General features: G+C 46.1%; 11 protein-coding genes, 1 long non-coding RNA gene and 2 pseudogenes across 13 annotated transcripts; 8 read left to right on the top strand and 6 right to left on the bottom strand.

The window, feature by feature from the left end:
- The first annotated feature begins 14144 nt into the window (after positions 1-14144).
- Positions 14145-20573, top strand: LOC120697239 (protein gar2-like). The gene is made up of 6 exons (XM_039980397.1): positions 14145-14590; positions 15592-15666; positions 15794-15865; positions 18637-18799; positions 19204-19250; positions 19336-20573. Exons 1-6 carry the CDS (start codon positions 14202-14204, stop codon positions 20342-20344), a joined length of 1755 nt encoding a protein of 584 aa, XP_039836331.1. The 5' UTR covers positions 14145-14201; the 3' UTR covers positions 20345-20573.
- A 4261-nt stretch (positions 20574-24834) lies between these two features.
- On the top strand, positions 24835-26069 carry LOC120697238 (zinc finger protein ZAT12-like). The gene has a single exon (XM_039980396.1). It carries the CDS (start codon positions 25171-25173, stop codon positions 25714-25716), a length of 546 nt encoding a protein of 181 aa, XP_039836330.1. The 5' UTR covers positions 24835-25170; the 3' UTR covers positions 25717-26069.
- A 12409-nt stretch (positions 26070-38478) lies between these two features.
- LOC120697235 (type I inositol polyphosphate 5-phosphatase 8-like) lies at positions 38479-44665 on the top strand. Its single transcript, XM_039980395.1, has 10 exons — positions 38479-38670; positions 39312-39371; positions 39521-39602; positions 39736-39825; positions 40176-40281; positions 40806-40919; positions 41549-42002; positions 42108-42319; positions 42430-42699; positions 44049-44665. The coding sequence occupies exons 2-10, from the start codon at positions 39342-39344 to the stop codon at positions 44347-44349; spliced, it is 1659 nt and encodes a 552-aa protein (XP_039836329.1). The 5' UTR covers positions 38479-38670; positions 39312-39341; the 3' UTR covers positions 44350-44665.
- Positions 44666-53371: 8706 nt separating this feature from the next.
- LOC120697233 (soluble inorganic pyrophosphatase 4-like) lies at positions 53372-57031 on the top strand. The gene is made up of 8 exons (XM_039980393.1): positions 53372-53621; positions 54989-55127; positions 55205-55233; positions 55477-55542; positions 55630-55737; positions 55943-56129; positions 56475-56556; positions 56678-57031. Exons 2-8 carry the CDS (start codon positions 54998-55000, stop codon positions 56718-56720), a joined length of 645 nt encoding a protein of 214 aa, XP_039836327.1. The 5' UTR covers positions 53372-53621; positions 54989-54997; the 3' UTR covers positions 56721-57031.
- Positions 57032-57720: 689 nt separating this feature from the next.
- LOC120697234 (probable histone H2A.6) lies at positions 57721-58623 on the bottom strand. Its single transcript, XM_039980394.1, has one exon. The coding sequence runs from the start codon at positions 58515-58517 to the stop codon at positions 58062-58064; it is 456 nt and encodes a 151-aa protein (XP_039836328.1). The 5' UTR covers positions 58518-58623; the 3' UTR covers positions 57721-58061.
- Positions 58624-75203: 16580 nt separating this feature from the next.
- On the top strand, positions 75204-78086 carry LOC120697231. The gene is made up of 4 exons (XM_039980391.1): positions 75204-75738; positions 75982-76375; positions 77335-77609; positions 77695-78086. Exons 2-4 carry the CDS (start codon positions 76052-76054, stop codon positions 77852-77854), a joined length of 759 nt encoding a protein of 252 aa, XP_039836325.1. The 5' UTR covers positions 75204-75738; positions 75982-76051; the 3' UTR covers positions 77855-78086.
- Positions 78087-78751: 665 nt separating this feature from the next.
- On the bottom strand, positions 78752-80905 carry LOC120697232 (actin-depolymerizing factor 7). The gene is made up of 3 exons (XM_039980392.1): positions 80729-80905; positions 79235-79500; positions 78752-79137 (listed from the first exon to the last, which is right to left on the bottom strand). The coding sequence occupies exons 1-3, from the start codon at positions 80729-80731 to the stop codon at positions 78987-78989; spliced, it is 420 nt and encodes a 139-aa protein (XP_039836326.1). The 5' UTR covers positions 80732-80905; the 3' UTR covers positions 78752-78986.
- An 862-nt stretch (positions 80906-81767) lies between these two features.
- On the bottom strand, positions 81768-86482 carry LOC120697230 (cation/H(+) antiporter 20-like). Its single transcript, XM_039980390.1, has 3 exons — positions 85216-86482; positions 82520-83479; positions 81768-82410 (listed from the first exon to the last, which is right to left on the bottom strand). Exons 1-3 carry the CDS (start codon positions 86443-86445, stop codon positions 82030-82032), a joined length of 2571 nt encoding a protein of 856 aa, XP_039836324.1. The 5' UTR covers positions 86446-86482; the 3' UTR covers positions 81768-82029.
- Positions 86483-91857: 5375 nt separating this feature from the next.
- On the bottom strand, positions 91858-94914 carry LOC120697229 (ACT domain-containing protein ACR9-like). 2 transcript variants are annotated; one of them, XM_039980389.1, is made up of 6 exons: positions 94618-94914; positions 93908-94123; positions 93724-93829; positions 93272-93611; positions 92885-93184; positions 91858-92804 (listed from the first exon to the last, which is right to left on the bottom strand). In XM_039980389.1, exons 1-6 carry the CDS (start codon positions 94847-94849, stop codon positions 92649-92651), a joined length of 1350 nt encoding a protein of 449 aa, XP_039836323.1. In that variant the 5' UTR covers positions 94850-94914; the 3' UTR covers positions 91858-92648. The 2 variants fall into 2 exon arrangements, with proteins under 2 accessions (XP_039836323.1, XP_039836321.1); XM_039980387.1 differs by having other exon boundaries at positions 93908-94126; positions 94618-94908.
- Positions 94915-103101: 8187 nt separating this feature from the next.
- LOC120701182 (phospholipase A1-II 7-like) lies at positions 103102-106462 on the top strand (the record flags this gene model as incomplete). The annotated part of the gene is made up of 2 exons (XM_039985323.1): positions 103102-103758; positions 105758-106462. Coding segments are annotated over 2 exons (1254 nt in total), but the record flags the coding sequence as incomplete, so codon positions are not given.
- A 115-nt stretch (positions 106463-106577) lies between these two features.
- LOC120700547 lies at positions 106578-108063 on the bottom strand (annotated as a pseudogene).
- A 5114-nt stretch (positions 108064-113177) lies between these two features.
- LOC120697227 (cysteine-rich repeat secretory protein 55-like) lies at positions 113178-114160 on the top strand. The gene has a single exon (XM_039980386.1). It carries the CDS (start codon positions 113246-113248, stop codon positions 114038-114040), a length of 795 nt encoding a protein of 264 aa, XP_039836320.1. The 5' UTR covers positions 113178-113245; the 3' UTR covers positions 114041-114160.
- A 4096-nt stretch (positions 114161-118256) lies between these two features.
- LOC120700546 lies at positions 118257-119320 on the top strand (annotated as a pseudogene).
- A 239-nt stretch (positions 119321-119559) lies between these two features.
- On the bottom strand, positions 119560-121851 carry LOC120697228. Its single transcript, XR_005684393.1, has 5 exons — positions 121591-121851; positions 121404-121495; positions 121138-121309; positions 120019-120185; positions 119560-119902 (listed from the first exon to the last, which is right to left on the bottom strand). It is a non-coding gene; the product is annotated as an uncharacterized LOC120697228 (long non-coding RNA).
- Positions 121852-134767: the final 12916 nt, after the last annotated feature.

Here is a 134767-nt window from a genome sequence, read left to right as displayed (position 1 = left end):
AGAGGCTCACCTCCATGAGCAGCACATGATCGGTACTCAGGATAAGATCAAGACCCTGAAGGCCAAGTCCAGAGCGAGGAAGATCAGGATTCAGGAGTTGCAGGAGGAGCTGGAGAACAGGACTCAGATGGTGCAGCACCTTGAGGGGCAGCTTCAGCAGGCACAGGAGTGGATTGAGGACGCCCAGGCTCAGGTGCAGGCAGCAGCAGAGATGGAGGCTGATGCAGCAGAGGAGGAGCCAGAAGAAGAAGAAGAGGAAGAGGACCCTGAGGAGATCGAGGGAGTGTCTGGAGTCGAGTCGGGACCAGGGACTCCGTGAGGACGCAGCGGGATAGTGTTGATTCTCCCCTTGCAGTGTAGCCTTACTGTAGGATAGTTGGGTAGGATGACCAACATAGATCTTTAGGCTAACCTTGGGTTGAGAATTCTTTTGTGGCTCAGTAGTTCGAGTCATGTAGGATAACCCTCCTAGTGTGGTGTGTAGCCGGGTCGTGTAAGACCCCGTAGTGGTGTGTTGTAGGGTCGTTTGTGAACCCTTCTCCCATGTTAGTTTGTTGCCGTAGCACGGCTTGGTTTGTACTGAACCTTGTTCCAGCTGAAGCAGCGTGGCTGCTTATTGTAAATTTTACTTCCGTGGTGATCTTTTCTGTCAGTGTGTGAATTTTCAGATTTGAGTTGTGTTTGATCGTCTTCGAATCTGAAACATTGTTGAGCGAGGTTCAGTTTTGCATACGTTAGAGCTACTCTGGACGAAAACTTGTTGTGTTGATACATTTTCAACCAAAGCAAGTTAGTTTATCTTCCCTTGGTGAACCATATCGCGAGGGGAAGGATTCATGCTGTGTGTTCATATTATATATGCACATTCTTTATATTGCATGAATTAGTCCTGATAGCGAAATGGCTAACCAGGGGAATGATTATTTTTGCAGATGGGTGATAACCATGACAATGTCAATCACGAGGCACTGCCCCAACAACCTCCCTCTTTGGCTCAAGCTATTGCAGCTCTTATCGCAGACCACAACGAGCAGACGGAGTTGATAAGGCAACTGGTGCAAGCCCAAGTCAATGCCGGCAGAGGTCGACATGCTCCCCCGCTAGCACCAGCAGAAACTGACTATGTCGGATTTCTGGCCACCCAGCCACCTCTGTTCCATAAGGCCGATGATCCCCTTGAGGCTGATGCCTGGATTCGCACCATTGAGGATAAGTTCAGCATCCTCAATTGCACAGAGATGGACAAAGCCGCCTTTGCAGCGCAACAGCTGCGAGGACCTGCGAAAATATGGTGGGTCAATCACAAGGCTCTACTTCCCGCTGGTACACGTCTCTCCTGGGATGAGTTTGTGGCAGCTTTTAAAGCACACCACATCCCTACCAGTTTGATGAGGAGAAAGATGGCAGAGTTCCTAGCCCTGAAGCAAGGGACTAACACCGTGCTGCAATATGCTCAAACCTTCAATCAGCTATCTCAGTACGGCGGTTTTCATGTGGATACTGATGAGAAGAAGCAGGATTGCTTCAGAAGGGGACTCAGCACAAAGCTTCAAGACAAGCTAGCTCTCACCACGTGCAACAACTTTACTGATCTGGTTAATAAGGCCATCACGCAGGAAGATGCCACGCTGGCACACAAAGCTGACAAGAAGAGAAAGGCACCTGCTGGATCCTCCAGCAATGCACCCCAGAGATACAAGCTGGTTCAGACAGGGAATCAGCAGGCTTCAAACCGTCCTCCACAGCAGGGCCGTTGGGTCGCTAGGCCACCCCAGCAACAGCAGCCGTGGGTACCTCGTTTCCCGACACAGCAGCAGAGGCCCCTAATGCTACCAGCTCCACGCCCCAACAACTACCCCTGTTACAACTGTGGTAACCTGGGGCACTTTGCACGTGACTGCCGTCTGCCACCTCGGCAGAATATCTACAAGACTCCAGCGCTGAGTCAAGGTTCCAGCAAGAAGGATCAGAAAAAGAAGGTTGTACCTGCCAAGACTGGTCGTGTGAACTACACTACTCTGGAGGAAGTTCCGGAGGGCACTCAAGTGATGGCGGGTACGTTCTCCGTTAATCACTGCCCCGTTACTGTGTTATTTGATTCAGGAGCATCTCATAACTTTATCAGTGAAGCATGTGTGGCACGACTTCACTTACAAGTAACATGCTTAGAGAGACCATACATTATTCAGACACCTGGCACCCGATTAAATGCTGGCCAAGTAGTTCGAAATGTTCCCCTTAACTTGGGTAGGAAAATTTTTCCACTTACTCCCATTGTTCTTCCAAGTCAAGGGATAGATATCATACTTGGAATGAATTGGATGAAGAAGCATGGCGTTATCATCAATACCTCTTCTCGTATCCTTCAGTTCAACTCTTCCATGTATGGTTCTATGGAAATTCATCTTTCCCAGCGTGCAATTCCAGCCACTGTCATATACCATCTTGAGGGGAAAATCCTAGGGGTAATTCCAGTGGTTTGTGAATACCCCGATGTGTTTCCGGAGGACTTGCCAGGTATGCCTCCCGATCGGGATATTGAGTTTGTCATTGAGTTACAACCTGGCACAGCGCCTATATCTCGAAGGCCATATCGAATGACTCCGAATGAGTTAGCTGAATTAAAAATCTAGTTACAAGAGTTGCTGGATAAAGGCTATATCCGACCGAGCACCTCACCTTGGGGTTGCCCGGCTCTGTTCGTGAAGAAGAAAGATCACGGACTGAGGTTATGTGTGGATTATCGACCTCTAAATGCAGTCACCATCAAAAACAAATATCCACTTCCTCGTATTGATATTCTTTTTGATCAATTAGCTGGAGCTAAGGTATTCTCAAAAATAGATCTTCGATCTGGCTATCATCAGATAAAAATCAGACCGGTGGATATACCAAAAACAGCATTCTCTACTCGTTATGGGTTATACGAGTATTTGGTGATGTCCTTTGGATTAACAAATGCTCCAGCCTATTTCATGTACCTCATGAATTCGGTATTCATGCCGGAGTTAGACAAGTTCGTCGTGGTCTTCATTGATGACATCTTGATCTACTCCAAGAATGAGGAAGAACATGCCCAGCATCTTCATATAGTACTTCAGCGTCTGAGAGAGCACCAGCTTTATGCCAAATTCAGCAAGTGTGACTTCTGGCTGAAGGAAGTACCATTCCTCGGTCACGTCATATCTGCTGAGGGCATCTCTGTGGATCCCAGTAAAGTACAGGATGTACTCGATTGGGAAGCTCCCACTTCAGTTCCTGAAATCCGCAGTTTCTTGGGTTTAGCTGGGTATTATCGACGATTTATTCCAGAATTCTCCCGAATTGCGAAGCCGATGACTGAACTTCTGAAAAAGGGTGTCAAGTTCTATTGGAGTAATCAATGTGAGGAAGCTTTCCAGAAATTGAAAACACTTCTCACTTCTGCTCCAATTTTGGCCCAGCCTGATACTACAAAACCATTCGATGTCTACTGTGATGCCTCGGGCACAGGACTTGGCTGTGTTCTGATGCAGGAGAACCGAGTGATTGCTTATGCATCTCGATCACTCAAGCGTCATGAAGAAAACTATCCCACTCATGATCTTGAATTAGCAGCTGTGGTCCATTCACTGAAGATCTGGCGACACTATCTTTTAGGTTCATTGTGCAACATCTATACCGATCACAAGAGCCTCAAATATCTGTTCACTCAAGCTGATTTGAACATGCGTCAAAGAAGATGGCTTGAGTTGATTAAAGATTATGAGCTCGAAGTGCATTATCATCCTGGCAAGGCAAATGTAGTTGCCGATGCGCTGAGTCGCAAAGCTCACTGTCATTGCATCTCAGCTATACCATTAAGCGAATCTCTTTGCTTTGAAATGGAAAAGCTGAATTTAAGTATTGTACCACATGGCACATTGGCTCATCTAGAGCTTACTCCTACTCTTCGCGATCTCATCATAGTGGCACAAAAGCAAGATAAGGGGGTTAAGGAAATTCAGAGAAGACTATCAGAAGGAGACCCTAAAGTGAATTGCTTCCACCAGGATAATGAGAATGTGTTGTGGTTCAAGGACCGGTTAGTGGTGCCTAAGAATATTGAGCTCAGAAAACAAATTCTTGGCGAAGCTCATACTTCACGACTATCAATTCATCCGGGTAGCAACAAGATGTACCAAGACCTGAAGCAACGATTTTGGTGGACTCGGATGAAAAGAGAAATAGCCAAGTATGTGTCAGAGTGTGATATCTGTCGAAGGGTTAAAGCCAGTCATCTCAGACCAGCTGGGACTCTTCAGCCCTTGAGTATTCCAGAATGGAAATGGGAAGATATAAGTATGGATTTCATCGTCGGCTTACCTCGAACTCAAAAGGGGTACGACTCTATTTGGGTTATAGTGGATAGATTGACCAAGTCGGCACATTTCCTCCCAGTTAAGACGACGTACTTGACTAAGCAATATGCGGAATTGTACATGGATCGCATACTATGTTTACATGGTGTGCCAAAGACTATCATTTCTGATCGTGGAACTCAGTTCGTTGCTCGTTTTTGGGAGCAATTACATGCTTGCTTGGGAACGCATCTTATTCGCAGCTCTGCATATCACCCTCAAACAGACGGCCAAACCGAGAGGATAAATCAAATTTTGGAAGATATGCTCCGTGCTTGCGTCTTGACCTATCCACAGAAATGGGATCAATGTTTGCCGTTAGCTGAATTTTCTTATAACAATAGTTATCAAGAAAGCATCAAAATGGCTCCATTTGAAGCATTGTATGGTCGTCGCTGCCGTACACCTCTCAATTGGTCTGAAACCGGAGAAAGAACAATCTTTGGGCCCGACATGGTTCAAGAGGCCGAAGAACAAGTCCGCCTTATCCAAGCCAACTTAAAGATTGCACAGTCCCGACAGAAGAGCTATGCGGATAAAAGAAGAGATCCACTCGTCTTTAAAGTCGGTGACTATGTCTATTTAAAAGTATCACCTTGGAAAGGCGTGCAAAGGTTTGGAATAAAGGGAAAGCTAGCTCCCCGCTACATCGGTCCATATCCAATTGTGGAACGATGCGGTCCTGTGGCTTATCGGTTGGATCTTCCAGCGAATCTTTCTGCAGTTCATAACATCTTCCATGTATCGCAACTCAGAATGTGCCTTAGAGTTCCGACTGAAGCTGTAGCAAGTGACTCGATTCAATTAGAGTCTGATCTCACCTATCCTGAGCATCCAATCAAGATCATTGATCGCAAGGATCGAGTTACTCGTCGCACAACCAACCGATTCTACAAAGTTCAATGGAGTAATCACTCCGAAGATGAAGCGACTTGGGAGAAGGAGGAATTTCTGAAATCCAAGTATCCGGAATTTTTGAATACTCATCCAGGTACTACAACTTCGAACCCCTTCTGCCTGTCTTTATTCCTTTGTGCCTGAATCTCGGGACGAGATTCTTTTAAGGGGGGAAGGCTGTAACACCCCTGTGTTAATCGTCCTGCTAATCACGATTTATCTCGCTAATCGTGGACTCAAATTCGTCGTTAACGCTAATCGCGTTCGCTTAGTAAACATCTACTTAGCTGTGTTCGATCTCGTTTTTGTCCTTGATCTGAGCTCCAAATCAACTTCCGCCCAAAACGAAAGTTGTAGATCTTCTTTTTCTCTACAACTTTTATTTTGGCCAAATTTCAAGTTCCTATATGAAAAATTGAGTTTCAACTTGTCAAACTCGGGCTAAAATCATTAAACGAACAAACAGTGCCCCTCCTGTGCTCGGCACTGTGCCCCGACGCCCATACCGCCGCCGTGGTCGCCGGCGAGCGCGTCCACGCGTCGGCAATCGCGCCCGACGCTGCTCTTCTCCTCTCACGGTCGCCTCGAAGCTTCCCGTGCCATTCCAATCCTCCTTCCTCCTTCCTCTGAGCTAGGTCGAGCTCGAGCGAGCGAGCAGAACCGAGCGACATCGCCGTCGTTCGTCGCTCCGGCCAACCCTCGCCGCCCCGCCTCGATTCGTCGCACTCCGAGCGGCGCAACCTCGCGCCGAAGCTCGTCCATCCCTCCACGAGCGCGGCCGTGCCCTACCCCGGCCGAATCGACCTAGCACCGAGCTCAGACCGCCGCTCGCCATCGTCGTTCCCGCCGAGCTCCGCCCCTCTTCGTCGAGCTCCCTCTCCGAGGTCTCCTCCGCCCAAAATCGACCCACGGTGAGCTCAATCGCGACCTCCCCTCGCTCACCGGCCTTTTCCCCCACCCGATTCCGCGGCCGCCGGTGTCGAATCCCCGCCGCGCCGCCGCGAACGCGCCGCCACCGCGCGCGCACGCCGCCAGCCGCCCCTGCGCCTCCCCGTGCGCCGCTGTCGCGCGCCGCACCGCCGCCAGCCGCCGCAGACCGCCACCCCCGCCGCCTAGCGCCGCCTCCGCCGCCGGCCGGGCCGGAACGGCCGCGCGCCGTCGCCGCCCAGCCCCTGCCCCGCCGCTAGCGCGCTGCGCCCCCCCCCTGCGCCGCCGCGGGCGCCGGCTCCGCCGAGCTGCCTGGGCCGCGGGCGGGACGCGCCGCGCCGCCGGCGAGCAGCGGGCGGGCCGGGACGCCGCCGCCGCCGCGGTGCTGGCCGCCCCGCCGGCCACGGCCGTGGCGCGCGCGGCGCGCATGAAACAGAGGAGGTGGGGGGCGGGCCTGGGTCCCTGGCAAGTGGGCCCGGCTGTCAGCCCCCCCCCCCTTTTTGTTGTTTTCCATTTCTTATTTTAGCTGAAACTTTAAAAATCCGTGTAAATTCACAGAAAAATGCGAAAAATGGCAAACAAATTTTGTTAGGTTTCTAAAATAATGATCTTCAGAGGAAAAATACTGGTTCATGTGAATTGTCACTTTTTCTCTGATGAAAAATTCAATTTGTGTTTAACCTAGTTTATTTTGTACCACTTGTTTTGTTGCTCTAAAAATTATGAAAAATTTGCAGTGGCCTTGTCCTTGCATGTGTAATCCACTGTAAAATTTTTAGATGCTTAGCCTTTATGCTTGGTTGTGCATCTGTTAGTGTTTGCTTTCCTTTTCTAGGGCTAAAAGAAATGTGTTTCTATATCTTTAATTGCTGGAAAAATTCTTTGGCATGCTTTACTGTCTTCGCATTACGCTGGTTAATTGTGTTGCTAGATAATGTTTGCAAGATAGGGTTTTGCTTATAGTTTGCCCTAGCCGTGCTCTTTTCGTTATTTAGGTGTTGTTAGTTGTTTTTGGAAGGAAACGCTTCAGGCTAAAATATTCTAACTTTTGGAATCGCATCAGTAGCATTCATGTATTGCTGGGTTCTAATCTGTTGCATGGCATATTTTATTCGTGTAGACGCCGCGAACGAAGCTGTCCACGAGCTGATCGTTGAGCCAGTCCAGGAGCCACGAGCAGAGGAGCAGCAGCAGGTCACCGTTGAGCACGCTCCAGCAGACTTTATTAACCCCGCTGACCTGCAAGGCAAGCCCCGGAGCATAACCATAATTTAAATTATTCAATGTTTATTTAAGTATTGTGCATTTATGCTCTAGGAGTTGAATGGAACCATAGTATGCATGTTTTCCCTAGGTACCGTGGGCCTATACTAGTATGCGGGTGTCGATAGAAATGCTTTGCTAATTAGGATTTCGGTAGAAGTCGAGTGATTCTGTCACTCGCGAGTTTAGGGTCTTGATCCCTTAGTTTTGGCTTGGAATTATTTGTTGAGTAAAGAGAAATGGAGACCGGGCGGAAATGAGTTGGTTTTGGTATGGAATAGATGGAAAGTAAGTTCCGCCTGTGTCGATTGAGGACCGTTCCGTTGTTGGCAGTGCTGATCGAGGATTGAACAGTACTAACCACATACCGGAAGTAGGAGGTAGTCGAAACCGGTAAGCTGTGTACCACCTTACAGCGGTGATTTGAATTCCGCCATGCTACGCTGGGCGTGGGAGTTGGCGGGTGTTGGATAGGATGCCGCCTCCGGGTTCTCCGGGAGTTCACTGCGAGGGGCCCATCACCTGGGTTTTAGCAGGCGTAGTTCAGATGCCGTGGTAATGTGGAAACAGTTGACGCGCGAGGCCCGACGGGGCTTACATGTGTCGTGTGAGTTAGGTCCACCTTGCAAGGTTAAATCGGATCGATTCGCCGTGACTCGCGGTTATGAGAGCCTTGATCTCTTTGTCACATCGTAGTAAGAAGTGGAATAAGTATTGAAAAGTAATGATGGAATGCTATATCTGTTGTTCTGAAGATTAATCTGATCTACCATGTGTGCTCTAGATGATTAGGCGAACTTAGTTAATACTTGATGTACTAACCGGAGCTAAAACATTGAAAGTAAGGATTCACTTCTAGCGGCTTTTCAGCAACCGAACTCCAGAACCAAAAAGCCTTGCATGTCTAGGTAATGGGCTAAGTATACCCAGAGTCGGGTAAGCCTTGCTGAGTATTAGTATACTCAGGGTTGTTGTTGTAACCCCTTTTGAGCAGGTTGTGTCCCGGCGGACTTCGAGGAGATCTGTGCGTCCTGGATTGGACAGCCGCTTCCTCCAGGTTGGACCGTCGAGTGGGCCCCGTCTTCCCCGTGAAGATTGGGCAGGTTGGCATCACATCGGTGGGCAGGATGTGGAGCTCACCTTTTATCGTCGTCGTAGCTATCGTATTGTATTTCGAACTCAGTTTTAAACTTCCGCTGTGCGTTTGAACTCTGTTGTTTGTATTTAAACCCTTTTATGTAAAACTTGTGTTGTAAATTAATTTGAAGATTTCTGTTGCTGGTAACACCTGTGCTCGTCTTCGTACGGGTCTAAGTGCAATTGTGATCCTGGAGTACAGTAGTTTAATCGGGATTTTACCCGACAGCCTGTCAGGTTACACCGTTTTAAGTGCACAGTAACTTGATTAAGTATTAAGATGATGGTTAGTGCATTTAAGCCGGTTTAATTTGGACGGTGCTGCTACACCAGGCAAGGGACGACATGCCTGTTTTGTAAAAAAAATTACAAACAGATCCCCCAACGGGCGTGGCGCGGGGCTCGGCGGCGGGGGGCCGGTCGCCCCCCCCCCCCCCGGGCGACCGCCCCCCCCCCCCCCTCATGCGACAGGGTCCGCGCGGGGGCTCGGCGGCGAGGGGGGCGGGGGCGGTCCGCCCCCCCTCGGGCAGCAGGGTCCCCCCTCTATATAAGCCCCCACCCCCATTCCCTCCTCATTTGAGCCCAAAAATTCCACCAAAAATCCAAAAAAAAATAGAGGAACTTCCACCAAAAATCCTGAAAAAAGAGGGGTGAGGAAAAGGGAAGCAGCGAAGCCCTGCCGGATTACGCACTTGTGATCAGCAGGTAAATATATTTGAATCCATTGATATTGTATAGCAATTTAATATAATTAGTGATATAATAGAATAATTTAAGTACGAGTTCGAGGATAGAATTAATTTTTGGATAGTGAAATATAGAATTGTAAATTTATAATGACAGTACCTTATTGATATTACAGCATAAGGCAATGGCTGCTCCAATTCTGGAGGATTTTCATGGACCGAAGAAAAATCTAGTATAATACTTCATATCATGACACATCTTTTAATCAGTAAGAAGTTGGATCCATTAGCGGATGGTACGATAGAGATGGTGTTGTCCAAAATAGTAGAATTTAAAGATTTCACAATGTTTCGAGGTATTACAACGGAAGATGTAAATGGACACCTGTTAGAACGTCGGAATATATACATGAGAGTATGTGAACTAGTGAACCATCCTAATGTCATTAGATTCTTACAAAGTTCTAATTCCGTCTGTCATTTGGAATTTATATTTATAAAATAGTAAAATTATTGTTGAATTATATGTTAGGATTACCCCGAGGACACGGAGTTGATTAACAAATCGATACCAAATTTCCGTAAATTGGTATGTATTTTCGGTGGACTTATGCCGCAAACTAGGAGAATGAGGTGGAGAAGATCTTCGGGTGATAGTACTTGGCCTTCACAAGAACAGATGACCGGAGATTCGTCAAATCATGCTGCAACACATCAAGCACAAAATTGTGTTAACTGGGATGACGACATGGATGACTTCATGGCCCCCAAACCATGGCCTCCAACACATGATGTTCCTCCTCCTGTACATGAACCTAGATCCAGGATAGAGAGAAAGGAAAAGGGAAGAGATTTCTCAAGTCATGCTGCAGCACCACCATCTGTTAACTGGGATGACGACATGAATGACTTTATGCCCCCCAAACCATGGCCTCCAACACTTGATGTCCTCCCCCTGTACATGAACCTAGATCCAGAAAAAAAGAGAAAGGGAATGGCAAGAGGTTCGTCGAGCCATACTACACCACCTGCAGCACCACCATCTGTCAACTAGGATGACGACCTAGAAGATTTTATGATATGATCTATAACATATGATGTTCATCGGTTTAAGATGTATTCGCATTTAGTATTGTTAATGTTGTATTATACTCGTATGTATGTCTCATACCTAACTTGCATTCACTGGACATGTACATAATGTCGAGTTTGAATGTAGTTAATCCTAATGGAGCATTGAAGCATAAACATACCATCTATCGTAAGTAATGAAAAATACGAGAGTGGTCAGAGGCGAACATTGAAGTGTACAAGTAAGCGGTCCATAGCTATCTCATTACAAATAAATATCAGAGATACAAATATCGGATATATCTAACCACCCCTAGGGCATCGGACCCTCTTAGCCCTCTGCTGGGCACGGACATGGCCCTCGAAGTAGGTGTGACGATCCGGAGACCTCACCTGTCGCTCAGGACGCAAAAGGGGATGCGATGTATGCTGCTGAGAGATCCCAAGTGGTGCTCCTCCTTGCTGTGAATACCCCAAGGCATCGGGGTCCCCGTGTGCACCAGGTGAGTCTGGAGTCAAGCTGTCGAGTTCGTCTAAGGTGATGCCCTCATTATCTGTAACGAATGTACTCGAAACAAACCCTGCGTAACGTATAAACGTAAACCAATATATGTTGCGTGGTAAATTAGTGAGTGTATTGAGAGAGTGTTTTGTATCAGTTCGAAAGGAGGAAGAAAGTCCGGCGCCCACATCGGAGTAGAATCTTACGCATAAAATGCGGATGTTAACGTACGCTCGTGTCTTTCGTCATGACACGTAGAAACCGAAATACGAAACATAAACGAACCTGTGTAGGCCGGTATCTGTGGCCCCGGTACCATCCCTGGATACGGTCCCGCCAACTGGTGGTGCCCCTCTAAACATTCCAGTATGGCCGAACACAGTAGCTGGATCGTATCATGTTTGTGATATTAGTAAATATGTAGCAACACTTGATCTAATTTTAAAGAGATATCTACATTACCTGCAGTTGTGTAGTACTGAGATGTCGGCTGGTGCGCGGTCGCCGGACACGGGAACGACGACGAGGTCTGGGACGACCCGTGGCTGTCTTCATACTGCACACGGATTCCCAAGTTGTGTAGTACTGAACGCAACTGGTCAATGCAGATCACCGGAAGACAAACACTGAAATGCCCTAACACAAGCACCTAGGCAAAAGAAAGTTCGTTGCAGAATGCTTTGCCCCCTAGTCACGGCTGGTACGAGGTATGTGTCATAAAAGCCTCCAGGATTTCTAGCAGCAACCTGGGATAACATACGAGGTAGGTTATCATATGATGTATCGTATGTGCCGAACCGCATCTCAAACACCTTTTTTTAGCCCACCATGCCTTCAAATAACTAATAGTGTACTGGTAAGTCTGCTCAATGTGTCGAACAATCATTTTTTGCTCATAATTTAGGTTGTCCATAATCAACCCATATATTTGCTTTGCAACAAACTCACATGATATATTGCGATGCGAGGGCTGAACTTCTGACAGCAAACAAGTGTGCTCTATCACAATGGAACATTTCCAGTTCGACTTCCATTTTCCCTTGAATGCATGTACTCGCCATGGACATGCATCATTCACACACTTCACCTCATATTCTTTACTGCCAGACTTCACGACTCTAAATTCTCGCTTCAATGATATTGCCCATAGTCTCACAGTATCTTTTACGGCTTCAATGTTTGGATATGTTGCACCTTGCACTACCTCATTCCCTCCCTCTGTACTCCCACTCCTGATTTCGTACGTCTTCTACGACATGATTGCCAAAATCATGCTCCTTCCACTCTTTTGGCAATAAGTACTGCTCGTCATCAGATGAGCCCTCATATTCTTCCATTTCCATTGCGGCTTGGTCTTCTGCCTCCATCTCGTTCACGATGCTATGTATCCCCTCGCCCTCATCAGCAAGACCCTGTGGTCCGATATTTTGGTTCTCTATCTCTTCTGACTCATCTTGCTCAACATAGTTGGTCTCTCTTCAAATACTCGGAGTTGCTTGATCTGCACCATGTCGGATTTCATTTTGTGTCTTCTCCCGAGTTTGAACAAGAATGACCAGAGGCCACCCACGCTCTAGAGCTGCTTGCATGTACTTCTGCCAGTCATTAGTGCTGTGTATCATCATCAATTCCCATAAATCACTTTCTACTTCCCAATTAATAAGAGAATGGACGGTCATCACATGTGTCTCCGGATCAACACGGAACCCACGCTGCAGCCACTTATATATGTAACCAAAACTCCTCTCCAGAGGTTTATCTATGACGCTGGATGTGCACTTAAAGACAGAAAGATCTACTCTATTTGGCCCATACAAAACATTGTAGTCACCAAAAAATACTTGAAACTGCATCTTACTTGACATATCTGTATATCACAGAATACTTATCGAGTTATACTCTTTACTTCACTACGTTATTCAATAATCCGTAAAAACTAAGTATGGATTTCAACTACAACATTTAAGTATTCATAACTACGTGATGACACTCAAATTCTACATTGCATATGCGAAATTCTATTCTAAATCATAATTAATTTATAAACACGTCTCTAATAATACTGCAATTGTAATAATAAACGCGTATTCTTAATTTCCTAAACTAATAATAAACGCGTATACTTAAACTCCTACTTAAATTGGTTCCACTATAGCACTAATTAAACTCCTACTTAAAAATACATAAGTTAAATATAATTACTTGCAGATCACAAGTGCGCAATCCGGCAGGGCTTCGCCGCTTTCCTTCTCCTCACCCCCTCTCTTTTATTTTGGATTTTTGGTGGAATTTTTGGACTCAAATGAGTAGGGAATGGGGGTAGGGGCTTATATAGAGGGGGGACCCTGTCGCCTGGGGGGGCGACAGTCCCCCCTGTCGCCCGTTGGGGGAGCGACCGCCCCCCGCCGCGCGGACCCTGTCGCCCGTTGGGGGCGACCCCACCCCCCAGCCGAGCCCGCGCTGCGCCCGTTGGAGGACCTGTTTGTAATTTTTTTTTACAAAACAGGCTTGTCGCCCCCTGCCTGGGCGACAGGGGTCTGTCGCCCTCCCCATGTGTGACAGGGGTCCATTTTTAAAATTTCTTGAAACGGCCATATATTTTTGAAATTTTAATTTTTTTAAATATAAAAATGAAAAAAAGGCCCCAAGTTGGTGGGTGGGATCAGGCCCATTTGGCCCATATAAGCCCAACTGGCCCATTAGAAAAAACCCTTCAGGCTCTCACTTCGTCCGCAGCCGCCTCCGTCTTCTGAGTAGGGATGGCAACGGGTACCCGAAACCCGAAACCCGATGGGTTTTTGCTCCATTAGGGTGCGGGCATAGACTAAATTCTATACCCGCGGGTTTCTTAATGGGATAAACTTCGTACCCGTCAGATTTACGGGTGCGGGTTTGTTCTTCAAGTACCCAAACCCGCAAACCCGTGGGTACAATAAACCCGACAACATATAATCTAAAATACTAATGTCACAAGGTCTTGTATCAAAAATAAAGTCCAATCACATGCTAAGAGAGACTTAGGCTCATGTACTTCTATTCCCATCGATGATTACCTATTCATAGACTCATTTGGTTATAATGCATTGTGTATTTGTTTATGTTTTCTATTAAATTTTGTTGCTTCTTCTATCGGGTACGGGAAACCCGCGGGTAAAAAATCCGTACGGTACGGATACGGGCATGAAATCATACCCTCAACGGGTATGGGTTTTTTAACGAATACGATTTTATCCTGGCGGGTGCGGGTTTGGGTCAGTGATACCCGACGGGTTTGTACCCGTTGCCATCCCAGTCTTCTCCCACGAAAACCTCGCAGCCGCCGAACTCGAAGCGGCAGCCATGGTGCTCGCGCGCAAGAAGCTGAAACAGAAGCTGCACACGCTTCTCCCGGCCGGTGAAGCGGAGGTGGAGGAGGCTCATGGCGAGGAGGTTCAGGCCGTGAAGGAGCGGCTCGCCTCCTCCAAGCGGCCGCCCAGGAAGAAATCGCTCCCCGAAGTGGTGTTGCAGACGGAGGAGGAGCGGAGGGATGAAGTAGAGAGGAGGAGAGAGGAGAGGAGGAAGGAGAAGAAGGAGAAAAGGAGGATCAGGAGGTTGATGGAGGCCGAGGCCGCGGCGGCGACGCAGCAGATGGGAGGGGAGATGGGGGCGGAAGCGGAGGGCAAGGAAGAGGCGTCGGAAGAAGACCATCCTGCTGTTGAGTCTGACCAGCCAGTCGTGGCAGAGAATAGGTGAGTCAGGGCTTGAAAACTTGGTTCCTTTTTTGCACAAAAAAAAAGAATTAGTGAAATCTGAATAGCTTTAACATGCCTGGTATTGTGAGCTCAGAACAATATAGCAGTAGCAGTAAGTATGCTATAATGAGAAAACATGGGTTAAACTTGATTTTGTGTATCTTTGATTTGCCATTGATTGAAGCAGTATTACTTTGTAATGCAGGAAAAACTATGTGCCCGCCCACCTTACTATACTGTAATTAGGGGTGCCAATGGGTGACCCTTAGGGGCACCTCCAACCCTCTTTAGTTCAAAATATTGTACTAGTTTTCCAAAATGTAATATCATTTCGAAAAGCTAGTACAATATTTTGAATTAAAGAGGGTTAGAGGTGCACCTAAGGGTTATCCACTTGCACCCCTAACTGTAATCTAATTGTATGTGATTATTATATGATCGTGAAAAGAAAAGTGGCCACCTTTTTCTGTCAAGCATACTCCAATGAACTTTTGAGCGCGCTGAAGCTATTTTCAATGGTTGTATAATGTTTTGGGTCTTTTGCCATCTTGTTCCTTCCAGGGAGCAAAATGTAAACAAGGTACAAGTGACTTAATCTGCAATTGCGGCCAACAATGCAGTTGTTGCATAGGTAACTTGGGGTACAAAGTGCTACCCTAAACATTTAAACGGACTAAACGGTAACCTACCGTTTAGCTATTTATTCAGGCTAAACGGCCATTTAAACAGACTAAATGGTGATTAAACAGGATAAACGGCTGATTAAACGGACACGAGAAGCCACTGTGTACTGTAGCATGTACACGGTGTGTGCACGGGCTAAACGGCCGTGTATGTATGCGAACAACAATATATCAGTGCTGTTGTACTTGTAAATACTGTTGGCTGTGGAGAAAAGTAAAAGGAGTATTGGAAGTGGAACTATTTTGCAGTTGTAGCTTGTAGGATGTTGTGGCCTTCCAAGCATTAGTTGTGTAATTTTTGCATTCTTATTTCAGGGAGCAAAATATAAACAAGATGGGGATGACCAAACCTGGAGTTGGGTCCAACAGTCCTAACGTTGCTGAGAACAAGTGAGTTAATGCATGATAGATTGCTTCTTCTTTTGCATTGTTTAGGTGATAGATTGATTTTTCAGTTGCCACCTTTTAAGGCATGGTCTGTTAGCTCTGGTTGTGTAAGGTTTTACATTTGTTTCAGGCTGCAAAATCAAAAGGTGAAATCGGCTGAATCTGGTGTTGAGTCCGACAATCCTGTTGCCACAGAGCATAGGTGAGTTAAAGCTTGGTACATTGGTGCTTTTGTACTCATCCAGGACCTGGTTGGATATCATAGACTACAACATTTGTTACATCCAAACACCTCTTAGTTTCTCAACACCGAAGTATTTTTTAAAACTGTAGTGTCTTTGAAAATTCCAAAAGAACTTTGTACCCAAACAGATCCCTAGCCCCATTCTTGTTTGATTGGCATTGCCAGGACATGGAAATATGACAAAAATTGTTAAGATGGTGTCTTTGTGAAAAGATCAGACACAATTGTTGAACATGTTGGTACAATGAGTTTGTGGAGAGGCCGTGGACCATCCATGAGTTAAACTTGTATTTGGCTTGTGTTGTTTTTCTTTCATATTAATTGAGGTAGTATGATAATAACTAGAACGTAACACGCGCTTTGCGCGCCCTATCAACAATTTTATATTAGCAGTATCTATTCAAATATAAGTACGATGAAATTGATAAAATTATGAAAATATCTTATGTACACGTTCTAAGCTGGGAAGGCGAAAAAACCATATGAAAAAAGAGAGAACATATCATATAAGAGATATTGCTATGGTTTTCGACTGCTGCGGCAAGATGGACAAGATGCTGAAGAGAGGGGCCTTAGTGCTTGCAGTAGGAGTACAAGGAAAACCGGCAGCATGAATGCTCCTAGCCACGATAAGATGGTATAGCCACAAAACGGCTGGGAGAGATGGTCTTGAGTTTGACAGCAGAGAGAGCGAGGGTTGGGGTGCATGCACTACGGAACGGAAAGGAACGTCGCAGCACAGCAGAGAGAGGGAAGGGATTGCATGCACAAACAGGTGAGGTGCCACGCCAGCCATGCATTGTTCTGACCGGACAGGACATTCCGGTAAGAGCAAATATTATAAGTTGAGGTAGGCGGGGTGTAAAAATTATAATATCAGATTTGTGACGAGTTGAAGGAAAGAAGATAAGAGAGAAGAAGCGGGGGCTGTTGGTTTACAGCCATTTGATGCACAAGTTTCTAGAATTTTTGAGAGAGAACAAATAGAGTAGGCTAGATTTTAATGATTTGGTCTACATCTATAACCACACTATTATATGATGAGTAGACTTTTACTTATTAGTAGTATATGATGCGGTGAAATATACAGCCTTATTGTTCAAAAAAATTATATACAATCTCGTATTCTAAGACGCTGCAAGGAGAATCAAGAATGACACTTGATTTTCTAGGGAATCATGACCTTACCACCAGCCTATCCGCTCTTTTTATACTCAAGCACATGGCTTCAGGGGCGTCCCGGCCAAACTGGGGCTCAGTGCGAAATATTAAGACAGGTTCCAGTGGTCCGACAACATAATTAAATGATGAAATAAGAAAAATAACACGATGCTCGGCGTTAGGCTCCCGTGGCTGTCTTGGAGTGGGAGTGGCCGTGGCCCTGCGTCAAAAGACCGGTGTCAGCGTTGGCGTGTCGTCACCGCGACTGCCAGGCGCGAGTCTGCTCTGCCTCCGCAAGGCTGAGGCACAAGTGTCAGTGCGCGATAGAGAGGAAGCAGCGTCGGTCTTGCCTTCGGTGTCGGTGATCGAGTTGAGCGCCGCTGCGGTCGCCGAGCGGAAGGCTCTAGGAGTCGGGCGATCGACAATCGGGAATAAGATGTCACTTCTGGGTGCAATTTGGACCTCATTTTGCTACGGATTGGGTTGTAGATTAACAAAATTGAAGCCTTCTATATTATTATACATAAGATATACTTTATATTTTGTGACCCTTCAAATTTGGGGCCTGTCTGAGTCCTTGGCAGAGGAGTGCGAGGCGGTGGGAGAGGCGAGGCCCCCCACGCAGAGAGGCCAGGATCAGTGATTTTCTTAGGCGTTGCGATGCTCCTTTAGAACAGGGGATCGACGATCGTGTGTGTGGCTTGAGAGTGATCTCCCATGGTGGAGGAGTTCGAGGTGTCGCTCAGGTTTGCAGCGGGGCGCTGTTTTTGGCGTGGCACATCGTTGGCTACGACGGCGCAGTTCGCGGCGGCTTCTTTCGCTTCCTCTCCCAGTTTGTGGTGGTGTAGTGTTTTGTTGGGTGAGTTGTTTGCATGCGTTGTTTGTGTGGTGGTGGTGTTCGCTTCGGCGCGTTAGCACGGACCACACGGGCCCAGGAACACCTTGGGCTCATAGGCAAGGGCCATATTTAGCTCAGGCCCACCATTCATCGAGCCTAGTCAGCAAAAAGCCGGCACATGTAGGAAGCAGTAGATGTGCAACGCCAGCTCTCCCTGTGCGCTCAGCCCATCGTTCCTTTTGACCAGACGAATGACAGAGCTCTAAACTGTACAACCATTTGACCAGAAGAGTGACGAATCCTAGAGCTCGCAGTGGCATGTGACAAGCTGAGAGCCCTACGCTACAGCTACAAGCTTTTTTTAAGAAAAGAAGAAAAGCACTTGCCCTCCGCTTGGAACGGCTGCGCCTGGGAGAGCTGTCCGAGAGGCACGTGGCCCGTGAAATCCTCTCCTGCGCTAGGGAGGAACCACTCTTTAATTTACCCGATATGATAAAAAGTACACACCCAGTACTAAACGGTAAATACAAAAAAAAATTAAGTCACCAACTTATTTGGCTTTAAACTCATGATCAAGTTGGAAACAACCTGTTATGTTTGACTTGGTGGAATGTAGTTAAGTTTTGGTGATCTTTTCGGAATTGATAAGCAGTCTGGCTTAGTTATTTCCCTCATAGCAGGGTGCTGGTCTTTCTTGCATGTTAGCTAATGCTTTGTGTCTTTATTTCAGAGAGCAAAGCGTAAAGAAGGTGTATGTTGGTGGCATTCCGTACTATTCATCTGAGGATGACATGAGAAGTTTCTTTGAAGGATGTGGTAGTATCACTGCAATCGACTGCATGACCTTTCCCGAGAGCGGGAAATTTAGGGGTATTGCAATTCTCACATTTAAGGTCAGATTCTAAGCCAGTTTTACTTCTTTTAGTTTAGTATTCCTGTTCTCTTGGGGAAGTCAAACTCTTATTACCCCTTCAAAGTTCTTATTGGTTTATTACAAAGTTCTTTTAGGACAGATATACAAAGTTTGTTACTGTATTACATATTTGCATGTGCAAAGTTCTTATTCCATTAATTATGTCGACTTAGACTTGTTAACAGAGCTGAGTAGAAGCTATAGGTTCAGCAGACTATGAATTCTTGTTCAGTCTATCTGTATGACGTTAGATTCTGCAGCCTTGCATCTATATGGTCTTGGCTTCCATTTTAAGTCCACAAAAGTCAAGGACTCAACTGAAAATTCTCAACTATTTTGTTTGGAAATGTGAATCTGAGTATCTGACTGACTGTTATTGTTCAGACTGATGCTGCTGCACAGAGGGCATTAGCTATGGATGGTGCAGATATGTAAGTGTGCATCACTCTGTTTGTTATCCCTCTCATTGGTTTATTCATGAGTAATGACTAATGACATGCTTGATAACAATTTCAGGGGAGGATTGTATCTGAAAATCCAGCCATACAAACATAACCGTGAGAAGGAAGATTTTGCACCAAAGTTGATAGAGGGATATAATAGGATGTATGTTGGGAATCTACCATGGGATATAACAGAAGATGATCTTAAGAAGTTCTTTTCAAACTGCAAAATCTCGTCCATCCGATTTGGAACAGACAAGGAGACAGGTGATTTCAAAGGCTATGCACACATTGATTTTTCTGATGGTGCATCTGTTGCTGTTGCACTGAAGCTAGACCAGAGGGTGATTAAGGGACGGCCAGTCAGAATCAGATGCGCAGTTCCCAAAAAGGACAATAAAAAAATTGGTGATAATGGGAACTCAGATTCTTCGAAGAGTAAGATTCGGACATGCTATGAATGTGGGGATCCTGGGCACCTTTCTTCTGCTTGCCCAAATAAGAAGGATTCTGAAGTTCGGAAATGCTATGAATGTGGCACCCCTGGGCACCAATCTTCTGCTTGCCCAAATAAGAAGATTTCTGATGAAAACAAGGCTACTGTTGATTCAGCTATAGCATCGTCAAAGAAGAGGCGAACATGTTACGAGTGTGGGACTCCTGGCCATCTCTCATCGGCTTGCCCAAACAAAAGGTCTGCAGGCCCTGTCCAGAACCACAGGGAGCTTGTTGATGATGCAAAGGTAGAATCACCTACCATCGTATCTGAGGAAATGAAAGCAGTTGATGAATCGAATTCAGTACCTTCAAAGAAGAGGCGAAAGTGCTATGAGTGTGGAATTTCTGGCCATCTCTCATCAGCTTGCCCGAACAAAAAGGTTGCTGAGGTTGTTGATGATGAATTGAAATGTGATACTGGCTCAAACACTATACCTTCAACCATTGTCGAGGAGAAGAAGGCCAGCGACGACGCTAAATCCGCACCTGCAAAGAAAAAGAAGAGGCGGACATGTTATGAGTGCGGCATTGCCGGACATCTCTCGTCCGAGTGCCCAAACAAGGCAGCTGCGTTAGTCAAATGATTGTTGGCATCTTGGGCCATCTCTGCTCAGAGTGCCTGAACACAACTGAACAAGGCAGGTTCTGAGGCCAAATGGTTGTAGCATTTTTTTTAATTCTTCAGGATTTAGTCCCAGTCTATTGTATGGTATTTTCCTTGTTTTGAGCAGCAAAGTTGTTATCTCTGAAGGAAGAGGGAAGTTTTGTAGCAGGCAAGCCTTCAAAGTTCAAGTAGACAAATTTATTATCTTTGCATATCAAAATTTTGATTGCATGACAAAGTATGCATGGGATTATCACTCAATTATTGGAAAACAGTTTGGTGGTCTCAAACAGTTTATCGTCACCTGAAGAACGTTGCCCCGCACCCAAGAAAGCCCCACATTTCCGATTCACGAGTTCATGATCAGTTTCCAACAAAAGAGTGGACACACGTTAAGAGTAACCCCATATCTGATTTGGTAGGTAGTTGCTGACACCAGTAATCAGATATGGGTTACCATGGTTAAGGGCAAGATCTGAATGGAATGAATTTGGATCCAAAATCTCCCTCCACCAAATATAGGCCCATAGTAACCCATATCTGATTATTGGTGTCAGCTAACTACCTACCAAACGCCTTCTCTCTCAAGCCCTGCCCTGTCCCGTCCCTATCAGATTCAGTCAGCAGTTGGTTTGTGTGTGATGATGTCACTGCACTTGGTCGGACCAGACCATCAGTGCCTGCTGAACATTCATGCAGGCGGATACTCCGATCCAAAAAAGATTCAATCAGAAAAATAGGAGTCTGCATCTTCACAGTGGAGACCTACGTGGAGAGACCGACCAAAACCATTGAAAAACTGGACGTGCACGGAGACGCAAGCAAAACCAAAGCGGTAGCCTAGCATCCCAACTGGAACTTGGTTGTGAATGATCTCCAGCGTCAAACGCAGAAACTTGTTGGTGTTCTTCACTCAGCTGACAGCGACTCAACTCCTTCTGAAAAGCAAAACCAGGCTTTTCTTAGGTCACCTGCCTTGTGATTTTGCAACCAGCTGCTTATGACAGGGAAACAAAATTGGCAGTTCATCATACCACAGTTCATGCACCTTCACCATTTATTCACCGCTTTTGCATGCCGACGGTATTGTTATTGTTAGACTGCACAAAACCATAGGGTAAAATTATCCTCGTCATATCATTTGGTACTTGCCTAGTCTCTGTTGAAAATCTTTCGTCAGTTCATAGTTTCGTCTCCCACGCACTTCTCTTGGAGCATTGCTGAACAGATAGTTCTGAATGGATAAACATCTGCGGTTGATGGGGAGCAGCATCACAGCACTATCACCTCCTAGCATAAATTTATACAAGGCGCAGCTGAATTTAAAATCCACGCTTCTTTTCAATTTGTATCCTCGTGGGACCGCACCAGTGCCAGAACGAAGAAGAGAGAAGTGGATAGAACATGGCGACCAAACTGAATCGAAACCAGCATCTTTTGGGCCTAACAAAAACACTGCAATCGCATGGTCATTGTTTTGTCATCCTATTTTACACAAATAATAACTGCTGAGAATCAAATGTCAGTACTGAAGAGTGGCTGCCCTGATTCTTCCTCATTTTCCCAGAAAAATTCAGCATGCTGGCTCTTAAGCAGCATGTATGGGACGCTTAAGTAGTGACGCTTACTAATCTGGCCCCTGATGAATCCCCAAGGAATATTCTGGCCCTTCGCGACGCGAAACCGCACTTTCAACACCATGACGAAACAAGCATAATATCGTATATATTATGCAACCAACCTTTTGAATCAGCAGTAGGCCAGTAGCTAACTGAAGTGGTGCTGCTTATTGAAAGATTCTTCTGAACTCGGTGGTCGGCACACTGCATCTGATAAAAATATTCAGAGAAGAAAGATGCAGAAAACAGGAGCTGCAGCTCCTCCGGTTCTGTCAGAAATGGTACTGGTTGACCTAATGGATGCAGTATGCGTTGATATTTCTATGGACCATTAAATTATAGGTGACTAGGTGTTATGTTCAGCAAGTTCCACGAAGTGATAAAAAGAATTGCACAAGAAAGCAAGGAACCATATTTGTTCTTTGATACTGCATCACCAAGAACTCAGGGCATAATCAACTCTAGCAAGTAAGTCAACACAAGCAAAAATTGATCATTGGGCCCCGAAGGCCGAGCCGGTGTAAATAATTTCTGCATGGGTTTGACAAACATATGGATATTGGGTTTCTGATGCAGCGGTTGCGGAATCATGAAGCAAATCAGGAAGCAAACTTCTACTTTTGATCTCTTATGCGGAGAACGGCAGGCGCAATTCAAGATGCAAGCTGTAACAGCCCATGGACTGGGTGGGTTGGGCCAAATTCGCGAGCTACTGTAGCATGCTACTGTATCGTCGGGAATTAGTCCCATACTGGAACCAGAAGTTGAACCCAGACCAATTTAAATACCAGGCCTAGGGAAGCTAAATAACTTCGGTTGTAATTTTTTGTGCGAAGCGAGGACGAAAGCGCAAGAGAGTTATTTAGCAGGTGTGATTTACTCAACGTGAAGAGTAGATCTTAGCCGTTATCCCAGGACAGGTCGTTACACAAGCTCAGACAGATGGGGACAGGAAAGTTGCCTGTCTCCTGTTGCACGCATTGTGATTACGCATTGTGATTACGGCTTGACCAATAAGGTGGAGTTGCAGGGGCAACTAGAACTCCAGGCGCCAATCATCGGCAACTGCTAAAAGAAACTAGAACTCCAGGCGCCAATCATCGGCAACTGCTAAAAGAATACGTCTACAGCAAACTGCAAATTGACCATTTCTGTCTCTGCCCTGATGAACATCATGCTGCGCTCAATGTGTGCGCATCAAAGTTTTCCAAATCTATTACAGCAACTTGTGAGAAGAGAAGAGAACGATTATTCCTTTTTATATTGACTTGGGCCAACAATCGTCGTGAACCAGTGAGGGATTATGTTGCTTCAGCTGCAGAAGGGACCATCTTGCCAACTGTCCTTCGCAACATTTTGATCCTTGGATGTGCTGCTACCATGATGAGAACTGTGAGATGCGGCAAATAGGTGTGTGCATATGCTCATCGCTCTACTAACTGACTTATCTGATAGAATTTTGATCCAATGGTAACTTTCTTCTGTATTGAACTATGGATACAATCTTCAGTAGTTTCTGTATTGGTTTGACCTAAGAGTTTGATTCAACTGATAAAAAAATTGATCCAATATCTTCTTTCCGAAATGTGAATAGGAGCAAGATTCCATTTGATCCCCATCAAACACTGCCACTGTCTGGTGCAGTCGGAGACGCCATAAACTCTTAGATCCTAATCCATTGAAAATTAACAGATGCCTCTGCTTAAGCACCATACGGTACCATTTTATGTTTTCGCGTTTGCAAGCTGCAACAAGCAGAAGTGAACTGTATATAAAACTAGGCAAAGTTTCTTTCTGCTTACATCAACCAGCAATTATTGATCAGCTCAGTCCAATCAAGCAATGCAACGTCGGCACACAAGCGATCCAAGAACCAATCATCGCCGGGAACCGGTGTTGTTTGATCTAGACTCGGATGCCACTACTCAAGATGGTTGTTTACGATGGCTGTTCGGCTTGATGAAGTATCAAGCAGGTGCAGATGGGAAGAGGCATTTCTTTCTGATACCTCTGACGCAGTAGTAGTAGCATTATGAGTCAGTGCAAAAAGGGATCAAGGGGTAGATACAAGTCACTATTATTTATTAATGCGCCATTTGGAGCAGCGATGAGACGTTTATGATCTCATCACATATCAAGCTGGATATATGTATAATGTCTTCGTAAGCACGACGATCTATTTGCTGTTTCCTACGGTCCTATTGGTCCAGTTGTCTTAATAAAACCGATCTACAGAAGGATGTCTGCAGGATTATTGCAAGAAATAATTCAGTGGGACACGGTATATTCACAGAAGAATAATGCTTCCTAGTTGGCATAAAGATTCATGACACTTTTCTATGATTTGAACTGAGATCAAGCAAGGGCTTTAAGTTCTGCAACTAGGCGTCTAGAAGCCTATAATGTCCCAAAAGTGGCGTAAGCAAACCACCTTCAGAAATCAGAAGAAAACAACCATCTCTGAATTCTGAACTGAAGTTCCCTTCACCCCCACATTTCAGTGAAGCTTTGTTGTCGACTGTCTAATGCACCTAAACAAAGATCATAACGCCGTTTATCAGGAAAAAAATGGAATTAAGTTTTTAGAGCACAAGACAGGCTTCCAGAGAAGGAACCGTTGACCGGAATCTACAAGCCCTCATGAACTGCAAAAGTCAACACGCAGACGAGTGGGTGAATCAGTCCTGTTCTGAATTCTGATTCCCCAGCTGAAGTTTCCGTCCCTTCAACTCAGCCCAACGCACACACGCATTATCTTTACACTGTGCATCAATCGTGCCGCTGCATCCAAATAAAACTGCCAAGGAACGGCGTCGACTCGGCGAAACTCGACGCCGTTTGCAGTTAGCCCTGTGCCCAATCATCGCCACTACTGCAGCTGATCTGTTGTCAGCACCGCGAATCAGCAATTCAGAATAAAAAGAACTTTGTGTCAGTAGTAGGCAAAAGCCAACTGTTTCTTCGTCTACTCTGAAGGCCACTTGTGACTCTATTTTAATCCTTGAGCCTAATAGAACCGATTAACTGCTACCATTGGTCAATTTGTTTATGTCTCGCATTTCTAACCCTGCCTATAAATACACCCTGCTTCTTGATGCGCTTCTTCCCCCATTCAGATATCTTTGCTTCCGATCTAGATCAAGCAGCTAATTCATCGGCAAGAACTTGCTGACAAGCGTGAGGATTGATGAAGAGGTTTGCAGTCCACGAGGGCGAGATGGCACGCGTGCTGATGCTCATGTCGCACGGCCAGGAGCCGACGCTGCCGGTCGCCGGGCGCGCACCGGAGCGGGTGTTCGTCTGCAAGACGTGCAACCGCACGTTCCCGTCGTTCCAGGCGCTCGGCGGCCACCGCGCCAGCCACAAGAAGCCGCGGCTGGACGGCGACGGCGACCCCTCGCTGGCCAAGCCCAAGCTGCACGGCTGCTCCATCTGCGGCCTCGAGTTCGCCATCGGCCAGGCCCTCGGCGGGCACATGAGGCGCCACCGCGCCATGACGGGCGGCATGCCGCCGGCGACGACGACGATCGTCGTGGACAAGAAGCCCGACGTCAGCATCATCCACGACCACGACGACGGCGTCAAGCGCGGGCTGTGGCTCGACCTCAACCACCCGCCCTGTGACGACGGCTTCGACGCGGAGGCGGAGTGCGGCCACAATGCCACCGCAGGGATCACGTTCCATCAGTTCCTGGACACCGGGACCATGGCCGTGAACTGCCTTGGCTACTAGATACTACCACCAAGCTCCACAATTCTTCTACTACTTCTCAATTTCTTTTTTTCTTTTTTGGGACCTTCATTTTCTCACTTTCTTTTTATGTGGAGAAATCCACATTTTGTAGCAGTAGTAGAGGTGCCTAATGCATGCATATGGGTCATGCATGCATGAAAGGTTTTGGGGGTATCTTTGAGATGCTGTGCTGCTTTGGTGGTTAATTTGGAGGCCTAATTGCTACCAAAGATAGCTGATTTACCTTGGGTTTCATGTTATTATGGATAAAAAACCCTTTGGTCAAATGGCTTTGATGTAATTATTTAATCTTAGAAAGATATGTATAGAGAGCTTGTGGCTTTCTTCAGTTGGTAATCCTTTTTTTTTATAGTTTCAGTTGGTAATCCTGACTCAATGTCAAGTTGCCGCTTCTTTTAGTATCTTGGGTGATGACATAACACATGATGAGTTGAATCTGCGATACTTACGTCGAAATCAAAGGTCTTCCATTTGCTTTTGCGAGACTAGTATTATCCTCTCTGTATATTCTGTGATTATTACTCTTAAGAAAGTTGACCTATGTTTTCTCTAGAAAATAGCTAGGTAGTATGAATATGACGGATATACTAATAACCTGCCCCAGTAACTCAAAATTCTGTATATATCGTTCCCCTTATCTTGGTATTTGAGTACATTTATTTCCACTAATAGTTCCATCCCGAATGCTTATCTATCACCATAGCAAACTTCAGGGTGACTCCTGAAATTTAAATGCTTTCCATTCACTACATTTGAGCAACCAGGCTAAGGCCCTGTTTGGATCTCAGTGCTAAACTTTAGCACTAGTGTATCCAAACATGAGTGCCAATAAGATAGACTAAAGTTTACCCAAGACTCAAAAACTTTCGCAAGGTATGAGTGTTAATATGTGCTAAAATTTAGCATTCAACTTTAGCCCCTCCAAATAGGCCCTAAGAACGAATATACTTAAGAGGCACCATCCAAACTTCTGATAACTATTCTCTTTCACCAATGAAATCAAATAGAAATCAGATACGAATGCCTAACAAGGAACTATCACCAACAATGCATACACACATTTTTATCCAAAGCATTGCAGACAATAGAAATCTGAATTAATGTTGTGTGCTTGTGGTGACAACATACCCGACTGCAATGCAGACAATTTTTTTATAACTATTTGGGTTCCTCAGGTGATCTCACCAATATTTAGGTCACCTAGCAGCAGTTGTGTGACAAATCTGTAGCTTCTCTAGAATTACTTATTATTCGTGGTGTCAGTTATAATAGAGCACCTGATGTGGTGACTAGGACCGTAACAGAAGAAAAATGCATGGGCCCAACTTGTATTTGGCCCTTGATGCGTTGAGATTCATGGTTCACCGAGCTCGCTGATGCTATTCAGCAATACAACAATGTCGACATTGTGAATTATATCTAGTGCTTTTCTTTTCAAATTTTAAATATATTGTTTTTCTACTTTAGTTTTTTTTGGGGGGGGGGGGATTTTAAGTGTTATATCAACTCATAATGGAATCGTAGTGCAATTATATATGATGAAATAATAATCCTATTTTCCACTTATGTACATGATGTATATGATGCAGCACGAAGTACATGAGTTGAATTAGATACTCATGTACATGATGCAGCATGAAGTATTGATGAACAGTGAAAGTTGATAGCGCTATTGGTTACACCCAAAAAAACTAAAGTAGTATTAGCTGAACCTTGTTTTGATACTTATTTCATCATCTTCATTTTTATATAAGCTGTGAAATGGTTGAAATATCTATATATGTTATGCCTGGTGGGGGGGGGGTAAGATGAGCACATCTGTTGACAAAAATGCAAAGCCACCCTAATTTTCTAATGCAAGAACAGTACTGTGAGCTCAGAGAGCTCAGCTTTTGTCAAACAAATTTATACTAGTAGGAAAAGGAGATTCCTCATGTAGCTCTCTGTGTCATCTCTTATTAGGAGAGAGTCGAGAGAGCTACTGCGTACAGCGAATCTTGAGGCCTGGAATATAGTTTAGATGGTGGTTATCATGTGTGCAATCACCTCCTGCTAATTGAAAACAACTGGTTATAGGAAGCAAAATTCTAGTGCAACTCCTGGAACTGTGTAGAATATGCATGTACAGTAGTGTATGTATGTGGAGAACTGCAGCTGTTTTCTTTGCTTTCCAAGTCAGCAAGCAGTGACACCAAGTGTATTCAATCCATGCGTGATGTGTTCTTGGCTGCTGAAGCAATCATACCACAAGCACAGAGACAACAAGTTGCAGTTATGAAAACTTGCTTGCTCGCCTCATCAGGCATCAATTATGCGCGTACAGAAACTATCTAGAACCACATAGCACGCTTCAGAGTTGAGAACTTGGGATGCAGCAATCATCGGCGTAAACCGGTGTTCTTCGCACGTAGAGACAGGTTTGAGCTGAACTCTGCTTATCTATGAATAAAGTAGCTTTCCAACTGATCGTGTATGCGAGCTTTGTCTTTTTGGTTGCTTGACACAACTGAACAGCTAGCGTGTATAATAAAATGCTCAGACTTCGTGATGAGAAGTTGAATATTGCGTGAGAAATTTCTAGTAAGCGAGAAATTGAAGTCCCTCCAATCATAAGGAAATAAGCAGAAGCAAACGAAGTCAGGCGCGAATATATGCTGATTTCCGTCGCCGTTCTTTGCTGACGAGGTCGCAGAGATGATGAATTGGGACATATATAATATAATCTGTTGGCTCACTCCAGAGAAGAAAAGCCACAGCACCATACATCGTGTGCGTGTGCGGGATGACCCAACCTTCCATTAAACTGACGCCAACCCTAATGGCATGCAACAAGTTGCCATCAGCATCTGCTTGAGCATCTCCGTTCGGCAGCCAGCTCCAGTCCAACAGTATTTTCCTCTCACACCACTCCAGCCACCAGCTCCAGCTCCAACCAGTCTAACAGTATTTTTCTCTCACACCATTCCAGTTCCAGCCTCCAGCTCCAGCCTGCCAGTGATTCACTCAATGAACGAAGTTAGTTATCTGGTGCTGTCAGATGATGATCCATCATCAGTACCTGCTCTGGCCATTTGCAGCAGCTTCCGGGATTACTATTATTCCACTCGTTCACAGATCCAAGAATCTTTTAAATATTCATGAGCTAGCCTAGCCGAAACGAGCTCACATATTGGGCAGAGTTTTGGTTTGCTTGACTCTGTCCGATTCAGACTGCGAGGAACGCGGCGTTTCTTTTGCTGGATGGCCACTGGCCAGCGGAAGCTAGCCACCGGCGCCGTCTTCAGTGCCGCCGCTGTCCGTACAGCGGCGGTAGCCGGTAGGTGTTGGGTCTCCTCTCCCACGCCGGCGTGGAGCCACGCCATGAAGGGCGCGCGTCCTTGGCGCGGTGCGCAGAGCTAGGACAAGAGAAGCCGAGGTAGCTGGACGTGGCAGCTGCTGCGCGTAGGCCGAAGAGGCGGTACAAGAGCGCCGGCGGGCGCGCAGTCTGCGGGCTCGAGTCCGGCGCCGGCCGGGGCAGCGCGGCCGCCATGGATGGATGGATAGGAGTCGGCGAGAAGTGGGGAACGGAAAGCAACCAGGAGACGGGCTGCAAAGTGGCCCAGAGCCCACGCAACGCAAACGGAGGAGTATACCAGGGCCCATAATAGATGAGAGGCCCGAGAAAGAACTGAAGCCCGATCGACCCGGATTATGTATTTCAAACCAGGCCTGGATTAAATCATTCCACTTGGCTTCACTCAAACCCACCTGATTATGAATTTCTGACCAGGAATCAAACCTACTGCTCATTTGTTTATTCGGCAGCAATGGAACCTAAGCAGCTGGTTTTAACACAATAAGACCTGCTTATTTCTACCATATGGCGAAATAGTACATATAGCGAAAAGAGAATCATTGAGCTTCTCCTGCTCCCGTCCAGCAGAAGCACACATATTACATCTAGTTTAACAAAAAATTATCACATATAACATGTTGTTCTCGATCTTGATACAACCAAAAGACAATACATAAATAGTTCATTCTTCATTCACTTGGAGTAGCATAGAAATAATGTTGCCGCTGTAACCGCTCCTTTGCTCGCCAAATTCAAAAGTACAAGCTCCTGCATAAACACATTTGCATGAGGATGCATCCATATCATCCAGAAATGAAGCATGTGTTCACTTCATTCAGAAACGAACACCCTATTTTACCTACAGAAATGAATCATCTTCAGTTTTCATACATTCAGCAAGCTAGCAGCTGAATGAAAACAGATAGCTATTAATTCAAGCCTAACAGAACTAAGCTTTTTAGTAAAGCATTCTTCTGACTAGTAGAGAGTTATGGAGCACAATGATCTTCAGTTATCATACATTCAGAAAAGGTATAATACCAACAACAGTTAGAATGCAAGAAAAATGATATAAAGCAGACAATCAGGTCATAAGATATGCAGAACTGTTAACCATATGTAGATGATGAAGTAACATCTACCGGACTCCGTTTTTTTTTCCAACAACATTTCTAGCATTCTGGTGCGATAAAAGGTACAGAAAACGCCGTGCTCGTTTTTATAAATATAGATGGATCTCATAGCGTTTAACATGATACCATTCTCATCTGACAATGTTATGTTATGCTACCTGTATATGCAATACAATATATAGCATGGAGATACCAAATCCAGCTGCTTATTTGGTAGAGACCCAGCATTTGCAGACATTTGCATGGCAAAAGCTGAGCAATGTCAGCTTTACTCATGCTCGCTCCAGTCGACGCACGGCACCTGTACCGATCGCCAAGGCTCCACTTGTTCGGCGATGGCGCTCGCGTCAACACGACGGCACGAACTGCGAGCCCGCGACACATGCGTGCACGAGGAGGAGGAGGATGCTACGATGGCCAGTGCGCAGGTGGATGTTCCAGATGGGCAGGGCAAGGGGATCGAGCTCCCCCAACCAATCCCGATTTCGCCCCCGTTGTTTTCCTCCCGGAAAGCCTGCTGTTCCTTCTGAACAGAACAGACTCTGGCTCCGAAATCTGAATTGAAAGGCAGCAAGCTGCAAGAAACAAAGAGCAGAGACGAGGCTCCGATGGCGACGGCGAATTCTTTAGCACCGCCCGCGTGAGCCATGCCAAAATCAACTCTAATTTCTTCAACAAAAAAAAAGATCAACCCTAGCGATCAAGCCAGTTAATCATCCAGCTCCAGCGTCATCGCCGTCCGTCTTCCTCCAGGAGCTGCAGGAAGAACAAGTTGCCATCGCAAAAGTTGATTAGCATGTGATGAGGCGGAGCCCACCGGTGATTAGCGAATCACGACCACCGGCTGCCTATAGCTTAGCTTATGTTAGCATGCATTGTTGTTACTACTCTAGTAGTTAATTTGATCGGCGAACCACTGTTTATTGCTTGGTTTTGTTTAAATAGTTTCCGCTAGCTGCTGGTTTCTTGGAAGCCAACCACTCTCCTCGTCACCTCCCAAAAGATCGGACTGCTTTAATTTAATTTAATTTAATTTTGTGCTCGCATCCTGTTCCATACACTCACTCGTCATGTACGAGTATTTGTCAAAGAGCTCTCTAGCTAGCTATGAGTAGCGTGTGTTCTCCCTCCGTTTCTCTGTATTTGGTGTATCAATCAACTACTCTAATGGCAGATAAAATACTGAAGAGTGTCTGGGTCTATATATTACATCTAAGTAAAGTAGGGATAGTTAGTTTCAAAAAAAAGTAGGGATACGAATACCACATTAATCGAAAAATAAAATTGTGAAAAAAATAGTTGATTGCTTTTCTATGAATTGGTAAAAGACCATATCATTTAGAGTCTTGCGTAAAAGTTAGTACCGGTATTTCAGGATTAAAATAGAAAATGGTAGAGTACATAACTACATACATTAAATACAATTTGAAAAAAAAAACTGACAATAAATAAAATTATTAAATGATTTTTATGGAAGAAATTTAGAGAAAAGTTCGATTTACACCCTCAAACTATAACAAAAGTTCAATTTTCATCATTCAACTACTAAACCAGATATCAGAGGCCATCCAACTGTCAAAAGCAGACAAATTTGGACCATAAAAATCGGACTACTAATCGTTGTGCAACTCAACGTCATTGCATACGCAATTCGCGTTTTCTTGACCATCAACCTCCAACAGGAATCCGGTGACAAAGCACATAGATGAGAGTATATATGAGACCATATGGGTTGGCAGGTAGGACATCGAAATGCATCAGTCCACGTATGAATTTGAAAGCATCGTGCTGCTGAATATCATTACAAGTCTGCAATTGGGAAAAATCACAGACGGTGTGCAGCCACAATGTCAATCAATGATAAAGAGCCTAATCAAAGGTGTATCAACTCTAATATATAACCCCTCGTAATTTGCACGATTCACCTTGCTAGCTACCGTGATTTTCAGAAACATTAAAAAGTTTTTTTTTTGCACCAGATTTCTCATTAGTGGAGCCTTTAGTTTTGAGTGGTGGCAGCTAAATGTTTTCCACTTAATTTGCACGCCATGCATGTATGAGTGCTTTGATCGTGCAATGAACAGAGCAGTTCTAATTATGCTCCACAGATTCATGTTTCACTTAACTATTCTGGGACCTTTCTGTGAGCTTTTGTCCGAAAAGTTGCCGCCACTTAAGCTACCTGTCATTTCAGTGATGATTAGAGGGGAGCCATCAACACCACTCGGAAAGGCTTGATGCATGTATGCATAACATGGTGGACTTTGATCGATGGTGCCTTTAGTTGCCTCGTTGTGCCATCATCTGACAACTAATCGCCCATCTGAAAGCAGTTGTTGTACCCTAGCACTAGCAGATTAAGGCTGTCCTGGCCTCACAAAACATCCCTTTCTCTTATCTTTTTGCATTCTTGTGGGGGCTAATGAGCTTGCTGCATGCTACATTTCAGACAGCTGGTGCCTGCCTCCCCACCATATTAATCTCCTCGTGGCTACACGTCATTAATCAAACTAGCATGAATCAGTGACGCTAGACAAGTCAAAACAGAAAGACAAACTAAGGTCATGTTTAGTTTAAAAAAGTTTTGCTACAATACCCATCACATCGGAGCTTCGGACACATGCATGGAGCATTAAATGCAGTTGAAAAAAACTAATTACACAGTATAACTATTTGATACGAGATGAATCTTTTAAGCCTAATTAGTCCATAATTGAATATTAAATTGTTAAATAACAACAAAATGTGCTACAGTACCAAAGTTCAAACTTTTTCGCGAACTAAACATAGCCCAACAAGAAGCTACACTCGTAGTACTGATTTGAAATGCACGCAGTATGGCCGTGCATATGGAGGCTTACACTCCAGTGACCCTTCACCAGCAAACTGCGAGTGATTTGGTGCATGATAGCTAGGGTTCATTAGGGCGATATGCTTGTTAATTGCCCACCTAATCTTCCTGTTAAACACGGCGCTGGCGCGTGTCCCGGCCGAATCCTTTTCTTAATCCCTGGCGGATCCCGGCGGCATGGTGGGATCATGAGATCAGGGCAAAGCAAGGGGATTAAAATTTTAATTATCGCTGCTGCTGGCGATGCCGCCGGCTGCAGTTAACATCATGCAGACGCTTTTAGATTGGTCGTCTGTGTTGTTGTTTCATGTGCGATTTGATCGCTTAATTTTACTAGCTACTTTATTATAATGCAGGCGATGATGTGAGTTACGTACGTTTGATCAACAATAATGTAGACCGATGCGTGGTCGGCCCACTGAGAGGAACACGCGAAGGAGCAACAACCATGGCGCGCACGGACCGGAGATTACTGTAGTGTTGATGTGTGCACATTGCTCACATTTTTCTTGGGCTGAATCGTGGCGAGCTTGAAGCTTCTGCGTCTTGTGCTTGCATCTACTGACTTCCACTCAAAGATAGCCCCATAGTTAGTGCTCACTTCAGTCACTGATTTTTGGAACCTTTTAATATTTTAATTTGCGAAGCCTTTACGCATCATCGGAAATTTGGAGTTGCTTATTATATGTAACTTTGGTATAAAAATCATGATAAAGTGGCCTTTCTCTGGTTTATGTATTGAAAAGATACAATAATAATTACGAAATTATTGTCACAAAAAAAATCTACTAATGTATTTCATGCTCAGCCTCAATATGGAAAGATGTATTTATGGTCAAAAAAATCTATGAAATTATTGTCACAAAAAATCTACTAATTATGAATATACTAGTCTATCAACTCGTGCTCCCTCACGGACTAGTTAGAGATATCTAATAATTATCTATTTCACAATTTTTTTAATTAATTAATATTCTAATCTAGTACGGTAAAGATATATATTTATCATTATGTAATTGTAATAAATGTGATAGGTTTAGTTACTAATATTTTTTTCTCACTTTGCATCACACATCCATATGTGTTTGATATGTATTCAACATCATGAAAATTGGTATTCGTGTCTCTTCTCTTATACATGAATATATGGTAACACACACATTATGGTTATTATTTTATATAAATAATAACATAAATAATATATTAATAATAATAGAAATAGTAATTTAGAATTTTATAGTGATGTGTATTAAGATTTTATTATAATAATATAATTTTGATTCAGATTTTGGGTTTATTTTAACTTTTATTATGTTATCATTGGATAATATGTATAAAAATTTAAGTGGTTATTTGATATTATTTTTAATGGCATGAGTGGGTAATTTACATGAAGATTAGGGGGTTACTTGAGATTACTTTTTATAATGGCAGAGGTGTGTAATTTAGATACATGTTTCTGAGGTTACTTTAGTCTATTTTCATAATGACAAAGGTGGGTAATTTATTAGAAAAAATAACAGATCCAATGGCTATTATAATTAGAGTTGCCGAATTGATGGCCGAATGTTTCTCATTTTTGTGAGAACTTGTAAATTTTCTCTATTTTTTTTAGACTGTACCCACTTAGGATTTTAGGTGACTTTCTTTGGAGGCTTCAAAAGGAGTTTCCAATTAGTAATGTAAGATTGCTCATCTCGTTTTTATTTGTTCCCTCATTACCTTAAGCTTTGGGGAATTGTTAGTTGGTGCTTGCAACTCACTAGTAGCTTAGATGATCTATCCGTGCAGAGCAGCACACTTACACATGTGCGTAGCGCGTGCCTTACATGTGAAGAAGCAAGAAGACAGGCAGACGACGCCGAGGACTGGGAAGAAATTAATAATAGGCAGGCGCACTTCTCTTCACGAACGCTACCGATGATCACCAACGAAGTGCGCACTAGCTAGAAGTAGAACACAGAGATCACCATAGAATATCCCACGATGATTCTGAGAGTTCTGACAGAACGGCCCTTAACCACTCGTAGTAGCTGCTCTTGATGACAAACATTATCGTTGACACTTCAACATGCCTGTATTATACCACCGAGTAACCGTCGAGCATGCTATCTTAAGCGTTAACTAATAATGTAAAGAAAAAAAGGCCAAAAGCCGCAAGCAAAACGACTGCGAAAAGCGTCAGCTGACGGGGGTAAAGGCATCGATCCTAAGATCCTCCCTGCCAACTTTGTGCCAAAAAAATCTGCGGATTAATTTGAGTACTTGTGAGTGTATGAGTGTGTTCGATGCTGATTGCTGCGCCGTTTTACGTTTACCGAAAGGGAAGACGCAGCCAGCCAACAATATTGCCGATCGGGCCACGTCGTCGTCGCCCGTTGTAGTATACGGCGGGGCGGTCGTCGCGGTGCTTAGTAAAATCCGAGGATCAGTTTCATTATTAGTGTTAGAGCAACTCTAGCAGAGCTATTAAATGAGCTTCCATCTCCATATTTACTCGGTGGGTGTAAAAAATTGATCTCCAGCAGATCTTCCAAATGGACTGTTATTTTGGTAAGCTTTCCAAATTTCTCCCTCCACTCCCTCAATTTGGTGGCCCTCTATTTGGGCTGTCAACTATGAGCCCTCTATAGAAGTCTAATTTACTCGACCTATTGGAGTGGAGGCCCATATTTGAATGAGTAAAATTTAAAAGCACACTTCTAAATAGACATTTGCTCACCCAAATTTAGAAGTCCTACTAAAATTGCTCTTAGAGCCGATGGATATGTTCTTGGATTAATCCCTCTCTTTGTCTCTTAAGAAGCATGCTGCGGTGACGGTAGATAATAATTTTATGTTGGTGGGGTCGCCCGCCGCACTAATATTTGATAGATCTCCCTACATCTATAACATATACTAGATGCTCGTGCATTGCTACGGACAAAATTGGTATAAGTATTAGACACGTATTGATGGGTGTGCGTTAATTTGTAGGGTTTTACGTGATCGAGTCGTGGATGGAAGAGTTTTGTCCGACTCGAATATGGAATGAGATAAGACCACCCGTCAATAATATGAGACGGATAAAATTAAAATTTAGATAGAAATCTTACTCTATTTATTTGAAATAGGTATATAGCCGTTCGTTCGATATCAAAGGAATTCTCTCGTTATCCGCCTAGCTACTTGTTTAGAAGTGCGCAATAATATCTCCACTCGCCAGAGTCGAAGAAGGAACTTGCTTTTTGTTCATTTATTGAAGAAAAAAGATTGAGTCCACGAATGAAATGCATGCATACAATACAAGTCAACCCATCATATGCCACGCATCATGCTTTAGCACTTAAGCTCTCTCATATTATCAATTACTATAAGCCCTTGATTTTTTTTTACCCTTGTTCTTTTTCGTTCTGTCTGTGATACTTTTTGGCTCACTCTCTTTTAATTTCCTACTGCTCTTTCTCCCCCTCTTCCTCCTCCTGCAAGGTGCGAGTGCGAGCTGCCGGCCACGCATTATTCTATCAGTATGGCGTATGCGCAACAAATATCACCGGCCGCTCGCGCCGACTATTTCAGCAGTTGAGCACATTCGCTTCCTCCTCCCAGTTGAGCTGCCACGGCTGCCATGGCAGATCCAGCTGACGTGTGCGTCCGTGTAGCTGACCAGTCAACGCCAGCTCGATGCTTACGTGTACATGCGGACTCCACCATGTACATGCAGCAGCAGGTCAGCAGGCTGCAGGCTGGCAAGGTACTAGTGGAGCAAGCAACCGCTGCTGCTGCAGCAAGCTGACACATGCAAGCGATTGACGATGCAACTGGGGACGACGACGGTCAAATAATGGACCACAAATTAACGAGCTGGCGGCGGCGGCTTCCATTGTCGACCTGCCTGCATCTGCACCCACTCCGTCCCTCACTCCCTGAATGTTAGCTGGCCGTGGTGTCGACAGTTCAATTTTTTTTTTGTTAATTTGTATGATCTGGGTGGGACTCTGCTCTAGTTTAAATTTGCGCACCACACTTCTTTCTCCAGTTGAATGTTTGCATAATCCCACTGAATTTCTGTCAGCCTTTTAAATCCTACTAGTCGGAGAGTAGTATTCCTTGGTCTTGAAGCTTTGGTGGCCTTCATGCAAACCAACCTCACCGTGTATAGTTGATCCAATGGCCCAGATTAAAGTTTGCATAGTTTGCACGGAATGTTGGTTTGTATCTGATATGTTTCGTTTTTAATTACCTTGCCAAACGGGTATAATTTCAAATCATGCCAGACAAATGACACAAAGTAGGAGTACATGCGCGCTTCTAATTGGCACACACGCACAAGCACCATCCGCCAAAAGATAGCATGAAACATAAGTACTCTAAAGAAGAAATAAGTTCAGAACGCAATTAAAAAAAGGAAACACTCAAAGTCATGCCTTTGCCATCACAATGTTGCCGTGGAGGTGATCACCTCATGCTACCTGTGTGCATCATCAACGAGGTGTTATCCTTGGCTTCTCCTTCGCTCGAGTGTGATGGTATCTTATATTCTCATTTTGTGAAAGGAAAAGGAAGTAAAGGGAGAAAATGGTTCTAGCGCACCGCACCCCAATCGATAGGAGTTTTAGCTAGAGCCTGAATTCAGGTCAATACTGGTTCAAGTCTGCTAGCGCATTGGTCGGACTCTGCTTTCTCACAGGATCATACTCTTTTTTTTCTCAAAGTGTCCAGGACCTTTTTTGAATTTTGGATCAAATATATGAAGTCTGAGCGAGGCCGATCAGCTAACTCGGGCTGTGCGGTACATTGGTCAAGTTGGCTCACACCGGGTTTCTTCGAGCGAACCGAGCCGGTTAGAGGTGCAAATGGGTTTTTTTAGATAAAGGAAGCATATCCGGCCTCTGCAGCTGCACACAGCCAATTTTTTACAAAATTCTCAGCACGCAAGCTGATAAAATAGAGTTAAGAGTACACAAACGACTTGAAAGAATTAAAAGTAAAGTCTATTATTGCTTCTCCATCCATTCTTGGCAAAAATATCCAAGGCGACGACCTCCAATGCCTTGCTCGCAAAACAGATAGTCTTCTTTGTATCCTTATACTGTAGCAGAGACCAAAATCGCCAAACAGACATGCAAATGGGTAACCTTTATATGCCCCTCCAATTCTCTTTAGTATCCCATTTTAAAAAAGTAGTACAAAACTTTGAACTAAAGAAGTTCGGAGAGACGTCTAAGGATTACCCATTTGCACCCCTAGGGCGGTCTCACTAGGCCAGGCTACACATGTTTTCACTACAAGGTGCAGCTTGCGGGGCCCACGTGCAGGGACAGAGCGGTCCGGGAACGTGACTATCACGGCTGCAGCTGCGCCCATTTGGCACGCGGGGCACACCTATAAAGGCAGCATCCGTTCCCCCAGTCCACGCTTGGCTTCTCTCTTCTCCCATCTCCCCCTCCCACGCCTTCCTCCTCTTGTCTTCAGTTACCACTTCATTGGCAACCGTTCCGGGCTTCCCTCTCGTCTTGTTCCTCCCCCTCTTTCCCCCTGCAAAGGACCCCCGTTAGTTCCCCCATTTTTTACCTGCACGGAGGACTCCCGAGAGCTTCTCCCTCCATCCAGTTTGCTGCATACAGATCGTCAAGGTGAGCGATTCTTTCTGTATGTGCGTGCTCTGTTTCTTTCTCGGCAAACCCAGGCCATGAACCGGCTCTAGGCCGATGCAAATGGTTTCTTTCTTCCTCCGGTGGATGCTCCGTGCTTCCCCCAAATCCTCGCTGCGTTGCTCTGCATCACCATTCGCATCCCATGAGTCTGTAGGTTGTAGAATGATAAGAAGCTCGCCCTTCCCCGTCTTGGCTGATCGACCAGTATCTTTCCTCCCATTTTGGTTTCATTCAGATCCATGATTGATTCCTGAGAAGGCTTCCCTTTTGACTCTCGATTCTTATTGGTTTCCCAATGCGAGATGATTTGAATGTTTGTCAGGACAGAGGAGATTGTTGGCGCATGTGCACCGTCCACTCTGCCTTATTTTTTCTCCTCTCTTCTGTTGTGGAGCCTAGTTTACTCCTCCAGTTCGGCAGCTCCAACTGCTCAGCGCACTAGCTCGCAGCTTCCTTGCATTGATTAGTTTAGAATTACTTGAGATTTAGTTGCCCTTTACGACATGCTTTACACCTAAACACCGAAGGAGTAGGAGATCCGCTTGGCCGTGTTAAGCCTCCTTTATGCACGCTATTATATTCTCCTGCCGGGTCTCTGATCACATGAGCTTTTTTGACAGAAAAGAGAACTGTTCTTCAGGAGGTGAACCATGAGGACCAGGAATCCGACAATGTCAAAGGTTTGTCGGGGAACGAACTTTGATCTAGCGCCATTCCTCCGATTCCTTCTTTGTAAACGTCTTCAGAAGAAAGTTTCTTCTCTGTGGAGAAGGTTGGGTGGATACACTTTTATTTACCGAAACTTTTCCTCTCTTCTGTTTTCTTACAGTCATCGTCATGGCCCAAGACGAAGACGGTGGTGAAGAAATGGCTCAACCTCAAGAGCTCAGAGTTCCATTCGGACTGCATCAGTAAGTCCATCTAACATTTTCGTCGCCGGGGTTTCAAATCAAATCCTTCACTTTCCCGCTCAAATCTTCTGATTTTCTTCCCCAATCATACCATGACACCCTCTCATCACAAGTTTGCGATGTGTTTGACCAGACGAGAGCTTTGGAGGCCAGCATCAGGTGATGAGGAGGAGCTGCTCCGACGACAGAGATGGCAGCCTTCTCACGCAGACAGACCTGTCAGGTATTACTTTTTTCACCAAGCAGAGCCACACCCACAGCAACCGTTCCTCCCCTTTTATCTTCAAAAGGCACGGTTACTGTTCTTGCAAGTACAATAACAATGGCCTTTACAGACTACAGACAGAGTGCAGGGAGAGTAGCTGCGACTCTCTTCCAGTACGTAGTTTCAGGTTTTTATACTCTTATGATGGAAATAGAAAGAAATGAAAAAGTAGAGATATACTGTTGTTCTAAAAAAAACTAGAGGTATATGTGCTGCTAGTGTGTTTTAAATTACAGAATTTGGTTTGCATGTTTCCTCATCGTTCTGTTTTGTTTCCTGCCCATGCGCCATGCACGTCGGCTCACCAGGTGGCTGGCTGGTGGAGAGCTCTGAGAACCTGCGGCCACCTCCTCCTCCTCCCCGGTATGGCTCCCCGGCGCCGACCCCGTCGTGGAGGCCTCCCAAGGAACTCAGGTGAGTGAGCTGGACGCGTCTCGGCGCTCGAGCTTACGTCTGGTGATGGAAACGACCGTATTTTTATCTGCATCAGACCAGAGGCGTGCTTCAGAATTCAGAGTAGTATGGAACAAACAAAAATAAGATGCTCTGTTTGTTTCTGTCGACGTTTTTTTTTGTCCATTGAATTCTTGCTGTCATGCCAACTTGCTGCCGTGAGTCAATGAATCCAGCTCATGTTCAGAAGTCAAATTGCGTTGAGTTCATACGATATCGTCGAGCTGGTGGTCGTGTTGTGACTACTGGATAGTGGATAGGAGCAGCGGCTGGGAATACTTTGGGACTGCTGACCTCTAGCTGCTCTTCTTTTTTTGCTTTGAAATTTATAGTATAGGGGACAGTGGTTGCAGCAGTACGTAGTAGGCGATTGTCTAATCTCGCTTAGCTGTGGCTAATGATGCTGCTGAGTATATCAAATTTTATATAAAAAAAAGCTAATCCCTATTCAGCAACTGTAACTGCTTCATGTTCATGTTCTTCAGGATGTTCGTTGGGACATGGAACGTAGGAGGGCGAGCGCCGCATGGAGGGCTAGATCTCTCCGACTGGCTCATCGACGGCTCTGCTTCCTCCTCTCCTCACATCTACGTTCTTGGGTACGTATCCGTGCTTGCGTATTGCAGTAGTTCTTGTACATGCATAGCAGGGTAAATTAACCTAGCTATTAGTCCTAGTACAGAGTAAAATCATACCGCTACCAGCGCTATTCATTTCTGAAGACGAGCATGCTTTGGTGTAGAGATTCCTGAATACTGACAGAGGCAGCCAGAAATGGTTCGGCCAGTTGACAGCAGCATGATTATTCCTGCATGACTGGAAGCTCCACTCATGGTAATCATGAAACGCTGTCATAGGAATTGACAGTTCTGTGTGGATTTCAGTGCGAACCCATGGTGGCTGCAATTATGGCATCATCTGCATAGGAGTAGGTCATGGTCATGGATTTCAGTGTTTGCGTTAATTTCTGGAGCTATAATCACGGTCACCTTCCTTTCTGACGCCATGAGTGCTGCAGTGCATAGGAGACGCAGTTCTGTCTGGTCTGGAACAAACAAACGAAATTACTACTGCTAGTATACGTTTCCCTTGACCATATTGTTTTTACTTTGAACTACTAGTAGTAATTATGTCTGCAAATTTGTATGGAACTTTTCTTTATCAATAAGTATTGTGTAATAGGCAGCTCTAGTTTTCAGTTAACTGAATTTGATCATCCATCCCGCAGCTTCCAGGAGATCGTGCCGCTGAACGCCGGGAACGTGCTCGGCGCCGAGGACAAGGGCCCCGCCTGCCAGTGGCTGGACCTCATCCGGCGAGCACTGAACCCGGAGAGCAGAGGCAGCCACGGCCTCCTCCCCTTGGACTCCCTCCAGAAAGGCCGGGTGAGCTTCTCGGACCTGCTGGCCGCGGAGGACAGCAGGCTGAGCGCGGCGTCGGAGCTGGACGACGACGCCAGCGAGCTGTCCACGTCGAACCAGGAGTCGAGCAGCGAGGAGGAGTCCGGCGACTTCGGCGGCGCGGCGCGGCGGCTGCGCGGGCACGGCTACCGTCTGGCCGCCAGCAAGCAGATGGTCGGCATCTTCCTCTGCGTCTGGGTCCGGGCCGACCTCCTGCCCTGTGTCACCAGCCTCAGGGTCTCGTGCGTCGGCAGGGGCATCATGGGCTACATGGGGAACAAGGTGATCATCAAAACCACTTCAGTGGCCGTGATTGATTGAAATTTGAAATACGTCGGCGCATGGAAAGAAAATTCAGGGTCTGATCCGAATTCTTGATCGATTCAGGGCTCCATCTCGGTGAGCCTGACGCTGCAAGGCGGCGCGTCGCTGTGCTTCGTGTGCACGCACCTGGCGTCCGGCGAGAAGGACGGCGACGAGGTGCGGCGGAACAGCGACGTCGCCGAGATCCTCAAGCGGACGAGGTTCGTGCCGAGTCCACCACTCCGCTTCTCCTGGCCGCCGCCGGCGCTGTCGCCGGAGACCATCCTGGAGCACGAGTAAGGACGACCTGCCCGTCTCCATCAGCATCGCGCCAATCCAATCAATACGTAGTGACCCTGAACCGTGGCTGATCGAATGCGTTCGTGGCCGATGGGTGGACGTGCAGCAAGGTGATATGGCTCGGCGACCTCAACTACCGGCTGACGAGCGGCGGCGGCGGCCGCGAGACGCGGGAGCTGCTGGAGCGGCACGACTGGCAGGCGCTCCTGGAGCGGGACCAGCTGCGGACGGAGCAGCGGGCCGGGCGCGTGTTCGCCGGGTGGGAGGAAGGCCGCATCCGCTTCCCGCCCACGTACAAGTACCTGGCCGAGTCCGACGCCTACGCCATGAGCCTCGGCGCCTCCGGCTCCCGGGAGAAGAAGCGCACGCCGGCATGGTAACGACCAGTACTAATCCCCCATGCTAATCATTATTACTAGGAGATTAATCACAAAGTTCCGTTCCGGCTAGGGAATAATCAATCAGAGTCGGTTAGATTGGAACTGATGAAGAATTAGGGGGTCACATGGACATGGCGGCGCATCGTGTAGGGGCCAGGGAGTGACAAGGACGTGCACGGTCGATCAATCGATCACTAGGCGCGCATCATCCCTGCAGACTGATGGATCGTAGTGGCATCGTCACACATGCAATGGCAACACTAGATCATGTGAGCTCTAGGGACTAAACGCCTTGCAGGTCGTCTTGACTTAATCCCCATGTCTCTGCCACCACAGGGTCTCCAATCCAATTCAGAGTCGGTTAGATTGGGACTGAAGAATTAGGGGGTCACATGGACATGGCGACGCCTCATGTAGGGGCTAGGGAGAGTGACAAGGACGTGCACGGTCGATCGATCGATCCCTGCAAACAGATGTATCGTAGCGGCATCGTCACACGTGCAATGGCAGCACTAGATCATGTGAGCTCTAGGGACTAAACGCCTTGCAGGTCTTGACTTAATCCCCATGTCTCTGCCACCACATGGTCTCCAATCCAATTCAGAGTCGGTTAGATTGGGACTGAAGAATTAGGGGGTCACATGGACATGGCGACGCCTCGTGTAGGAGCTAGGGAGAGTGACAAGGACGTGCACGGTCGATCGATTGATCACTAGGCGCGCATCATCCATGCAGACAGATGGATCGTAGCGGCATCGTCACACATGCAATGGCAGCACTAGATCGTGTGAGCTCTAGGGACTAAACGCCTTGCAGGTCTTGACTTAATCCCCATGTCTCTCCACCACAGGGTCTCCAATTCCCCGTCGACCGATCACACGCCAACTATCTAGCCATGAAAGATTTCTAGCTAGTACGAATATTGGTCTAGATGCGCCACGTCTCTGTGGACGATTCGAGGTCGACAGGACGACCATTCATGGAATCTCAAATTGTTTAGACTGGGATCTATCTATCAAGACCAGATGCTCTGAATTCAGCTCTCCATCAGTGGTAGTGATGGATAATCTATCGAGATTAACAAGCCTAGGAGGAGTAGCGTAGGCTCGACGGTGACCAGTCCCTGTCGATTCCCGGCAGGCTTCCTCGCCTCCCGCTGCAGAATTATACTGCTTCCTGCCAGAGAATAGGGAAGCTACCTAGCTGCTGCTGCTTTACGCATGCACGCACGTAGTTACTGAAAGAATCAGCCGTGACAGCGCCTCATCTTTTACTAACCACCTTGTCGATCGTCGGCTGGCAGCTTGGCTCACGCGCGTCTGATCGGTTCTGTTTTGCTGTGCAGGTGCGACCGCATCCTGTGGCGCGGCGAGGGGATGCACCAGCACTGGTACGCGCGCGGCGAGTCCCGCTTCTCCGACCACCGCCCCGTCAGCTGCCTCTTCTCCGCGCGGCTCCACGCCGACGGTAGCAAGCAGCCGGCGGCGCTGCGGGGGAACGGCGCCGCCGCCCGCTTCCGGCGGCGCGGCACCATGCCGCCCAGCAGGGCCGCCGCGGCGGTGGCCGCGCCGCGCGGCGCGGTTGTGGAGGCGGAGGAGATGCTCCTCGTCCCGCGGGCCAGCTGCCCGCACTCCTCGAGGTTCTGACGCGCGCGCGCATGCATCGCGGACACTGGCAGCGATCGAGGCGATGCCAGCGTGGACGCGGCGGCGCACGGGCATGCATGCCACCGGGCACCGGCCGCCGCGGGTGAGACGGAGACGAGCTGCGAGCCCGAGGCCCGGAAAGGGTAGAGCAGCCGTGTGCGTCCTCATGATTGGGCGCGGGGCGCCATTGGGCATGGGCGGCGACAGCGACAGTTCAGGGCGTGCGCGCGGTGGCGACCGGCGAGGAAGACATTCTCCTCGGGAACGCGCAGGTTTTTCAGGGTGTCTTCTTGGAAAGAATGTTCTTTCTTGCTAGTACACGCAGCTACGCTGCCCGTAGGGATGTAGAGGTAGTATAGGAGCAGTGGCGGATCAAGGGGGGCGCGGGGGGGGGGGGGGGGGCTCCACTCCATTGGAAAAAGGGAGCTAGAAGAGGAGAAAGTGAAGAGAGAAGAAGAAGACTTCAGCCCTCTTTGGCCGTGTCCTGGATCCGCCACTGTATAGGAGAGCTCCTTTTCGGGTTCCTTTCTTGTATTTTTTTTCCTTCCCTCCTCCGGGCTCCGGCAACAGAATCGAGAAACTTGTGAGCTTGAGCAATGGAGGGCTGCAGTACCCAAGGAGGTAGCGGCAGAGTTTCCTTTTGGGTAGTCAATTGGATCGATAAGGCTCTCCTTGATTTCATCAGCAGCAGCAGGTTAACAGTTGATGAAATATATAGTTCACCAAAAAAAAAGTTTGTCAAAGTCATATATTCTAAATTGCATGAATGTAGATTCTATTAACAAAACAATGTAGAACTAAATGCGGTGCCAGGTTTCTAATTTATAGGCCCTGTTTAGTTGGTGAAAAATTATTGATTTTGGTACTGTAGCACATTTCGTTGTTACTTAATAAATAATGTCCAATCATGAACTAATTAAGCTTAAAAGATTCATCTCGTGGTAATCAGTTAGACTGTGTAATTAATTATTTTTTTCAACTATATTTAGTGCTCCATGCATGTGTTCGAACATTCGATGTGATTGATACTGTAGCAAATTTTTTGAAAACTAAACAGGGCCTTAGGTCAAAAGTGTTTGCCAAGAGTTCGGCAATAAAGGTGAATCTCTACAGCAAGAATTTTATTTTTTTAAGGAAAAAAAGAAATCATCATCGAGAAGGAAAATGTAACAGCCTAGTGTTAATAATTGGAGGACTAAAAATTGGTTTTGATTTGCTAGGGGAATTTGTTTCTTTGAAACTGCTCAAGTTTCCTTTCCGCGGAAGACAGGCCTAGTGTACTAGCACGTCCGATACTCCGATTCCGAAACTGAAACGAAAAGGCAGGGGTGGGCCTGCCTTGTGGACCGAAAAACTTGCCTCGTTTGGCCCAGTTTGTTTATAGTCGGCCTGGTACTTGCGCGGCTTTTTTTATTTTTTTATTTTTTTATTTTCGTTTTTTACAAAAATATATTTTCGGAAAATTTACAGAAATATATCCCGGCCGCCCGGCAGCCCGGCGGCAGGGGCCTATCCGCAAAAAAGACGACAAAAAATTGCAGACAGGTCTTTGGGGACCGGTCGCCCGGCAGCCGGGCGGCCAGCCCCCACCCCTATATAAGGTGTTGGCTGCCCCCTCACCCTCTCATTTGCCTTACTAAAAATCTAGAAAAAAAAAAAAGAGAGAGGGAGGGAGTGAGAGGCAAAGCGGCGAAGCCCTGTCGGATTTTCAAGCAGGCGACTTTAGGTAAATAAAATTTTCTATATTTTATAAATAGATTATGTTGTAATTATTTTTTTGAAACAGTAGATTAGCAATCAGTTCAATTATTGTTAGGAGTGATTAGTGGTACATTTAGATGTAGTTACTTGTAGTGATTAGCGTTGATATAGTAAATTTGGTGTTAGATTTAGTATTAGAAAATACTAGAAAATTGTTAGAGAAATATTAGAAAGTCTTAAAAATTGGAAGATAATATTAAATTTTTTTAGAAAATTTTAGAAAATGTGAGAAATTTTTTTAGAAAATGTTAGAAAATAGTTTAGCAATCAGTTTAATTATTATTAGGAGTGATTAGTGGGACATTTAGGTGTAGTTACTGATAATTATTAGCGTTGATATAGTATATTAGCAATCTGATTGCTCACTTGTGATTGCCAGGGCTCAACACCATGGCATCCTCAGGATCCACCTACATTCCATGGAATAAGGTGACGGAAACAGTCCCCCAAGGAGTCTAGGTGTATATGTGTTTTTGCGGATCTTTATGCAAACTAATGAAATCAAGGGTTTTGGGGGACGACTTTGGCAATAGATTCTTCATATGCGAGAATTACGAGTACGACCCGCCCAAGCATTACGACAAGGACTGAGCAAAGGTACTACAAAACATTATCAGAGTTTGCCACTTTCAGATCTAGTAATGACTTCTAACATGATTTGGGAAAAGACTCCACCGCCTCTATGTGATTTCGTGCAGTGGTTAGACGCCGAGCAATCTCAGCAGGATAAGTACCACGTGGAGCGTCAAGCAAGGTGGGCTGCACAAAGGTGGCAACGAATGCTGCATGAAGAACAGATGGAGGAGAAGCGCAAGAAAAACCAGGAAGAGATTCAGAAGAGGATTGCAGAAGTGGAACGTCAGAAGGCAGAGAAACGTGAAGCTGATAGGGAGAGGAATCGAGAGAGGGCCCGCCGTGCTAAGGAAGCAGGGTCTGAAGCTATTAGGAAGGTAAAATATACCCGGTGCACTCAGTAAAGCACCACCATGTAATCCCGGCATTTTACATTTCCTAAGGTATGTTAGGTTTACTCACAACACGAGGTTATTGTGTTGCACATGCCATGTTTTTCATTGTTCAAGTATCTAGTAGTACGAACGCCTTAAGCCTCTGCTTTGTAATCGTAGCATTGTTTACAAAAATGTATTGCAAACCGAAAATTTATGATTCGTAACTACCCTTCTATTTTCAGTACACTACATTCAGTGAGCAATATAATTGAACCAACCTACACATTTAGAACTACAACCAAGAAATCTTACTACACAAATACCTTCGTAATATTACATGCTAAAATCTGATGCAAATATATATCCATACATAACGAAATGTAATTATGATATACAGGTCGGAATACATATCCATACATCTAGTTCAAATACATATGCACACATAACGAAATCTAAACGCGACGGGCTCCAAAATCCAGAGGCAATCCATCGGTGGGATTTCCAGAAGGTCCAACCTCAGCACCAGCATTATCTTCTTGCATTTTAGGGCACTTCTTGTAAGTGTGACCATCTGCTCCACACAGGTTGCATCTTTTTTTTTCTTTCCTGCCTCAGACTCATCCATTCTGTTATGGATATGAAGTGTCTGCCGTCGACCTACCCCTCTCCTAGCATCTGGATTGTGAATGTACATTGGAGAGATATTTGGTGTAGTGAATGATCACAGACTTCCTATGCCATATATCTCATGGCCCCAAGTGTGCACAACGGTTTCTTTTCTGTAATATTGTGAAACAAAAACCCAGGATCCAACTCAGATTCTGAACATGCCGCAATGACTTGAGAGCATGGTAAGTGAAGAAGCTGTGGCTTCTTGCATCTGCAAAAAACCTTGCCTTCTGGCGTTATCAAGCAATCCTAAACGACCGTTTGTCTGCGGACACCCTGCCCTGTCATGTCATTGCATGAAACCTCAAACCTTTGATCCTTTGTGCCCATGGTGACCACTCTGTGATATTGAGCCTTTTCAATCTTTTCTTTCATGTAGTTAGTGACCCTATTACAAAAAATCACACCTGTATCATTAAGTAAGACAGCAGTTGCCTGGTACCGCTCTCTGAAGTACCTTATGCATCCGTATATGATGAATTCAACTATGCCAACAAGAGAAAATCCACGAACATGACGCATTACCATATTGTAACACTCTGCGTGGTTGGTTGTCTCGATCCCATATCGACGACCACCAGTGTCGTATAGAATTGACCACTTATCCTTAGGTGCATCCTTAATCCACTGTGTGAAAGGTCCGTCGCCGGAACGTCTCCGGCTGGAGGTTGAGGCATGTTCCTTTAGCAGCTTGGCGCACATGTTATCTAGCACCTGTCACAATGCATCAAACTTCCGCTGCTGATTCTGAGTGCACATTCTCTTGAACAAATTCATAAGTTCCTTATTCTTGAAGCGCTCATAAAAATTTGCACACATATGCCTTATGCTCCACCTACTCACAACATCTGGCCATAGAGGAGGCTGTCCTCGACTTCCTTCATGTAGTTGCCTTATTGCTGCTAGAAGACCAGCATGTCTGTCACTGATGAGGCAAACATCAAGTCTTCCAGCAACAACGTGAATCTTCACATGCTCAAGGAACCAGTAACAGCTCTCTGTGTTCTCATTCTCAACAAAAGCAAAGGCGATGGGAACCACCTGCTTGTTGCAATCAACTTCAATCGCTGTCAATATTGTCCCCTTATATCTTTCTGTCAAGAATGTGCCGTCAATACATAGAACAGGAAGACAATACATAAATGCCCTCACACATGCACCAAGACAGAAGAAAGCACGAAGCAGAAACCCAGGTCCCCCATCTAAACTCGGTACAATGTAGGTATCAGCCGCACTTTCAGGATTTCTCTGCACAATTGCTGACAGCATGTGAGGCAGGTTATCATATGATGCCTCATATGTGCCAAATCTCATCTCAAACACCTTTTGTTTTGCCCGCCATGTCTTTGCATAGCTGATTTTGTATTGAAAACGGTCGTCGATGTCCCTAATTATCAATTTTGGCTCATAATCTATTTTGTCAAGAATCACCCCATACATCTTCTTGGCAACGAAAGTGGATGTGATGTTACGGTGAGTTTGAGTAACAGCGGTAAATCTATATGTATGTGGTGTAACAATGGAATACTCCCAGTGTGTCTTGTACTTGCCCTTATAGGCATGTACTCGTCATGTACAATCGTCATTGACACACTTCACCTCATATTCTTTACTGCTATACCTCACCACTCTGAATTCCTTCCTCAACGATAAGCCCAAAGCTTCATAGCATCTTTCACAGCTTCAATGCTAGGATACTTTGCCCCCTGCACAACCTCATTCTCTCTGTATTCGTACTCATTACTCCTAATATCCTGTATCACTGGATTTCCAAAACCCTTGCCTCGCCATTCACCTAGCAACGGGTAGTCCTCATCGTCTGATGAGTCCCCACATTCTTCCATCATTCGAGCCTCTTGGTCTTCATTCTGTACAGCTTCCACTATTCCAGGTATCCGCTCCCCCTCATCAGCTAAACCTTGCGGCTCAGGTTAAATGACATGCACATTCTGATCTTCTTTTACTCCTACCTGATCAGCTATACCTTGCGGCTCAGGTTCTGTGACATGCATGTTCTGATCTTCAATTTCTTGTTGCACTGCCTGGTTCATATGAGATGATGTACTTGATGATCCTTCACCGAAATGGGCTGCCTTCTGGTGAATCTGAATTAGCATTGCAAGAGGCCACCCGCGATCAAGAGCTGCTTGCATGTAAGTCCGCCATTCTTCGGTGTTTGCTATAAGCATCAACTCGCAGAAATCCCCTTCAGTTTCCCAATTTGTCACAGTCTGAACGGTTAGGAAATGAGTCTTTGAATTCACATTGAATATCTCGTGATGCCATTTGCGTATGGAACCAAAACTCCTCTCTAAGGGTTTATCTATTCCGTACTCTCTTCGTTCAAAAGCTGATAGATCTACTCCATACGCATCATGAGAAATATATCCATCATCATAATGAACTTGAAAACGAAGCTTGCTCGACATATCTGGACACACAATCATAATATTAAATTGATTGCTAATCTACTGTTTCAACAAAAATAATTACAACAAAAATAATTGCTCGACATATCTGGACACACAATCATGCTATTTGTAAAGTGTGCAGTCGCTGGCTCGAAAATCCGGCAGGGCTTCGCCTCTCTCCCTCCCTCTCTCTTTTTTCTTAGTTTCTGGAATTTTAGTGATGCAAATGAGGAGTGGAGGGACCAGCCAACCCTTATATAAGGGTGGGAGAGCCGGTCGCTCCGCAGCCGGGCGGCCAGGCCGGCCGCCCGGCTGCCGGGCGGCCTGGGGGGGCCGGCCGCCCGGCTGCCGGGCGACTGGCCCCCAGGGACCTGTCTGCAATTTTTTGTCGTCTTTTTTTTTTGCGGATAAGCCCCTGCCGCCCGGCTGCCGGGCGGCCAGGTCCCGGCCGCTCCGCTGCCGGGCGGCCAGGGTATATTTCTGTAAATTTCCAAATCGAAAATATATTTTTGTAAAAAACAAAAATATAAAATATAAAAATAAAAAACCACGGTCCTTGCTGCGTTTGGCCCAGTTTGTTTATATATAGTCGGCCCGGTCCTTGCTTGGAGGCCCACTACTTGAATGGCAGCAGATTTAAGAGAGCCCATTCGGAGGCCCAAGATTTTCATCTTTCTTAAGTGCCCTCTCATCTCATGTCTTCTAATCTCTCGTGACACGGTGGCTTGCTTTTGTATGAGATGGGATTGAATTCGATGAGTAGTAGAATGTCAAGGGGGCAAAGACTTTTCCTTGTTGGCGTGCCGTGATTTGGTGCGGCGTGCCCGGCCGGCGGCGGTGGAGGTAGAAGAAGATGCGGTGGGATGTCACGAGCATATGCTACTACCCCTAGTGGGCAGTGCCATGGCACTCCCCTGTTAGTCAGAGTCTATAGAAGAAATTAGGGGCTTAATTACTCCTAGTCCTGCTGGAAGAGGAGATTTCTCTTGTAAATATCAAGTGTCGTAACCGTAATTAGCTGGGGTGTCCCGGGTGCGATGCTGGCGAGAGGTCAAAGTCAGCGACGATGGAGACGCGTGCCACCCACGAATCAATCCACATGTTGACATTAATTAATTATTATGGGTTCCATTGCTGTTACTAGTGGCAACCGACTACGTACGTATACCCGCGGTGACGACCTAGGAGGCTTTGGAAGCATCCGCCGTGGAGGAAGACGTCAAACGGAGAGACCTCTTCCTTTTCTTTTCTGGAAGAAAAGGAGGGAGGCGGATGAGCGGAGGAAGAGCGTTGCCGTTTCCACTGGGCTCTCGGTCCGCCACCAGTCTGCACGTCTAGGAGGCCTTTGCAGTAGCGGGCCGGCCGCCCAATGACAGCCACAGGCCGCCGCCGCCGCCGCCTCTTGTCTGATCAGGGCAAACCGTGGGGCTGCTTGCATTGGTTCCCCGCCGTAAATTGCCACGGCGGATCCGTGGCCTACAAATCCGGCGCCACAAGTGTGGCGGGGAAATGGACTATCATGCTGTGCTGCGTAAAAGTTGTGGGCTTGTGGCGCGCCGCGCTTGAACAACCACCAAGCTGCTGGTCAGTATGCTGCTAGGAGGAAATTACTCTAAAACGGAACGGTACATGCCACTGCCACGAGAGCACGGGTGGTCGTGCTGCCCCGGTAGCAGCATCGATCGATGGCGTGCCGTGGTTCAGCTGCAGGCTTGCCTGGCATTGACCGGCAGCCCAGGAGGAAGATTCCATTGGATATTACCGGCATATTACTAGTGGCATGGCATACTACTAGTACTACTATAGTACTATGTTCATACTACTAGTAGTAGTTTAATTTAGTCAAGGATCTCATACTACTGTACTAGGTTGGCGACAGCTCCGAAGAAGGCTAAGTTTTTTTTTTAAATGGACAGCTCCGAAGAAGAAGAAGAAGAAGGTTCTGGAGGAGTAGCCTGCACCCTCAAGAAATATATCTTGTTGAAAGGGAAAAAGGTGAGAAATAAACTCATAAAAGTAAGCTGGGTTGTCCCCGGTCCAAGAAGGTGGGGGGCGCTGTGTAGCGTAGGCCAGAGGTCACAACCCCGGGGGTGCGCGGGGTCAGGACGGAGCGGAGACGCGTGCGTACGTGCCGACCACGGATCACCCCCATCTATCGATCCGTTCGGCCGTACGTTCCCCCACCCACTTGCTTGTAGTCCGACGTAAATAATGTAACTACGAGTCCTCTTGCTGATACGCAGGTTAGGCCTTGGATTATTGCACCTCAACTTCCCTGCCTTCCCTGGACGATAAGTTTGATTTGGCAACGTAGTTATCGACCGAGCACGGAGTTACTTTGGCCTCCGGGCGCGGGCGCCGTAGAACGGAGACCGGACCTCTTCCTTCGATCTTCTCGTGTCTCGTCTCCATGATTGACTGGCTCCGCCTGTAATGTAACCGACCTGCGTGCCGCGTGGAAGGATCGTCGGAGGCGTTCCCACACCTGGCGGCCGCTGCCCTGTCGGAGATCGATCCGTTCATTCGTCAGTCAGGCAGCGCCTCCACCGAGCGGCAACCGCCGCTGGACTGGAGAGAAGCCAACAGCCCCGCACCGACGTGCGACCGACACCCTGCCTGGTGCTGAGCTCCCCCGCCGGCGAACGCGAGACGCGACGGGGACACCGGTTCCTCCGCGCGCCAGCTTCCATCTTCATTGCCGCGTCTTTTTTTTTCTCTCACCCATTTTCTCTTCTTTTTCCCCGACTACTAATATTTTTAATTTTTTATTAAATGGTTGTGTTGAGCTGGTGCTGTTGCAGTGTTGCGGCATCTGGTGCCGGTGCAGCCGATCAGGCGTCGCTTCCACGCCAGCCAAGCGCCGAATCGGATGCCTCCTGCGCGGCGGGGGCAGCAGCGCCGGCGCCGGCACCGACACGCGCGCGCGCCCTCACCGACGGCCGCGATGGAGCGGGAGCCCACCGCCCGCCGGGGCCCGCCCCCACGACCCGTCACCCGAGCCGGGTGCGCCACGTGGAGGGGGATCGAGAAATGTTCGCATTTCCGCCGGCACGGATGCCCTCCGCTCCGCTCCAAATTCTCACCGGCACCCTGGATCTTCCTAGGAACCGCGGGCCAGTCCTAGCCGGTAGGCACGGGCAGGGGCGCGGGTGCAAATACGCGAAACCGCGGGGCTTCTTCCTCTGACAGCCACTGGCCCACTGCTAGTGAAAGAAAACACAAACAAACAAGAGCAGGACCGAAGAAAGCGGGAAGTACAGTACACCACCGCTCCCTCCCCTCTCTCTGTCGGTCTCCTCCGCTCCGCGGCTCTGCACCGGCCGCCTGCGCCTCCTCCGCCTCCTCTTTAAAAGCGCGGCAGAGCTCCCCCTCCGCTCCCACCCCGTTCCCGTGGCGTGCCTTCTAGGGTTTCCTTCCTTCCCTCGCCTCCCCGCGCCGCTCCCTCCCGCCCGCCAGATTTGGATCTGCGCTCCAGCCCCAGGTGAGCACGCGTCTTCCTTCTCTTCCCCCTCTGCACCCCCGAACAGCAGCCTGCCCCTGCTCTAGCACATGTAGATAGATCCCCATTTCGTTTCGCGTCTGATCCTGCGCCTACGGTTCGCACGTGTCTCCGCCTCCGTCGCTGATTAGGCGATTATTACTTCGCCAGCGCCCGCCGTTGCTTGCGTTTCACTTGCGCGTATCCTCCTTTTGTTGCTGTATATGCTGGTATTGTTGTTCAATCCCTCTAGAGTTGGCCAGGCGCTGGGACAGATTCGCGACCCAAATGCGCGAGTCTCGTTCTCCCCTCTCGATCCCGTTATGGGCCGAATTGCTGGGGAATTTGGAGGGATGTGGGAAATTTTGACCCCGACTCATACGGGGTTGTCCTTGCATGAGGAGAGAAAAAAAAATCCTGAAAAACTCATTCAGATCGCGTGTGCGTCATTACTTACTACTACGGAGTAGTGCTTAGTACTCTCCCTCTCCGAACTCCAAGTCAACAAAATACTGCGTCTGCGATTCAAATCCTATTAATAGCTTTGGTGCCCAGTTGCCACAATGTGTCCACACCACACGGAGTTAGTATTCACGACTCTGGCACATACTATGTGGAATCACGTACTATCCTGCGAGTTTTAGGGTGCCTGCAACTGCCAGGCTGTTTCTTATATACAACTGTCACAGCGTGCACGACTCCTCTAGCTAGTCGTCCAACTTCCCTGCACATATAGATTCACACTACAGCTGCCTGTGCAATTGCGGGTGCAATAGTGCTAGTTCACAAGCCAGATTCCAAAATAGCATATCATGAATAGTAGTATTTGGCTGTGCTTTATGCTGTGCTTTTCGATTTGTTAGCAGTTGGTTTGCCCATTTCATTTGTGATTACACACCGTCGGCAATGGCATGGATACATGCATGGAGTTATGGGCCCAAAGCGCCTCAGATCACATGTCCACTCATGGTGTCATCTTTTTCACCATCACACAAAAAAGTTTAAACATGATGGGTGGTCCGTTTATATCTTTTAGCCTAATTAAACCAGACAGCATAGTTGGTGAAATCCTATCCATCTGCTTCTTTCCTCAAAAATATTTCTTTGCTGCATTTAATTTTATCACCCCGGACTTCCTGCTTAATATTTTTAGGAGCCTTGATGCTGTTTTGGGTTTAGATGTTTATGATAATGAAACAGTGAAACTCCGCGCAAATGTGGACAATGCTTCCTATTTTAGTCACTGTTGGACAATGTCTTCAGTGTGTACCATGTTACCTAGTGCAGTCGATGTTGGGTAGCATACATTGTTCCTTCCCCTGGAAGACCAATTCAAATCAGTTTACCTGGAAACCTTTTATTCTTGCCAGGTTGTTCTGATGGCTCCCGCTGTAGAAGCTGTGAAGGAGGCAGGCTCATTCCAAAAGGTTCCTGCTTTGAATGAAAGAATACTGTCATCCATGTCCAGGAGATCTGTTGCTGCGCACCCTTGGCATGATCTGGAGATTGGTATTCTACTCGTCTTGACAAGCTGTCAGTTTTGTCTTGATTGCTATCAGATACTTATGTTTCTTGACTTCATGCAGGCCCTGGTGCACCAACCATATTCAACTGTGTAAGGCCATCATATGATACTTCACTGATCAATTGATCTTTTGTTGCCTAACATTGATGGATACTTTTGCAACATGTTCATTTCAATATCACTATATTTTGTCTTTTCTTGGGAAAATAAAAAATATATCCCTGACATTAATACCAAGTTTGGTTCTGAACTTTATGTGTCAGTAGTCCCTTTCTGATGCCTGCTCAAATGTTTTAGAAAGACTCATTGAAGTGGGTCCTATTTCTTTGTCAGGTCATTGAGATACCCAGGGGCAGCAAGGTGAAGTACGAACTTGACAAGAAAACTGGACTGATAAAGGTAATGCAATGCGGCTTGTTGCACATATTGTTGCAAACCTCTATCTTCTCAGTTCTAATATGTCCTGTTTTGCATTTGAATGTGCAGGTGGACCGTGTGCTGTATTCATCAGTTGTGTACCCTCACAACTATGGATTCATTCCTCGCACACTTTGTGAAGACAGTGACCCTCTGGATGTGCTGGTTATAATGCAGGTGTGTCTTAGCTTTTTGTGGTATGAATTGCAAATTGTCAGATTCATAGTGTTCTGAGCAGTTGTAGCAATAAGTTGAACTAGTTCCAGCAGTGTTCTAGACTCTAGAGCCATCTTGCATTTAGAAGTATTGCCATTGACATTTCTCATTTCTTCATGTGTCTCAGAGAAGATTTTTATCAAATGTCACTTTTGTGAGTGTGCAGGAGCCAGTTATTCCAGGCTGTTTCCTTCGGGCAAAGGCCATCGGCCTTATGCCTATGATTGATCAGGGAGAGGCTGATGATAAGATCATTGCTGTGTGCGCCGATGATCCTGAATACAAGCACTACAATGATATCAAGGAGCTTCCACCTCACCGCTTGGCTGAAATCAGGCGCTTCTTTGAGGACTGTATCCTTTTGTATTTATTTGATCAGTATTTGGTTCTGCTAGCTACTAAGAATCTACTGTCGTATGCAATTACTGTTTTCATCATAATTGTGAAATTCTCCTAACTTATCTGCAACATGCTACTTTGCAAATAATCCTAACTTGACCTGAACATCAAGGCCTCTTGAACCATAGTGGCGCATCATTGGCTGTTGTGCATTTCCAAATGAGTTTGCCATTTTTTGAGTGATTAACTAGCAAACCCTTATCGTGTGTTAAAATGTTAACTGTCTCAATCTCCAGGTCAAGATAATATTAGCGTACTTGCCTCTTAATTTGAATGATTTCTTTAACCGGGATCTATAGACAAGAAGAATGAGAACAAGGAGGTTGCTGTGAATGACTTTCTGCCTGCTAGCGCTGCTTATGAAGCCATACAACACTCTATGTAAGTTAATGTCTTGTCAACTCTTGAAAAAAAAATCCAGACCATGCTTGGTACCTTGATTCTGGTAAAATATGTTCTTCTCAACCTAACTGGATGGCTATGTGATGTTCTTTTTACACAGGGATCTGTATGCTACCTACATTGTTGAGGGCCTGAGGAGGTAGGCTGCTGCTGCGTGGTGCAACGGTGCCTTGCTTGAAGGGATGTTTTTCACCGGTTGGGTCTGGAGGATGTTGACGAAAACTGAGATACACTACCTAATGAAACACAAGTATTGTTATTTTGTTGGTAACTTGTATACCGCTAGTAATGAAACCTGAACCAAATCCCCTGGGGAATCAGTAGTAGTTGAAGCTAGTAACACGAGAATGGACAAAATATTCTTTCCTGGCCTCAGTGCCTATATATGTTGTACTAAATTGGTATCGTAATATACATTCCTGATATAATCCAGCGGCTGAGATTGAATTTGTTCTGTTCTGTCACTTTTATGATAGGAAATGTGCCTCGTGCAAACTTGCAAAGGCCTCAACGTTGTTTCTTCTTTGAAAAACTAGGCCTGACATTGCTGAGATGTATCAAAAGTGCAAACCGTCTTGGAAATTTGTAGAGAGAACATGAGGATCGTTGCAAAGCGGACTAACAATGTGCCTTGGGGGAAAAAAAAGGAGTAATGCGCCTTATATGGAAAAAACTGACTAATGCACCTTTCCGAGAAAAAAAAAGATTGACGAGCAACAGCGCTATCTTTCGAAGGTTCCCTCCGAATTCATATTGTAGTCTGGCACCGAACTGCCGAAGGCAGCTGTATGAAGCGTATGCCGAAATTGGAGACGCACACCAGCCAGAATTTATCTGTCGAAGACAGCTGTATGAAGCGTATGCCGAAATTCGCGTGCCAGGAAACTTGCAACGATTTTACAGCGCAGAAAATGAACTCGAACGGTCACAATTAGACCTCGCTCCAGTCTGAATCTACCTGGCAAAATTGTCATAGAGACGAAGACGGACGCTCACCTCATTGAATCCGTTCGCCATTCCAATCTCGTTGCTCACCCAACACGCGAAACAAATCAAGTTTCAAAGGAATTTCACTGAAATCACTAGGATTCACCAATCTGAATCTACATCTCGTTCCGCTAAAATGAAAATGTTCGTGCCTTGTCATCAGAAATGATCAGAATCATCTGAAATTCGTCCCCATTTGGCAATGTACCATCCTACAACCCACTTGCGCCCTGGGAGGAACCAAGCGCAAAAACCAGATCCAGAATTCACAAAGTAAACCAGATCCAGAATTCACAAATTAAATTTTGGTAACATAGATAACCCCATCACCAACAACTACGGCTAGACCTAGACCTACGACTTAGGATCCGAAGCACGGAGGGCACGGTACATAGAGATGCGGCACTACATACACACAAAAGCAAGCAACACAGGGGAAGCAAGACTGCTAGGATCGGATCCGATGAGAGATCAGCGCGCGCATGACCAGGAGCAGCCTACTTCTTGGGGGATTTGGCGGCGGCCTTCTTGGGCGACTTGGCCGCCTTCTCCGCCTTCTCGGCGGCCTTCTTGGGGAGGAGCACCGAGTGGATGTTGGGGAGGACGCCGCCGTGCGCGATGGTGACCCCGGCCAGCAGCTTGCCCAGCTCCTCGTCGTTGCGGATGGCGAGGAGGACGTGGCGCGGGATGATGCGGTTCTTCTTGTTGTCGCGCGCCGCGTTGCCCGCCAGCTCCAGGACCTCGGCGGCGAGGTACTCGAGGACGGCGGCGAGGTAGACGGGGGCGCCCGTGCCCACGCGCTGCGCGTACCGGCCCTTCTTGAGGTAGCGCCCGATGCGGCCGACGGGGAACTGGAGCCCGGCCTTGACGGAGCGCGACACCGGCTTCTTCTTCGGCCCGCCGAGCTTGCGGCCCGCCGCCGCCTTCTTCACCTTCGGGGCGCCGGCGTCCATTTCGGAGGGTGTGGGTGGATTTGGAGGGAATTCGGTTTTGGGTTTGGGGGGAAGCGAGGGAAACGGGATTCGACAATGTTTTTTGGGTGGTTTCGCTGTTTCGAACGCGGCGCTGGTTTTATAGCTGCGAGCGGGGTGAGGGGGACGGGGGGGCGATCCGCGTGATGTGGGGTGAGCACCGTTGGATCGTGGCGAGGGGGGACGGTGGGGATTTGTTTTGGGAGCGCGATCCGTGGGAGTGAGCCGCAGGCCAATCAGGAGCGAGGGAGCCGACAGCTGGAGGACTGCTGAGGTGTGTGGGTTTAGTGGCAGGCGTGAGGCCCGTGCGAGTGGTTGGAGCTGTGGCACCCACAGATTAGATGGAAAAAGTTCTCAAAAAATTATACCAAAAAATACCACATCGAATTTTGGACACGAGTATTAAATAAAATTTATTTATAAAATTTTTGCAAAGATGGATTGTAAATGGCGAGACCAATTTAATGAGTCTACTTAATCCATGATTTATAACAATGATGACACACATCTGCTAATTATGGATTAATCATAGATTAATTAGACTCATCTGGCCAGTCTCAATGGGAGTTTCATGGACACATTTACCTAAACTGAGAACTAAGTAACTGTGCCAGATGAGTTTTATGGTGATGAAACTCTTCTCACATCCCATAAAACTTTATCATTATCACTCTTTGTCACGTCAGTAAAAATTGATAATATTTTATGCATCTCATACATGCATACATCAAGAGCATCATCATTTTTGCATCATGGTGTATGCATCATTGGGCCAGCATCATGGCAAATGCATCGTGTCATATGCACCATTTCATTTGCACATGGAACACTCCATCTTCGTGTTGCACCATCATTGCAATCATCCATCTCTAGGGTGCATCATTATCATGGCTATCGAGCATTTGCACTCTAAGTTGGAATATTTTTGCCATTATCCCTTGATTGCATTGGTATAAAGAAGCATGTTTTACAGCTAGCATCGTGCAACTCATTCAAATAATATAATTCTGAGCAAGGATGTTCCGAAATTTCCATTTAAACCCATCTTCCGTACTATCCTCACTTGTTCTCCCAAGCCTTGTGCTAAATCTCACCGACATCCGTTTTCTTCATGTGGTGATCTCAGCATTGTGAGAACTGACCACTTTGTCTCATCATCATTTCTTGTTCGGTCTAACTTTTCTTTCGGATGTGTGACTTAGTTATCCTATTTAGTTGAAGGGCCGTGTACGAATCGAGTTCGGTGTTTTCTTAAAAGCATAGTCATCAGCAAGAGCTGTGTCTGGCTGCATGCAAGGAGGAAGTTCCTTTCGCCTTAGTGGCAAAATCCTATATCTGGAATGCGTTCGTAATCTTTTGAGTTCCATAAATGACCCTGATCAAGGTTTGGAGCTAGAAAATCCTTTATGCAGTGCTACTTACGGTTATTGTGCTGCAAAAATCCAGGATCTATGCATCGTGTAGACCTTTTGTTGACCCGCCAACCCAGTTAAGTTTTCTCAAATACTTGTCTATATCTGTAGTAGGCTCATGTGCCTGCTGGTCAAATTCTACCTAACAATCATTGTTGAACCTCTCTGTTGCTTATCCTAAAGATGATCTAATGCAATGTTCATATCTTTTTTGCCTTGGCCTCATAATCTTTCCCTTGCAAATCAATCGTGTCATTACTCATCAGCTAGGTCTCTGAATGGTACATCGGTTTTGGTTCTGTGTCATGCTCATTCATCTCTAGTTGCCTCAGATCTTTAAATGTTTATCGGCCTTGATCTCATGTTGCTGCCCGACTAGATCGAATCTCATGTTGATCGTTAATTTGGTAATCTCTTCAAAGGACATAAGTTGTGTGTGAAGCTACAGCGAGAATCTTATGCCCTGTAGTCACTGATGGTTGGTCTGCTCCTCTTCCCTTGAGAGTCTTCCGTTCTGAATCTCGGGACGAGATTCTTTTAAGGGGGTATGATTGTAACACCCCGTGTGTTAATTACCTTAATTAGGATTAAGTGGGAGCTTAACTTGATCATTAGTGCTAATCGGGTAATGTTTATGGGTCCAGATATTTGTTTTCGAAGTCTCCCGAACCGGCCAGCACGTCCCTGTGTTCAAGTTGTCCACGGCGTCGTCTCCTCCTCGCTTCTCTCTCTCGCGCGTGCGCCACCATGGTCGTCGCGGCCACGAGCCGAGCCGCGCCACTGCCGTTCAGACCACGCCATGCCTCTCCTCCTCGCGCGCGAACACCGTCGACGCACGCCTGTGTCGCCCACGCCACCACGCGCCGCGTCGACCGCGCGGGTCGCGGGCCCTAGCTCCGTCGGCCTTGATGGCCGTGAGGCCGCCCTGCCCTCACCGCCGCGCACTGCCCACGCCTGTGCATCGCGCTGCGGCACCCGCCACCCGCCCGCGCACCCTGCGCGCCGTCCTCGGCCATGGTCGCCGTTTCCCCAAGCTTCACCGTGGAGCACCTATCCCCGATCCCCCTCGGCCCCAATCGACCCCAAAGCTAGCTTCCCCACGGTGCACTGAAGCTTCCCGGCCCGCTCGCCGCCGCTCAGAACCGCCGAAGCGCTGCCGCCGCGGAGCACCATCGCCGCCGCCCCCACCTCGCAGCAGAGAGCCCCTCTCCGGCCGCCCCCAACCCCGTCCGAACCCACCAACGGGTAGAGATCTACCTCCTCTTGCTCCTCCCCCTCTTTCCCCTCGCCGCCGGTGAGCATCGTCGCCGGAATCGAGCTCCTCGTGCGCTCCTCTGTTCCAAATCGCGATCAGGGACCTCGGGCAACAATTGACACAAGTCCAGGGGGTTTTCTGCACAGCTATAGACTCATATGAATAGTGATGCGAAGGGCTCTTTTGCAATAAATTGGCTAAAACTTTGAAAAATTGTAGTAAATCATAGAAAAATCAGAAAAATGCAAACTAACACTTGTTGGATTCCTTGTTCTAAGATATACAACTTTCCTTACAGGTTTATCTTCAGTTTTTAAATATTTTTTGCTCTAATTTAAATGTTAGTTTAAGTGGTTGCAACCTTTGAAAATGCATAGTAAATGGTAGAAAAATCGTAAAATAGCAAATGAAGATGTTTTGGAATCCTTGCAAATAGATATATGCAGTAGATGCATAATCTTGTTTGATTTAGTAGAAAAATATTGCTCTAGGTATTTATCTATGTTTGTTAGAAATAAATTCATATTTGTAGTTATGTTGCTCTGTTTGCTATGAAATTTTTATGGTAGGCTATTCTTGTGATGTGTGTGCTGTGGTAAAAATTTCAAGTTCATTGAGTGCAGTATGACCGAGTTATTGATTTAACTTGTTGATCGCTAAGTAAATAGTTTATAAATAATATATAAATGCTAAAATAGAAAATATGTTTCCACTACCTTTGTATGATGTTGTGATGTCTTCCCAAAATTCAATATGACCATGTGTTTACAGAAATTGTTGAGTTTTGCATTTATATTGCTCTCACATGCTTATTTTCAATAAAAGCTTGTTTTGTTGACGCTAAATTAATTGTAAATCTTGAGCATGCAATATTTATGCAGTAGCCTAGTCTTTGCATGTGTATTTAATTGTAAAGTTTCATGACCATAAGAGGTGTGCATTCTTGTAGATATTTAATTGTTTAGCTTGTCTTGCTGGTATATGTGTGTTACCAAATCATGGCTGCTTGTCAAGTCTTGCATTTGTTTAGTTTCTAGCTAGAGCTTTTCCTTCCAATGGTTGCTAGTTAATGCTTTTCTACATGTTTAAATGCAGCAGCTAACTTTTTGTTCATGTGTGAATAATGTTAACCCTATTAGGACTAGTTGTTATTTACCTTGCCTATGCTTAGTCTCTCTAAACAGGTTAGTGATACTTCTTGTAGGAAACACTTCAGGCTAAAATAAATTGAATTTGAATTCTCTTATTGCAGCACCAACCCCTTTTGCCTTTTGAGTTTGTTTGTTGTGTTTACTCGATAAATGATTGCCCAGTCATGACTTTTCTTTAATCGCATTGCATTTGCATCATTGCATATCATCTAGGTACACTAGATGTGTGACACGTGGAACCGGAGGGCAATGTTGAAGCTGAGCCAGAAGATGGTGCACGGGTGGACCAATCCAGAAGACGGAAGGACCGACTGGAGTGCATGCTTGGACTGGGATGATGTCAAGCCGGTGCAAGACTACAAGCTAACTAACTGACTTTGTGTCAAACCCAGATAAGCCCCGGAGCATAACCCCTAATTTAAGTATTCAATGTTTATTTAAGTATTTATGCATTTATGTATTTAGGAGTTGTATGGAACCCTAATATGCATGGTTCTCCCTAGGTACCTATGAGTCTATACTAGTATACAGGTATTGACGCTCCTTAGCACCCCCGATTTGTATACCGCAAGCGCACGGTTCGTGTAGCTTTTCCCTTAGAGTATTCCCCCAAGGTTTATCAATCCATAGAACCAAAGATACAAGAAACAATCCACTAGCATAGAGATTCCTTTGTGTTGAGATGGTCAAAAACGAATCTAATCTACTAAAAACGACAAACACCGAAGGTAGCAAGAGAAAGTTAGAGATAACCAATCTAGATTACCTAGATCATGCATATGTTGTAGTTCCAGCTAGATGTAGTGAAGTAAGATAGATGTGAATCTCAATAAAAAGTATCTTTAAACTCAAAATCTCCAATCCGATCCCTCGATACCCCACCTACTCAGTGGCAACGCCCTGTCACGACGCCGCCCCTTTGGACAAAAGTACCCTGAAGCAAGTCGAACCCCCTTTGGTAGTTCCGCCATGAACCTCTAGCCACCATGACTACAAGATCATGCTAAGCGATCTATCTCGATAATAGATCTAGGATGAAGCAAACCCAAAGAAAAGAACGAAATCGAAAGACAGAACATGATCGCTAAATATTCGGAATCACAAATAACTTCACCATGAATGATTGTACATCACAAGATCATAACCGGTGCCCTACCTTGATCTTGATGATCCTAGCTCCAGAACTCCGACGTGGTCTTCCTTGCAAGGTTCCCACGTCAGCTAGGAAAGCCCCTAGACAACTAGCACGACCCTCGGCTCTCCGAGAGGTGTCCCTCTATCTTCTCTGCTCCTTGGCGTCGTCTCCCGAATTGATCTCTGTGTGAACCTTGGGGAGGGGTCTTTAAATAGCCTCAGGAAACCCTAGTTCAAAGGGGAGGCCGAACCACCTCAAAAAGGGGCTGGGCCGGCCGTCCCAATGGACCCAGGCCGGCCGGCCTGGCCCATTTCTTCGCCGCCTCGTGTCCTCCTTTCTCCCCAAGTCTCCTGGAGTCTTCTAGAGTTTATGCCTTTCACGATTGCACCCCATTAGACATCGTTATCTTCGAGATTTCTTCGAGGAAAAGGATAGGATGGAAAATCCTTCCTTAAATCTCTCTTTGCTTTGCTTAGCCCCGAAGTATCTTGATCTTATCTTGTGGGCTTTGTCCTTTGGGCTTCATTGGAGGGTGGATGTGCACGAACGGGCCTCTAATCATCCTGGTCTTCGGTCCTTTGTTCGGGCTTTGGCCTTCGTCTTTCTTCGTGTCATCGTGTGATCGTGGGCCTCGTCATTTCATGCTCCAAAATTGGTCAAAAACCTGCAAAAACGAAGTACCTCCAAAATATATGTTAAAATGCGAAAACAACCAATAATTGGGCCGAGGTTACGATGGTTAGTGATTTTGATAATAAATTCATGCCATTATCAAAGTTAAACAGGGGATAAAATGTATACTTAAGGAGCGCCAACATTCCCCCATGCTTAAACATTGCTCGTCCTCGAGTAAGTCTTTGATAAAAATCAGCGTTGACTTTCAGTGTCCAATCCCTGCACTTGATCATACACGAGAAAATACAATGCTCCAAAAAAAATATTTTGCAGTTAATAGTTCAAGTTGTAACCAGCTTTTTCAATGTGGAAGGTAGATACAAGTTAAATGCTTCCTCATTGCAATTTGCTCATGGAAACTCTCAGCTCATCTTGTCTCTCAAAAGAACTTTCTCCTTTCTTTCTCTTATATGTATGTGTGAGGATTTATCTGGAGCTCTGGAAAAGTTAGTCCTAACAAAAGATATTATAATCAAGATATTATCAAAATAAGAAATTCTTCTTATGGATTTACCGAGACTCGTCAAAAAGACCATTGGAAAATAATTTTTATTATGGAGAGGGAGAGAATGGAACACACACTTTAGATGGTGGACATGTGCAAATGACAACGGTTGATCCCAAGGCACAACTGAAGTCCTTGTTATCGGATTACACATGGTTGGAATAATTGAGTATAGAATAATCTTCGAAGTACCTGGAGTTTAATGAAGCAAACGGGACCGAGGAGCTTTTCATCATCATTCATTTTTTTTTCTTTTCTCTCTCCCTTTTTTCTTTCTTTCTTTTTGCTCCTCAGAACTGTTGGCAACACAATGCACTTACTCCACCTCCCCCCATGCTTGAACGTTTGCTTGTCCTCAAGCAATGAAGTGATGATATATTGATGGAGTGAGTGCACAAAACCTTTATTAATTCTCTGGACTCAACTTTGGAATTCAAGGGAGCATCTTCTCGTGAAAGATTGAAGCCAACAGAGGAGGAAAAGGGGCAGGCCGGCCGGCCTAGGGGTGTTGGGCCAGCCGGCCTACTGCCTATAGGCCTTCACTTCTTCGGATTTTTCTTCTGCGAACTCTTTGATGCTTCCCAAGCTTATGTTTTACTGAATTTTGCTCTTGATTCCACTGTTTTGCCGTCGAAATAAAAATATATACTCAATATATAGGTTGTGGTCAAGGAGGTGTTTCACAAAAAGATGTTTTTGGTTAAGGGTGGATATCCAGCGAGGTTTGCGATGTGCCCGGTATAGAAACTCACAATGCATGGATAGAATGGCTAGCAAAAGAGAGGTACGCAAAAATACGGAAAGATCAGCTTCTTAGTCTCGTACCAAAGAAGATAAATCCTGAATTAATTCACCTGAAAATAATTCTTGCTCTATGGTTTGTTATGATGTATCATTTAGGCTTGTAGAAGGGTAGAACAATTGCAAAAGGTATCATTGACAAGGTTAGCTCAAAATTAAATCCAAATTAAATTTTCCTTGACAAGCTTAAGTAAGAGAGCAAGAATAAAAGATATGGGTCTTAATTTATCATAACCTCCACAATTGAATTAGCCGGTATTTAATTATTTTTCAGATCATGTTAGAGAGAGCATTAGTTTAATCATGCATAAACCAAGCACAAGAAAGTAGACAAAGCGGCAACGATCATCATATTTTATCATGGCACAAACTTTCTATCATCATTACTAACCATAACATTAAAGTGTGGGTGATGCATTTATTTATCATGGTGATGAAGACAAAAGAAAGCAAATCGCACACATGCTGAAATAAATAAAACAGAAAATTGCTACGCACACACAAGTTTGCACACATGCTGAAAATAAATAAAAAAAATAGAAAAATCCAAACCACACGTGCGAGCATTTTATTCATGGTCTTGTCGTCGATCACTCTTCTTGATTGCCTCTTGCGTTGTATCCTTGGTCATAATATTGTTGAAATGCTCCTCCATCAAATTGTTCCGGTGGCGCCAGGCCTAGAAGTCCCATTTGATATGCAATCATGCGGTTCCATCTTCTAGTTGGCTTGTGTGCCTCCGGATGGCGTCTATGTCTTCCATATTTCTTCTTGCATAGACACCCATGATTCTCATTCCTTGTTCCGGTTGAGGGAGGTCAAAAAATTGTGCTCCAAATGACGGGTCGGGCATCTCTCCTTGGTATGATGGGGGTGGGTAGCCGTAGTTGCTAAATGGTGGGGGCGCCGCCGCAGCATGCCCCCATGCTTGATCTTGGTTCCCTTCCCATTGACTCGTCTATCATTGCGGGTATCCTTGTCCACTTGATGCACCTTGAAATTTATTCCTCTAATAAGCGGAACTTGGCGGTGGAAGGTCTACTTTCAAGTCTTCTTGTTGTGCTGATGCCGATGTTCCTTCAATTAACCTTCCTCTTTTTGATTTCTTCACCTTTTTTCCAATATTTTCAACTCGCCAATCAGTCCTCCCTCTTGCAAATAATTTTAGCCTTTGATCGGAGAGGGAAATATCCATCTCAGAAATAGTGAATCCCTTCTTTTCATCCCCTCCGATATAATGGTCTTACCTCAAATGTTCAATCTCAATATCTCTTCCCGGGACATAATATTTTTGGATCACTCGTAACCCCGGATTCATGGCTCGGGCTATCATTGTGAGATAACACCCTGAACCAACTTCTCCCGTACCGGATGATGCTTCACAAATCCACCTTTCAACCATAATGTAGGTGGGATCAATCACTTGCTTCTTCACCAATGCAGCATACATCCAATTTAATTCTTGGTCGGTGACCTTTGATTCTCTCATCCTCCCGAGAATTTGTTTGCTCAACCAAGAGTGGAATATTTGGAGGGTCACATTACTTATATTCTTCCTTTGGCAGTTGACATCTTTTGCTATCTTTGTCCAAAATTCATCAAGCTCTCCATCTTCAACTTGCACCATTTCATATGCATTACTTTTGAATCCGAGCAAACTTCCTATTTCTCCATAGGTGATGACTTTTTCTTCATTCTTGAGCCGAAATTTCAGACATGGAACTTCTTCATCATCCATCACTTCCGTTGTTTTCTCCAGTGTCATGAACATCTCCAAAGCCACTTCTTCTTGCATGTCTACCGTGACACCGTCGGAAAATAACTTCCAACCGATGTTCTCCAAGAGTTGGTAGATGTCATGATGAAATCCCAACTTCTCCAAGGCTTCATCATCAAAATCATAATTTGCTCGCAGCTTTCCCTTCATGAACTTGAGCCTTTCTTCTTCTTCCTTCAACAAGATAATAAACCCATATTCTGAATTCTTGGGCTTGTATGGTGGTGGTGCGGATGACCTTGTCGAACGCCGTGGAGGAGGTGGCATCCCTTCGGTGAATCTCATGGAGGAGCTTCTCGAGTCTCTCATCCCACCAAGTAGCAACATGTCACTCCTCGGTGCCGGGTTGTCTTCCTCCATGCTCCGCGGAGACTCGGAGACCGAGTGCCTCCGCGAAGAACTTGCCGATGCGTCGGATGTTGATGTACGCGTCCTTCTCCTCCCGGTGACGAACCTCATGATGCCACTCATGGTGACTCCTTGCTGCACACACACAAAAACAAACACACTGGGGTTTCTTGCCGGCGGGAGAACAATATATCGAAGAGTGGAGCAAACTAGGATTTGTGGCGAATTTTCAGAGATTTTTGGAGTAGATTTTGGTGGACGAATTTTTCAGGACTCTAACTGATGTTTCTGGGTGAAGAACTTGAAGAACATAAGTAATGAATTGAGTGAGGAGCGTACATGTCAAAGGGGGGCACCAGAGCACTTAAAAAGGGGCCAGGCCGGCCGGCCTAAGGCATTCCTGGCCCTCCTTCACTTCATCTTTCTCTGGTGGCTTCCTGGTGCAATTATTTGCTTATATCCAGTACATCTTTCATGCTTTGCACCGTCCAAATCCTGTGAACCACTCCTTCTTTGCCTTTGATGTCCACTTGCAATATTATTTCTTCACTTTGTGTCATTCACCTTGTCACATGCTTCATCATTCATCACATGGTGACATCTTTGCTGAAAATCATATGTCCTTCCCATGCATGGCTGCTCCCTCCTTTGGATTATTTGCATGTGGTGGTAGGTAGAGAGCACAATTCCTTCCCGTGAACTCACTTTGATCAAAGGATGTTACATAAATCCTTTCCAAATCATGCTTAGATGTTTAATCCTCCTCTAACTTTGAAATTTCAGAATTGACTCAAAGCATGCAATGAGTTTAAATGAATAATCAAAGGGGAATTGAAACATCTTTACATTTGTAAGTCGAAAAATATTTCTCGACTACATTAATTTTGGTTGCACCGGAACCGTTCACTTTCATGAATTGATAGCAAACAATCTCGAATTCAACCGTGGGTCTTGGGTTTAGGTTCTAATTTTTTCCAAAATGAGAGAGAGATTTTTGAAAAAGGGAACAATTAAAGTTAGGAAAATTCTAGTCCAATGATAATGATACTGAAAATTCTCTCTATGTTTGTGCGAACCTACACATCAAGAATTTAAATAATATAAACATAGCGCGGCTCTACTCGTGTGTTTTATCTCAATTTGGTCCGGCCGTCATGGACAGGACGGTCGCCAAAAATGGGTATGGAATTTTGGATGTGACTTTCTCAAGAAGAGGCAAATAAATCATAGGATGGCTCATGTCATTGGTTTAAAATAAGAAACAACATCAAAATGACCGAGCGAATAAAATCCAAATCGAATTGTTCGACCGAACGACCAATTGTTCAAAAGTTTATCATGTCCTTGCGTAGCAAAATTCTTGACTCACTTACCAAAACCTCTCACGGGTTGTCCTCCCGGCAGCTTATTCTTGACTCGACGAACGGGTTGAACTCCTGACAGCTTTATTCTTGACTCGACGAACGGGTTGCCTCCCACAAATCGCTTCGTTTATAGTCTATAACTAGACTTTCTTCTTCTTCATTTCGGACCAACGCTCGGTGATGGCGCTGCAGTCTTGGTACCCACTTCCGCACAATCTGTGATGCGGGTTTGTCTTCTAGGTTAGTCGTCTTTTTGGTCTTCACAGACGGGCTTTTAGCTTTCTTCTTGACGGGTGCAGCGATCTTCTTTGTCGCGATGGACGCGACGACTTCTATCTCCTTCTTCGCTTCCTTCTTGTTCGGCTCCTCTTCTTTCTTTGGCTTCTCCTCTATGACACGGCGGTGAGGCGGAACGTATTTGACATTGATCATGTTGCATACCTCGAGGCGTGGACAAAACTTGAATTCGCTTGTGGTGCCATTGATGTCGAACTTTATCTCCCCCTTGCCAACATCGATGTTCGCCCTTGCGGTCTTGAGGAAAGGCCTCCCAAGTATGAGAGGCGCCTTGCTCCCTTCTCCCATATCGAGAATCACAAAGTCAACGGGGACTAAGTGTTCTCCAATCTTCACGGGCACGTCTTCAGCGATCCCCAAAGGATAGCGAACGGAATTGTCCGCTAACTCTAGGCACATGGCGGTGGGCTCCGGCTCCGGTAAGCGTAGCTTCTCGAACACATTCTTTGGCATGACGCTCACACTTGCACCGAGATCACAAAGTGCTCTTTCGAACATAAGAGATCCAATGGAACACGGGATGGTAGGACATCCAGGGTCCCTCTTCTTTTCAGGAGCTTTATTAGCGATTGCCGCGCTACATTCCTCGGTTAGCTTGACAGTGCTTGGCGGTATCTCGCGCTTGTTTCCAATGATGTCTTTGAAGTAGCGAGAATACGTCAGAACTTGTAGAGCATCCAAGAGCGGCATATTGATGCTAAACCTGCGTACCATGTCAACAAATTTGTTGAATTGCTCATCTTCATGTTTACCTTTGCGGTATCGTGGCCTTGGCGGTAGAATCTTGGTGTCTATATCATCTAGCTCAAACTCCGGCTCTTCGGTGACTATCTCTGGCATAGGAGTATGTGCCTTCTCCTTGATGATGGTCTCCACTTCAACTCTTGGCTTAGTCTTCCTTGCTTCCGCCGCATGTTCGGGTTCTTCGGTCTCCTTTCCCGAGCGAGTTTGAATTGCCTTTGCCTTCATTGCTAGATAGGCGTCCGGCGAGCTGGGCTACTTGCGTTTCTAGCATCTTCATTATGTTGAGTACTTGAAGGTTAGAGCTCCCGACCTCCGTCACCTTGCCATCAATGTTCTCCAAGATCTTGTCCATAGCCTTGAATTTGGTGACGGTGTCCTTATTGATCTTGCCTTGCTCCTCCATGAACTCCTTCAATTGTATACGAAGAGGCACCGAGTTTTGAATGGAAGAGCTTGCATTAAATTTTGGTCTACCTTGCCCGTAGCGGAAGTTGGGTGGCGGAATCCATTCTCCCTTCTTCATGTAGTCGAGCATCTTGGCTTCCTCCGGGCAATTCTTTTGGACATGGCCGTACTCTCCACATTCTTCACATGTAGACCTTGCTTCAGCCGCCTTCAAATCAATAGCTTGGGCTTCTCTCTTTTCTACTTCCATCTTCTCCAACCTTCTCATGAGCGAGTCGATCTTCCCTTCTAGCACTTCTTTACGTTCCACTTGCAATACACTCTTCGTGGCGCCCACGGTTTGGAGTGGTTGTAGGCGCCCCGATGATGCCCATGTGTCATTGTCTGCCACCTTCTTGAATAGCTTGAAAACTTGAGTAGGCTTGAGCTCAATGATAGAACCTCCGGCCGATGCATCAATGATCTCCCTTGATGCAGTAGTGAGGCCTTGATAGAACTTCTAGACCACATCCTCCCTTGAGAACTTGTGATGAGGTACGGCGCGGATGTAGTCGTTGAAGCGCTCATAGGCTTCCGCAATAGTCTCCGTCGGGGCTTGCGCGAATGTTGCAATCTTGTTGCGCAGAATCTGGGTCTTGCCCGGCGAGTAGAACTCCGTCACGAACTCTTTCATCAAGGACTCCCACTTTTGCACCGTGCGCGGTGGTAGAGAATGAAACCATTGCAACGCTCTCCCAAGTAGAGAGAACGGAAAGAGCCTCGCTATTATTTGATCTTGAGTCATCCCTTGCATGTCGAAGGTGCGGCATAGTTGGAGGAACGCTTGAAGATGTAGATTAGCGTCTTCTTTTCCAGTGAAGGGTGAGCTTTGCACCATCCTTATGATTGAAGTCTTGATCTCGAACGGAACTCCGATGTTGTCGAGATTTTGGATCGGCAAATCCCGAACGTCCGGAGTGCATAGCTCTCCGATCGTACGCTCCTGCTCCGGTAGCGCCATCCCTTGGTGAAGTGGCGCCTCCTTTGGACTTGTTGGTGGAGTAGCTTGAGGTGAAGACGATGAACCGTCGGCTTCGACTTTTGGATCTACTAGTTCCGGCTTCCTTGATCGTGCTTCTCGTCTCCTTTGCCTGTAAATTTTTTCTGGATCATCCACAAAATTTTCGGGTTTGTTGGAGAGGCTCCCGTCCATCTCCTGTTAGGGGTTAGTGAAAAAGAAAAAATATATACCAGATCTAAAAGATGAATATATAAGATCTAAAACATAAAAGAAAAATAAAGCAAACTCTAGATTAGATTGATTTTCGTGGAATAGATCCGTTTTTTAGTTAGCTCAGAAAAATAAGAGATCTAAAAAGGTCAAAAAGAAAAATCAAGAAAAAGAAATATTTACGAATGCAAGTAAGATTGGATCTTAAATCGATGGCTCCCCGGCAACGGCGCTAGAAAAGCTTGTTGACGCTCCTTAGCGCCCCCGATTTGTATACCGCAAGCGCACGATTCGTGTAGCTTTTCCCTTAGAGTATTCCCCCAAGGTTTATCAATCCACGGGACCAAAGATACAAGAAATAATCTACTAGAATAGAGATTCCTTTGTGTTGAGATGGTGAAAAACGAATCTAATCTACTAAAAACAACAAACACCGAAGGTAGCAAGAGAAAGTTAGAGATAACCAATCTAGATCACCTAGAACATGCATATGTTGTAGTTCCAGCTAGATGTAGTGAAGTAAGATAGATGTGAATCTCAATGAAAAGCATCTTTAAACTCAAAATCTCCAATCTGATCCCTCGATACCCCACCTACTCAGTGGCAACGCCCTGTCACGACGCCGCCCCTTTGGACGAAAGTACCCTGAAGCAAGTCGAACCCTCTTTGGTAGTTCCGCCATGAACCTCTAGCCACCATGACTACAAGATTATGCTAAGCGATCTATCTCGATAATAGATCTAAGATGAAGCAAACCCAAAGAAAATAATGAAATCGAAAGAGAGAACATGGTCGCTAAACATTCGGAATCACAAATAACTTCACCATGAATGATTGTACATCACAAGATCACAACCGGGGCCCTACCTTGATCTTGATGATCCTAGCTTCAGAACTCCGACGTGATCTTCCTTGCAAGGTTCCCACGTCGGCTAGGGAAGCCCCTAGACAACTAGCACGACCCTCGGCTCTCCGAGAGGTGTCCCTCTATCTTCTCTGCTCCTTGGCGTCGTCTCCCGAATTGATCTCTGCGTGAACCTTGGGGAGGGGTCTTTAAATAGCCTTAGGAAACCCTAGGTCAAAGGGGAGGCCGAACCGCCTCAAAAAGGGGCTGGGCCGGCCGGCCTGGCCCATTTCTTCGCCGCCTCGTGTCATCCTTTCTCCCCAAGTCTCCTGGAGTTTTCTAGAGTTTATGCCTTTTACGATTGCACCCCATTAGACGTCGTTATCTTCGAGATTTCTTCGAGGAAAATGATAGGATGGAAAATCTTTCCTTAAATCTCTCTTTGCTTTGTTTAGCCCCGAAGTATCTTGATCTTATCTTGTGGGCTTTGTCCTTTGGGTTTCATTGGAGGGTGGATGTGCACGAACGAGCCTCTAATCATCATGGCCTTCGGTCCTTTGTTCGGGCTTTGACCTTCGTCTTTCTTCGTGTCATCGCGTGATCGTGGGCCTCGTCATTTCATGCTCCAAAATTGGTCAAAAACCTGCAAAAACGAAGTACCTCCAAAATATATGTGCAAACACGAAAACTCCAGAGCCAAAAGCTTGCATGTCTAGATAGTGGGCTAAGTATACCCATGTCGGGTAAGCCTTACTGAGTATTAGTATACTCAGTGTTTGTTGTTATCCTGTTTTCAGGTAACTGCTGCTGGTTGGAGCTAACCAGGATTTACATCGGTGGGCTCGATGTGACGTCCTCACGTCATCGTAGTTATCGTTGTTTTTCTAAATTAAACTTCTATTTAATTTCCGCTGCATTTTGAACTCTGATATTTTATGTAAATTTGTTTGTAAAACTCCGCATTGTAAATTAAATTTGAGAATTTTTATCTGCTTGTAATCATCTGTGCTCGTCTTCGTGCGAGACTTCCAGTGTTTTTCGATCCTTACCCCGACAAACGATCGGATTATACCGTTTTAAGTGCGGGAACTTGATTAACCATTAAGATGATAGTTAGCGTACTTAAGCCGGTTTAATTTGGGCGGTTCTGTTACAGGGTCTAGATTGTAAAATTATCCAATCCCACATACCCCTTGGATGTTGATCCAATGACTCAGATTGAAGTTTCTATAGTTTGCACGGAGATGTTGTTTTGCATGTGATACGTTGCCTTGGAATAAAGGCATTTAAGCTTATTTTGTCACCTAGAATGATGTTTTTACCAATTTACCATACTGCCCATAATTCGTATTTGTTTTGTCTGATAGGGTAGGACCGTAGGAGAACCCCCCCAGCATGGGCCCTTTGTCCAAAAGTTTCTCCCATGGTCCAAGGTCCAACCAAGGCCCAACGATTCGTAGATGGTTTGGTCCCAGCCCAATGATAAAGCGAGCCCAATGGGCGCAAAGACAACTGGTGAAGCGTCATTTCCGGGAGCAGCAGATTAAGTAATTTCCTGAAGCACGTCAAAGAGGTTCATAATCCTCTGGACTCTTCCTTTCCCTGCTACAGTTCCAGCGGCGGAAAAAGGGCGATTCCACCTCCCGGCGCCGATTTCGCTGGATTCCATCCGACTCCGGTGGCCTCGCCGGCGCTGGAGGAGGAGGGAATCTGGGAAATCGGCGTCCGGTTGTCCATACCAGTCTAGGTCTATAGTTTGCTATAGAATAAGCTAGGGTTAGGTTTCATGGTGGCGGAGGTGTGGTCTCCGTTGCTGCTTTTGCCACTCCGAGATGGCGCCGGCGAAGATCTCTTCTCCGGTGACTTTCGGAGGTTAGTCTTTTGCTTCCTCCATGTCGTTTCTGGAGTCCATGATGGTGGTGGTCGGAGTTTGGCGGAGGTTGATGGGCGCGTGGAGCATGAAGGTGTGTTATGCGGTCGATTCAGCACCGATGTGATTTTCGGCTATGCTTTATTATGCATCGGTGTTCAAATCAACCGGGGGCTTCTTTGCGCCGGATGCTTCCTTGCCGTCCGAGATGTCGTCGACTTTGCTATCACCGGCATGGCTTCTGGAGGATGGAGGAATGTTCTGTCCCTCCGTAGTGGTTCTGACGACAACGATGCCGTCTGTGACTACTTTGAGAGGTTAGTCTACCAACCTAGGTTGAAATCGGGTTGGGTTTTCAATCCCACCTTTTCTGGTGGTTTGCTTTTCCACTGGGATGTGCTTTTGTCCGGTGAGATGGAGGTCTCGTCGAATCTTGAGGCGCCAGGTCTCTGTTCTTCCGGCGAGATGATGGTCGTCGGCCATCCTCAGCGGCCTGGACGTTCAGCGGTGTTAAGGTATGCCGATGAATTCGACATACTACTCTCGGTGCCACCAAAAAACTTTGATGTTCCGTTGGAAAGGGGATCGGCTTCAAGCTGCAGAAGATTGCTCCGATCGCCGGCGACGGGCACGACCGGGCTGTTCTTGCAAGGACCTGGGTGTAATTTTATTTTATTTCAAGGTCGTCTTTGTAAGATCTGGGATGTAAACTATCACATTCATATATGAAATTCAACCCGGTTTCTCAAAAAAAAAAAGTAATTTCCTGAAGAAAAAAAAAACAAACGCCAAAAAAAGCCCAGACCAAGTACACGTGGCACCTTATCCGCTCGCCCCACTATAAATACGCCCCGACCCGCTCCGCGTCAAGAAAAACCACAAGGAATCGAGGAGGAGTGGGAGGAGAAAAGTCGTCAGGAAAAAAAAAATTCCTCCTCCGCGCTGCGAGCGATTCGTCGTCCCCCCCACCCTCAGTCAGTCGCCGCCTGCTCCTGCCCAGATCTGCGAAGCCCCAAGCCCGACCTCGCTCGCCGGCGGCCGCGGCGCGGCGGCCGAGGCGCGGATCCAGGATGCCTTCGCCCGTGCGGGGCTGCTGCTCGCCCCTGCGCCGCCTCCCCCGCGACGACGCGCTCTCCTGCCCCTCCGCCTGCTCCCATCGTCTCAAGCCTTGGTCTTGGCGTGCCCAACCCATCTCCTCCTAACGCTTGCATCCGCCCCTCGATCTGAATATCTGTCCGCATCCGTTCCCCTTCCTCCTATTGTTCTAGTTCTACCTGCTGCCCTTGGCGCCTGCTATTTCCTCCCGCGCACCGGCTTGTCTTGCAGGGTTTGGTGCTGTCTTGTGCTGGATCGGATTGGTTTGGGTCGGTTGCTCGCTCTTTGGACCGGATCTGCGCTGCTGGGAGTTAGGTAACAAACAGGATCACCTGTCTCATAGGATTATTGTATATCCACATCCATTCCTAGAAATTATTAGTCGACCCAGCTTCAGTGGTTTCACTTAGGATCGCATTATGCTATGCGTAGAGTTTAATCTATAGCTTATAGTGATGCAATTCTGTCACTTAGCAAGTTAGCATCAATATCTGAATCTTGAAGTATGGCTATGTGGAGGAATAATAGCTAGAGCTGTGCTCTTCTCCTGTTTTGTAGCATCAGTGCGGCGTGGTTGTACGCTTGCATTTTCGGTGTATCACTCGGCAAGCAGCAAGCCAGTCCCTTGATGGATGGTCCTACCCGCTGTCTCGAGAGAGCGCCAGTAGTGACATCTGGTGACAACTCTCCTGCCAGCACTGCCTGTGCTGGTCTTCTGCCTCCGATAGAGAGGCGCTCTGCTTCGGTTGATGAAGCCTGTGAAGCCGCAGAGGGTGGCAATGGTTTGCTGGAAGCTCAGATATGTACAGGTTTCTCCCAGTTGATAACTTTGGAGGTGAAGAAAGGCCTCCAGAAGTGTGCGACCTTCCCTCAACAGGAGGATCATTCATGCTGCCACGCAGATGATGGGCACTCAGGTGCCCCTGCTTATGAGCGCTCGGTGTCCTTACCTGTGAGTACTCATGTTAGATAGTCTTATCACTTGTCCAAAATGATTGTTATTGTATTTGTTTATGGTCTCGCTAGTTTGTGCGTGCTCCATTGGTACCAGAATGAGCAAAGTTTCAGAATCTGACAGCGGACTGGATTCCAACTAGGGTTCTTAGTGTTCTATAGCTGCTTTTAAGTAATCATATTTGATTTATATTTGCTTTCCAGTTCGTAGGCAACTAAGCATGATGCACTCTGCTCACACAAAATTAGCAACATCTTTTTACATCTTTTTGAAATACAACAATACTTCGAACTAGGTTAAAGATATCCAGATTTTATTCTGTGCTAGCTGAGTGTTTTGGGGCTAAAGCACCACGAAGTTAGGACTAGCTGGCCATATTAGCAAGCGACAAACATGCCATGCCAGCAAGGCAGCAACCCACATTTCTTTATCTATATTTTTTTGTGTGTGTAAATTTGGCTGTAGTTGTTTCAGGTTGTTGATTCTATGTAACCTGACATTCTTTGTCCAAACATATGCTGCATATTGCTGTGGCTATAATTAGGAAGCCTGCTTGAGAATTGAAGGCTCAGGCTGTTTTCCTTTGTACCACTCTTGGAAGAGGAAAGATATGACAAGCTTGGGGTTATATAAATAGTTAAATACAGTTGTAAACGGAATCAACCAATCTGCTCTACTGCCTAAAGTGAGTCCATGCCTATCTGGCTATGCTTCTGTGGTTCTGTATTAGGCTAGCCATGCATGCTGGACAATATTTAGCAATTTGGCAGCTCAGACAAGTAGTGCCTTTTCACATTCACGTGAAGCAACAAGTTATTGCCCTTGACGTGTTGGCCAATCACTATTTGCTCTCTGGAGTGTTTTTTGACAACTGACAAACTAATAACGCTTGGGTCATATATGTTGCCTAATGCCTAATGATGACTTATTGCCCTTTTCATTTTGTCGGTCACTAGCCAACTTTGAAGCTCATCTCTGCTATGAAAGGAGGCCGCGAAAAAAATGGAATGGCATCACCAACTGAAAATCGCCACGTCAAATGGGCGCCTGACGTGTATGATCCCCCTGTGACGTCGGTATGCCATTCAGTGAATAGCAGTTATCAGCGGCGGTCCAAATCCCGCAAGGAGAAGAACAAGCAGAAGAAGAAGCAGAAGCAGAAGGGGAAGTCCAAGAAAAATCACCCAAATTCTATGCAGAGTTCATCTGTAATGCAGTTTCCTGATCATGGGTACGAGCATTTTACTGCTATTCTCACCTTTGCAATCCATGGGCATCCAATATTTTTCTGATTTATGCACCTCGAAATTTGTTAGGTTGAAAGGTGTTAGCACTACTGGCGGTCAGTCTTCAGTAGATGGTCATGCGACCATGATCATGGATTACAGCATGGGCAATCAGGAAGCCAAATGTGGAAGCAGCTTCCTGCATGAGTCTGTTGCCAAAATGCATTTCTCGATTGCTGAAGCTTCCTGAAAGGTGCTCGGGTTCTGCAGATGCACCCTCAATTCTGTAAATATGATGGATGTATATAAATAAATCCAGCATGCTCTTGTTGTCGTGGGTGTTGTGTTGGGTTTGGTGTGTTTCGAGTTATGGCCTGGTGTGATACTGGAGAAATAATTTTTGGACAAATTTTGACACTTTGTTCTGTATGTTTTGGTGGACACATCAATCTCCAATCCTTGGCTTAGCTGTTATTGCCTTACATGTGCTTTGTTGATTGTGGTGCTTTAGCTGGCTATGGATATTGCAATAGTCGATTAGAAATGACATTTAGCTGGTTAAGTGTATGAGCTCATTAAAACAGCTGCCGATTTTCAAGAACGCAAATATGATTGTAGTGCACACTACAGTACTGGTATTCTCCCAGGATCTTCTCTTATCAGTTTACCATCAGGCATTGTGTGTTCACTCTTCTGAAAATCTGATGGGTATCCAGAGCTTCTGTGAAATTCTGTAATGCAGACCTCCTTATCATGGGCATGGGCATGAGCATTTTACTGTTCTATTATTCGCAAGTAACAGGCATGCCTGCATGACGCATCTAATTGCACTTTGAATTCCGGACCGTGTGTATCAGCATTACTGCTCTTGTATTCACAACTCATTAACTCATGGGCATGAGTCACAAGGCATCCAATATTTTGCTGATTTGTGCACCTTGAATTTTGTTAGGTTCAAAGGTGTTAGTGCGTGCAGCACTGCTGGTGGTTCTGATAATCTGGACATATAGGAGGATTCCACGGAAATGCTGCCAGATGCATTAATTGCAAATTTGTTGGCTGAGGTTTAACGGGAGATACGCCATATTTCGGTTTCAGTTTTAGATCTTCCAACCAGGTTTTGACAGACCGCAAGACAACTGTATCGTAGTAGCAAATTGTGAATATAATTCTACCACCGAAATATTGCTGATCATGGCAAGCATGACAGCATACCAAAAAAATTGACGAACAAGCACGCCAAACAGATAGATTTATCGCTGCAATGGATGTAGTTTACATAGTCCCGTAAGTAGCTCATGACATGCAGCCTTTGCCTCAGGGGAGCACTAAGTCTGTCTGATGTTCATACTCAGGCAGATACAGTTGATTATTGGCCATGATCAGTTTGCACGGCCTTGGATCACGTCAAGACCAACCTCAGCGGAATCGGTAGCCTGGAGCTCCACCTGGATGCCGTCCAGCTCCCTCTTGAACCTCTCCTTGGAGCTCGCGTAGATCATCTTGCTCCTCACACGCGCCGTATCAGGAGACCTTCACCGTTGCAGCCCATCAATGTCAAGCACATCAGCAGCCACCCACACCCAGAACAGAACAGAACAGTTAAAATGCCAAGTGAGAAAGTACGTACCACGCGATGAAGAAAATCTTGCTCTTCTGGCAGTTCTCCTCGGTCACAAAATCATAGTCGAAGATGGCGTATCTGCACTCATTTGCAGGGAGGGTCGCCGCGAAATCATCGTAGTTCAGCACTGGCTCGCCGACCTTCTCCACCACGACCATCTTCTTCTTCTCGTCAATCTTGTAGATGATGAAGCGGTGGGTCCTCTTGGCCTTTAACTCCAGGAACCGGAGCTTGCACTCGTCGTCCACAGCCATCCCTGACGCTGCGTTCGCCTAGAGTAAAGAAAATTCATAGTCAATGAAGACGATTTGCTTGCACTCTAAAACATTCTGGAACTAAGAAACAATCACATGGTAGTTGCTTCAATTGTAAAAGCATTCGCAGTCAGTTGATATGATACTACTGTAAAAAGCAGTTCGATACGGAAGATATAATGTGATATAAACTCATTGGAATCAGGAGATGGTGCAGCCACATAACAACTGTAGCCAGTTCCAGAGGAAGAAGATTGTTTGCAGTTGGGTTGCCTGTACCTCTCATCTGAGCTGAACACAATCAATGCAAATGACTAGCACTCTGGCAGGATAATGGCTGCCGAACAAACTGTATTCGGCGATGTGCTCTACTCAGTGGATCTGAATTTCAGCCGGCAGAATGTCCACATATCACAGCATAATTGATCGGTGTGAGTCCCCAACAGGTCCACATGAAACAATGATAATGACTGCCGCGAGCACAATTGTGACGACACGAACCAGGACCGCACATCATGGCACAACTAGTTGGAAAACAATGCGATGCCTTCTCTGACATTCCTTTTCCGTACACGCTCTCTTGGATGCGGCGTACCAAACTGCCCGACCTTTGGCATTCCAAGATCACACAGGTAGTGAGAACGTACATCTAAAGCTACCACCATATCTGATGACTAGACGTGACAATTGAACTGAAGAAGCGAGCACCAAACGAATCCTCCCATAGGGTTACTACTTTGCTATATGATGATTTGAGTTTTTTTTCAGATCATATCATGCGATCGAAGCTAAACTACTGAAAGAAGCCCTGTCCCCCCCCCCCCCCCCCCCCCAAAGTAGTCAGCTACCAAACAGAAGCGTAGCGCTAAATGCTTGGTCTGCTAAATGACTAAATGAGGGGAAGAATCCGTCGCTCAACTGATGGCGAGCAGGAATGTTCTGACGGCTTCGCTTGTTCATCTACGCGATCAATCAAAATCGACCCTAAGCTAAACGCAGGTGGGAGACATCCTGCCACTGCGAGGCCAAAACGGACAATGTGCCGGAACTGTAGCTTGTGAAAGAACAAGAGCGTCGCAGATCGAATCTCGCCAACTCTTCCCTCACCCCTACTCGACAAAGATCTAGATCGCGTACGCTGATGATGAGCAGAACAGAGAGGCACCGTGCACAGACAGCAGCAACAAACAGCAGAGCTGAACCCGCAGCGGGAGGTGGCGGAAGAGGAGACGGTCATCGCGCTTACCATTCGCGCTGGGGAGGCGGCCGCGGCCGCGGCGAGGAAGGAAGGAACGGGGGATCGGCCGCCGGCGCTTGCTTCTCCTCTCCCCTGCCTGCTGCCCTGCGAGTTGCTCGGTGGGGGTGGTGGTGGTGGAGGGAGGTGGCGGAGCGGTGGTGGTATTTGTGCGGGGGAGTCGCGTGGAATGGACGCGCGCCTCCCCTCCGCGGCATCTTTTCGGTCGGAAGGGCAGGGCAGCCACCGACCTAGGACCCACCAGTCAGTCAGTGCCTTCCCCTGGTCCTCTTGTACCAGCAGGCCAGCCACACGACGAGAGCCTAGTACTAGGCCCGCTCTAGCCACCCGTGTGCCGGGCCCTGGGAGATGGTGGGCCCGAGGGATCACGTCACGACGTCACCTCGTGCGTGGTTCACGGACCAATTTGATGCGGCCCAGGTGTGGCCCGTTTAGGTGGTGGTAGTCTGGTAAGGAATGGGGCCGGGCCCAAGGCAGGTATGCGATCAACTCACTCTCGTAGTCTCGTACACATAGCCCTCTCTTTTTTGAAAGGAAAAAATATTTTCTTTTTGCGAAAGAAAAAAACGCACACATATATGTGGCTTTATTTAGGCATGATGATTACGTAAAAAACGTATGAAGTTTTATTCACTTTAGTTAGTTTTTTTTTGAGATTATACAGTACAACTCAGACACTCACAACGCACACACACTTACCCCTATCAACACAAGTATGTAAATCCTACCCCTTTGAGCATCTTCGAAGACCGAACCGGCGAATCAATGAGATTGAAGAAGCCACTACAGACGTCTCGCTGTTTATGGAAATGTTGTCTGTTACTGAACTCTACAAAACTGAGAGTATTCAGATCGTGATTCAGAGTTTTGAACATGCAGTTGAAGGTTCCTAGAGTTGAAATGGATTCATTGTTCACTGGAAGTTGTCGAAATTGCAAATCGGAAGAAACAAGTGAAATGTGGAATTACTTATATTATTTAGTGGGGTTATAGGCAAATGTTAAGTGATAATTAAGCTGAATATACATGATTAATCTTCTACGAACAATATTTTGTAAACATTTGTTGCTATTAATACATTTGTAAAACAAGCTAGCGAATACATTATTCCAGTAGCGTATAAAAGGAAGCCAGACACTTAACCATAATTACATGCTTACCGATTCCAAACTTATTCTATCAGGGAATAAAAAAACTTTAAAAAGCAATTAGCAATATTTCTAGTCATCGTCATCATCCTACCGAATGAAACCGGCGCTTGATCACTCACTGGATCCAGAACGTGGGACACCTTATGGCTCGGCCATGGCCATGTCCTTGGCAAACTCGCCGTCGTGAGCGTGGCCGTCGACGACGACAGAGACCGGCACCTCGTCGGCGTTGCTCATGTCGTGCTGCTGCACGACGAGCACCGACGACGTCACCCCGTGGCCGGAGGAAGCGAGGGCGTCGCCGATGGGCCCGAGCTCCGGGTGCTCCGCCGGGCGCACGGCGAGCTGCGCCACCATCGAGGACGGCAGCCGGCCCTTGCCGACGACCACCAGCCCGTACTCCCCGCTCTTCCCGATCGACACCACCTCCTCGATTACGTTGCCCACCACCACCCGCTCCTCGAACCGCACCAAGGACCCCATCCTCTGCCGGAACTCCGCCACCGCCGCCTCGTCCAGCTCCTGAATGCGCCATGGATTTGGATCAAGCAATTAGCAGAAAAGGCCATCTCCTGAATTTGATCCTGAAGTTTTTAATTGGATGGAATTGGGCTGAAGTTAATTAAGTTACCTTTTCCTTGCGGGTGTCGACGACGGCTGTGGAGAATGTGTAGCTGCGATCGGCGTTCTTGGTCTTGGACGGGCGCAGGGTAACCTCCGACTGCTCCTCACTGCCGGCCTTGCCGTCGACGAACCGCACGACGGTGACCTCCACACCGGGGTGCTCGGCCATCCTGCCGGCGAGCTCCAGCGCCTCCCTGTCGTCCGGCCCGCCGAAGAACACGACGCAGACGCCGTGCGCGACCTGCTCCGAGCTGACCTGCTCGCCGCCGCCGAAGCCGCGGTCGACGAGGACGGCCACCGAGCATGGCGCCTCCCGCAGGATCCTCCGGTTCACGGCGCGCCACTCCGGCCCGAGGTTCTCGACGTCGTCGCCGTGCCCCGTCTGGCGCTTGTGGAACGGCAGCACGACGAGCGAGACGCGCTTGTCCTCGGCGACGGCGGCGACGTCGTCGTGGATGGTGTGGAGCGCGGACACGGCGGTCATGGGCCGGACGCTGACGTGCCCGAGCTGCGCGTAGGTGCCGAAGGCGACGTCGACCTGGTCGTGGGGCTCCCCGGCGCGGCGCGGGCGGAGGAACGGGAGCCCGTTCCGGCGCGCGGCGCGCGCCATGAGGATGGAGGAGGTGCGCTCGGTGAGCTCCACCATGCGGAGGATGTAGAGCTTGACGAGGCGGCGCGGCTGCGTGTGGCCGCGGATGGTCTCGATGAGGTTGATGAGCGCCGGCACGTCCTGGCCGCCGTGGATGCAGGCCAGCACGCGCAGCTCCTGGGCGCCGGCGCCGGCGCCGGCGGCGGCCGACGGGGAGGAGGGCGCCGAGGGGGCCGCGCCCTGGAGCTTGCGGTGGTGGAGGCGGCGGCGGCCGGAGGCGCGCGCGGGCTTGTAGATGGCCATGACGGTGGGCGTGGTGATGAAGGTGGTGACCAGCGCCATGAGCACCAGGATCGCGAACGTCTCCTCGTTCAGAACCTGCAACGACACGACAGCAGATGTTTGCAAGTTTGGAAAAATTGCGCGGAAATTTTGATTTCCTGCAAATTTCGTAGTGATTCTTTTTCTTGATCTTGGCAGCAAATATTAAGCAAATTCAACTTGGCCTGCGGTAAATTGATTTGAGATGCTGGAGGCCGCATCGTTTGTTTGACACGCAGCTCGATGCTGTGACGGCACGTACGCGGGGACAAATTTGTGCATGACCGACAGGTTGACATTTGAATCCCATCTCTAGTAGACGACAGGACCCACATGTCAGTTGCTTATGCATGCTGGTGCTGACATATTGTTGTAAGGAGTTGGTTTGCATCTGATATATTTTATTATGATCGAGGCGGCACGACTTGAGTCACTGAATTTGCTTCTGCATACATACGTTTCTAATTGAAGGCTCTAGCTGATTTAAACAAGTTAGTTTCTCTCCAACTTTACAATCGCAATTACTAACTTTTTGTAGCTTTTACTAATATTTGTTGATCAAAACAGATCAACAGCTGTCCAATTTCTGCAATACCACAACGCGCAACCTACCTATACCCTTTACGGTTGACGCAGAACAGTCATCGGAGACCTTGGAAGCACTAGCACCGCAATGCCTTTGTGTCACGTAGTGACTAAGGAAAGGTCATTGCTTGGTCGCCCAAGAGATGAAGGTTCATGGTAGTTCTTGCTCATTCTACAAGGTGCGCGCGCGCTCCACTTTCCAACGCACCGCGAAGTCAGGCGTCGGGCCTGACATGACATGGTTAGGGTGTCCGTAATGACTAGCTATTTAACTAATTAGATTTGATGTGAGAATAAAAAATGTAGGAGAGAGTAGTCACTAGCGACGAGTAAATAGCTAGTCTATTTCACGTAGCCCAAGAACATGTGATAGGAGTATGTGGGTCCAATAGTATAAAACAGTCTTTTCTTTCATATCTCACCTCCACATCAGCAGACTACGTAGCTAGTACTAGCTATTACCATTGCAGATGCCATTAGAGCATCTCCAAGAGCTCTTGTATCTATGGGTAGCTAAAATCCTGATATAGCTATTATGTAAAACAAAATAGCTAGCGAAAAAGAGATGAAATCCAACAGCTTGTTCAAAATCTAAAATGGGATGGCTAGCGCTCAGCGCTAGGCAAAAATAGCCAACGGCACCCTCTGGATAGAAAACGAGGTAGATAGAGAATCTGTTGGATATGAGTTTTTTTTTGTTTTTTTAAATAATTTACTCAAAATACAAGAGCTCTTGGAGATAGTGTTCCCAAAGCGGAGGAGGAGGAGGAGGTTCATGCACGTTTGCCGTGCTTCCTTCCAGCAGTGGCCGCTGCTGGCTCTAGGACTAGGAGAGCTACCTCTGCTGTTCGCATCTGTGACGTCGCCGATGGCCTAAAGAAACCTAGTCACGGGCAGCTATGGCGTGCGGCACTAGAAAGAAGGAAAGGTAGCCACGATGACACGCCCATTCCATGAATCGCATGGTCAGGCACCAACGGGAACCAGGTGACCTCTGCTTTTGTCCTCACATGATCAACTCCTGTTTGGCTCCATGCATGCAACCTCATGCTCTCTCAGTGAAGGACAAGTCCCGAAAAAAGAGAGAGGAAATGACTTTTTTTTTTCTTATGAAAAGAGAGGAGAAAGAACTGTGAAAAAAAGATTGCACATTAAGGACGAGGCAGTCAGGCAGATAGATGAAGGAGAATCCCCTATTTTGAATGTACCTTTCGCTCCCTGCCGATGTTGAGCACGATGAGCTCGACGAGCCCCTTGGTGTTCATGACGACGCCCAGCACCAGCGCCTCCCTTGCCGACATCCCGCACGCCATGGCCACCCCGAAGGTGCCGGCGATCTTCCCCGCGCAGGCCGTGCCGATCACCAGCGCCAGCATCGCCCACGCCGCGCCGCCGCGGATCGCCGCCACGTCCGTCTTGAGCCCGCTGGACGCGAAGTAGAGCGGCAGCAGCAGCTCCGACACGAGGTCCTCCACCCGCGCCGTCACGCGCCCCGCGAAGGCGCCCTCCTTGGGCACCGTCAGCCCAAAGACGAAGGCGCCGAAGATGGCGTGGATCCCGATCAGGTCCGTCGCGAACCCGGACGCCAGCACGCCCGCCAGCGTCGCGGCCACCCAGGCGTCGCCGCCGCCGCCGTCCCCCGCGGCGTCGGCGCGGCGCGCCACCCACGCCATGGCCGGCTTGACGGCGAGCATCCACGCCGCCACGAACGCGGCGCTGCACAGGAGCACCCAGAGGGAGGTGATGGGCCCGCGGTCCCCGCCCCCCGAGATGGCGACGGCGAGCGCGAGCAGCACCCAGGCGGCGACGTCGTTGAAGGCGGCGGCGGCGAGCGCCGTCTCCCCGATGGGCGTGGTGAGCAGCTTGAGCTCGGCGAGGATGCGGGCCAGGACGGGGAAGGCGGTGATGGAGAGCGCGACGCCCATGAAGACGAGGAAGGGCGCGTAGCCGGCCTGGTCGGCTCCCGGGATGGCGCGGCGGAGCACGAAGGCGACGCCGACGCCGCAGGCGAAGGGGAGCGAGATCCCCGCGGCGGCGATGGCGAAGGCGCGGCGGCCGCTGCGGCGCACGGAGCGGAGGTCGAGCTCCAGCCCCACGAGGAAGAGGAAGAGGAGGAGGCCGAGGCTGGCGACGGACTCGAGCACGGGCGCGCTCCAGGGCGGGAAGAGCGCGCGGAGGTAGGCCCCGTTGCGGCCCAGCGCGGAGGGCCCCAGCAGGATGCCCGCCACCATCTCCGCGATCACCTTGGGCTGCCGCAGCGGCCGGAGGAGGAAGGCGAGCGCGCGGCTCACGACGAGGATGAGCAGCGCCTGCAGGATGAGCAGCGGGAAGGCGAAGTGGAGCGGGTCGTCGCCCTGCCACACGCCGTTGGAGGACGTCTTCACCGCCGCCATGTCCGCCGCCGACGCCGACGCCGACGCCGACATGTTGGCGCGCATGCAGGGGACGGGGAGGCGAGCCGGGCGGATTCAAACGTACTACGAGGCAGTGGCTTTGTTTAGTAGCTGCAACTGCGAGCGGGAGAAGCGGGGGTCCCGTGATCCGGCGACTGCGAGTCTGAGCTCGACGGAGACGGGCGCGAGGACCCTTTTGCATGTGAAGTGTGGCGTCACTGACGAGTGGGCCATTTGCCTCTCTCGGTTTAAAAGGTGCTAGCGGTCGGTCGCTGTCCCAAAACTTGTTGGGAATGGCTCAATCTGAATGAAAATCACAACAGATTTGATTTTCATTTGACAACCTACCTAGCTACTAAGGTCAGTCGCAATGAAAATTTCATAAAGAGTTTTATAATTTTTATGAAATGTGAGGAGAGTTTCATTATCATAAAATCCATCTAGCACGATTATCTAGTTCTCAGTCTAGATAACTGTACTCATGAAACTTCCACTGAGACTGGTTTAATCAGTACTCTGGGTAATGTATTATCCGAGCGTCATTTTCGGCTAGCCGTAAGATCAGCGTAATTGACCGCACTACAGTGCTTGCCCAACTTCCCATGGATGACCTCTCGCCTCCACATGTTTCAAGCGTGCTAACTCGATGGTTTTTGGCTTATTTTGACAGGCACTTTCTCTATCATTGTGGAGGGCGACGCACCTCCCCATCGCTCAGGGAGGAAGTGCCCTTGATCGCCTTTTGCACGGTATGCCAACTGGTCAGCTAAACCCACACGGATGTCCTCTGAATCCGTGGGATGGTGAGACTCAACTTTTCCTTGTTTGTGGCTAGTTTGAGGATACGAGAGTCGCATTGATTTGCTACCAATTTTTGCCATGCTAAATCAAAGCAAACCGATATGTTGGCTTGTCAAAGTTAGCGCATGCCAAATTGTTGGTAAGAAATTATGTATTTATTTGGTTTAGTGCCAACCAATACCTTTCTCTATTGTAAAGTTTAAGAAGTTTCCAATAATATTCCATGATCTAGGTACTGTATTCTTTGATAGTCAAATCTTATCAGTTTGCTTTGATTTTAGTATGGCAAAAATTAGAAGCAAATCAATCAGACTTTAATTTCTTATTTCGTTCCCCCTTTTACACTACGTACACTCGTCAGGCAGGCAGGAGGTACTGTCTACTTTCTTTTTTTTTCTTGCTTCCATTTTCTACTAGTACTAAGTACTAGTTTAGTACTATAGGCTGTGTTTAGTCGCGAAAAAGTTTTGATTTTGGTACTGTAGTATATTTCGTTGTTATTTGACAAATAATGTCTAATCATAAATTAATTAGAATTAGAAGATTCATGGTACTGTAGTATATTTCGTTGTTATTTGACAAATAATGTCTAATCATAAATTAATTAGGATTAGAAGATTCATCTCATGCTAATCAGTTAGACTGTGTAATTAGTTTTTTTTCAAGTACATTTAATGCTTCATGCATGTGTCGAATTACAGTTAGACTGTGTAATTAGTTTTTTTTCAAGTACATTTAATGCTTCATGCATGTGTCTAACAATTCGATGTGACGGATACTGTAAAAAAAATTTGGGAACTAAACAGTGCCATATGCTACACTGCTACTACCACCTTCTGATCGAGCAAAGTCAGCTACAGAGGCCAGGTCGATACATGGGAGCCGAACACGTGTCACGCTCCTGCTTGACTTCTAGCTCCGCGCAGTTCCCGCCGGGCCGGCCTTTGCGCCACCTCGCTACGTGCGTGCGTACCAATAGCAACCGCCGTGCAGGACTTGTCACCATCGGCCGCGCTTGCACGATTCTTTCGGACGGTTATAGTTAAATTGCTACTCATATTTCTCCCCACTAAAATTTGACTAAAGTTTTAGGCCCGATTTGTTTTCACTTAGTTTATAATCTAAGCACGGCTGAGGAAAACGAAGATTTTCTCGTTTCTCGCTTCTCATAGTTCAAATCTCTGAAACGGATTACAATAGAAGCAAAAATAAGCGAGGCGTTTGATGAGATTATCACTTATTCCCACCGATATGCTGATTATAATCGGAAATAAACAGGGTCTTAGTCTACTGCATTTGCATTTATTTTTAAATAATCTAGTGCTAATAATTAGTATTTTTAAACATTAGCACTCATATCCCCTTCATCCGAAAGAGCTTGCCTAGCACTACTATAACTAACCGAGCTACGCTAGACATAATTAACCGACCTACATGAGCTATATATATTACTCTCCCCATTTCAAATTATAGGTCATTTGACTTTTTTGACTCCAAATTTGACCACTCGTCTTATTCAAAAATTTAAGCAAAATATCACTTCTTTTGTTGTGAGTTACTTTATCAATACAAGATCTTCAAAAATGACTTAAATTTGGCAATATTTGGTCTCAAACTTTCTTGCGCTAGCTAGTGGAATGGTAGAACGAAGCAAGCGCCGACCGTCCATTATAAATAAAGTAAATAAATGCGGGGGGGGGGGGGGGGGCTACGGCTGCCAGTGGCGGAGCGCGAGTCAGAATCAAATCCATGCCACCCTATAGAATAGATGGCTGGAGGAGTTTGCGGGATTAGAGTAAGTATTATAGCAGGTAAGCAAGTTGAATTCTACATGGAGGAGAGAGAAGAAAACAGATGCTTGGCTTGCCGCCGGTTGAGACAGGCGGATGGATCTCTGCTCGTGGGCCCAGGCGGAGGCGTACGCTCACACGTAGCTTGCAACGGGCGCAGAAGCCGGCGCATGCCCACTCACGCAGCCAGCCAGCGGGCTGCATTATTAAACCTGCTCTTACACGAAGTCATATAGTAGTAAGCTAATAGTTACTGCTATCTTCAGAAATCCATCTTGGGCAGGGGGACCTCATCACTAACCAGGTTCCTCCCTAGTTAATAAAGCACTCTCTTTACCCGCAAAAAAAAAAGAACAGGAGCAATATATACTTATGTTATGGAATAATATATACTTTTCTATTTTTGAACACCTGTATAATTTGGGACAGAGCTACGGAGTAAAAGAAGGAGGAGGAATATATACATGCACTATTTTGCCCAATCATTATAATTCGTAAGCAAAACTAAAGGATGAATCCAGCTGATGAATGAGAGTACCTTACATCCTCGATGTGGTTCAAATGACTCTCGAGCTATCTTACCTAGTTGTGTCAGCCGAGAGGGAAGGTTACTAAGTACAGTTAGGCCAATTTCAGTGGAAACGTCATCAGCACAGTTATCAAGACACTAAATTAGATAATCGGGCCAGAGGAGTATCATGATGATGTCACTCCTATCACATATTCTATGATACTCCTTCCTCTCTCTTCATAATAAATCTTTCATGTCAGCAAAATTAATATTCATGACACTCGTACCGAAATTGACCTTGGCGACGAAGAACCGCCGATACTTTTGAAGCTTTACATCATCTGAGTGTGTCGTGTGTGGCACGAGGGATCGAAGTTGACCCGCGTGCAAACGAAAGCGTACAAACTCCTCTGTCGCGTCGTCCATTGTTGTCACATGATGAAGATGGTTTCAGGAGTAATAATAATCCCGTTCGCTTAGCTTTTATTTTATAAGAAGGTCAGAGACTTGCTTGCTGGAGGGTCAACGCACTCCTCTCGGCCTATGTCTCTGTCTCGATCATGCATGTGATCGATACAGTAGTGCGAGCATGGTGTCACGGGGCAGGGATGAGAACAATAAGATTTATAATTTTTTGGTAATTAGCAAATCAGAGCGTCCTCCGTGTTCATCTCGATCACACACGCCTCTCGACCCCTTAGTTGCATGATGAACAGATGGGCTCCGATCGATCCTCCATCGCGTGAGTAACTTCATCGGCTCACATGTATCATGAGTGCATGACTGCGCGTATGCATACGCATACGATGTCTACTTGCATTGTTAGTTGACGGTCTCGCACGCACGGGAACGGCATGAAAAAGTATCAACCTTTTCAAAAAAAAAGAAGAGGAAAAAGTATCTAGGAGAATGAATACATGATTTGTTTTTTTTAAGAATGAATGATCTTAAGCTACCGGCGGTTCCTTGCATTTTTGGAGCAGGTTGCTGTAAACGACGAACTTGGGCTGCGGGAAAGGAAAGCCTCAAAGGCTGGTCGATTCGAGAGAGCCGGCCCTTTAACATATTAGTTGGGCCTCAAGCGAGCTGGACCGGGCTGCGTTGCTCTGTGTCTGCTGGACTTCCATTTGAGTACGTATTTGTGAGCGCCTACGTTTGTAATGTGTTTCTAAAAAAAGGAATACATACTAACATGCACAGTCAGTCAGAATCACACACTTATAAGTTATATACCCATATAAATAGACAACAAAAAGAAACACGTCCACTATTTTAAAACGGAGAGATTGTATCTTATATACAAGCAAGGAAAATTGCTTCGGATGAGCACGCACGCATGTAAATTAAACTAGTTGATCAACTCGAGTGCTAGCTGGGGCAATCCGCTATTGTTTTTGCACTTGCAGACCTTCCCAATGCAAACTAAGACGGCGATTTTTATTTTTAGGCTCATAATTCATGCTCATGACACTCTAATCATGCTCCTGATATCTTTCTTTATACGAACCACGCTCCTAATAATTCGACTTAAACAAGAGCAGCGATAGATACATAGATGGATAGTGCCAAGACGATAGCTAGTATGACCGCAGCACTGCCGCACGCATAGAGTAGTGCTAGCGACCTCCCGGTGGAAAGGTACCTGGCGCCGATCGATGGATCGATCCATCATCCATGGCCGTTGGCTGTTGGCAATTGGCATGGCAATCGATGTCTCTGCAAGTTGGGCAAGTGGTCTTGGGTCTTTGGAGACAGGGAAAGCGACGACGACGGCTACTTCATCCTCCTCAGGACCCGCAGCTTGCCACCCTGATTCCTGGAAACCATCAGCAGCCGCACAAGTCGCTGTCCAGGATTTGGATGGATGGGCAGGCATCCTCCTCCCTGCAGCTTTCCCTCTCTCTGAATATGCCTGAATGGAATCTCTCCCTCCTGCCGCCTTTTCAACTTCAGCTTGCAATCACATAAACAAAATCCATTTCCTGCTGAAACTGATGAGCTTGCCCGTCTCCCTGCCTTTGAATGCTGAAGCTACTGTAGCAGGTTAGGCACAAGCGTCGGTGTCCTACTACACCAACGCCAATGATGTGACGAAACCAGGGGCTCTACTATTTAGGATATGTTTATTCACTGACAATCAGAATGAAAGGACAATGGGACGTGGAGAATGGAAAACCGCAGGGACAGGGTGTGTACATGCCCACTGATGATGATTAAATGCCAATAATGCAGGTGCCTCTTACAGCATTATTATCTGCTCTCGTTTCCTGAAACAAGTGGCTTTCAGAATACTACCTCATATTAGTCAGGTACAACAGCATCCATCGTCTGCCTACTTTCCGACTTAAATACATATGCCTTTCCGGAAAACCAATTGCACTTGTGCACCATGTCATGTACATTTATGCATCCTTACAAACAAGTACAAATTGCGCTTACATGAGGAGACATGCTCTACAACTCCCTATTCTGAAAGTACTAGCAGCAATCATACAAGAAGGTAGGAAGGAGGCAGGAAAACAAGACAAGGTGGTGAAGCAGATGTAGGAGGACAACAACATCTCCACTAAAATAATTTACAACAAACGGCTGATGCATGTATCTGTGTCAGCATCCAGTAATCCCCTGAATCAAACAAAAGCTCAATCATTGCTCCAGCGATTTGCACCTCCCACCAAACATGCTCCTTTTTCGATCTTCTCATATCTTTCTTTTTCAACATGTGCCCAACACAGCAGAGGCTGGGAGATTAACACCATCTCCAGTTTCTCCATTGCCAGCGACCATAGGCTCTACATTGATCAACTCCAGCGAACATCACTGGCCAAAAGTCTTGCATTGCTTCTTTACAAATATACTGTCATCTCCGAAATTTCATGCGATAGCAGAGGGCTGAAGGCTTAGATGAACCTTCGGCATGTCCCATCACCATTTACCTTGACAGAGCTGGCAATTGTGGGTAGCAGACAATGGAGCTAGAGATACCAATTTGGTCAGGAAGTGTATCACTCGGACTGCCCACAACATTCTGGATTCCGGAGTGGCCATAGTTTCAGCCTTTCAGGTACATAATTTACAGGATACATTGGAGCTGACTGTATCAGTCGCCTTCAAGCTTTGGATTCTTTGGAGACAGAAACTGAGCCTTAGTTGTAATAGCCCATCAGTGTTTTCCTTACCCTATCGACAACACGGTTCCTATTAGTTGGGCTGGTGGCCAAAGGGAATTCTCTGCTGTCGTCCAGGAGGAATCTGTAGACCTCCCATTGACGCTCGGATGCTGCCTGTCTCCCAATCTCAGCCTGAAATGAACAAGAGTAAATACTAATTCACAATGAACTAACTTTCTACCTTTTAAGGATATTCGATCTAGAATCCTTACAGAGAAAATGCAGATTCCAAGCGCTTTCAGAGCAAGAGTAGCATCATAGAACACGCGCGGTCGTCCCTTCCCAGATAGCTCAACCGGGTTGGCAACAAGGAGTTCTGTGTCAGGTCCACGACTGACAATCATCACTCTAAGAGAATGGAGCATCTCAGACCTCAGGCGTGACCGCAGAGCCTCCTGTTTCTCAGAATCTATAACTTTCTTGCCATCTACTTGTTTGACAAAAAGATCAACCTCTCGACAACCTTTATTAACTGACCCTTTCTTGTCTGATCTGAACCGCCCATAAAATATCTGAGGCAGAGTAGCAAATCATGATATAAGAAAATGCACAAGTTAATTTAACTGTATACAAGTATGGTCATGCACGGCTCCAAGTACCTGAATGTTGCAGTCCTTCATAGTTCTCAAGATGTCATAAATGAATCCCTTCTGATCAGCGCAAATAATCTGGACCAGTGTGTGCGCAGGGCTCAGGGAATTGTCAAAGTTAATGGTGGCCGTCTGAACCCTTTTCAACTCTGCACTAAGTGAACTTGAGCAGATCTCACTGTCAGCTAGTTCCACCCTGAACAGTTCCTCAGCAATTTTCGGAGGAAGAGAAGAGAAACCTTGCTGGAACCCTTCTGCGGGCAGAACCTCACAGCTTATGGAATGACCCAAGGTAGCAATAAGCGTCGAGCAAGTCTCTTCTTGCCTTTCTTTCGTGTGCAACAGTTCCCTTCAGACAGAAAGATGACAGTCATGTTTTTGAATTATTGTGTGCGATGTAAATAACCCACACCATTTGGAACAAGCAGCGTGTTAAAACTGAGGCTAATATGTCAGCTTACATGCCGTCAGTGATAAAGAAGAGATCCACAACTCTTCCATCAGGCGTGGTCGACACCTTCACTCTGTGGATTAAAAGCTCCAGCTCCGATAGTATATGCGTCACGTCTGCAAATCACACATCACAGTCAGTCGAATTACAATTTCACAGAGACTTTTAACATAAGGCGTGGATCATGTACATACCATGTAACAGTCCTTTGCGGTCAGGTAACAAGAGCTTGAGGAGGTAGAACTTGGGGGGGCCTGGCTGGCTGATATCGTGGTAGAAAGGGATGAAGTATGAGGAAGGGCACATGGACATGAGGCGGTTCTTGAGGCTCGCCCACCGTATTTTGATGGATGAGGAGCGGGGCACCACCCAGAACACCACAAAACACCAGTGTCCGTCGGTGGATACATCTGCTTGAATGGTGAAATACTTGAACGTTAGTCAACAACAAAGGACTGCGCATATGCAGAATTATGACTTGCAGGTTGTAAGGCAGGAGTGAACAGCCAAACAAGCGCATCTTTATCCCGAGCAAGCAGCTGCAGTGTACGGCACCGTCTAACATAGAAGGCACTAATGATTATAACGACACGACATGAACTGTAGCTAGATTGGTGGCAACTTGGCAGTATATAAGAAAAGAAAATGAAGCCTTTCCAGAAGGGCAAAGAAGAGCAGACAAATAACGATGAAATGAAAAGAGATAGATATCGCCACTACACCACACAAATCAAACGAGAAATTTGGAAAGGAGATGAACTATTCTTAAAGACAAGAAAAGAAAATTCAATTTTTGCTGCTGAGTCTATCCAAGCTACTCAATTCGCAATCGCAGGGAGGCAGCCGAGCCTGGGGAAACCGAATTCAATCCAGAGAGCGAAATCGAGGGAAATCGTGGGGATACCGCCGCGGGTGATGCGGAGGCCGAACTCAAGGATGGTGCGGCAGAGGTCGCAGCCGAGGCCGGCCTGGTCGGGGCAGTTGACGGTGATGGCGGTCTCCTCCCCCTCGGCGGCGGCCAGCTGCATGACGACGGCGTCATCCCCTCCCACCGCCGCGGCCGCGGCCGCGCCGCCTCCCAGCACCATCCCGCCCACTCCGCCTCCTGGCCGCGCCGCCACCTCCCCCACCGGCATCACCCGGCCCCGCCGGCGAGATTCCGGATCCTTCCTTCCTTCCCTCCCCTCCAGCTCCCTCCCCCTCCCCCTCTCTCTGCTGTTCCTTGTCCTCTCCTTTCCGTGGAAAAAAAACCTCGGAGCGCCGAGCTCCCGGTCGCGGCGCTTATATACAAATAAAAAGAGGGGAAATTTGTGGGGGCAATCAGAAAAAATAGAAGCGCGAGACGGCAAGAGCACGATGGGTGGCGGGTGGTGGTGGCGTCGCCGCAGCGGCTCGGCGGCGCGTCGATATCTCAGCGCTGGCTGGGCCGGGCAAACCGCGCGCACGAGACAGGAGGGGCCCACCTGCCATTGACTGCACGCGCCGTACAGGTGTCTCCCCGCCATAAAAGGCTACGACTACACAGCTGCCGCCACGCGAGGCCCAGCGCAGTTAGGTAGCTTGTGCACGGTTGGCCCGTGGGTGATACGCGAGATGAAGAGGGGATCTAATCTAACCCGTTCTCGATCTCTTGCATCCAGCGTCGTTCGCTTTAATCAGCCGATAATATTTTTCTCTTACACCAAACCAGTATTAATCACCGGCTAACAGGCAGCTAGCAGTATTTTTCTCTCACAACAAATCAGCACCAGCCATCGGCCACAGCCAGCCGAACAGAATGTGTCAAACCAACCAAAAAAAAAGTGTATTACTAGTCTACTACTCGACATACTTATTTTATTAGGGCATTTAGTGTATTATTATTATAGGATATTGTACATTTGTATGTGCAATATCCTATTTTTAAGAACAAGCAAAAACATCCACATGTTATAAGTAATGCTATTATGTTCGTTGTTGAAGCAGATAGCTAGTGTAAATTTTATCGTTATTTTCTATCTGTCTTGTGTAAATTTTATCGTTATTTTTTACAGTGTTTTTTCGTTTATATCAGTTGTGGTTCTTTATTTTGGTGCAGGCCCATACAAAATTCTTGGCACCGATGAGTGAGGAAGCTCTCAGGCAGTTGTTTATTAGCTAGATTATTAAAGATGTAGCACAATATCGACTCACCGATCATATTCCGATCCAATACTAATTAGAGGCTAGATAATAAAACTTCCATGTGTGTGTATGTGCCTGTCAGGAATTAGAGCATATGTATAAGCCAATCGCTTGTATACCATATAGATAAGGGAGGAAATATAAACAATAAGGGGCGGAGCTAAGAAAAATACAAAGAGTGGCACTTTATAGTATATGTATGATATTAAAGTTGTCATGATAAAAATCTATATATAAGTGACACGTGGTTATCAATTTTCTGGGTGTGGCCAGACCCACTGCTCTCTAGCCTCCGCCTCTAATAATATCTTATTATTACTAATTGGAGGCTCATTTTGAAGCCTTCAGATGAAGTCATCTAGGATTATAGGTGGACAGTCTAAAAAATAGAGAAATCTAATAAATTCTCACAAAAAACAGAAACATCTGGCCATCAATTAAGCAACTTTAATTATAATAGCCATTAGATCTGTTATATTTTTCTTATAAATTACCCACCTTTGCCATTATGAAAATAGACTAAAGTAACCCCCTAAATATGTATCTAAATTACCCACCTCTGCCAATATAAAAAATAATATAAAGTAACCCCTAATTTTCATGTAAATTATCCACTTATGTTATTATAAAATAGTATCAAATAACCATATATATATATATATATATATATATATATATATATATATTGTCTATTCAACACCAGGGTGTTGAATATTATTAACACACCGATGGCACCACCCAACCTAATAAAATTTATAAACCATTGCTGCAGATAGTTACTACATTCCACCAGCACGCATCATCAATGCAAGTTACTCCGGCGATATTAATGTGAATCAATAAAAGCTCACAACCTCTCTTTATTTCTTTCCTTTTCTCTCTCCCCTCTTTCAAAGTCAAAGCTCCCCAAGCAGCAACACCATCATTCTCCGCCATGCCCATCCCATTCCAACGGATGGCGGAGTGGTCGGAGCTTCTCCTACGTAGGAAACTTCCTCGGCGCATCTTCTTCCCCGAGACAGAATCCAAAGCAGCTCGTGCAGTTGGCCAAGGTGCAGGGGAGTCCCCGTATACCAGGTGAGTCAACCACCTGTGCTTATTCGACCCCACAATGCTTATCTCCAATTATCTGAGATGCAAATCCATCGTTAATTTTAAAAACAGGTTGGTATCCTCACATAGAAACCGCATCTGATTCACCTGAACAATTGAGATGATCATGCACCATTTTTTTTTCACGAAATCAGTAGCACTAATGCACATGATCAACTGATTTTTCTACGTTGGATTCATAGAGTATATTGAACTCATTACAATCATTGTGGTGCCTCTATTTTTCAGGTTTAGAGCTAGGCCACTACTTATTTCAAGCATCGCACGACAAATTTCCTTTACGCCAGCAAACGAGTAGAGGTGTCAAACTTATTTTCAAAAATTAGAGTAATATTTTTGCCCCACTGAAGTAGTATTTTCTACTATTTAGAGTAGTATTTCCAGAATTTTGAGTAGTATCATAATTCAGAGTAATATTTTTCTGTACTTTATAGTAGTTCATAACATGTGAATTATGCGACCAGATGGTAATGCTGCCACACAACAGCACAACCACTTCAGCAGTCAATGAGATGTCTTACTCTGGTGCAAATAATTATGCAATTCATCAGTCATATTTTTTTGTAAGCTATGCACTATTGAAGCTATATGAACTGTTGAACTAATCAATTTTTGTGGTCTCACAGAATGGATATTTGGGCTTCAAGATACCAAACCTATGTTTGGCATTGCCGATGAAGGGGGTCTAATCTTTTTTTTTTCTAATATCGTGTTGATAACCTTGCATATCTTTCATTGTAGAAGCTACAAGCTAGAAGGATGCTGAGTCAGATGCATGCATAGATGTTTACACACTTTCTTTTGTTCATGGAAAGAGTGTAGTAAAATTTTGTTCATCTGTGTGTATAAAGATATCTATGAGTAATTATTTCTTTGTTGTATAAATATTTACGTGTTCTTACATTTGAAATTACTCCCGTAGGAAATAAAAAAGGAGTACGTGCTCCTCGGTTGGCATAGAAAATTACTCATTCGTTTACAAACTACTTATTCGGCCGGTAACTAATTACTCCTCTCTTATGTTCATATAGTTCATTTACTTTATAAAATAAAATTGAGTCAGATTAATTACTCCACATCTAACTTGACTAACTACTTTTTTCTATAAATAATTGCTCCTGCAACTGTTGTAAATTTACTCCTTTGTTTCCCTTGACTAACGTTTGCGAATAACTTATTGTTCCGCTCCTCGACTAATTACCAAAGATATTGTTTAGGTATGCCATCTTGGTGGTGAAATTGGTCGATGGGATGAAAGATAAGTTGAACCATTAAATTGCCTTCTTGGCAGCCTCAAAAACAATTTTACACAGTTGCAGATACCAATTCATCAGACTTTTACTTTTGTATGCGTTTGAGTGTTGCATGAATGCACAGCTACATGTCTCCCCCAAAATCTTGTCCACCTACCCGGACGCAAGCAAACCTTAATTGCTTCTGGAATCCATCTGTTGCTCCAAATTTTCATTAATTGCAATGAACCTCCATGGAGGCCGCACATTATGCATGCAAAAAAAAGTCATGCAAGCAACATTAGGGTTTAATTAGCTATCAATTCTTTGACAAATACAAGAATGGAGGCGGTGATCATGCATGTCAACTACACATCAATGGAGCGGTGACAGCGTCATTGATGGCAATAATAACTTGACACTAAATTGAGCGTTACATCAAAATTGTATCTAGGATGCTACGTGATTTTTACTATCCGCGATGAAAATGGAGTAAAACTTTGTCTAGAGGGCTTATCAGAGCTCCAGACAAAAATGACTTTACTATCCGCGAGTAAAACTTTGTCTAGATGGCTTATCAGAGCTCCAGACAAAAATGATAACGCATTTTGAACATACTTCTTTTTTACTCTTCATGCTCCAATTTATACTTCCCGTGACTACAGACAAGTGGAAGCCGAAATACGTGCACATACCAAAACGGACACACTGTTCACTTTTTACTTCCAACGATTTCTTAATATCACATAGCTCCTTAGCTGATAACACCTCAATTTCCATTTTCAATGGTCAAATGGAATTTTTTTGAATTACTAACCATTTAAAACTACTTTAATACAATAATGGAGACCATCCGCGTCAATCAAGGGTCACTGTCCCCATTTAATCCATTCAATATACTCTGTACTGAGATTTTACTCCCATATAACCAAGGCACCGTAATTTTCTATAATTTTGCTGAACTCGCCGAAGTCAACCTTGCTCCGCCGTGGGTGTTGAATAGCTATTCAGCAACCCGCATGCTATATATATATAATCAAATGATAACACAATAAAAAATTAAAATAAATCCAAAACCTGAATCAAAATTATATGATTATAATACAATTTTAAAGCGCATCAATATAAAATTCTAACTTTTATCATTATTAATATATTATTTATATTATTATTTATATAGAAATATTAACCATAATGTGTGTGTCATCATATATTCATGTATAAGACAAGAGATAAGAATACGAATTTCATGTTGTTCACATAACTCAAACAAAATGTTCAATTAAATACATATCAAATATATATGCATGTGTGATGCAAAGTGAGAAAAAAATTAGTAACTAAGCCTATCATGTTTTTTACAATTATATAATAATAAATATGTATATTTACACTACTGGATTAAAATATTTAATTGATTAAATAGAGCGTGAGATAGATTATTATTAGATATCTCTAACTAGCCTGTGTAGGAGCACGTGTTGATAGACTAGTAGACATAAGAAGAGTTACGGATGATCATGACAACTTCATATATATGTATCGGTGGAATAAATAGCACGCCTAGTGTTATTCATACCAAACATGGAAAGCGACATATAAAAGGAAAACTCTCAAATGACACTGTAGTAACACAATCTTTTTGAAAAAAAAAACAATATGGTAATTCCTTCGTCATATATGGTTCGAGAAAAACGTGTCTCGCGACATGACAACTTTTTTGCCCCCAACTTTCAGCACAAATGAAAAACAAAACAACGTTTTAGTTTTCGAACCAACGGAAAACGATAAAAGGATGATGATAAATCCACATTCTTACTCTTCTTTCTATACGTAGGAGTGCAAAATATATAGGAAAAATTTAAAGATATTCTCCCTCAGCTCCCAGCCCTCCAGCGACAAGAGGACGGGCACAATTTCCTGAAAAAGGGAGAGAGGGCGGCCAGAACCTTCGAATCTGATCACGAAGCTAAAGCAACAGGTCAATCTATCAGGGCCGGCCGAAGGAGAGGTTGGTGGATGTCGCCGTTGGCTTTGGTCGATCGCTGTTGTCACTAGCAGCAGGTAGAGGCAGGCAGCCGCCGTGCGGAGCTACGTGGTGTGCTGGCCACAGTCCCGGGAGCCACACGTTGGATGGGCCGAGAGTGAGAAGGGCATCGGGTCACCTGCTGCTGCCGAACGGTACGAGAACTCCATCCCTGGCCAACCGACCAACGCCTTTCCTTGTGTTTGCTGTGTCTCGTTACAGAAGCTTACTAATTTCCTTGATCGAAAAAAAAAAAAGCTTACTAATTTCCTTCTCCTCCTAGCTACCCTCCGGCGGCATTTTCAGAAAACTACTGTACGTCGCGCTTTATTTCGAATTCCACCACGACTATCGGTGGTGTGTGTCTCGCATGAATTGATTGATGGGGTCTTCATTTCGTTTTTTTAAGTTGCTGTCATATCGAATATTTAAATGCCAGCTAAATATAAAACTAATTGCATAAGTTACAATTATAGCTCTAGACGAATCTATTAAGTATAATTAATGCATGATTAGCAGATGATTACTGTAGCAATTAGGTCAATCTCAATGGGAGTACTATAGGAGTGTCATGGACATTAAATTTACTAACATGTACCAATAATATGAAAAGAAAGGAGAGATGAGTGTCATGAAATATAAGAGGAGTCTCATCACCATGACATTCCACTGACACAGTTCTCAAGTTTCCAGTCTTGGTAACTGTGTCGTTGACACTTCCACTGAGACTGATCTTAGTGGTCAAATTATAAATTAATTAGACTTAATAAATTTATCTCGTGATTAAGTCACGATTTATGAAATTAATTTTGTAATAAGTCTATTTTTAATACTTCTAATTGGTGCGTAAATATGCGATGTGACGGGACATATGATATATACTGAAAAAACTAAATTGAGCCTAAGGAAACGTTGTCAAATCCAAAAGCTTGACACACTCTATCATCATCCCTGCCCCCATGTTCGACCTTGTGCCCATTCCTGACACGATAGCTGGAGGAGATAAGATAGATAAAAACACGTGTTTTTTTTTCTCAGCTGATCGAAGATCGTTTCTTTCGTTCGGCCGTGGCGAATGCGATGCACGCCACGTGCTATGGGCTAGCTACCTGCATTGTATATGTCACAAGAGAGAGGCGCAGATCGAGATCGAGATTAAACTGACCGATGGATCGTAGCTAGCTAGTAGGACTCTCCTACTCGATCGATCGGGCCGGGGGGGCCCATATGATAGATCAGGCGGCGGCGCCCGCAGTGTGTGCTGGAGAGGTATGGACGATAGCTGATGCCTCGCATCGTCGGGACAGGCATGCATGCAGGGGCGCGCATGTTCACACAAGATTGCAGTCAAACTCACGGATTGACCAGCATTACTTAGGAAATGGACGTGTGCAAAAAGTAATTAAAAAAAACCATGCAAATTTCATTCGATTTTGAATTAGCTCTCTTGGACGTACACCTGAAGGCGCCCGCCGCCGCCGGTGGCCCTTGGTCGACGATCCGGCCGGAGCCACGGCACAGGTACTACCCCGCAATAAAGCAGCCGACACCACAGCCCGACCTGCAGGTGATCAGCCTCCACAGCACAACCACTTCACAGGCCATGGAAGTCGACGACTCGAGAGCTCGAGCTCGACTAGCGTATGTATAACTAGCTAGCTAGCAGAAACGACGCTCTGATCGATCTCGATCTTCTCCTCCGTACGTTTGGATATATCACTGGCTCGAACCACTAGTATATCGCTGTCTGGCTGAACCGTTGTCGTCTCGTCCAATTGGTGCCCTTTTTATGGTATCCACCGCGGAGTATGTATATACGGCGCGCCTTCTGCTCGTGAGTCGTATCTTAGAGAACCCCCCCCCCCACCCCCCCCCCCCCCCCCCCCCCCCCCTCGTGCGCAATACGATTCTACGAGTCACAAAACAATGCCGTTTTTCAGAAAGCTTGGAATCTTATCTTTTCATCACATCTTAGTGGACGTTTTTTTTTGTTAACATAGACCTTGTACGTATCTTATTTTTCATTTTTTTTATTATACAACATATCTTCCTTTTTTTCATTTTTTTATTACAACGTATCTTCTTTTTCATCGTGTATGTGTGGTCAACGAAAATCTGGATACGACGGACGCCATCAACAGATTTGGAGACGCCACAGCACCTGAGCCCAGAAAATAAGGCCCACGTACGTTTCTCTCCGGCCCAGGACACTCGGCCCATATGGTACCCATTGAAGCCCACATAGAGGAAGGAAGGAGGAGATGGTGTAAAAACAAATTTCATTTATATACTCATGACTCAAGTTGGCTAATAATTTTGACTGACAGACTTCAAAAGAAAAACCCTTCAAATTTTTTTGAGTCGTCTCTAAACTCTTTTCTTTATCTCATCTCGAACAAACTTCTTTTTTTTTATGAGGAGGAGATGGTGACTTGATCAGCGGCGGTGGCGTGCAGCCGGAGATGAATGAAGGCGTTCGATCCGTGGCCGGGTGTTCTTCAATAAGTAGAATAAGTAAACTTGCCAAAACCTCACCAAGAGGACTTGACTTCAATAAAATTAAATAATTTTATTGATCCAACAACTGAATGGTAGGCCCTCTTTCTCTTCTGTAATGCTATTATACCTAGTCAAACTATCTTTTGCATTTCAAATGAGAGACTAGTAATAAGTAGAATATATTGGAAAAGCCACATCCAATTCGAAGCAGGCGAGAGCTGCATTATTTCTGCACGACACTGCACTACATTGTGCTATAAATGTGGCACCAGGCTGAAGCATTTTGAGGCACCGGAGACAAGCACAGTAGCTTATTAGCTGTGGAAACGGTGAAGTAGCCAACAAGGCCAACTGATCGGTTAACCAGCGCCAACAAGCTAGCAGCGCAGCCACGCCGTCGTCATCGCCGACGATGCTTCGAGGCGTAGCCAACAGGTGGCGCGAGCTCCATGGCAAGGACTCGTGGAAGGGCCTCCTGGACCCGCTCGACATCGACCTCCGCAGGTCCATCATCTCCTACGGCGAGCTCGCGCAGGCCACCTACGACGGCTTCAACCGGGAGAAGCGCTCGCCGCACGCCGGCGCCTGCCTGTACGGCCGCTCCGACCTGCTGGCCGGCTCGGGCGCGTCGGCCGCCGCCGACTACGCCGTCACCAAGTTCGTCTACGCCACGTCGGCGCTGCCCGTGCCGGACGCGTTCCTCCGCCTGCCGCCGCCGGCGCTCAGGGACTCGGCGTGGTGCAGGGAGTCCAACTGGATCGGGTACGTCGCGGCGGCGACCGACGGGGGCGCGGCCAGGCTGGGGCGGCGCGACATCGTCGTGGCGTGGCGCGGGACCATGAGGAACCTGGAGTGGGTCGACGACCTGGACTTCACGCCGGTGCCCGCCGCGCCGGTGCTGGGCGCCGCGGCGGCCGCGCACCCGCTCGCCATGGCGCACAGGGGCTTCCTGTCGGTGTACAGGTCCAGCAACGCAAACTCCAAGTTCAACAAGTCCAGTGCCAGAGATCAGGCAAGTCCATCATCCATACTATCCAACCCTTCACGCTTCTTGTCCAATTCTTTCTGCACTTACCAAAAGAATATTTCATGCACAAATTACTCATGGTACTGTAGCACGCAGTTACGTACGGATCGAGATTCATAGGACCTAGTCATCAAGATAAATTTGGTAGGGATGACTAAGACATTTTAAACTATGGACTTAATTGAATGTGTCTCCGTCTAATTCGTGCTCGCTAACAACTTTGGGTTTGATCGTGGATACGTTTACTACAAACCTATTCAGATCGGCATCACTCAATAATTCATATGGTTTGGTTTCGCATATATAAGCTAGCATTACAAAACGGCACCTAACTCTTGGACTCTAGAAGGGGCAATTTTGCTGTATAATGTATTAAGAGGCAGACCTAGTACACATTTTGACAGTTTCAGCTAACGAGCTATACCGTTGATTTTTTTTTCAAGCATTGAGCTGTCAACAAACAAACAATACCATATACGAAGAGCTCAATGAATTAACAGCATAGTTATTAGCAACTGGAAGAGCATAATAGCCAAAGAAACTACGCAAGTCCACCTAGTCAATCACTAATAATGTGAGGACAAAGAAACTGCAGTGCCGGCAGAATGGTGGCTTGGGGGGTGGGTGTGACTCAGCACAAGGGCATGCATGGCCAGGGGCGCCGACGGGCATGGACACGTACTCCCGGACTAAGTCAATTGCTGTCGCTCTCGTGCACACCTTCATACGATTGGTTGTCGTATATATGTATATGGTCCCATTTTTGTACAAATAAGTGGGATGCGAGAATGCCTCTATTTTGGGATTGGACAAATTATATTTTCACTACTCGATCGTCCATCAACCCATGTGCCTACCGGGGCTAGCAATTTTAAGAGAAATCTATGGATAAATTTAGGGTCCAAAAGAATCAAAGTTGCTTATTTGAGCATGATCTCTCGCTCTCTCATTTGTTTATTTTCTAAGACAGATACTATGTAATATTTATACTACAGTTATGGGCATAAAAAAAATACTACAGTTATGGGCATAAAAATTTTTACAAGCTGAAATTTTATTTCTCCATTATTACACATCTTAGAAAAATACATTATATTTTTTTATTATTATTTTGATAGATTAGGATATTTAATAATAAATTAATCATTGCAGTTCAAAATTATATGAAAAACAATGATTAAAATTTATAACAATTTTTTTAATATGCGTTGTGATGTCCACTACAATCCTGCAAAATTTGAAATTAAACTTCAACTTGTGTATGGAGTAATAAAAAGACAAATTATATTATGGGGTAAGATGGACTAAATTGCATAGTTTAGGGGAGTAAATTGAACCATATTGTAGTTTAGGGGGTTATCCAAACTTTGGCTATAGTTCAGGGGAGTAATTTAGATTTCTTTCTAATTTTTATGATAGCACACCTGGTTAATTTATACGTAGATTTAGTTGTTACTATAAGTATTTTTAATAATCGCAAAATGTGGGTAATTTAGAAGCAAATGAATCCAAAGGCCATAGTTGCCAATAATGATTGGGTGCATAAAATCAATGGTTGGATGTTTTGCTTTTGTGTAAGAATGTTTAGGCTTTCTTTCTCTCTCTAGTGCGTCTTGCAAGGTTTTAGAGCCTCGAGCTAATATTTATTAGCAACAATATGATTGACAAAAAATGGGTACTTGAATCAAATATTTCTTTGACTTGAAGTGACTCTCTTTTAGTGCTGAAAATGGCTCCATCTAATGAAGGGCGTAATTTTCTTTAAATCATATGCTCAATTATGTCGATATGATAATATTCATTTACAAGTCTTTAGCATTAATTAGCATTGTGAAGGTAGTCCTATCCCAATTCCATACCACCGATGGAACTTCAGGTCTGACGTCGTTTTGTATGTCTCATTTTCTCGTCAACATGGCTTTTGCAAAGAAAATTAATCCTATTTATCAACCATTGACACTAACCATATATCAAACGCATGCAGGTTTTTGAGGAGGTGAGGAGGCTGATGGAGTTGTACAAGGACGAGGTAACCAGCATCACCACCACCGGCCACAGCCTCGGGGCCTCCCTCGCCACACTCAACGCCGTCGACATCGTCGCCAACGGCCTCAACGCACCGCCGAGCAGCAAGCCGCCATGCCCGGTGACGGCCATCGTCTTCGCGAGCCCGCACGTGGGGGACCATTTCTTCAAGGTGGCCTTCCGCTCGTTCCGCGACCTCAGGGCCCTCCACGTGAAGAACACCCACGACGTCGTGCCAGCGTACCCGCCGGTCGGCTACCTCGACGTGGCCGTGCCGCTGCCCATCACCACCGGCCGGTCGCCCTACCTGCGCCACCCGGCCACGCTGCTGGCGCTCCACAACCTCGAGTGCTACCTGCACGGCGTCGCCGGCGAGCAGGGGAGCGCCGGCGGGTTCAAGCTGGAGGTGGAGCGCGACGTCGCGCTGGCGAACAAGCGCGTCGACGCGCTGAGGGACGAGTACCCGGTGCCGGCGGACTGGTGGGTGGCCAAGAACAAGGGCATGGTCTTGGGCGCCGACGGGCACTGGATGCTTCAGGACTTCATGCAAGTCTAGTAGTTAATTAAGCTTTCTCTCGCTCGATCTCGTGCAAACCTTTATGCAAGGTTTCATAAGAGTTTCATTCTCATTAAATAAAGCAATCTTTTAAGCTTTGAATAATTGGATGTTTAATTTGTGTTACAAAATATCCCAACGAATTGGAAGAAAAGAAACTATAATTTCTCGTCATTTTTAAGAAGCTTTTGAGAAATTGAGAAGCAAGCCGCTAGGTTATTAACTAGATTTCCTTGAAGTCCTTGAGCGTCCACTGGCCGTCGGCGCTCCTGACCATCCACTTGTTCTCCGGCACCCACCAATTCGCCGGCACCGGGTACTCGTCCCTGAGCGCGTCGGCGCCCTTGTTCACCAGCGCCACGTCGCGGTCCACCTCCAGCTTGAACCCGCCGGCGCTCCCCTGCTCGCCGGCGACGCCGTGCAGGTAGCACTCGAGGTTGTGGAGCGTCTGCGGGGTGCCCGGCAACCTCAGCTACGGCGACCGGCGCGTGTCGACAGGCAGCACCACGGCGACGTCGACGTACGCGAGCGGCGGCACCACCGGCACGAGGTCGCCGGCGTTCTTCACGTGGAGGGCCCTCAGGTCCCGGAAGGCGGCCCTGAAGAAGCGGTCCCCGACGTGCGGGCACCCGAACACGACGGCCGTCACCGGGCAGGGAGGCTTGGTGGAGCTGCCGCCGGCGGGCGCGTTCAGGCCGTTGGCGACGATGTCGACGGCGTTCAGGATGGAGAGCGCCGCGCCGAGGCTGTGCCCGGTGATGGTGATGCTGGTCACCTCGTGCTTGTACACCTCCATCAGCCTCCTCACCTCCTCGAAGACCTGCACGCACGTAGGCGTAAAACTTTTTTTTTCTTAATAAGATTTTTTAACCTGTGTTATGAGACTTATGACGTTCATATTTTCGAAGCAATCATGCGTAGAAATTGTGCGCGTTGTGTTCATCAGTTGATGATGAGTACATGCTGACTTAAATAGGATAGGATGTATACGATCGGAGATGCATAGAGCGTATTAGCTAGCTTGCCTGATCTCTGGCGCTGGCCTTGTTGTACTTGGAGTTAGCGTTGCTGGACGTGTACACGGAGAGGAAGCCACGGTGCACGAGGGCGAGCGGGTGCGCGGCGGCGGCGGCGCCCAGCACCGGCGCGGCGGACGCCGGCGCGAAGGCGAAGTCGTTGGCCCACTCGAGGTCCGTCAGGGTCCCGCGCCACGCCACGACGACGTCGCGCCGCCCCAGCTCCGCCGCGCCCTCGTCCGTGGCCACGGCGACGTAGCCGATCCAGTTGGACTCCCGGCACCACGCGTCCCGGAGCTCCGGCAGCGGCAGGAGGAGGACCGACTCGGGCGCGGGCACCGCCGACGTGGCGTAGACGAACTTGGTGACGGCGTAGCGGCGGCCGGCGGCGGCCACGCCCACGCCGGGCAGCAGGTCGGAGCGCCCGTACAGGCACGCGCCGGCGTGCGGCGAGCGCCGCTCGCGGTTGAAGCCGTCGTAGGTGGCCTGCGCGAGCTCGCCGTAGGAGATGATGGACCTGCGCAGGTCGATGTCGAGCGGGTCCAGGAGGCCATTCCACGAGCGGTTGCCGTGGAGCTCGCGCCACCGGGCGGCCGCCGTGCTTCTTCCAGGCGACGGCGCGGCGGCTGCACCCAGACCCAGTGATGGAACCTGCAGCAAGCACAAAAGGAGGGAGGAAACTAGCGGCACCATCTCTGCACCTCACGCTGCTTGATCAATTAATCATTTCGTGTTGGCTGGCTACAAGCCTACAATGCTGACAGCCTTATTGTCTCTGGTTCATCTATATATCTCAGATTTCTTCTTTGCTTCAGACTATTATTGGTCTGTATTTGTATATATATTATTACACATGCATGCATATGTGCAGGTTGCTTCTTAGCTAGTATGATCAATGATGTTACATGCATGTGTAATTCTACTAGTCAACCTTCAGCTTATTAAGCGTGATCGGTATGCTTTTTTTTTTCAATTGGGTGGTCAAAGAGGGCATTCAGGAAATGAATTATTGTGGCTTCTGACGGTGGCTTTAATTTGGCTAAGGGATACAGGTGGCTCAAAGGAATGGGCATGGATCTCATCAGAACATCCCAGAGTCTGAACTGCTGTCGCTCAAGCGTGTATGGCTAGTTTCAAGAAAAAAAAACGATTATCCAACAGAGATGTAATAGTAAACTAAACTGTGTACGCGTCGTGAATGATTTTTTTTGACGAAATTATTGCGGGAAAGCTAAATGATGCTCGAGCATTTTCAAGTCTCCCCACACTCGAATTTGTAGCAAACGAGGAGACGCCAACCTACCTCGTCTTCCTCAATCCCGGCGACCTTCTTCTCCACCTCCGGCGAGGTTAGGGTTCAGGGTTGGGTTTGGGCTCCGGCAATCTCCATTGCCTTGTTTAGAAGGAAGGCAGGGGGTGGTAGGCCGGCCCGGCGGTGGTGGCGGGCGCGGGGGCGGTGAGGCCGACGGCGGTGGCGCCGCCGGCCGAGGGGTGGAGGAGGGCGGTTGGGCCAGGCCGGGGCGGGGGCGACGACAGCCATGGCAGCGGCGGCGGCGGTTGTGTGGGAGGAGGCGCGCGCAGGAGCCGCGCGCGGGGCTCCGGCGAGACCCTCCCGCGCCCGTGGCTGGGGAGGCCGGGCGGCGGCGGGGGCGTGGGCGTGAGGAAGAAGAAGGGGATGAGGAAGAAGACGGGATGACTCAAGGTTGAAGATGAACAGGGATCGTTAGATCTTGATCCAATGGCCTGAAATTCGAGTGTGGGGAAGGAGAAAAATACCCAGGTATGGTATAGACAACCCCTATTGTTGTGGCTTCTTAGCCGTAAGGTGATTGACTGAGAGGAGCATGGATATTATTATGGATGGCCGGAGACACGACGGAGGCCGAGGGCATGCATATTCTTTCGTCGTGGCCATAGATTATTCCAACCACAGCTAGCATGTGGGAGGATTGGCATTGCACTGCTGCTCCTTGATGGCAGTTTTGACTAAGATATAGTTATCTAGCATCGAGTTGGATACAAACCATGTTTTAGCACATCCTTCTGGCTTCTGCCAAGAGGTGAAGCAAGTAGTATTTGTTACTGGAAGGAGTTTTTTTTTTTTGCGAGTAAAGAAGAAGTTGCTGATAGTGTTTGCAAGCTCAACTTTTTTTTTTTTGAAACATAGTACATATGTTGCACGCTTTGTATACATGCATGCATACTCACCTATATAAAAATATACACGCGCATTATACCCTTATGAATGACACTTGGGGTTAGTGATGTCATCAGATGCGTTTCGCTCCTGAGTTACACCCAACAAGTTCAACTTTATCCATACATGTGCTGTGTAGAGTGTAGACACAATGTATGTGCTTTTCCCAGCATTCTATTGATTTGTTTTCTTTTGAAACGGATCCTTCAAAGATGATGCGTTCGCTTTGCGAGTGAGATGAATTTGATCGGAGGGTTTAAGAATCAGTAAGAGTTAAGACCAGTGCGGGGACTGCCCGTCGTGGGCTTCGGAAAAGCCCAAATACTCGCATGCCTGCACAAACTGGGCTCATCTTGGGCTGTTTCATTGCTTTCTTCTTTCTTTCTTTTTTTCTATATCCGAGTTCTCTAATAATGTTTTGGTTTCTAGAAAAAAGAAGGCTTCTATTTCTATAAACAGAATTTATATATGATGAAAATATCGCTCGATTTCTGCAGGCACAAGATGGTAGTGCACCCGTATTACAAGAAGAAGAAAAAAGACTCAAATACCGGGTCTCAAACGTGGACCTACAACTCAAAATCATCCTATACAACTCCAAAACAATACTTGATGCACCAACCAGGGGCGAAGCTAAGTAGAAGTTAGGGGGTGCCTATGCATTCATGAATTTTTGCAAAAATCAGTGATAGGTCTAATTTTTCATCGTATATGTACCCTCCACAGCTCAACTCTATGCACCCCTTTCAATTTAGTCTAGCTTCGCCACTGGCTCCAACGCCTATTCTGCAATACCCAACCACGCTGAACACACACATAAAAAGTTGCAATCAAAGTTTTCAAAAACGGTTGACCTGAGGCAACTTAATACGACTAATGTGTTTTGCTTCTCGAAGAGTTAGCATGCAAGAATAAAAACCACACAACCATGCATGCTGCTGCGCTACGGACGGATCGGAGGCGGGTAGCGACTAGCGACAGGGAGTGGAGTGGAGTGGCCGGTTTGCCACGCAGCAATATATATTTACAAATCGATCGACGTCTCCACATCGACGTCGCTAGATGTGAGAGGGGTGTGCGTGGACCGCGTCGCTCTCAGACTGGGCTGCTCCACGTCGGCACGTCGAGCCCGTTGACCATTGACTCCGCAATGGCCGCCTGCACTACTGCTGCATTCCGTAGTCCCGGTCAGGTCAACAAAAGCTGCGACGCATGTTCGGTTGGTTACTGAGAAAGAACTAAACACGAGAAAATTTTTAAGGCTAAACCAGTAGTTGGAGTTAAAGAACCAGAGCAAGTCCAACAGTTTATCTAAAAAAATTAGATAGTTAAAAATAGACAAACAAGAGTAAAAACTAGATCCAACAGCTCTTCATTTGTCCATCATAGCTATTTGGATAGGCATTCCGCACCCCTCGCGAGCTACTTTTCCTCCGCACATCGCTTCGCTATCTCTATCTGTGCTCATCCTCTCTCTCCTTCCTCCCGTCCACGCCACCCCGCCCCGACGCACCCTGCCATGCCCGCCGCCGACTGAAGCTCGCACCCCGGCCGCATCTCGCCATGCCCGCTGCGCCCTGCCATGAGCGCCGCCGCCCCCCTCCTCCCGACACACTAGCAAACTCCGAGCTCGATTCGAGTTGCAACGGCACAAAATCAGCATTGAGAAACTTGATTCATGGATTCAAGAGGTTGATTCGGATAATTGCAGCTTGAGTTTGACAATTTGCAGCTGCATTGGGCGAATCAACAATGCTCGAAATTCCGATTGCGGCAGCAAGAAATTGGTCCCGTGTTTTGCAGCGACAAGAGCTCAATCACCCACCAAATTAATTGATTCATGTTGGGAGGATCTTCAATTTGTTCCACGAGTTGGTCCTTCACGCGGGGAGAGAGCTCAATGCGGCAGCAGCAGAGACGACACGGCACCGTGCGCCGAGTCGTCAGCTTTTCATGCGAGGAGATAGCTCAATGTGGCAGCCGCCGGCGGAGTAGCGAGGGCCGCAGGCCAGACGGTCGGGGCGCCGCCGAGCTTGTCGGCTGCCTTCCTTCTCGCCCCGCCGGACTGCTTCACGGAGGATGCGGTGGAGTGCAGCGGCAACAAACGACAAGGGTTGGTAGGCGGCGGACGAGCTCAACGCCGGGGACGGGAATAGCCCGCGCCCACTGAGGACACCGCGCTGTTGGGGCCTGACCGTCGCGCCGCCGTGCCAAGACGGCCGGAGAGAGGTTGAGGGAGAGGATGGTTGATTTGGAGAGGCAATTTGGACAAGCTGTTGGATACCCCACTCTATGAAAAACTTTTTATTTTTTACCTAGTTTGTTTACCTCTTCATTTAGCTAAAAAATTTAGTTAATCTTTTGGAGTTGCTCTCAAGCTTTTTGGAACCAAAAGGCTACATAAGGCCTACTATTCCACTTCCTACCCCCAGCCCCACGTCAGGGGTAATATGATACTTTGTGCTCTCATTTAATGACTTATAGTCCCTTTTAGACTCCGGAACCAGACAGGTAGGGACTAAAATTAGTCTAGAAACTTTTGGCAACCAAACACACCATGCTTCTTTACATGTTACTTCCTCAGTTTCAAAATATAGGTCGTTTTTATTTTTCTAGATTTATAGATTTTACTATCCACATAGACATATATGATATATTATATCCAAATACTATAAATCTAAAAAGATCAAAATGATGTATATTTCTAGAACGGATCGGAGGTAGTACTCGTTAGATAGAGATGTACCCATGTACAGCGTCCATATTATGGACACAATTCAACATGGTGATGCACAAGGTTGAACATGTATGGTGATTAAGATAAGCGAAAGCGAGCCTTCCTGACACGTATGGATTTTCATGCATGCATGTTAGCTCATCACCACCTGCTGCCGTATGATCAGTAGAAAGAACAAAAGATTGTGTTGTACACTATTATTAAGCTTGCTTGCGATGACTAATTCTGATTGAGTGATCGATTTCTGAGTTTGACAGTGTCATGGAATATTAATACACATGCATGAAGATGACTAGGTCTCGACCTCCATTCATCCAGCAGCAAAAGTACTCATCGAGACCATGAATGGTTAAACAAATGATCTGCCTGCATGTGCTACCGTTGGTTGAGACGAAGGGTTAAAAAATTAAACAAAATCTCGGTTGGGATTTGGCAAAGAATCGAGCAACGCGTGTTCAGGTAGACGCTGGTGAGTCGTCGTCGCTGCAGATGCATGGGCGCCGCCAACGCCAATGCTGTGTGCTGGCATCTCCCTTGGCCAGAGAAAGCGTCTAGTCCATCTACAACTGCAGCAGGCGACTCGTCTTCCTGCTCTAGAAGCTAGCGGCTTGTTGACATTATCATCAAGAGCTCCGGCCGGGTCCCTGCGTTGCTCGATCTGCACTGCATCATGTCATGTGCCGTGGTCTGCACAAAGCCAACAAGGCAACAAGCTTCGTCGTCTTCACTGGAATACTGGACCCCTTGCCAATTCCGCGCCAACCATATCCAGTCAACCATGTCTGGCTGCGTATTTCTTGGCGCCAATCGCTCGTCTCGTCTGCATAATTTACCAGAGCTTGCCCTTGATGCCTATATATGCATGCTAGTAGCCAGTAGGCAGCAAACAAGCCGGCTGACAGGAGGAAGAAGACGACATCCACAAACAAATTAAACCAACAATGGCGTCCTCGCCGCTGCAGCTTCTGCTGCTCCTCGTCGCCGCCGCCGCCGTGGCTCCGCGGCTGAGCTCGGCCGTGGACCCAGTGGGCACGTACTGCGCCAAGAACTTCACGGGCGCGCAGACGCAGGCGAGCATCGGCCAGGTGCTCGCCTCACTCGTCCCGCGCGCCTCGGCCGCCTACTACGCCACGGCCACCGCCGGCAGCGGCGCCTCCGCCGTCTGGGGCCTGGCGCAGTGCCGCGGCGACATCCCGGCCCCCGACTGCGCGCGCTGCGTCGCCGCGGCGGCGAGGCAGGCGGCGTCGGCGTGCCGGGGCCAGGCGGACGCGCGGGTCTGGTACGACTACTGCTTCCTGCGCTACGGCGACGCCGACTTCCTGGGCCTGCCGGACACCGGGTACGCGCTCATCCTCATCAACACCATGAACGCCAGCGGCGACCCCGACGCGTTCGACCGCGCCGAGCGGAAGCTCATGGCGCGGGTGGCGGCGGAGGCCGGCGACCCCGCGAGCGGCGGGCTGGCGAGGGAGACGGCGAGGTTTGGCTCGGCGACGACCATCTACGGGCTCGGGTGGTGCACCAGGGACATCACCGCCGCCGACTGCGGGCTGTGCGTGGCGCAGGCCGTGGCGGAGCTGCCCAACTACTGCCGCTTCCGGCGCGGGTGCCGCGTGCTCTACAGCAGCTGCATGGCGCGCTACGAGACCTACCCCTTCTTTTTCCCCGTCAGCGGCGCCGCGGCCGCCGCCTCCCACGACGGCGAGTACCAGAAAGTCGTCTTGAACCACACCTAGTTCGACCGTTTTGTCAATCTCATCAGGCTCTCAGTAATGGCTATCGAAATGTTGTACAATACGTATGTATGTTTCGATTCAATAATGCGGATGCTCGCGTTGCAATCACCAAGTCACCAACTTATATCTAGAAACAATCACTTGTAATTGAAAAAAGACATGTGTTTTACTGAACACATGCTTGCACATTTTTTTTGGAAATAATTAAAATGCATGAGTTCTCCATGGTGGCTTCCGGTATTCCAGGAATTGTATCCCCAGTCCGTTTGGGGATGTTGCTATACTAGACATCTCTGTACCCCCACCCCCACCACACACACCACTTATTATATTATTAAAAAGAAGATGATGGAAGTTCGAATTGAGCGGGACAACCAAATGAAACACAAGAACAAACAACAACGATCGGTTGGATTGGAACATCAAATCGCACCACACTCAACTCATCTTAAAGTAACAACTTCGGTCGGTCGGATTAGAACATCGATAAGAGCAACACAATGCAAACGCTCCGCCGCAGCTCAAGCGGCCTGAACACCTCTGCAGAATATTATGCTTCCACCTCTTTCCCTTCATCTCGGTGAGCTTTAATTTTTAGTGTTGAGGTTTGGAGGAGGGGTCCACCTGTCCCCGATGGACTTAGAGACCGAGGAAGGGCCAGTACTGTATGTAGCAGGTTGACTGGTGGCGGCGGCGAGTGAGATGGCGATCGAGGGACACCGCTCATGGTGGGCGTGGTGCTATACAACTGGTTTCCCTATGGAAGTGGCAATGGCATGAGCAAGCTAGCTCCGACGACATGTTAGCTCTAGTGGTACTATGGTTAGGGGCCGCGGTGGCAATTGCTGAAGAAAAAGGGAGGGTGAGGTTGCTAGAGAGATGGCGGAGGGGCTCGCCGGTGCCCGGTGCCGGAGACGACACGAGCGAGACGGAGGTGCATCTGGGGCGCGGTGGTCTCGGGTAGAAAAAGCAGCTTGCGGGAAGAAGATAGGGAAGGCAGAAATAAAGCCGATCTCAACCATTCCTTTTGGCTTTTTCCAATATAAAGGCCAAGAATTTAAGAGTGAGGAGCAGAAAAGAATATCCAAGCATGCCCTGCTGGTGGGCTCCTGGCCTCTCCTGCTCGGCTGCTCCTTGGTGAGCTAGCTATACTAAGCAGCTTTGCTTTCCAGCCCACAAGCTATAATCCAACTATAGTCAAGAGTAACTGAGGTTTCCAAATTATAAAGGGAAATAATACTGTGCTAAACTCTGGGAGATACATCGATACTTGATTCCAGGGTCCGAGCAGAATTGAAATCACACCAATTTTCACTTGCAGATTACCCGTATTTTGAATTAGTGCGATTCTTCTGCTGCTTTATAACACGTTTTAAATGACACTAACTCAAACGCATAATTGAACTCGAGGTGTTTACTCATCAAATGCTTTTGCTTCTTGAAAAAGAAACACGGTTGATTAAATTATTTTAAACATCAGCTCTTCCACGGGGAGTGCTTTTGTTGATGCCTTGATGGTAGACAGCTTTCGCGCACCACGCATGTCCAGCAAGCGTAGACCAATGATGCTCCTGCATAGCATAGTGCCTGCACTAGCTAGTAGTCCACGCATCCTCGTGTGTGCTGCACTACATACTCAACGCCATGTTACTCTTGGGTCGCTAGCTTATATATATGCACTAGAACATACTGCGCGCTATCCTTAGCAATAGGACTACACACATCTCAACACATGTTTAAAATATATTGAAGATGGAATAAAATATATCCAAGTATTTAGATTATAACAGGACTGAAACATTAATACATGATATATAACTACACTTAAAGAGATCCCAGACATACAACAAACATAAATTAGACTGCCCCTGTTTTCCTGATCAGAGGCGGCTAATATGTTTGATCTGATTGCTAAAGATGTTGTATGTTTGACATCATATCGTATATATGATCTGATTGCAGATTTTCAATAGGCTGCAAGTCTGTAAAGCATTAGCCGAGGTGGTATGGATAAGGCTCCATAAAAATTTGCATCAGCCCCCACCAAGAGCCACGATAAATCTGAAATAGAAAAAGTTATTATCATGAAAACTAACTTGAAGCATCATTCACTAAATTGAGATATTGCATCATTTGGTATCAATTGATGTGTGCTTTGCTACATTTGAAATCAGTCAAGATTACAGCATTTGGCAATATTTTCAGGCTCCATTCAGCATGACGTTGTCTTAATTTTAAACAAGAAATCAAATAGTGCAGTACATCTGCTTTTGAGTTCGGTGGGTATCAATTGTCATAGCTCTACAGATGCACTGCACTGTCAAAGTGTTTTAGAATAATCAAGTTTTTATGTTATTTCAGCCGTCACACTTCTTATATTTTCTAATAGTGCGTTCAGCTCACTTTAGCTCCGAAGTCACTACATAATGCTGAGCACAAAGCTTGTTAGTTGCACAGATTGCATTTTGAAAGCTAAAATGGATCATTTTGTTTGGTCATTGCGCAGAAGAGTGATGCTATATATATATATATATGTTAATTACCGACAATAGTCTATTAATGGTTTATGATAACTCTGACATGGCTCGCAATTAAATTGAGATTTAGAACAATTTCACAGTGAGAGCTCCATGGCGATTCCAATCCTACGCGCGAGTGCCAGCGAACCTCCTGGCGCTCGATTTCGACCGGTGCGACTCGCACTCCGTTGCGTGATCCCATTCTTAATTTAATTTTTTTTATTCATGAGTCCACGTGACCAAAGCAAAATGCATCGTCTCTTTTTTTTTCTCTTCACCATTTGTCTTTTTTTATCCTTTTCTCTTTAGACTCGGTGGGAGGGTCCACGCAAGGCTGTTCAGCAAGGAGTGTTATCATTCCTTTTTTCCCCCAAATTTTCCTTTCTACCTTCTATATGTCTGAAATTTTCTTGTCAAATTTTATATGGAAATTATATTAAAAAATTTATACTAAGGATTATACTTAGAAGTAATGTGATGAATTTGTACATAAATCATTATATGAAAATCTTCTCGATAATGTCATCATACAATTTTGCTAAAACAATTGTCCTCTATAAGTCATTTCAAAAATTATGCATTAAGTTTGTATGTATCCTGAAAGTTGTGCTAAAAATTATATGTAAAAGTTATGTACATCATAAAAAGTTATTATAAAAAATTTATCATAAAAAATATTATAAAAAGTTATACTTGAAAATTATGTTTATAAGTTATAATTTTCCATAAATAGCAAATTGTGCAGAAAAAATATTTCCCAAAAAGAAAAAATCTCCTGTCAGAGATCGCGCGCTGCGAGCCTTCCTAGCGCGCGCGGATTAGCACACTCCGAGCTCCATGAGAGCAAGGTTAATAATTTAGCCAACTGCTGGCCGTAAAGATTCTTGTAGCCTACCTCTCAGCCTACTCGTATAGTGGTTTAGTTTTTCATCATTAATACATGGCCCACGTGTCTCTCTCACAAGGTTTTTTGGTTCTTGTGTCGAAGCCGGCTGTAACCTAACAGCCCATTTCCCCCATCTCTCCTCTCCTTTCTCCTCCACCTCATCATTTAGCCTGTTTACAGCCTGCTATAATACTTGCTCTGACCCTCACTCCGTTTGGTTTAGTAGCACAAGCTACTGTAGACAATTTTGACCATTAATTAGGGATATTAAATAAAAGCAGTTTACGAAACCAACTCCATAACCCCCTGGGCTACTTCGCGAGACGAATCTAATGAGGTCTTTGACCACAGGATTAGAGGATAATTACTATAGCAAATCATGGTGGAACTTGGCTCATTAGATTCGTCTCGAAAAGATACACCCATCTGTGAAAAGGTTTTGTAAATAAATTTTATTTAGGTCCTGTTTAGTTCCCAAAATTTTTTTCTACAGTACCCGTCATATCGAATCTTTGGACGCATGCATGGAGCATTAAATACAGTTAAAAAATAACTAAGTACATAGTTCAACTGAAAATGACGAGATGAATCTTTTAAGCCTAGTTAATACATAATTGGATATTAATTACCAAATAACAACGAAAGTGCTACAGTAGCCAAATTAAAAAAAATCATGAACTAAACACAGTCTTAGTACTTCATACATAAAAAAAAAATTTGGCGCATGTTGCGCTAAAATAAACAGGCCCCTATCTACTATCCTCTTTGTTTCTTCTTTTTCTCGGGTACTTGTGACTGACCCTGCTCATCGATGGCCCACCGTTCAGCAAGCATGAGAAAGCAGAGGGCCGTAGCGGACGCGCGGCAGTCACGTCAGCGGTTGCCCTTGCGCAGACCCAGCCATGACGTCTGTTCCTTAACCACAACAGCTGACAGTGGGGCTAATATTGTTGCAAGGTCCACCAACCAGCAGCTCCGGCCAGCCCCTGCGGAGTCCACGACTTTTTTTTCGCTCTCTCACGCTCTCACGCTTGACAGGATGAGCGAATCCTGGCGCTGACCAGTGAGGCAGCCTTTTTGGCATGCGACGGGAGAGCTACTCCGCTGCTCGAAGCACCCGCGGCGACATGCAGCGCACTCCAAATGACGTGGCGTGCTGAGGATTGCTGTTGTACACGTGTCGTACCCGCAAAACCCTCTCATGCGCGGAGGAGCCACCTCTCTTTAAGAAACCTGATGTAGTATAAAATTATGAGGACAAATTAGCAAAGAAAAAAAAGAAGAAGATATATATCCATCCAAGGGTTAATTGGTTCTGCCATTATAATTTCTTCGTTTCTGAAACACGCCATTACTATTTAAGAAACTATGCCACTGCCATTGTAATTCTTCCTGCTGTACTATGCCTCCGCAGATGAGGAGAAACTAATTAACCCGCTGTACGACTACTGCTTCCTGCGCTACGCCGCCGCCGACGACTTCATCGGCCTGCCGGACACCGGGTACACGCTCGTCCTCATCAACACTGTGAACGCCAGCGGCGACCCCTACGAGTTCGACCGCGCGGAGTGCGAGCTGGCGCGGGTGGCGTCCGCGGCCGGCGGCGCGGGGCTGGCGAGGGAGACGGCGAGGCTTGGCTAGACGACGACCATCTACGGGCTCGGGTGGTGCACCAGGGACATCACCGCCGCCGACTGCGGGCTGTGCGTGGCGCAGGCCGTGGCGGAGCTGCCCAACTACTGCCGCTTCCGGCGGGGGTGCCGCGTGCTCTACAGCAGCTGCATGGCGCGCTACGAGACCTACCCCTTCTTCTTCCCCGTCAGCGGCGCCGCGGCCGCCTCCTCCCACGATGGCGAGTACGAGAAAGTCATCTAGCTCTGCTAATGGGTCGAAACCCATCCCTAACTCGCCCCTACCCACAGCCAATTAAAATGTATAACCAATCCAACCCAACCCATAAATTTAATTCACATGCCTACTCCGACCCGCACCACCAGAGGTGGATGCCCATGGATTATGACGATAGGTCAGAGCACGGAACGCAACAACCTTCTCCGTCATCCTCCGTTTCCCACATGTAAGCCCTACTGCCCTAGGAGTAGACTAAAAGAACGCAAGCAAAAAGCCACGTTTACAGTTCTTACATGTCAAATATGTCATCTCACTTAGCCTCTGTCAAACATAAGTTACACACATAACACAAACAAGTTACATTAATGCATCGTCAGGAATATTTAGCCTCTACCAAAGTTAAACATAGTTTATAGTTGTTACATGCCAATTATTGCAGAAGTTTGTGTCCTCTTGGATGTTGACGTTTTCAAGAACACTAGCTGTCATTTGGTCTGATAAACACTAGCTTTACTGGACAATTTGTATCGAGCATCAAGAGGTCCCCATTGATTGAGCCATTTTCTTCATACTTATGTTATCAAACATGATATTCTTCCACTGAACCTGCATAAGAAAAAAAAACAGAGTCATAGGGCTGTTTTTTTACATGATATACTTACATAGAAAAAGAAACATGTTATCAAACAGAGTCATAGAAAAAAAAAACATGATATTCTTACATGATATACTTATGTCCTCCGACCTCCTACCTGTTTCAGAGATGTGACCAACAAAAGAAACAGACTGAAACAGAGTCATGGACGATTACATGAGAGACTGCAATTGCATTTTCAGTGTGTCGCATCTCCATAGGATAGGTGCAGTCCTAAACCTGACAGCATATAACCTGAAAACAGGAACAACAATGCAATGTGGCAAACAACTTCTTCAGCACAAGCATTGAGACAAGCAGAGATGCCTAGTGAATATTCAATGTGCATAGATACTCGTATGTAATAACAAAGTTATTCCTGAATCCTGATCAGTGAGCAGTCATAGGGCTGCCTTACTAACTAGAAGTATCATTCCACGCACCCTAGTAATTACTAGCACTCCAGCAGATAACATAAGACAATCAGAAGTGCAGGAGCGCCAATGCTTCTCAAAGAAGGCATTACAAGAGTATTAAAACTTAAGACAACCAGTGAAAGCAATGATAGTGTCAAGCTGGTAAACAAGTATTTATGATGGACAGTGAACCTCTCAAGCCACAAAATTTCACAGTTGTACCTCACATCAAACACAACTACACAAGTGTCCAAGTTTTAAACCATAGAGATTGAGCACGGGTCATCTAGATAATCGAAGTGTAAGCAAATTAAGCAGTAAGCAAATTATGCATATCACACTGCATGGCAATATCAAAATAAATGACACTACAAAATTTCAATGGTACATGACTGGTTAATCTAGAAAATCCCTATCCTTAACCGTGGCTGGTTAAATTAATTAATCAATGGTACATATATTACCCTTCAACTAGTTTTGCTGCTGCACTCTATGTGAAGGAGACGATTGTTTTGCTGCACAGTATAGCAAAATAATTTAAAGTGTCTGGACTCAAGAGAAATATAATGCCACTGATTAATATGACCAGAGTTGGAACTGCTACTGCCGTTGCTCGTGGGCTTTAAAGAAATATACAGGGTGGTCATGTGCAACCGACCATGGTAAATTTTGTGTAAGTTTGGCAGTTGCAGTAATAGCATTGACCCATTATCTATTTCAATAGTAACCTGTAAGATTGCGTCGAATTTTGAAACAGTGCATCGTGAAGCAAGCAAAGGATTCAGCCATACCTAGTGTCCTAGTTCAGACTTTGCAAGCCTGACGTAGAGATCCTGCCCGCCGTCGACGAACAGCATGTCCACCAGGTCAAGGAACCACTGGATGCACCCCTCCAACGCGCAGCAGGCCAAATTCGCCTCAAGAGAAACGCCGCCGCCGCCGCCCGTTCTTGAAGATCCGACCCTATCGCGGCAGAGAAGCAGAACAGGACACGAATCGAGAATCAGCACGCCGGAGGGGGAGAAAAAAAAGAGAAAGGAGCGCAATCGAGAATCACCTGGCGCGAGGGAGGAGGAGGGGATGGACGATCCGACGGCTCACCTCTCCGCTAGGCACCTCGCCGCTGCTCCTCGCAGTCTCCCCGCAGATCTAGCAAGAAAATGAACAGAGGTGAACCAGTGAGGAAAAGGAGGAGGATTAGGGAAGGGTGATGCAGAGGAGATGGAGGACCGGAGGAGGAGCACCTGGATCTGGATCTGAATCCCTCGAGGACTGGAGGAGGAGGGTGGAGGTGGCAGAGCGGAGCGGAGCTTCCCTGCGGCGGCGACAACGAAGGACTCGCGACTCGCGAGGAGTCACGAGACTCGCGGTCACCCAGGCTGGGTAAGACCCACTCACAACCCGCACCCAACCCGCAGTTAGTAAAACCCAACTCGCTTCAACCCGTTAGCTCTCAGAACCCATTCCAATAAGACCCACCTCTATACCCGACCCAAAAAACCCAAAAGCACCCGACCCACTAGCAGGGCTAAAGTCATCCTCAACCCTTAAGTTAACCGCAGTAACAACTACTAGTCACTATCAAGTGTTGTGCAACATTTGGATTCAATTATATGCATGATTGCAATGAGTCCACCAAGCAGCTAAGCTAGCAATAACGAATAACTTGCAAACATGCATGTTTCGCCAATTGCGAAATGTTGTGGAAAATGCATGAACTTTCCATGGTGTGTGCCGTGGCTTCCAGTAGTACCCGTAATAAGTGGCTAAGAGCTAAGTGTTCGTTTGAAAATTATGCTCTGCTCAATCAAAAAAATCGACCGGCACTATCTTGTTCCGATTCCATTTGTTAAAAAAAGCCCCGAAGTTTGCAGTTTGCACCACTCTTAAGTTCTAACCGGTACTCCTCCGTTCCAAATTACAGGTTGTTTGACTTTTTTTACATCAAGTTTGACCACTCGTTTTATTCAAAAATTTGTGCAAAATATCACTTATTTTATTATAATTTGCTTTATTAATACAAGTTTTTCAAAAATAATTCAAATTTGACTATGTTTGCACATTTTTTTAAATAAGACAATTAAGTGGTCAAACTTGGAGTTAAAAAAATTTGAACGACCAATAATTTGAAATGGAAAGGGTATCTGTTAGTGGCCGCCTGATTGTATGTGGTTACCTACCGTCTTGTTGATCGTGAGTGTGTTGACACTAGAGGCACACAGCGACAGGTATATTGTGGTGTGGCCACCGAGCCACTCATCATTCATCCGTAGACCTTTTTTTTTAAAAAATTCACTCATCAGTAGACCTAGCTAACTAAGAATTATCATCATGATATAAGCTTTATATATATATTGATTGATGCAAAAGGCATGATCAATTTTTATCTATTTATTAAGCCTATTATATTCACCCAAATAGTAAAAAGAATATAAGTGCACATTTCTTTATTGGTTCGTCAGCGCATCAGTAGACTGTAGAAGTCTGTGAAAGCTATATGATCATGTCAAGAGTAGTCAAGGCGTTGTTCGTTGACTGTCAAAAAAAAATGGCGTTGTTCGTTGGCCATGATAAGGGTCATGACCAGTTCAAACGAGCACAAGTGCGTTCCAAAACTGCAATCATCAGTAATTCCCCCACCATTTACGGGAGGTTTGACTCCCAAATGGGGCCCGCGCGGTCTACTCAATTTTTTTCTTTTTTTTGAAAAGATAAGTTTTTTTTCTTTTTTTTTTATGGGCCGGTCTACTGAATTGATGATTTGATAGAGCGCATGCTCGCAAGAAGGGCCTAAATTTATTGGGCCGCTATAAGCCCACTACCATTGTGGGCAAATTTGCAGTTCAAAATGGATCGCTCCTTAATTTTATATTAGCCCAATACAGATGGCTCCTACTCCAACTCAAACCAGCGGCAACAGCAGGCGTACTGACGTAGTAGACTAGCAAATCCAACCGTGCCTCGCCGCCGACGATCACCACCGGCAAGGAGCTAGGTCAGGCCCCAGTTCCCTCCGTAGCGGCGCTGAGACGGTGAGGCCCGCGCTGAGGCGGATCCAGGGTTCACCTTACCGTTTGCACTGTAGATTAGCGGTAACCGTTTTTTTGACTTTTGTATTTTAAATTTTGAATAGGAAAACACCGGTTACCGCTACCGGTAAGTGTTGCCGCCTAGTAGCGGTATCGATAAATTTTGACGGTAACCGCCGGTAAACCGGCGGTAAGGTGAACACTGGGCGGATCTACATGACCCGGGCCGGCTTCGACGTACACGGCCTCGATGAAGCAAGAGCTAACCAGGAGTGAGGGGCTCAAGGATCAGCTAGCTACAGGAGAAGGCTGGTGATGGGGGTGGCGATGGCGGCGCTCGCCAGCAACCACGGCAGTAGGCCGGCGATGAGCCGATGAGGCAACGAAGCCACCTTTCACTACCAGCTGCTGACCTCTGTTGGCGGGTCGGAGCATTGGCCTGAATCTGAATGCAAAAAACCATCGACGTCCCAACCAGATGTGTGTATGTGTCATGTCAAATTAAAGTTAACTAGTCAGGTTGGCGCGCTACGCGCGTCTGTACCAAAAACGTGGACCTAAAATATTAATAGAAAGATATTATCTGTTACTATGTTCGAAGCAACATCGTATCGATGTATTGGGTTAGATATAAAAATTACAGTAAAGCGGGCATAGTAGTTTTGTGTCTGAGAGCGCGCAAATCTCAAGCATTGTAGTATAGAGGTACATGTAATTTTTCCTTAGGAATATTTTTTTTGTGTCAGTAGGTATAGTTTAATTACTTTAGTAGGAAAAAAAATAAGATTAGAAATGAATGAACAGTTTAATTATATTTTGTGGGTTTACGGAGGGAAATCGAAGCCCAAGAAGTAGTACAACTACCACATGTAAATGTAGTATACAAAGTTTAGTTATTATTTTTTTATGTAGGAAGTAGTTAAATATATTTTGTATTGTCAAATAATGGAAGGAAAATATTTTTTAAGATAAAAAGACTAACTTAATAGAATCGTGGGCCCCACGTGGGTCCCGCATGAATAGTACATGGGTCCCACGCGGGTCCCGCCTGAATAGTACGTGGGTCCCACGTGGGCCCCATGTGAATAGTTGTGGGACCCGCGTGAACAGTGCACGGGCCCCGCGTGGGGCCCGCAAACAGTAGCAAGGCCCTGAGAGCGCGCCAATTCTTGGCACTTTAGTATAGGTACTCAATTTTGTTTAAAGTAGTATATATATGAACACGTGATCCATGAACATGAAAGCACCACCGCGGGTAGATCTTCCTTTTGGACAGTAGGGCTGCTATATACGCCGCACATTAGCTTAAGCTAGCTAATGCCCACTAGCTAGAGTTGCTAACTTAGTTTATCACCTCCTTTATTTTGCTTCACACTCACACCACATTGCACATTACAAATGCGTGGAGGATTTGCAGTCTACCTAGAGGCAGGTGTGGCCATTGACTAGTACATAGTATATACACAGATCATCGCGATCAATCTGCAGCCAGTGTATGCTCCCTTTTCCGTTCCTCTAGGGGACCAGAGAAGAACACAATGGCTGTGTTTAGATCCGCGAAAAGCGGGTGAAAATGGTCACATCGGATACTGTAGTGTATTGTAACACTTTTTGTTTGTTTGTAGTAAATATTGTCTTACTATAAGCTAACTAGGCTCAAAAGATTCGTCTCGCAACGTACATCAAAACTATGCAATTAGTTTTTTTATTTACCTTCATTTAGTACTCCATGTATGAATTATTTACTATATTTAATGTTTGATGTGATAGAAAGTTTAGAAAGTTTGTGGGAAGTGAACACAGCCAATGCAAGCCCACGGCAGCAGTCTAATCGATAGATGGAGCATGTCTGCTGCTAGGCTACCTCGGCTCTGTTCACTTCCAAAATTTCTCTCTCCAAACTTCACTATTCACCTATCACATCAAATCTTTTTCCTCATACATAGAGCATTAAATGTAGATAAATAAAAAACTAATTGTATAGTTTTGATGTACACGACGAGATGAATCTTTTGAATCTAATTAGGTCATGGTAGAACAACAATTACTACAAATAAATAAAAAATAATATAGTATGCCACAGTATTCGATGTGATCTTTTTTACCACTATTTTGCGGACCAGAACACAGCCCTCCCCCAATTCGGAGGGAGCAGGTGATCGGTCACTGCGCCTTTCTTTACCTCTGAAGCAATCATCGCCACCTCGCTTTCCAATGATGCACAATCAAACAGTAGGCTGTCCTCACCGTACCAGTGATTTAAAGACGGCGACCCATCCATCTGGACACCAGGCACACAGACACCGATCAGCAGCATGAATGTCTACATGATAATCGTCCTATCTGTGCCTGCAACCTGAACGACTGTTCCCGTGCATGCGCCCTGTCAAGAGAGCAGCATGGTATCATAAATTCATATGGGGTTTTCTTCGGGTTATAGTGTGTTTAGTTCGCGAAAAGTTCGCGAAAAAGTTGCTGTAGTATTTTTCGATTTTATTTGGCAACTATTGTCCAATCATGGAGTAATTAGTCTCAAAAGATTCGTCTCGTTATTTACACCCAAATTATGCAATTAATTATATTTTTTAACTACATTTAATACTCCATACATGTATCGTAAGATTCGATGTGATATGCATCAGTGAAAAATTTTGGGAACTTTTCGCGGAACTAAAAACATCCATAGTACTAAGGGAATTGCCATTCTAACCTCTGTCTGGATTTGGACAGAGGCTGTGTTCACTTCCCTCCCATTCCTCCAAATTTTTCAAACTTTCCATCACATCGAAACATTAAATATAGCAAATGACTCATGCATGGAGTATTAAATGTAGGTAAATAAAAAAAACTAATTACATAGTTTTGATATACGTTGCGAGACGAATCTTTTGAGCCTAGTTAGCCTATGGTAGGACAATATTTACCACAAATAAACAAAAAGTGCTATAGTACACTACAGAATTTCACCCGCTTTTCGCGGATCTAAACACAACCAGATATATACAGAGAGAGATTCGACAATCACCGGCTAATTCTTCTCAGCAAGATGCATGCAGGTTCTCTGACAGAATACTGGTCTTAACATCTGCATATGCGTGGAGGGTGGTTTTTGGTCACATGTCACTTCAAATATAATGCACTATCCTATATTATCGGTGTATCGAAAAAGATTCATCTGATTGCTTTGCTTTTTTGCTTCGAGATCGAGTCAACATGGAACAGAGAAAGCTAGCAAAGCTTCAGTGTGCCCATGCGCTGCGTGTGACATCCTGTGTCATGAATGTAGTATACAGTCTCACAGCAACAATGAGGCCTAAGACTATACTGTTATGTATGTTGGAGTAATGGGCTTGGCCCATTACTTCTAAAGCATTAAAAGAATTTTAAGGCCACTATTAATGCTAGGGAATCAATGCTTAATTTCGTACCGGGAATTGAGGAGGATCTCAACCGACTTAAAAGGTGGACTTCGTGTACACCACTTGTGAAGCCGGTAAGAGGAGGACGGTAAACCACACGCGCGCGCTCGCTCGCCGGGCCGGGCCGGGCCGGGCCGCGCCGCCGCGCCGGACGGGCGGTGCGCGTGCGCATGCGCGTGCAGGTGCCGGTGCGGTGCGACGTGATGTGCTGAGATGAGAAGTATGTTTTGCAGTAAAGAGTATTAAAACAGAGGGTTAATGTCGTCACTAATGACCGGATATTGAAGGCATGCACATATCTTGTACACACATTATCACTCATTTATATCATGAAATTGATATTAATATTTGGAATTAAAATATACCGAAAATTGCCTAGATCTCTAACAATCCAAAAACCTAATTGTGTTAATAGGCTTTCGGTATCTAGCTTTGCTGCATCAATCAAACCACCACCTTTTGATTGTTCAAATTACAAACGTTGGCAAGAACAGCTTATACTGTGGTTAATACTATCGAGAGTGATCCATGTGAAAGAGGGTAAGCCTGAACAATTCTCTCCATAGGAAGGGAGTGCGTTCGATGAGGTTGATATTCTCTTTCGAGGCTTGATCATTAGTGTTCTCGGTGATAACCCGGTGGATTCTTATATCCGGCTGCCAACTGGCAAAGCATTGTGGGATGCTCTTGAGGCTCAATATGGAGTATCTGACGCCGGGAGTGAGTTGTATATCATGGAGCAGTTCCTTGAGTACAGGATGGTGGAAGACCGTTCTGTAGTGGAACAGGCTCATGAAATACATACTCTGGCAAAAGATCTCAAAAATTGCAGCAAAGAGTCCCCATGTGTGTTACCCAATAAGTTTGTGGCCGGAGGTATAATCTCTAAGCTGCCACCTTCTTGGAGGGACTTTGCTACTTCTCTAAAACACAAGAGACAGGAGTTCACAATAGATGGACTCATAGGGACTCTTGATGTTGAGGAGAAGGCGAGAGCAAAGGACATACGTGGGAAAGGAGTTGTTGGTGCTTCAAGTGCCAATCTTGTTCAGAAGAACAACTCCCACAAGAACAAGAAAAAGCCACCGCAGAACCAACCAAAGACTAAGAAGACAACCACTTTTAAGAAGAAGAAGAAGACGGGAGCTTGCTATGTGTGCGCTAGTACGGATCACTTTGCTGCGAAGTGTCCGAACCGCAAAGGCAACGACTCCGCCAACATGGTTATTAGCGAGCCTGGAGGAACTTCGGGGTACGGTAATTTATTACCTACTGTTCTTTCAGTCTTTGGTTCACCCGAGTGGTGGGTTGACACTGGTGCTAATATTCATGTTTGTGCTGATGCTTCTTTGTTCTCTTCTTACCAGACCGGCGGGACTTCCTCCTTACTGATGGGAACGGATCACATGCGCGTGTTCTTGGTGTTGGTACGGTAAATCTGAAGTTTAATAAAGACCGTGCAGCTGAAGAACGTGCAGCATGTCCCCACCATCAAGAAGAATTTAGTCAGCGGCTCTCTACTGTGTAGAGATGGTTTCAAATTAGTCTTTGAGTCCAATAAATGTATCTTGTCTAAGTTTGGTATTTTTGTTGGAAAAGGTTATGAAAGCGGAGGCTTGTTCCGTCTTTCTTTGTCAGATGTTTGTAATAAAATTGCATACAATGTTATTAACGTTGATGAAACAAATGTTTGGCATTCGAGGCTTTGTCACGTTAATTTTGGTTGTATGATGCGCTTAGCTAATTTGAGCTTAATTCCAAAGTTCACTTTTGTCAAAAATTCTAAGTGTCATGTATGTGTTGAATCAAAACAAACTCGTAAGCCTCATAAGACCGCGGAGGCAAGGAGCTTGGCACCCTTAGAATTAATTCATTCCGATTTGTGCGAAATGAATGGAGTGTTGACAAAAGGTGGTAAAAAATATTTCATGACTTTGATTGATGATAGTACTAGATTTTGTTACATCTATTTGTTGAAGTCAAAAGATGAAGCTTTACACTATTTTAAAATCTATAAAGCTGAAGTAGAAAACCAACTTGAGAGAAAGATCAAAAGAGTTAGGTCAGATCGTGGTGGCGAGTATTTCTCAAATTTATTTACTTTATTCTGCGAGGAACATGGTATTATTCATGAAAGGACGCCTCCCTATTCACCTCAGTCAAATGGGGTTGCCGAAAGAAAGAACCGCACTCTAACGGATTTGGTTAACGCCATGTTAGTTACAGCGGGACTTTCCAAGGAATGGTGGGGTGAGGCTATATTGACTGCATGTCATGTCCTAAACCGTGTTCCTACAAAGAATAAAGAGATAACTCCATTCGAGGAATGGGAGAAGAAAAGGCCAACACTGTCATACTTACGTACATGTGGTTGTTTGACAAAAGTGAGTGTGCCAATAACCAAGAAACGTAAGCTTGGACCTAAAACTGTGGATTGTATCTTTCTAGGTTATGCTATTCACAGCGTTGGATATAGATTTTTAATAGTGAAATCTGGAGTACCTGACATGCATGTTGGTACTATAATGGAGTCCAGAGATGCTACATTTTTTGAAAATATTTTTCCCATGAGAGATGAAACAAGTTCATCTAGGCAAGAGTTCATCGAGGATGATGGCTCTGTTGAGCCGATAGAACACAATGAACATACACTTGTAGAAAATCCTGAGGAGGATAACAATGATGCTCTGAGAAAGAGCAAGAGACAAAGGACTGTAAAGTCTTTTGGTGATGATTTCATTGTATACCTCATAGATGATACACCCAGAACCATTGAAGAGGCATATTCATCTCCTGATGCTGACTATTGGAAGGAAGCAGTAAGGAGTGAGATGGATTCTATTATGTCTAATGGAACCTGGGAGGTCGTTGAACGTCCTTATGGATGTAAACCAGTTGGATGCAAGTGGGTGTTCAAGAAAAAGCTTAGACCAGATGGTACTATTGAAAAGTACAAGGCTAGGCTTGTGGCCAAGGGTTATACCCAAAAAGAAGGAGAAGATTTCTTTGACACTTATTCACCAGTTGCCCGATTGACCACAATTCGAGTGTTACTTTCCCTGGCAGCCTCTTATGGTCTTCTCGTTCATCAGATGGACGTTAAGACGGCTTTCCTCAATGGAGAGTTAGAAGAGGAGATCTATATAGATCAGCTGGATGGGTTTGTATCAAAGGGTCAAGAAGGAATGGTTTGTAAGTTGTTAAAATCTTTATATGGTCTCAAGCAAGCGCCTAAGTAGTGGCATGAAAAGTTTGATAGAACTTTGACCTCTGCCGGCTTTGTTGTGAACGAAGCTGACAGATGTGTGTACTATCGCTATGGTGGGGCTGAAGGAGTGATTTTGTGCTTGTATGTGGATGACATACTGATCTTTGGCACTAGCCTTAATGTGATTAAGGAAGTCAAAGAGTTTTTATCTCAAAATTTTGAGATGAAGGATCTGGGAGAAGCTGATGTTATCCTTAATATAAAACTGGTAAAAGAGATCAATGGTGGGGTGATTCTTACACAGTCTCACTATGTGGAGAAGGTGTTAAGTCGCTTTGGTTATAGCGACTATAAACCTGTCTCAACACCATATGATGCCAGCTTAATTCTTAGAAAGAACAAAAGGATAATGCGAGATCAGCTGAGATATTCTCAGATCATTGGTTCATTAATGTATTTAGCGAGCGCTACAAGACCTGACATCTCGTTTGCTGTAAGCAAACTGAGCCGGTTTGTTTCAAACCCGGGAGATGATCATTGGAAGGCTCTTGAAAGAGTAATGCGCTATCTGAAGGGGACAATGAACTATGGAATTCACTACACCGGGTACCCAAGGGTACTAGAAGGGTATAGTGATTCAAATTGGATTTCTGATGCTGATGAGATAAAGGCCACAAGTGGATATGTGTTTACACTTGGTGGTGGAGCTGTTTTCTGGAAGTCTTGCAAGCAGACCATCTTAACGAGGTCAACTATGGAAGCAGAACTCACAGCATTAGATACCGCCACTGTTGAGGCTGAGTGGCTTCGTGAGCTCCTTATGGACTTGCCGATAGTTGAAAAACCGTTACCGGCAATCCTAATGAACTGTGACAATCAAACGGTAATTGTCAAGGTGAATAGTTCAAAGGATAACATGAAGTCATCTAGACATGTGAAAAGGCAGTTGAAATCTGTCAGAAAATTGAGAAACTCCGGAGTTATAGCCCTGGACTATGTTCAGACGGCTAAAAATCTGGCAGATCAGTTTACAAAGGGTCTTTCACGAAATGTGATAGACAATGCATCTATGGAATTGGGCTTGAGACCCACGTGAGTCATTCTATAGTGGAAACCTGTCCTATGTGATCGGAGATCCCGTGAATTAGGATGGTGAAACAAACTAAAGTCTGACTGTGAGAAGAGAACCTTTGTGAAAAGGGTTCATTCCGTGTATAAGGTGCATTTCTCTTCTAATCTGTATGGCAGGTTGGTCTATACCTTAATGTGTGCCAGGTGGTTTCTTTTAAACAAATGAGTTGTTTTCTTGAAACAAAGATGTTGTCCTACAGAACATCTGAAAGGAACACACCTATATGAGTTTGACCACTGGTCATGGTCTATGAGAATTGGGTATTCTCTAGAAACTCATGAAGGGCCTGGAGTATGACTTATAAGCTCCAAACCGCGGGGATGCTTTTGCAGCCTAGTACCAGTGTAGGGCTCTGGTCAAACTTGTTTGCACAAAACTGGCAATTCAAGGCATAGTCCATTGCACAGTTGTGAATAAGTGTAGCCTTTGTCCTAGATGGAAGTTCAACTTAACAGTCTCTATCGAATACTGGTATATCAATGAGGGAATGAGGGTATTTCTAGTGTGGCTTGAATTTCTTGGTGGGGATTGTTGGAGTAATGGGCTTGGTCCATTACTTCTAAAGCATTAAAAGAATTTTAAGGCCACTATTAATGCTAGGGAATCAATGCTTAATTCCGTACCGGGAATTGAGGAGGATCTCAACCGACTTAAAAGGTGGACTTCGTGTACACCACTTGTGAAGCCGGTAAGAGGAGGACGGTGAACCACACGCGCGCGCGCTCGCTCGCCTCGCCGAGCCGGGCCGGGCCGGGCCGGGCCGTGGCCGAGGCGAGGCGAGGCGAGGCGAGGCGCGGCGCGGTGCGGTGCGGCCGGCCGGACGGGCGGGCGGTGCGCGTGCGCGGCCGGACGTGACGTGACGTGCAGGTGCCGGTGCGTTGCGGTGCGGTGCGACGTGATGTGCTGAGATGAGAAGGATGTTTTGCAGTAAAGAGTATTAAAACAGAGGGTTAATGTCGTCACTAATGACCGGACATTGAAGGCTCTTTACGACGTCCAGGTTCGTTGAACCTGAGGCACATTAACTGCCGCTCATCAAAGCCATTCATGATGTCCAGGTTCGTTGAACCTGAGACATATCGTGCCTATATAAACCAGCACCCTCTCCTCTCATCCTCACTCATCCAGGTACTCCTCTTCAAGAGACCTCTCCCTTCTCCCTCAGCTGCTTTCTGCCTTCCCCACCGCTAGCACTGCGCGCACAGGTCTAGCGAGAGCAGGGCCTCCGGAACCTCTGCTCGCTGAAGGTCCTGCACGGGACGCGGGCAATTAGGTTTTTGGGGAGCGTCTTGACGCGACTGCTCGCTCCCTGAACGACTCCTTCGTCTACTTCCCGGCGTAACTGCTCGTGCGAACGACTACTTCGTCTACTTCCCGGCGTAACCGTTCGTGGGACTACACTGCGAACATCTTCCTGCATCGACATAGTTCGGCTACTTCGAGCAAGACCAGTCGAATAGCATGTCTATTCCAGCTGGTAACGACGCAACCGGTGCCTCCGGCACTGGTCCCGCCTTGGGGTACTTACTAAACCTACTCTGGTTTAATTCTTTGTTCATGCTTATTAGTGAGAATAACATGAACACATGCACATATCTTGTACACACATTATCACTCATTTATATCATGAAATTGATATTAATATTTGGAATTAAAATATACCGAAAATTGCCTAGATCTCTAACAATGTATCAAGCCCAACTACACTGCAGTTTTGTAGCTGCCTTGCTTACTTGCATTGTCCCCTGCTGTATTTTCCGTATTTTTTTTGGGACAAAAAATTTGATCAGCAATATTTTATCGAGGATTAAGTGATTGTTAGTATATGATCCTGCGCATATATATGCTAGCACTTTAAGAGATGAACATTTTTTTAAAAAAAAGATGTGACTTTTAGAAGTTCGTGAATTAATTTGAGCTCATAACTAACAAAAAAGTGCTTGTATTTGCTCCTTCTTTTTTGTTTATTTTCTAACATAATACCATATGGAAAAATATGTAAAAGTTAACCCTATACACAGAAAATACATTTATTCAAAGCTACTCCTTCCGTCCCACAATGTTAGCATTTGTAGCGTTCAAAATTTGTGCCACAATATAAGCATTCCTAGACGTAGGTCCCACTGGCCGTTTCTTCCATTTGAATGCTACAAATGCTAACATTGTGGGACGGATGGAGTATTTGTGATGGTAATTGGTAAAAATGAAAGTGCCATATGATTTGTGAAAAAATAACTCGAATAAGCCAAGGAGAGATGTCGGCCTAGGCGCCTATCTATGCTCATACATAATGCCGACTAGGTATTGGTGACCCCAGAACTCATTATTAGTTTTTTTTCTAACCGAAAGTGTATATCTGTATATATATCATCTTAGAGAGGTTCAAGTACAATGTTGCGAGAAGTATTAAGAAAATCCAATACTATCATGCCTCTCATGTACTCCTACTATATTAGAATATATGAAGGAAAAACAATAAGTTTTTTTTATTGGAATGGTGTCTTATAACCAATATCACCACATATTCTTAGACAGACAAATCTAAAGATAGGTTTGCTCTTTGCTGTGCATGCATGCATATGCATGGCCATATGGATCCCTTCTTTGAAAAGCAGGACTCCCAGTACTTTCATATCACCAGAGATTCTGCATAGGATGGCAATTATGAAAATAGGACTGTGTGTGAATGAAGCTTCTTCCTGACGCTAACCATATTAAACCGCTATACTTTTTGCTGACCACTGTACTTTTTGACTGCCGCCCGTTGTGGTGCGTGGGGACAGCCCAGTCCTCAGGTAAAAGCTAGCACCAACAGATTAATTGAGGCTTTGTTTAGTTGTAAGATTCAAAATTCCAAATATATCACGGCGAATGAGAATCTTACAAGCATGAAGTATTACATCTAGACAAAATAAAAAATTAATTGCATAATTTTTTTGTAAATTACGAGACGAATCTAATAAGCCTAATAATTAGGTCATGATTAGACACTAAATTACTACAGTAACCATGCGCTAATGATATATTGATTAGGCTCATTAGATTCGTCTCGTAGTTTATAGACGAGTTTTGTAATTAGTTTTGTGATTAGTCTATATTTAATACTTCAAATGTATAAAGATTTTATTTTAAAAAATTTACACCTTGCATCTAAACGATGCCTAACAACCCCGTAAATGATACCGTTCATCAGCCTTTTAATTTTTGCACTAGTTGGGATGTGGCAGATGCGTTTTGGAAGAGTCTGCCTGCACGATGAGGCACGACTTGTCTTCCGATCCGTGTTTTTGTTGGGTTACACTTACACGTATATTTTATTATAATTATATAATTTAAATTCAGATTTAAGGGTTATTTTAATTTTTAATAATGATAGAATTGGATAATTTATATACAAATTTAAGGGATCATTTGTATTATTTTTATAATTACATAGGAAGTGGCGAAGGCAGGATTAAAATCTACCTATAGTGGAGGTGCGGAGCGGCGAAGGACAAGAAATCGCGGAGGCAGTCAAGGGCGATTCGTACGTCAATTTTTAACGGTTCAGCTTTAGGGAAATAGGCTGGTCATAAGTTGACGGACTAAATGTCTAAAGTATAAGAGCATCTCCAACAGATTACTTATCTCTCA

Source organism: Panicum virgatum, chromosome 3K, assembly GCF_016808335.1.
Source record: "Panicum virgatum strain AP13 chromosome 3K, P.virgatum_v5, whole genome shotgun sequence".
NCBI classification, from domain to species: Eukaryota; Viridiplantae; Streptophyta; class Magnoliopsida; order Poales; family Poaceae; genus Panicum; species Panicum virgatum.
The sequence above is the reverse complement of the archived record's forward strand: the minus strand, read 5'-3'. Positions and strand labels throughout refer to the sequence as shown.

What these genes read in the sequence shown, in the direction of transcription:
- LOC120697239 (XM_039980397.1), top strand. Translation starts at nt 14,202, where the DNA reads ATGGTGCTCGCGCGCAAGAAGCTGAAACAGAAGCTGCACACGCTTCTC. An exon ending in CCAGTCGTGGCAGAGAATAG is followed by an intron (nt 14,591 to 15,591) that starts GTGAGTCAGGGC and finishes TTCTTATTTCAG; the next exon opens with GGAGCAAAATATAAACAAGA. An exon ending in TTGCAATTCTCACATTTAAG is followed by an intron (nt 18,800 to 19,203) that starts GTCAGATTCTAA and finishes GTTATTGTTCAG; the next exon opens with ACTGATGCTGCTGCACAGAG.
- LOC120697238 (XM_039980396.1), top strand. Translation starts at nt 25,171, where the DNA reads ATGAAGAGGTTTGCAGTCCACGAGGGCGAGATGGCACGCGTGCTGATG.
- LOC120697235 (XM_039980395.1), top strand. Translation starts at nt 39,342, where the DNA reads ATGAGGACCAGGAATCCGACAATGTCAAAG. An exon ending in GGAATCCGACAATGTCAAAG is followed by an intron (nt 39,372 to 39,520) that starts GTTTGTCGGGGA and finishes GTTTTCTTACAG; the next exon opens with TCATCGTCATGGCCCAAGAC. An exon ending in GAGACCATCCTGGAGCACGA is followed by an intron (nt 42,320 to 42,429) that starts GTAAGGACGACC and finishes GTGGACGTGCAG; the next exon opens with CAAGGTGATATGGCTCGGCG.
- LOC120697233 (XM_039980393.1), top strand. Translation starts at nt 54,998, where the DNA reads ATGGCTCCCGCTGTAGAAGCTGTGAAGGAGGCAGGCTCATTCCAAAAG. An exon ending in AGAAAACTGGACTGATAAAG is followed by an intron (nt 55,543 to 55,629) that starts GTAATGCAATGC and finishes TTGAATGTGCAG; the next exon opens with GTGGACCGTGTGCTGTATTC. An exon ending in ATGTGCTGGTTATAATGCAG is followed by an intron (nt 55,738 to 55,942) that starts GTGTGTCTTAGC and finishes GTGAGTGTGCAG; the next exon opens with GAGCCAGTTATTCCAGGCTG.
- LOC120697234 (XM_039980394.1), bottom strand. Translation starts at nt 58,517, where the DNA reads ATGGACGCCGGCGCCCCGAAGGTGAAGAAGGCGGCGGCGGGCCGCAAG.
- LOC120697231 (XM_039980391.1), top strand. Translation starts at nt 76,052, where the DNA reads ATGGATGGTCCTACCCGCTGTCTCGAGAGAGCGCCAGTAGTGACATCT. An exon ending in AGCGCTCGGTGTCCTTACCT is followed by an intron (nt 76,376 to 77,334) that starts GTGAGTACTCAT and finishes GTCGGTCACTAG; the next exon opens with CCAACTTTGAAGCTCATCTC. An exon ending in ATGCAGTTTCCTGATCATGG is followed by an intron (nt 77,610 to 77,694) that starts GTACGAGCATTT and finishes GAAATTTGTTAG; the next exon opens with GTTGAAAGGTGTTAGCACTA.
- LOC120697232 (XM_039980392.1), bottom strand. An exon ending in AAGATTTTCTTCATCGCGTG is followed by an intron (nt 79,138 to 79,234) that starts GTACGTACTTTC and finishes GCAACGGTGAAG; the next exon opens with GTCTCCTGATACGGCGCGTG.
- LOC120697230 (XM_039980390.1), bottom strand. Translation starts at nt 86,445, where the DNA reads ATGCGCGCCAACATGTCGGCGTCGGCGTCGGCGTCGGCGGCGGACATG. An exon ending in ACATCGGCAGGGAGCGAAAG is followed by an intron (nt 83,480 to 85,215) that starts GTACATTCAAAA and finishes GTGTCGTTGCAG; the next exon opens with GTTCTGAACGAGGAGACGTT. An exon ending in TCGACACCCGCAAGGAAAAG is followed by an intron (nt 82,411 to 82,519) that starts GTAACTTAATTA and finishes TGGCGCATTCAG; the next exon opens with GAGCTGGACGAGGCGGCGGT.
- LOC120697229 (XM_039980387.1), bottom strand. Translation starts at nt 94,849, where the DNA reads ATGCCGGTGGGGGAGGTGGCGGCGCGGCCAGGAGGCGGAGTGGGCGGG. An exon ending in CCTCCGCATCACCCGCGGCG is followed by an intron (nt 94,127 to 94,617) that starts GTATCCCCACGA and finishes TCACCATTCAAG; the next exon opens with CAGATGTATCCACCGACGGA. An exon ending in TGAAGGACTGCAACATTCAG is followed by an intron (nt 93,185 to 93,271) that starts GTACTTGGAGCC and finishes ACTCTGCCTCAG; the next exon opens with ATATTTTATGGGCGGTTCAG.
- LOC120697227 (XM_039980386.1), top strand. Translation starts at nt 113,246, where the DNA reads ATGGCGTCCTCGCCGCTGCAGCTTCTGCTGCTCCTCGTCGCCGCCGCC.